Source organism: Perca flavescens, chromosome 20 (genome assembly GCF_004354835.1).
Source record: "Perca flavescens isolate YP-PL-M2 chromosome 20, PFLA_1.0, whole genome shotgun sequence".
In the NCBI taxonomy this organism is placed as follows: domain Eukaryota; kingdom Metazoa; phylum Chordata; class Actinopteri; order Perciformes; family Percidae; genus Perca; species Perca flavescens.
Window position 1 is genome coordinate 11970374 of NC_041350.1, and position 144179 is coordinate 12114552.

The window sequence follows — 144179 nt, forward strand, 5'->3', positions numbered from 1 at the left end:
ATTAATTAAATCAGAAGGCTATTCATTCTAATCACATCATATAAGTGTGGGTATGGCAGCTCCTTCAACCAGCACACATTTCTACTACGATTCATAACAACCGCAGCCCCAATGGGCCCAGACAGGACCACCGTCCTGTGGGCATTATATATACAGATTGAAATCATAACAAACCTTTTCCTTACGTGATCCTACCACATGACTTCATTTTGGGTGTGGGAAGTATGGCATTCAATCAAAATACACTTCTCATGACCTCAGTTTGGATAGATCTTCCTCTTTGATACCACATGTAGGGGGATGACTTCATATGTGGGGAGGAAGGCGTCTGTCAAACAAATGTGCTTTGTTTTTTGAGTTGTTCTTTGCTCTGATTCCCTTTTGAGTGTCCCTTACAGGACAACAAAAAAGGTAAAAAATGTCTTTGATGCTGCTACAGAGCTGGCGAACTCTCAGGTGACCTTGTATCTCCAGGTATCCCAGTGGTGCTTGGGAGAGTAAAGGAATCTAAGGAGTTAACAACCAGTACTTTGGTCCATTTATTTGTCTATGCTGGTGTCTGCTGGAGTGCGTTTTTATTTTATTGAACAAGCCCCACACCCATATAATCCAGCAATGGCTACATGCGAACAAAACGGCTGGGTTAGATCTGCATTGCAACTTAAGAACTAACAAAGAGGGAGTGAATTTGTCTGCGTCCATCTGACACAATTCCTTTGTGAGTTAATCTGTTGGTTAGCTGCCGTGGCTTTTGTTTGCTTTGGTTTCCACCTAGAGATAAAAGTGTCGTTATGTTCCGTTTTCCCTCTGGTGACTAGACAAGACTTTCACTAGAAGGAAAAGAAAAATACAGGCTGTGGGTCACTCCCTTGACCCCTCATTCTTTATACATGACAATGGTCAGGATTAAAGACGGTAACACAAAAACTCTCCAACTACCCAACAATGTAGAGGTAACTGATAAACAGCCAGTGATTATCATGAGCTACAAACAAGATAAACATTAACCAGTAATCAGATAACACAGTACACAAGTACATTTTTTTCTTCCACCCTATCATTGTGGCCAAAAAATAAAATCATCAGGAAACACCAACAACCAATAGCATTGCTGCAAAGAATTGCCCAGTAGAACTCACCTTTGGCAGACGAGCAAACTATAGTATATCATTTATGATATTGTGAATACTAATGCCCAGTGCCCGTTCAAAACAGGCCTGTCCAAACCAGGTTGATTGCTTGGCCTCCAGTATTCCTAAGAAATACACCTGCCATGACATAGTTACGTTCCCTACAAATGCTAGAGTGTACCCGTCATTTGCTAAAAGCTAGCTATTTGGTACCAGGCTATTTCTCGAAATGTTTTAGTTTGCTACAATGTAACATCTCTGGTTTCTCCAGTCTTAATCTGTTCTTGAATGAAATGTATTGAGCAACGGAGAGCGAGCTATACCCAGCATGCTGTTTCGGTGGTGTAACGGTAAAGGGTCCTCTCTCAATACACTACACAGTGTGTACATAATGCACTATTATATACATACAGACAAACAGACAGACAGACAGACAGACAGATAGATAGACAGAGACAGACAGAGACTCCTGCCATTTTAGTTAGATACTCTATATCTCATGGTGACGAAGTTATTTCACTTCACTGCTTGCATTAAAGAGAACTCTATAAATATGCAGGTACTGTGGATATAAAAAAAAAAAGCCCCGACCAGAATTGGTCCTATCAAACTGGAGTTGCTGCAGCTAATGCCCAGAGCTCCCAGTTAGCTAAAATGGCAGTTGTGGGGGCATATTCTAAAGCGTGCCTTTGTGCCTTTTAACAGACACAAAATGCAATTAAAATGTCTGTGCAACATGAACAGGGCCCTTATGTGACAACAAGATGCGTTTTCAACTCAGACATCATGCCGGTAGCTAGCTCGCCCTGCTAGCTGCTAGCTGCCGTCCCGGATGAGTGTGTTCAGCCAGGCTTCGGTGATAATCATCACGCAGCAGTTCCGGGTGTATTTGTAGCTCATCCATTTTGTGTGCGATCGATCTGGCGTTGGTGAGTAGTAGTCTTGGCAGTGGCGATCTGTGTGGTAGTTCCCTTAGCCGGGCTAGCAGGCTCGACCGGCATCCTCACTTCTGCTTTCCCCCCACCTTCGTCACCTGCCGCGGCCAACAACAATCCACCGAGTCCCCGGTGGTCTGGTAGATGTCCTCCAGAGGACAGGTCATGCCCTCTGTGAACATTTTTTGTTTATTACCCCCTAACCCAAAAATAAGTAATTGAGCACTGTAGTGGTTATGACCATATCAGTGAATATGTAACTACATGGAAACAGGCCAAATTATGTCTGTGCCTTGTACAGTAATAGTGTTAGAGAAGGCTAGCTGCTTTTTCTATTGACAGTACTCGCATATTTATAGCGATCAAGATAAACGTAAACATTGGCCGGAGTTCTCCTTTAAGATCATCTCCACTCAGGAAACTGAAACTGTTGACCTCGAAAGGTGGGTCAACGCTATTCCAGAAATAAAAAAGTAGCTGAACCAAATTTAGGTGTGTTTACTTTCTACTGCTTCTGTGCACATGTCTAACCCAATACACTGGCAGCAAAGTTAACTATTCCCACTGATGCAGAGGACAATTACTGTACCTCAGATTTAGCTTGCTGGCCTTGTTTTCTGCAAGCAGGGCCAAAACGACAGTCTAGCTGCCAAAGTCCTGGAGAGTTTGGCATCACTCAGCCCTCCTAAGTCAGCAATTGGTGGTTTCTTGGACCACTGTTAGGGCTTGGGTGGCTGCTGTCACCGGACTTTCCCAGCATGAGAAAATGGCATAGTTCAGCTGTCTCCAAGAGTCAGCGGGAAGAGTTAACTCTCTAACTGGCCAGCCAAAACATCTAGCATTCAGCTAGCCTCAGCTGCTAACAGTGCACGTTAAATATAGAACTATACTTTTAGCCTTGGTGACTCAAAAAGAGTAGAGCAAGACAATGAAGGATGTCGCTGAGTGAAAAGATCTGGCCCTGTGACAAAGGACATCATCACACCTCTGCCTTTCTTTTCACTGGGCACTGACCTCTTCAACCACTCAGAGGGAGTAGAATAGTGCCTGCCTAACTCCCTCACCCCCCCTCCCCTCCCCCCCCTTCTGCCTTTTATTCTCACACAATCTTCCACTGACTCGAAAGGATAGGAGGGAAAGAAATTGAGAGGTGTGTTTTAAACCGCTATGCAACACAGATCTGGATAGGCTGTGGGAGTGAAAGAGGGAGGGAGGGTGAGAGAGCGGGAGAGGGACGTTACAGTGCTCTGTTATTGCTCTCTACCATTCCCTCTCTGATCTAAAGAACTGAAAGGAGAGAGAGAGAGAGAGAGAGAGAGAGAGAGAGAGAGAGAGAGAGAGAGAGAGAGAGAGAGAGAGAGCAGAGCTTGTGATGGCTCTTGGCACAACTCAGTAGCCAGCAAAAGTGGACACTACAAGCGGGCCACACAGGCCAGAGGATAATTAGTGGATACGTCACTGCTTTAGTGCCTTTCCTCTAGGATTACCTTTGGTGTGACTACTGATTGCTCAAACCTGGATACAACACAACAGCAGGTAAGTCAGCTTCTTCTGGGTTTCTCCTAATTAAGGCATTCTTAATCTACCTGCCCTTGTGTGGCAAAGTAGAGCTTATCAGCTGTTCTGCTTTCAGACTGAAATATAGGAAACGTCTACATGTGCTGCTGCTTAGATGTCATCAATTTATGAAGCTAATAAAGAATACTGATTGATAGAAATCCACTTGGCTTGGCAGTGCAGAACAGGTTGTTAAAGCAGAACAGTTTTAACAAACTGTTCTGCACTGTATGAATGAAACAACTCTTCCATGAAGCACCTACTTAATTCAGCTCATGTTTTATACTTTCAAATAATATGGATTTCAACATGTTACATTAATTACTCGCCCATGAAAAGACAAGGCACTACTCTTGTAGCTGTTAATGGCAATAAAGATTTGGCATTGTGACAACGCATACAGAAAAGAGAGAGATTCATGAATCAAACATTTCTCAATGAATTACATCTTATATTGCTGTATGAATAGGACCATTTAGTGTCAAGGCTTTTGTGCTTTGCATGTAGGACGAGAAGCCCACAAGTTCACCAGACAACAGGGGATGATATTGAGATATTAAGAATGTGGGAGAAAGAGAAGCAATTCATCTTTGTCTGTTCATGTTTGTAAATGATACACTGCACTCATATAGAAATACACATGTGCAACCTTTTACCTCAACTTCTCCCACGGTTGCCAACCCCAACACCTCACTATTGCACCTACTGGACATACACCAAAGTACAAACACCCGCACCGCTGCTTAACATTGCAAAGGGAGCCTTCACGAGCTGCAACAGGATGACATCTTTCATCCTGAATATTTATGGATTGTAATGACGCCAAAATGAATTTCATTTCAACTGCATGAAGTCATTGCCCTTTTGGAAGAGACACATGGCTCTTGCTAGTCCATTTGTCTAGGTGCACATCACCTTGCCTCAGTAAACTAAAAAGGAAAATATCAAATGTATCTCACTTTCAGTGAGGGAATCTAATGCAGGTGTGGCTAATGCTGCTGTCAGGGTCCAGGGCCTCTGTGCAACCTCACCCTTCCTCTCTCCCCCTGCTGCCTCCCACCCTTTCCAGCTGATGTGGCCTCTGTGCACTCAGTGCTATCACCACTGACACCAGACAAAGAGAACTAGTGGCCAGATATTACTCATTAACATTTTTGCGCTTGTTCCAGCTTTATCTAAGCTCATCCTCTCTAGCTCAGCACATGCCCTACAAAGTCTGTGGAGCTCAATTAGCCAATGGCCCCTCGGGAGAAAAACAGATTTGTGAATGTTGACTGGGCAGTTATCGTTCCCATCTTGTAAATGAATCAGTCTTACTGTAAATCAATAATATGGTGCTTGTATGAACTAAAACCAAGCCGGCCAAGCTTGGGTGTTTGCCAAAGCAGCATTGATTTGAGATGCACTAAATGTGTCACTGGCTTACCTCATGGCATTGCTATAGCTCTATGTCACTTGAGTGAACTCTAGTGACAGGTTGTTAATACTGTATTTAACTTGTGAGGTGTAGTGTTAGCTTGTGGATGAGATTGTGAGAAGGAAGGCCCTTTTTATCTGCACATAATGTCTATGTGCATAAACATAAACACAATATAATATATAACATTGCTGCCAGTAGTCTGTGTCTTCCCCATTACGTCTGGTGGGCCTCAACAACAGCTGCTGTCACTGACACATGCACTGCTCCAGTCATATAAGGGCGTCTTGAATTCCAAAAATGCAGTTTAGACACATTTGGATATTTCACAGAACAGTGGTACATATAACTCATGTTCCCTTGGTTTAAAAATAAGTCCTTAAATGCCACAGCAACCCAAGATCTTCTGAAGATCATTTGATATGTAAGACGGCATAGTATACTTGCTATTAACAGTAGATTCGTTGTTAATTGGTTATTGACATGTAGCAATATTAGAACTAGTAAGGTCAATCATGAAGTTCACATATATTACGAATGTTTCAGTTTCATATTTTTATTTTACAGAAAGCATACATTGCACTGATGTAAGAGACATTTGAAATTCCACAGAATGGAAAGATATTCCCACCATTCCTACCCATCACATGCTTTTCGTCTTCATTTTTTGAGGGGAAGTGACATCATTATGTCTCTCTGAACTGGTGTGTGAGGATGACAGCCACCCAAAGATTTCATCTGGCCAGTGATGTCACTGATGCAGGAGGGTGTGTGTGGTTGATTGACCCTGAGTGCTGAAGACCAAATACCACACTGTAATTTCACAAATCTGTTTGTGAGACAGAGTTCTTCAACCCAATGCCATTTTAATCTCTACTTTTGTCTCACCTGTAACAATGCATTCCATTGTTTTTATGATAACTGCTTTTTTTCTCTATGAAAAAGGTCAACAACAGACAAAATAGCAGAGTCACAATACCAACACAAACAATACAAATGCTCACTTACAAAACTTAAATGGGTAGTGGTGGTGAAGATTTGGAATGTTGTGGTTAGCACTCCAGAGTGTGATATGTGAATCTCCTGGCCTCTAGGGTGCAGAATAAGTATCCAATAGTTGTTGTGATAGTCCAGATTAAAGTGGTTTATCAATCGACTGACAGACCAACAGTGCCATCAATGAAGCCATTCCACAGGCATGGCTAAAAACAGCTGCCTGATGCTATAAATGGGTTAATATGAGCTGTGAGACTGAACCATGCAGTGAAGTTTTAAGTTGTCAAGTGTAAGGTAGAGCTGCTTTTGCTTGACAAAGCAGGAAAAGCAAAGGGGTTATTATTAAAATAAATTGATAACGACTTCATTTCATTTAGGCACACCAGTTCCAGGGTCCTTGAATTGTTCAATCAACAATATTTCTTTCTTCTATAAAAGGACCCTAAAAACTGGAAGGTAGAAAAACCAATTAGTTCTGGGACCACTAACCAAGACAGAAAAGTCAATCCGTGGAATTCTGATCTAGTAGGCATTTAGACGAGACCTCAGACATATGGCCGACCCCATGACATTGTACCATATCTGAGACTGCTTCATGCATATGTTGTCTTGCTGTTTCTATTCATAGAACAGCCAGAACTTGATCTGATTCTTGATCTCCATGCCGTAAAGCTGATATCCACTCATGCCATTGGTGTAGAAGAATCTGGTGCTTGATAAGTTGGTTTCTGTTTCCAGACACTCTCAATAGACTTAATAAATGCTGTTGCTATGGAAATTAACTCATAGAAATAATGTATGTGTTCATTTTTCCAATCATGTATATTAAACTAATTATGGCAGATGGAGGTGAGTCATGTATTCCAGCAGCTGCACCCATCCATACTGTGTGCTTGGTGACAGTATGTCGCTTCAGAACAGTGGGGTTGGCATGTTGTGTGACTGTATACAATATGCATCAAAGTCTCCCACACACATTGCATAATGCATGGCCCAAATTAGAGCATGTTTTAACTTTAGATTGCTATCATATGAGTTCATAAAAGTAAATCAAAGTGAATATTTAACAAACTGCCACCAGCACAACTATCATACATGTCATATTTTATAAGTGACTGATTCAGGAACTAAACTGTGCTGAGCAAGTAAGCCATTACTGTGAGAAATTATATGAGGAGATGTACCTACATTCTTCTCAGTTCGCTCATTAGTGAAACCTTAACTGCTGAAGCTAGACTCCAGTGAGAGGATCAGGTTAATGTGACATCTAGAGAATACTACAAGACGAAACCCACCACCTATGCTGACATTTTGCTCCAGGATGGCGTACCAACGTTAGAGTTATTGTCGCTATGAGGTATTAATAAATGCCATCATTACACTAAAATGAGCTGTGAATATTTGAGTTTTGTCCATGAGCTCTCTTTGACAGTTCAATTTAGTGTCAATGGAAAAATACTCCTGAAAAGTTTGAAGAATCTTAAGGGAATGTGTACATGTCTGTTGCTATCTGAGCAGATAAAGCTTGTCATCCTTCTCTGCCTAAAGCGTCTTCATTTACCACGAACATGGGTGTTATGTAAAATCTGACCCCAGAGGTCACTGGCTGTCTAGGCTGGAATGCGCTGTCCATCAAAATACTGGACCAGACTGCAGCTTTGTACCCTTGCATGGGAAATAGGTGCTTGCAACACTTTCAATATCAGATGGATTGACTCGAAGATTTGAATCTCATCCACAGCTACAGTTTTGATTGAAATTCCGATATCTTGGCGGGCTGGTGTGTTTTTCTTGTCAGGACAGAAGAGCTTCTCGAGCGTACTGCATTTCATCAGTGTCCTCTGACAGAACAAGTTGCCAATTGCTTGCATGCAAATAACATTTCCCTCTCCTTATTTAGTCACATTGGGTTTGGGGTGTGATAGATCAAACTCTCTGAAGTCATTTTTCGTCATGTTGCATTATTTGCAGCAGCTGCTGTCCTAATCCCTCATCTCTGACAAAGTAATCTGGCTACTTTCAGACTTTTAAAGCAACACCAAAGATTCTTTTGTACCTTAAAATAATGTTTCCAAAATTGTTTCAGTGGTTCATCAACTCGTAACAGGGTGAACGGCACTTCTGCATTCGCTTTGCAGCCCTCTATAACCGCACTATGCAAGTTTGCCAGATCAGGTAGCCGATCTGTAGTTCAAATGAGATATAATGGACACAATTCAGCTTCCAACCTGTAGGGGGACAGAAGAGGAAAAGTGCTTTGGTGTTGCTTTAAGACCTGACTTCTCACCTTCCTCACTTTTACTCTTTATGTGAATATCACAGACGAGCATAATGTTTGCCAGTATTAAAAAATGAAAGTGTGTAAAGACTAGCCTAGAAATCTAGACGCACCCTTGTGGCAGCAAATTTATTTTGCAGCCAGGGTCAATCTAGGCACTCTCCGTTGGCTTGCGAGCTGGAAAAACCAAATTTTGGTCAGGCCAATCACATCTCTCCTTATTTTTCAGTCGACAACTGGCTTATGGCTGCTGCTGCTGGGAACAGCGGTCCACTGGAAGACTTGGATTTAAACTTTTCTTTGAGAAAAATTCAACAATCAAGACTGCAGTGGCTGGTCAAGGTGGATCTAAAAGGAAAGACATATGTAAGACAGAAGACATGTCATGAAAAGGCTTTGATGACAAACAGTAGTCAAACAAAGTCTTGTCATCAACTAGCTTCTCTTCCTTCTTTGTTGCTCTACCTGGTTGTAGCTGCCTAGTTGTCAGAGGAAATTTGAAAGACAACCGCTTATCCCCCCTCGGATTGAGCTCTTGTATCATTGAGTTCTTTTACCCTACATCTTGATGTGGGTCTGGCTTGTCAGGCTATGTAAAGAGAGCAATAACATAACATATGTAGGTGTTAGCTGTTGTAGGGCTTGGAAAAGGGCTACCAAACCCCATCATGTGAACAATTTGCATTTCTGCTAATCTTGCTAATGCTAATGTTCTTGCAAGTATTTTACAGCTTTGTTACTGGAATATGTGCACATGAACAAACGCAATGTTTAAATTCAACCTATATTGCATATATATAATTAGCATCCCCCTATCTTTTGTACCACTTAAGTATCACAAAAGACACTTACAAGTAACAAATATTTATCAGTGTATCTTTTTTGATTAATCAATTAATCTTGAAATGGCAGATATTTTCTATTTTCTGGACATTAACAGGACTCCAAATGAATGCTAATGTCGCTCCATGTCTGCTCAATAATGTAGAAAAAAGATGAAGGCAGATTAAAGTAAGCTCCTACATGTCTTGGAGGTTAATATAGTTGAAGCACCACCATGAAGCCCAACATTAAGAGAAACGTGTTCCCTCTGCAATAAATCAAAAACTATATTTGTGCGGATGATGTGGGTAGTTGGAAGGAGTCAATAAGATTTGTTTGGGAATCCTCTTCACTACTCTTCACTGGCCTTAAATACACTGATATTGTTTAGTTTAATAGATTTAGATGGTGAGTTCCTTTATATTTATTGAATTGCTATTTATTTATTGTTATTTATTTACCTTCTTGCAGTCATTTAGCTCTCTCAGCTATAACTACGCACAGACTCACTCTCCTGCTTGCTCTGTTGAACTGGTGTGACACCACAAAATGAGACGAGCTGTTACAGTACCTTCGCTGAATTGACATGGCATCAGCCCAGAAATTAAGAAGACACCTTTGAGTGCCTAACTTAGTGTCAACCGTTTTGTTGCCAGCACATAGGAACTCTGCCCGACTAATTTACAGTACTGCACATGTTTCTTTGGTCATAACTCTCTGGCACTGCTTGAATGTTGAGATGAACCCTGTGAGCGCTCATGGACGCTGCTGTGCCATGACATTTGACTCAATGATAGTGAGCCCACAGCTGAAGCTTATAGTTATGGAAAGGAACGAAGGCACTGCAATTAATCTCCAGTTAAGAAACAGCTCTGATTGAAGCCAATGTGCACTCACTGAACTCCTAGAACTAAGATAAGGAATGTTCTTAATGTGTTGGTTTGAACTGAGAGATGCATTCACTGTTATCTTGCACGCTTCTCTCTCATGTGCTTGGCTCTTTTTCCTGGAAACAGAAGAGATTGGTTTTAAGCATCATTAGAATTCTCTGCAGTCTTAACTTCGCTGACCACTATTACAGAAGAACATTTTTCCTGATGTGAACCGAAACTGTTGATAGACTCGCTTTCAAAGCTTGCGAAATTGCATATAGAATAGTTTAATTCCTCTTCTACAAGAGCATATTCACTTTTATCACTTTGTTTTAATCTAGTAATACTGATTAAAATGCTCATTGATGTTTTATCTGTGTGTGTGTGTGTGTGTGTGTGTGTGTGTGTGTGTGTGGTTTATTGGAGTTTTAAGCTCCCAACGTCTCCTTCCAGGCAGCGCTGCCTGGAAGGCACTAGGATTAAGCAATGGTTATGGTTATGGTTATGGTTATGGTTATGGTTATGGTTAGGGTTAGGTGCCTTGAAGTCAACTGTGGCAGCACTTCCTTGAAGGAGACGTTGGGGGCTTAAAACACCATTGAGCGTGTGTGTGTGTACATGTATTGTACCATGTATATACAGTGTGCATGCACAGTTGATGTGTTTGGTATGCTATTGCATGCATCCAATCCTGTGCTTAAGAGAAAATGATATTTTGGCGTGCTTGCTTGGAATGTCTCAATGCATGATTCAGAGGTCAGGGTGCTATGACATCACCAGAGTTCTACGGTGGGGATTTTGGGGGCCAGGGGCGTTTTCTGTTTGTAATTAAAAAGCACTGTTGATGTCATATCTGAAATCAATCATACAGAGTGCACTTGCTCAATGTCTCAAGGCTGTTGTGAGAGAGCTTAAACACACAGATGCATGCATACACACAAACACTTAAACACATTCACAAGGCAAACTCACCTCTATCTTAATGACCTACAGTGCATCTTTGACCATTTATTGCAGTGATTCCCAAACACTTGTTCAGCTAATTTGAAAAAAAATCTTTTAAAAATGTATCCACACATTTGTGTAAAGGAGGAAAATAAAAAAACATAAATATGATTACACAATGGGTGTGATCTTCCGTATTAATTGTCACAATAACCAGTAGCTGACAGTTATCATAAGCTAGCTATAAGTTTGCTAAAAGTAATGGATTAACAAAATAGTTGAATTAGCTTAAAGTACTGAACAAGTTGTTAAAATAGCTAGCTAAAAGTAATGGATAAACAGTTGAATGATAGTAGCTAAAGGTAATTTACAAACAGTTGAAACAGTTAGCTAAACATAATGGTAAATTGATAAAATAGTTAACTAAATATAAGACATAAACAGTTGCAATAGTTAGCATCAACTTAAAATTAATTTCAAGGGAACATATTTGGATAACAACTATCGCTCCTGACAAGGCTGTAGGGGTACAACAGACAAGCAAGTTTGCAAAGCCACTGAAAGTGCATTGTACGAGCAAACAACTCTGTACCGTTATTCTCGTAGCTCACTGTATGTTTAAGTAATCAAGCATGCTACAGGCCACCTCAGCGTGACTTGTGTTTTTATAATGATAAATGTTGTAAAATTAAATTTAGAGTCTGTCATCAACAGATTTATTTTCAGGATCTGGATAAAATGTTTGACTCAGACTTGTAATGTCAGCAGAGAAGGTTAAGGCACCCAGGAGTGCCACAAATGTGCTTCCAGACCATCAACACTCAGCATGAGATACACAAGCCTTGTGAGAGAACGGGACGTGTTAGGAATGCACTCACCGACATACAACACACACACACAAACACACACACACACAGGCACACAGTGCGGGTTAATTGTGGATATTTATTCCAGATTAGGAATGTTACATACTGTAGGGCAACATCATCCACTTGTAATCCTATGTATGTTTAACTGTGTTTGTGTTTGTGAAGTGAAACTAAAATGGCTTAAAATGGGATAAAAAGTTTAATGGCAAATTTACATTTAAGCAGGATTCTTAATATTTTTGTCATATTTTTGTTTAAGTTTCTCACAAAATGCTGAAAGGGAGTTTATTTCATTCCTACATGTAGATTCTGATTCTAACTAAGTGACAATCACAAAGTCTGGAACATAATGTGAGCACTGTTTGTCTGAACAGATAGGGGCTACAAAGTCACCCTAAAACTATCTCTCCTGATACATTTAGTTTTTCCCATGCCAGTTGAGATGGGTGGCAGTGAAGGTCAGGGGCCTCGTCGGGCCAGACCCAGGCAGCAGAAGCTGGCTCTGGGGACGTGGAATGTCAAGAAATAACAAGAAATATTGTGCCAAAAAAACAACGACACAGGAATTGTACTATTTGCTCTAAAAAAAATTTAATAATTTCTTCTGTTCTTAGTGCAGGTAGAAGATGAGGACCAAAAGCAGCGGGGTGGAGAGCCCGGCCAATGGGGTGCGTGGTGTTCCACAGGGTGATCATGACATCAGCCAAGAACAGGAAGTGGGTCTGCCCATGAAGAGCCTAAAGTCCAAAGTTCAGCAGAAGGAGGATAAGGATAATTTGGAGGTTGAGGTGATCTCTGAAAAAAAGAAGATATTATTTGACTCCCCTGAGGCTGGAGAACAAAGAGGAAACATCATGGATCTGTCCAAAGAGGATCTGTTGAAACTGCTGGGGATAATGGAAGGAGAGGTTCAGGTGGGTTGGGTGATCTCTTTGACCTGCTGTAATATGTATATGTGCAATAATGAGGTAAAGAAAACATACCTGTGAAGGCTCTGTGGATGAACACAAGGTCAGTTTGAATGAAAAGTGCACATGCCTTCATTGGATTGAGATTGACTGCAATTTTATGCACAATAGCTCTATCTTGTGGATGAAAATGGTAGTTAAACATGCCAGCGAAAAATGGCAAATGTGTCATGTGTTTTAACAAGTGACCATTTTGGAGAAATCTGGAATTCATGAAACAAATGCTACATGGGTTTAAACATCCTAGAATGGGATGTACTGTAGTCAGAGACCTTTGGGCATAATGCCACATTCATAACACGTTTGACACCATTTTTAACGCATCATTTCTCACATTTGCATGGCTGGGACAAAAACATTTGTGTCTCTTTAAACAGGTGTCCGAATGGAGCGAGCACACACTCTTCCTCCACAAGTTAAAATATGTCGTCTCATTTGTATATCTTTATATTTGTATGTGATTTCAGGCCAGAGAAGATGTTATCTGCATGCTAAAGTCCAAACAGACTGTCCCAGAGGACCTTGAATCACGTTATGGATCTACATCCCCTGGTTCGGCTCTCACGGCCCTGCAGAGGGACGGCTTCATCACTGGCAGCAAGCCGGACGACCACAGTGTCTACCAGAAGCCTATGGTTGAGGTCAGTTAGCAGATACATGTCGAAAATCAGCTGTATAAAAATGTCAGTGATCAGCAGTTCAATGTGACATTCCTGAACACCTTGCAGTAGATTATTGGCATGTTACAATACAAATAAAATTAAGTTTGAATGTGTCGTCCTTGGTCCTTGCATGTGTTTGTGTGTTTCCCTGTGTGTATTAGATTGTGTGTTTTGCTCTTTGCTCAGCTGGAGCGTCTGCAGGAGAAGCACAAGGAGACGTATCGGAGGATGCTGGGTCAGTTGCTGCTAGCTGAAAAGTGCCACAGACGCACTGTCCACGAGCTGGACACAGAGAAACGCAAACACGCAGACTACATGAACAAGAGCGATGACTTCACCAACCTTCTGGAGCAGGAGAGAGAAAGGTGAGCAGGAGAGTAATGAGGGGCCATGGAATTGCCACACCATTAACGCATCAGGACAAACTTACTAATCAACTACATTTCTGTGGATGTATAAAGTCATGTCTGATTACTGAAAAGTAAATATGTAAAGTTACAGCTTCCAAACGACTTTTATGCTGCTTTCTATCGGCACATTATTTCAATTATATTATTTTCAAAGTTGGAAGAACACAAACAAATGTCTCTCTCCGTGAGAGAGATGAAAATCTGAAGCAAGAAAAGAGAGCTTTAACCCTTAACCAAAATATAGGCATGTGCACACAATCAAATACATATTTATGTCAGGAGCATTTGTGTAACACAGTTCAATATACATTATCATACATAGAAATAGCAGTTTATTTTTTTAATACTGACATACATTTTCATCATGAACTGTAATTATATGTCATGGGAAGATGATAACATTGATTTTATTAACAGTATAAGTGGTACTATGAGGCAATATTTGATGTCAGTAACAAATAGTATTGCATATGAATGCAATTCCCTGGCTAAATAGACTGGTGAAAGAAGTGGATGGAGTTATGGTGAAAGAGAAACAGGTGTAAGCAGTGGGGGAGGATAAGAGTGGTGAGAGAGAGAAAACATAAGAGCAAACATGGCTTATAAAACCAGTGTGGAACATATAAAGTTTACGTGGTGAGAGAATCTAGGGAGAAAGAGCGGCGAAGGAATGCATCAACATTGGAGAATGTGTGAAAGATGGCCTCATCAGTTAAGTGAATAACGCGAGAGGGATAAGGCGAGGAGAGGGGGGAGCTGGTTGCTAAAGTGATAACCTCACATACCTTGTTTTACAGGGAGTGGGATGGTGTTTGTGGAAGAGAGGGGGGAAGTGAAGTGGGGAAGAGGTCAGACTCGTTGCTGTGGGAAAGAAGGAGGTCAGGGGTAGAGCGGGGAGGAGATGAGGCCACTGGGTTGAGGAACAGGAGGAAGAACAAGTGAAGGAATAAAGGGTTTCAACAGGAGTGAATGTCCCATGACATCATCTGTGAAATGAAGTCATCAGAGGTTGCGACCTGGCTTGTTGGTCAAGAGGAGACAAGGGGTGAGAGGTTGGTGGGAGGAGAGAGAGAGAGAGAGAGAGAGAGAGAGAGAGAGAGACGTACACACTTTCCAACATCAGAGGGGATGGTTACATCACTTGTGTGTGTGGAGGGCCTCACAGAGATCAAACAAGTGTGTTTGTGAGTGTGTAACTGGCACTGAATGTGTACTGTAAGGGAGGAGGCCCTACTAATTAAAGTATTTACAGATGAAAGAGTTTGATTGGCTGTTGCGTTGGGGAATGTATTTTGTTAAAATTCCCATAATACATCCCAGTCCATTCTCACACAATAACCCTGAGAGATGGGGATGCATTCATTACTGTAAGTTAATATGTGGTGTTGCTATGCATGTTATTAGTAGTTTGCCAACAGGCAAGATGTGTGAGGGAGACAGAGTACGAGAGAGAGCATCTGTAATGTAGTGCATGTAACGCAGACTAGAGAGACCACTTCTATGCTGTATTTCATGAACTGTCAAAACTTCAAACGGTGAAAGCACTGACTACCTCTCTTCTTTGAGCTTTTACTGCAGGACACAGGAAATGGACCATGGAGGTTAAATCACAGTCATGACAGCTGAGCTGCCATCACACGCCAAAGAGAGGGCTGGGAAATGAGCAGCAACCTTTGGCTGGTTTCATGAGACAGGGGAAAAGGGTAGTCATGATTTAAAACATTTCAATGAAGAATTTGTTCTGAGTTGTAAATCAACATGTCTAAATTAAGTTATCTAGCATGAAGCTGGGTGTTTTATGATTTAAACCAAATTGGTTAAGGAATTTATATTATTTGTGCAAATTACACAATTTGGGTTTTGTAAGGCTGATTACATACTGTCTGTTGACTGACATTTGACTGAAATTAACTCTAAAACATATTTAACCTGAAGCTAAATATATGCACAAATAAGCACAGACATAGAGTAGAGATAAAACCAGGAGATGAAAGTCAAGTTTTTGGTTTTCATTTTGATGCGCAGGCAAATTGGTGCATTTTACCACTTTAACAAAAGTAGATATGACAGTACAGGTGGGCCTTTAATATAGTGAATAGAATAGTCTACAGCCTTGATAGCTTCTCTGCTAACATGCTTACAATGACAATGCTAATGTGCTGATGCTAAGCAGGTAGAATGGTTCTGGTGACCATGAACGTCTTTAGAAAATGTCATGGCAATCCAGCCGCATTCACTCTGGATCAAAGTGGTGGACCGATCGACCGACTGGCATTGCCGTCCTTAGAGCAAAGCTGCTAGAATGGCTAATAAAGAGAAGCATTTTATGGCTTTAGTTTGAAGCATGTAACACAAATCACAAGTGAACTACCACTTAACTTTCACTTGATCCCTGGTTTGCATGCAGTGACCTCCTTCTTATGCCAGGTAGTTTCCAGCAGGTTCCTTGGCTCTTGCACAGGTCGGCCTCTGTCACCTCACAGAGAAAGTGAAGAGGATGAGCTCTGCTATGTCTTGATCTGTCAGCACCTGCAGAGCCCAAATTCTTCATCTGTTGCCGTAGAAGGACACAGAACTGACTTCGGATTCATGGATGAGCTGATGCCAAAACACAGACAAGCACATACTGTGTAAAAACAGATTCAAAAACACACAAAAGCATTACTTTCTACAAAAATATCTGCCATGTCTGGTATCTGTTTTGACATTCACTCTGTCAGGTGAGATGGAAGCATGTCATCACCTCGTCTTTATCAATATGATCTCCTTCCACCATCTGGGTGAAAGTGAAGAGAGAAAAGTCAAAGGTCTTGTGCCAAACATCGGCAGGAATGCAGAGGATGGGCACAGGAGAAGCAGTTTCTGCTGGTAGCCATCAGCCATTAACACCGTCTTAGACAACAGAGCAATTTATATGTCAAGAAGTGAAAATATTTAAGTGGCATGGCAGTATGTGCAATGATTAATGAAGAAAAATGCTCACATGTAAAGTCACGCACACAAAAAGGTAAATGCAGACCTGAAATTGAAAACTAAAATGATTGTCATTTTAAAGCCTTACCATAAAAGCTTCACATTATTCCACCATCTGTCAGCATATCGTGTACACACAGTATGTGTAGACTTATTGTGGTCGTCTTTAAATAGTTCAATGTCCACTTTGCTTCTGATTTCTCTCTTTTAACACCACATCAGTCTTATGTACTGTATGCTATCACAGACTCTCTTGCTTAATGCTTTTATGTGTCTAGAGAGGTCATTACTGTACAACACAGTGTTTTGACAGGTTTCTGGCAGTTCATGTCTGCTTCAGTCTTGGCCTCCAAACATAGAGGGGCTGCATTGCCTCTGAGCAAATTCCCCAGGAAACATGGGATGAGATGTTGTTCCATGATGAAAAAAAAAAGTCTCTCGTGGATGTTGGCTTATGGATTGCACCTGTGTATTTGCTTAAGAAACGTGTGTTTTACTTACACGCACATTTCAGTTGCCTTAGAAGTTGAAACCATCATTTAAACAACTTTCTTAAACCTGCAATGCATTTGCAGGACTGGATATACTGTACACAGCCAATTTGTCCATAGTTATTTCTTCCTTAGAAACAGAGCCACTGACCACTGGAGTCAAATGCCACTGACATCATGACTTCGACCTTTGCATGAAAGTAATTTTAGAGTGCCAATTTCTAGGGTATCAGTGACATCTGACTGTTAAAGCATGAATTTTAAGAGCTGCACTCTGAGATCTGGATGACTCCTTTGTACAGTAGCCAAACCAACTGATCCCATTTGGCAATGGAGGCTTCTGGTAATCTGAATCAATGTAGATGTTTACTGTCACTTGCAAACTGACAGTTAACATTTAAAGTTTTAAACTTCATTCATTCGCAGAGATGTGGGGTTGTGAAAGCTGGTTTGTTATAACATACCTGTATATACGGCTCCATGGAAAAGTCAGGGCAAACCCACTGTCATGGTTACATATCCTCCCAGATCTTCTTCACCTCAAGGGAGACATCCAACTTAGCCATATCTGCTTTCCTCATCACATGTAGACTTTGCAAGGAACCCAGTTCAAGTCCAGTTTCCCCAAGAGTGGAACTACAGTTCTCTCCTGTCTCCTGTACAAGTGAGACTATAGCTTCCAGTCCGCAGAGGCAATATCCTGTGCAGTTTGGAAATATAATTTATTTTGCACCAAACTTGAACTGATAATAATAATAATAATGATAATAATAATATGTTTTCATTACTTGTAATACCTTTGTAAACTTTCTGAAAGAAAGTGTATACGGTAGTTGATTTTCCTCAAACATGCCATGTTTTCTGAGAGTATGAAAATTAGTGGGGAGTTTTGTAAAACACTCCTCCTGTGGAAAGGGTCCCACCCCCTTTCACAGTGTCTAAAGCAGAGCAGCACAAACACTCTCATATACACATGACTGCCTTATATGGATGAGGTGACATCACTCACTAAAGGTCCCGTGGTGCTCCACAGTGTTTAATCACCTAGTATTGTCCTAATGAGATGCCTGGAATGTGACGGTGGAGGATCGATGGAAAAGGAGGCCCCTGCTACATCTTATGTATTCTCAGTGGATTTTGTATAATGGAAAAATTGATTTATGTGCTGATTGTCGAGCATCCATAGTGGGTAAGTTTTAAATGGGTTTTGTTGTAAAGGTTCTGAGGTGTGACTACATCCACAATAGTGGCTATTGAACATTTAGAGGTTGTTTAAGCTATAGATGCACAATGTTCCTTGTTGTGCTGGTGCCTACATTAATTTGGTTTATTTTGCAATGCAAAAATGTTCAGGCTGAATAATGTATGTCTGTGGGAGTGTAAAAGGAGATGATGCAGCTTTGCATTCAAATCTGCTTTGCATGTATTTTGTTGGAGCCGGAGATGAGAATGGGCATGAGCAGCATAGAAAGAAGCTGAGAGAAAAGAAGACCACTTGGTGAGGGGTTGTTAGTTAAACTTTCACTAGCAGATTATATCATAATGACAGTGATGGAAATAGCAGGAGTATTTGGGAGTTGTAATGTTAATCTTTGCTAGTTTTCCCTCATGATCTTATTGCTTGTTCTGTATAGCATGTATGATCTTTCTTTTATTGCACAATACACTGTATATAATAATCAGTTCTATCAAATTCTGTTTTTTGTCTCTGATAGATAGAAATGACATCACGTGTTGGACAGCCAAATTTAATATATTGTGTGGTAAAATAGTCAGTTACTGGATTTCTATGAGTGATAATTAAATAATTATGTTCAAAGCAAACCATCTATCTTGGGGGTATGTGTTTTGAGATTATAATTTCAAAATAAACACATTGACACTGAAACCAGTATTGTCTAGTAAATGTCTGTAAAGAATCGGGATTATCACTCCCTATCATTAAAACATTAATTGGGATAAAATTTCCATGCCATGATGGCAAACACAGATACAAAGTTACTTGCTTCAATAAAACACCAAACTAATCCCTTGCCTTTGTTTTCCCCTTTACATTTCAGACTGAAGAGGTTGCTTGAGAACGAGAAGGCCTACCAGGTGAGAAAGGAGAGCGAGCACTCTAAACGTCTGGCCAAGGTGCAAGAGGAGCTGGTTAAGCTGAAGTCCTTTGCCCTGATGTTAGTCAATGAGCGACAGCAACACTTGGAGCAAATGGATCAACAGAGCCAGCGGGCCCGGGAACTCAGCCAGCAGCACCAGCAGTGGGAGCAGGCACTGAGTGAAGCCAGGGAACGTGCTCAGGAGGATGGCCACAGGGTGCTGAGCCTGGAGGCTGAATTTAAAGAGAAATCCGCCAAACTAACCCAACAACACGAGGAGATGAGTGCCAAGCTGGCCAGTCAGGAAATCCACAATCGTCAACTAAATGCCAATCTTTTAGGGTTTACGCATAAAGTGGAGGAGCTAGAGGAGAGCAACAGCGCTCTGAGGAAATCTGAGGAGGAGCTACAGGAGCTGAGGGAGAAGATCAGCAAAGGGGAGTCTGGCAACTTCAACTTGATTACTGAGTTGGAAAACTTACGGAAGCGGGTGCTGGAGATGGAGGGAAAGGATGAGGGGATTACCAAGACTGAAAATCAGTGTAAGGAGCTCAGAAAGAGGCTACAAGAGGAGGATAGTAGGAGCAAAGACCTCAGGCTGGAAGTGGAGACGCTCCAGAAAAGAATGATAGAGTTAGAGAAACTTGAGGGTGCCTTCAGCATAAGCAAGGCTGAGTGTGCACAGTTACACACTGCTCTAGAGACAGAGAAGGACCTCACCAAAGAGCTCTCAGATGAAGTAGTAGCTCTCAAGATCCGTATGAAAGAGGTAGAGTCTTCTGAACTCAAGTTAGAAAAATGTGAGCTGAGCCTTAAGGATGACTTGAGTAAGCTGAAATCATTGACTGTTGCTTTGATGGAAGAACGAAAGACCCTAATGGAAAGAATTAAGTCAGACGAGAAGAAAAAGGACGATTTGAGTAAGATGGTCACAGTTGAGCAGGGAAAAGTTATGGAGGTGACTGAGAAATTGATAGAGGAAAGCAAAAAGCTATTGAAGTTGAAATCAGAGATGGAAACCAAAGTAGAGACGCTATCCATAGAAAAAGGGGATCTTAGCACAAAGCTAGCCTACGAAATTGATAAAACTAAGGATCTTAGTTCTAAGGTCAGTCAGATGAAAAAGAGGTTAGATGGGTTCGAACAAGCAGAAAAGCTATCAGTAAATAATTCAGTGAAATGTGAACTAGGCAGAATGTCTGACCCCCTCAAAAGAGAAGACAACAAAGTTAAGGAGCTGACATTTGAAATTGAACGCCTGAAAAATCGTCTCAAACAACTTGAAGTAGTTGAGGGAGATTTGATCAAGACAGAGGATCAGTACGACATGTTGGAGAAAAGGTTCATGACCGAACAAGACAAAGCCAACATTCTTTCCCAACAGGTGGAGGAAATGAGGGGCCAGATTGCACGGAACAAAGCAATCGAGAAAGGAGAGGAGGAATGCCAGGAAGTAGACCTCCGACAGCAATGCAAAAGAGAGGAGGCCAAAACCAGGGAACTGCAAGCGGACATCGTAGCCCTCAAGGAGAAGATCCATGAACTGATGCACAAGGAAGACCAACTTTCTCAGCTCCAAGTGGATTACTCTGTCCTGCAGCAGAGGTTCTTGGAAGAGGAAGAGAGAGCCAAGAACATGGGCACTGAAGTTTTCCATCTCACCAAAGAATTGGAGATAGCAAAACGTCATAGTCGAGCACTGAGGCCCAGTTTGAATGGGAGGAGGATGGTGGACGTTGCTGTGACATCCACTGGAGTACAGACAGAGGCATCATCCACTGGGCCAGCAGAGGAGGATACCCCAGCTGTGTTTATCAGGAAGTCTGTTCAAGAAGAGAATCACATTATGAACAACCTCAGACAGAAGTGCCTGAAAAAGCCAACAGATAAAAGTGGTGTTGAGCGTTGCCCTTCATCTAGCAGCGACCTGGGTGTGAAGAAATCCTGGATTCCCTGGATGAGGAAAAAGGACAACACACTTCAGGAGTCCAACTTGGGGAAGCATATGCACATTAATGGAGATCATTTGCCTTCTGAACTGACCATGTCCCAAAAGCAAGGGCAGCCTTTACACATCCGCGTAACACCAGACCACCAAAACAACACGGCCACTCTTGAGATCAGCAGCCCCACTGCTGAGGATGCTTTCTCTAGCTCAGCTCCCCTCAGCCCCAATCCATCTCAACCTAAATCCAGAATCACAATCATTCCCACCTACTCTGCTCCAACCCACAAAAGAAAGTCAACCACTGGACCTCATGGCCCTGAAAGAGCCAAGTCTCCAGTCACCATCACAACAATATCCAGAGCCAAGTCTCCAGAAAGCAGCCGAGCCCCCTCCTCTGCCTCAGGAAGACCCTTGTCCCCTGTCTCTATTATGACAGTGAGCACTGCTATAGTGCCTGAAGCATCTGCCTCCCCTGAACCCCAGGAGATGACCATGGGCCGAGCTGTGTATAAGGTTACCCCTGAGAAGCAGATGGTCCCAATGCCTATAAGGAAGGGTCACAGCAACACTAGCATCATCACCACCACTGATGATAACAAGATCCATATTCATCTAGGCAACAGCATGACCTCAAAGATGGTAGTCAGGCCGGTGCCTGCTGCAACAGAGAGCAAGGAAATGACCTTATCAACTGGGACAGTTTTACGCTCCCCCCGCCAAATCACCACCACCACTGCCAGGACCACACAGAGCAAAGTGATGAGCACTATCACAATTTCCCCTGTTACATCCACTACTTCCAGACAAAGCATGGTAAGTTTTGCTTAAAGTTTCTGTTCATCCAAATTATGGAATAACATGTTTCTTTGAGATAACTGCCCAACAGTAATTTACTCTTGATATAGCAATTTACATAAGTATTAGTATAAGTATACTACGAACAGTTCATTGGAAGTACTTGCTAACAAAGAAACCAGTAAAAAAGTAGATTTGGTAAAAAGGTCGTACAGATGAAAATTCCATTCAATTGACTCTGCGGCACCTCTGGACATCTTGTGTATATATATATATATATATATTTTTTTTTTTTTTTTTTTTTTGGGGCTTTATTAAGTAGTGACAGTGGATAGACATGAAAGGGGGAGAGAGATGGGGGATGACACGCAGCAAAGATGTTATATCTAGCTTTAGAGGTGATGAAAGGATTTTGTAACTTTTCGACAGAGCCAAGCTAGCTGTTTCAAACTGTTTCCAGTCATTGTGCTAAGCTAAGCGTCTGCTGGTTGTAGGCTTACACAGACGTTAGAGGTATTGGTTTTCTTGTGTAACTCTCAGGCAGAAAGTGATTACGCTTTTTTCCCAAAATGTCAAATTATTTCTTTAAAGGTCCAATGTGTAGGAATTTCTCCCATCTAGTGTTGAGATCATATATCGCAATCAACTCTCTCGCGCCACGCATTTCAAAGTACGTATTACAGTTACAGTAGCCTTCACGCTTAAAAAAGCCGTCTCTTGCTCTTTTCAATATCCTTTTTCTGGGCAAAGAAGAAGACTCCTGTTTCTGAAATTTGGATTTTGAATACGTGTGGTCCTCCATGTTTCCTTCTTCAAACTTGCCGGGGCCGGGAAGCTACGATACCCATTAGCAGCATTAGCAGGCCCTGTGAGTTTATCATGTGACAGTGAAAACACGAAAGACGAAGCAGTATGTCCTGTATGTCCCTTACCGGCTAACGTATTTCAAGATGGCTCATGAATATGGAGCGTCTACCCCAGTTCATGCAAATGCAAATGTAAAATTTCAAGCCAAAAGGAATACCTGGAATTGATGATGGTGGTAAATATTCATGAAACAGGACAAGTTTTTGAATGAGCAACACAGATTTTTATAATGAACAACTAAACACGTTACACACTGGACCTTTAAGGTTCATTGAGTCTTGGTTTCATATTCTATATTACACCTTTGAGGTTTCACAGGGAAAATCTGTTCACTAACAGCTTCATCTCTAAAAATGGAAAATGATGTAACCCTGTTGATGTTTCAGTGGACCTTATAATATGCTCTTTGTGGATTAGATAGCGTGACCGAAATGGTCCTATGGGCATGCCTCAGAACAGCAGAACTAATGATGTGGCATTTTGCCACTTTGCTACAGTCATGCGGTAATTTATAGTTGTTACAGTGTTTACATTCATAAACAGCCATACAGGGCTCAGTGCCCTCTGACTGACACAAAACAGCCTTGCACCAGTTAACAACACACTGAAATATTGCCTAGACAAGTGCTCACCCACTGGGATTGAAGTGAAAGAATTAATAAATATTTACATTTTTCATTCACTCAGTTCATATAGCACATACGATCAGTTACACTGTTTAGAAATTCAGAATTCCTTTTTTTCTGTAATGGGTTTGACCTCTTTTCCATTCTTTACTCTTTATGTTCCCCTCAAGTGCTCCTCTGTTTTTATTTTCCTGCCTGAGAAACTGTACTCTCTCTTCTTATTGTCAATAGACTGGGCACGATGCCCAGCCACCTCGCACAGGACTGACCCGCATCCCAATGTCCAAGAGCCTGAAGACAGGGAAGGCTGTGCTGGGATCCCTGGGGATCTCGGGTGGAGTGAAACTGGAATCACGAGCTGAGAGTCAGATGAGGATAGAAGTTAAAAAATCCACTGTGAATAGCCATACTTTACAAAATGGAGGAAAAGCTTGATTGACATAATAGTACCAACAAAATACTTAAACATATCTATGGTGCTTCAGAGAGATTTAAACAACAGAAAAGGCACAGAGGCATTTGTTTTGTAATTAAACAAGCCATTTCTAATTTTTGTAAAGTCTTTTGTACTTGTATGTTTCATATTCATTTCTGCCATTTATATTGAAACATATTCTCTGTATTTACAGTGTGTATTGTGATAGACATTTGGGTTAAATATTATATCAGGCGGTGTTGCTACTATCTGATTCTTGCTTTGAGTGGATGTCTCACATATAAGGAGTTTGTTGATAATATTTTATAAGGACACATTATAGGTCAAATTACTTGTTTTCATGTAAATTATGTTTATTTTGTTCTGTAAAGGATTTTTACTGAAATGTATTTTAAATAAATGTGATTGCAAAGGGTAGTGTGACATGCTTATTTATGAAGGCAAATAAGAAAATGCAGTAAAGACAGAGAATGAATTGTGATCAACTTTGCAAAACAGGCCAGATATATTGCATGTGACTGTTTCATGTGTGTACTTATACTAAGTCACTCTTTACAACATTAAATAAGCATTACTCTTTGAAGAGCCTACAGGTCCTTTACATTGGACAATGCAGTCATGGACCATGGGAACTGTTAACTGTAAGCCCCAGTTTCTTTCACTTTGTTATTTCAAATGTATTGAAACAAAAGCTCAATTTATGATCTTTAGCAAATTCCACATAATTTGCGATAAAGTGAAACTATTATGTTTAAATGGAAGCAAAAAAAGAGACCACAACATTCTTAAATTATATAAAAAATACAATTAAGTTATTAAAACAAAAGATTGGCAAAGTAACATTAACGAAATTAAATTAAAACAATGTTATCATAATATAAATAATTGTAATGATATTTAAAACTGTGCCATACCATTGGATGTTTGTGCACATTAGCAACAGTGTGAGAAAGGGGCGTCTTCATTTTCTGCGGTGACGTGACAGTTACGTTTCATCATCCTATTGGCTCAGACGCTTCCGGCTTCTTCCTCTTGTATGAGATTAACAAAACGGATAAAGTCAATAGTACAATGAGTAGATATTTGAATTAGAGGGTAAATTCCCCTCATACAGTTTAACTCTTCGCCTTAAAGTGTTGTCTCGTGTTTATTAACTGTGTGGGATTAACTAGAAACTGCCGGCGGGTTTTCAACTAACGCTACAGTAGATTATTTTGCCCCAAACGGATTGCAGCCATGATGGCGTCAAGCTACAACGCTAAGGAAGAGGACGGACCCAACTCGGGCGCTTCGAATAACGGAGGCGCCGGGGTTGTGAAAAGTAAAAAGCCGGACAACACCGCGTTCAAACAGCAGCGACTGCCAGCCTGGCAGCCCATTCTGACTGCAGGCACCGTGCTGCCTGCTTTCTTCGTAATCGGTCTCATCTTCATCCCCATCGGCATCGGCCTGTTTGTCAGTTCAAACAACATCAAAGAGTTCGAGGTACAGTAATGCCTGCCAGTCTTTTAACCAGCTAGCTTACGTTACAGTAACTTTATAGCCACCACTAACTAGCTAGGTGCGTCTAGGGTTTTCTACACAGTCCATTTCAACCACCATTGGGGACAGCAAGCCATGTAATTTACTGTAACGTTAACGTTAAACCTATTGACATGTAATCCTGTTAGGACAAGCAAGAATACAAGTAACAAGTGAGACCTTAATATAGTACCATTTCTTTGTCATAGTGAAATTACCTTATACAAGTTAACGTTACTCAGTTGTAAGTAGCTAGCAAGCAACTGGCTAAAACTAATGCAGTCTAGCTAGCTAGCTAATACAACAGGTTGTGTTTAGTTTCGGTAAAACTGTCTTCGTGAACCTTATGGTTATTCGGAGGCTGCAGTTAGTGCTGGTTGGTGCTGTTGGGTTGTATTGGATTGCTTTATACGAAGTGTTTAGTATTTTGTCCACACATTTATATCAGAATGTTACAGACACCTCTTAGTATAACACCCCATTTATATTAATGAGGTTGTCAACATTTGTCAACAAATATATTAGAAACACTTTTTTTAAACTACAGCCTCTAAAATCAACCATAAGCTGAATCAACACCTCTTAAAGAAAAAAACAGAATATTATAACCTTCATAAAAGTGGAATTTATTGCAGTGCAGTTGTACTTGACTGAATTAACATCTATTTTAGCTATGTGTAGCTACTTAATATGTTCAGTTCTGCTATTTTTCAACTAATAGGCTCCTCCTTTTCAGATTGATTACACTGGTGTAGACCTTAACAATCCATGCTACAACTGTGCCAAGAACTTCAGCTGGAACAGCACAACACCATGTCTCTGCTCGGTACCCTTCACATTGGAGCAGCCATTTGAGGTAAGCACCAGCTTGCAGTATGCAGGCCCAATGAATGAATAATACATGCCTTCTGCTTCAAAACTGATAGCGTTGCTTTAAGTGCAATAAAAAATAGAAACTGTCCTCCTGACACTAATTGTCCATTAAGATCTATTTTAAGTTCAAAGAAAGGCACACTCAGGGTTGGTTTGTAGTGGTCATTACCATTGATTATTCTAGTCTTAAAATATGCAGTCCTGCAACTTTCCGAAGGCTTTTATTGATTAATTATAAAAGCTCTCAACCAATCAATTTTTTATCTCAACATTTTATGGATAAGACAAACCAGTGTCAGCTTAGATTTAGGTTATAATTTAGCATAATTGCAAATTTTAGGTGAAACTAAAATTAAATTCCTATATCTCATTTTAAAACATTAAGAAACCTATGTTTGATACATATGAACATTGCCTTTACGTTAGCACAACAAATTAAGTATGGTAAATGGATCTACACAGATAGACCTAATGATCCAAAGAATCTCTCAAGTCTCACCTTACAGATGTACTTCCTAGCCTTTACTGATACAGTCTGTCTATAACTTGATCTCTCCTCCCATGCAGAGCAATGTCTTTATGTACTACGGCTTATCCAACTTCTATCAGAACCACAGACGCTATGTGAAGTCCAGGGATGACAGCCAACTGAATGGTGACCAGTCTGCTTTAAAGGTATAATCTTATAAATGTTGTACCATTGTAACAAACATGTCTTGTGCATCAGTTTGACACTGGCTTCTTTTTACAGAACCCCAGCAAGGAATGTGAACCGTACCGTACAAGTGAAGGACAGCCCATTGCTCCATGTGGGGCCATAGCTAACAGCCTTTTCAATGGTAAGTGAGACACGGTGAACAACTTCACATTTTTCTCCTCAGCAGTGTAAGGATTATTGCTACTCATGTGTTCAACTAAAGTCTTATCTGACCATTGAAACTCATACTAAAAGCTCTGTATGTAATGGAACTCTGACATCAGTTTGCATAAGTTTAGCTCATAAGCTGCACTTACTTAATAGAGCAATATTGAATGTAATGCTTGTTTGTTTGTTTCAGACACTCTGGAGCTATATTATATTGATTCCAATGGCACCAAAAATACAATTCCTCTGGTAAAGAAGGGAATTGCATGGTGGACAGACAAGCATGTGAAATTCAGGAACCCTGGTGGAAACAACAACCTTACTGTAGCTTTCCAAGGTAATTTTAGCAAACTGTGCACAGGATCTTCTAGGCTCATAAACACTTAAGTTGCACTGACTAGCTTGGGTTTGTCTTGTGCTTTCTCAGGCACATCTAAGCCGGTGAACTGGAGGAAGCCAGTGTATGAGTTGGACCCCTCAGATCCGGAGAACAACGGCTTTATCAATGAGGACTTCATTGTGTGGATGCGCACGGCTGCGTTGCCCACCTTTCGCAAGCTCTATCGCATCATCCAGAAGAAGTCGAGCACAACCCCCACTCTCCCCAGTGGCAAATACATCTTGGACATCACTTACAGTATCCTTCGAATTATAGCCAGAAACTCACTGCACAATCAAAACTAGAGCTAGCTTTAGTCTGTAGGGTTGGTTAGTATGATTTTTATTTCCTTATATAAAGCTTCACAGAGTAAGATTATCTATCTAATAAAGGTGTGTGTGTGTGTTCGTGTGTGTGTGTGTGTGTTCGTGTGTGTGTGTGTTCGTGTGTGTGTGTGTGTTCGTGTGTGTGTGTGTTCGTGTGTGTGTTTTTGAAATATATCTCATGAACCGTTTATCCAATCTAATCAAACTTGGTTTCCTGGGTACCCATTAAACTTGGGGTTTGGATTTTGGAGCAATTTGGGCAGCGTTGGATATTAAAAATAAAACTAAACGGCCGAACAATAAACTGCTGTGACACACTCTGGACATCAGCGGGGGTGGGGGGTTTACAGGCTTGGGCTGCGGTTCACTTTTTGCTGCTTCTAACGTAACGTGATTGCTGGATATAACGAGCAAACTTTTATTTACGTTCCTGGAGCACGAGCGGATAGTTGACAGGAACATCGCAACTATTGTGTTGAATTAGGTTGGGGGGAAAAAAGGCTTTTCCGTGTCTATTATTTTGCTCAGAGGAAACTCAATAAAAAGCCATTTACCAACACTAAATTTCGTATTAAGTTGCTGTGAGCTGTACATTCACCACTTCTAAACCGAGGCAGAACATAACCCAGTCTTGGAGCTTATTTCTCCTCAGTGCTGTGCAATGCAGACTATCTCAGAGCTAACCGGCCAAAGATGGTAGTTTTCATCAGACTCACCCTGGGTCCGCTTAATTAAGTGTACTGCTAACTTATAACACTAATAACATTACCATCACCAAAATACCCCCGCGAATCAAATCCATACTTATATCCATACTACATACATACAATACTTCATACGTCAAGCAACAAGTGTTAAATTTGTTAACGATAATATGAGACGTGACAACACAGCTGTCATTATAAACACGGACTGTGGTGATATCAACATGCAATATCGTTGATGAAAAAGACAACACTAAAATGTTCTCTCTCTCTCTGCACACACACACAGTTTGGTTTTGCTGGTTGATTAATGCAGATATGTGCTGATTGGAAAGTGGAGTTGCATTTTAAGTGGTTTTGGGGTTCTTTTGGTTTTTTGTAGAAACACAATTCACTTAGATAATCTTAAATCACATTGAGTTGCAGTAAATTCACAACTTTTGTTTACAGAGGGTGACAAATCGAAACCCTAGTGAACAACAAAATACCTCAACATCAACAAAATTTGAATCATCTCACCGTCAAATATTTTGTCTATTGTACTGATTCCAGTTTTGTGCGTTTAATGTCTATGCCAGGTCATTTTTTAAGAAATTGGTTTACTGAGCTATCTGGAAAACTATGCTAAGTCCCAAAACGGGTCACTTTCCATTAGCACATGTTCCAGATTACAGGCGGATCAGGTTTTACTCAGCAAAGTGATCCAGGTATCTCAGTAAACCAGCTTCTGGAAAGAGATCCCAGTGTAGAATGTGGACACATCCTGCAAGACCCTAAAACCAACAAGTACACATAATTATACTAAAAATAAAGGCTAAACTGAACATTTAGTCACAGGGCTTTTTGGCCATTTGAAAGCAAAGACAATACCTAACCATTGATTTGGTAATCAATTAATTGCTTATTGACTTTCAATGGATGCATATGGGGATATGATTATTATATTAGGGTTTACAATTTTTTTGTCCAAATTAATGATTCTGTGCAAGCTGTGATTGAACACCTATGAAGCCCGAAGCAATCATTTTTCTTTTAACCATATTGACATCAGATTACCCTGTGCTCAGCTTTGATGGTCGCAAGCGGATGATCCTGAGCACCATCTCCTGGATGGGAGGGAAGAACCCCTTCCTTGGCATTGCCTACATCACTGTGGGCTCCATCTGCTTCTTCCTGGGGGTAGTTCTGCTCATCATCCACCATAAATATGACACCCGAAACAACAGTCCAGATATTCCGAACTAAACTGTTCTTCTTGTATCGCGTTTTTCTGTCTATGCATGCATGGGTGACCCTAAGAGGTCCGTTCTAGACTGCTTGTTGACTTTAGCGTGAATACACTGGTCTCTGTAATTGTGTGTTTGTGTAAAGACAGCATTGTCTTAAGTGTCTCATCAAAAGCTGTTTGTGTAGGTCAACTAAGGCAAAAGAAGGATGCTCGAGTCGGTGTCTCTGCATATAGCTTTGTGTCAGCTGCTGAGAATGTCATTTCCTGTCTTCAAAAAAATGTATTTATCTTCTATTTATCTATACATTATCAAAGTATCTGTATTTTAGCAATGCTTTGCGAATGGCTTAATTATTGAAGGATGTCATCCATCTTCGTCCGCTAGCAGCTCCAGCAGGGGACCCCAAACTTCCCTTTCCCGAGCCACGTTAACCAGCTCCGACTGGGGGATCCCGAGGCGTTCCCAGGCCAGGTTGGAGATATAATCCCTCCACCTAGTCCTGGGTCTTCCCCGAGGCCTCCTCCCAGCTGGACGTGCCTAGAACACCTCCCTAGGGAGGCGGCCAGGGGGCATCCTTACCAGATGCCCGAACCACCTCAACTGGCTCCTTTCGACGCGAAGGAGCAGCGGCTCTACTCAGAGTTCCTCACAGATGACTGAGCTTCTCACCCTATCTCTAAGGGAGACGCCAGCCACCCTCCTGAGGAAAGGAAGGATGTATATATTTTTATTTCAAGTTTGTGTCCATATTATGTACTGTAATGTCCTGCTGATGAATGTACCATTATATGTCATTGACATACCTCTGTGGTTTTTGAGATTACCTTGAATATAGGCTCGGAAAAGCATTGCTTGATTATGGTAAGCACTAATGTTTAACAAGAAATATTTTATCCTCGAAAGTCATTGAATAATCCTAACAAATAGTACCAAAAGTGTGGTTATTTACCCCCTGCTGTGATTGGTTGTATAAAGAGACTGAGCCAGTCATAAGGCATCTTTTTTTAAATTACATTTTGATGCTTATTAATGATGGAAACATTATCCTATACCACTATATTCAGTATTCATAATTCTAAGAATCTTGGCAACGTCTCAGGCTGATTAGAGCACCATTTTTTTTTTTTTTGTTTGTTTTTTTTTAAACTGTTTTGCCTGAGTGTTTGATTATTTTGCGTTCTTCAATGTTGACCACATTATATGCACTTTAAAAGTGTCACATTTGTTAATTTTCCCCTTGTTTCACTTCATCTTATGTTATATATTATATAAATAATATTGCGTTCTCGATTCATTGAGTAAATTGTTTAAATTTATGGGTTTTTACAAGGTTTGTAGGGTCCAATTAAAAAAACTTGGTGAATGTATTGGTGTAATTTGTCGTTTTATTGCAGATCACTATCGCAGCCATACCTTGTGCCATATATCACTACTTTTTTGTGGCACTTTCTTCATTTTTATTTAATTTATTACATGATTATGATTATTATATTAAATGACACTAATTACAACAATCTCACGCGACCGGATGTAACAGGCCCACCAAGGGATTGTGGGAAGTCAGACTGTCCGTCCTTGTGTGCGGTGCCTGTTCCTTACCTTAGCCTAACATAACAGAAGCTTTTGCAAAATGTACAGACATCTAATGGTAAGAGAGACGTTAATCCTAGAACTTTTAAATGTTGGCATTAACGTGTTTATGGTGGGTTAATATGGTGCAACTAATTAATACTTTTAAACGTTTGCTTGGGTAACGTTAGTTCCTAATGACGAGTAACGTCAACGGTCCGTTACTTAAGTTTTCCAAACTTAACTAACTAAACTTAACTACTACTAGCTACCCAGCTAGCTAGCAGCAATTAAGTCATTTATTTAAGGAATAACGTTACATATATTATTGTCAGTATATGATAGTATTGCGTGGCATTAACTTTGACACAGTTGCCCTTTGACGGGACGCCAGCGATTAACGTTAAGCAGCAAGTGGTGGAGCATTAAAGTCAGGTTCAAGTTAGTGACGTTACCTACGATGCGAAGCTAAATAAGCTAAATATTCGACAGGGTATCGACCTTTATATACTGTCTATGCCTTTAACAGGTGAATCCATTTGCTCGCTTCAACTCAACAAAAATCACTTGACCAATACGAACACTGAACACCTTATCAGGGACGTGCTTGTCTATGTCTGCCACAGCATATCGAATGGCTAATTATGTAGCTAGTAGCCTACCAACATTTTTGAACTACCTAATAAACGGTGGTAACAGTGAGTTGACCTCTGTTTTGACCATATATGTCAATGGTTTTGACACTGTCATGCATTTAATCATTTCATACAAATGCAATACAGAGGGTTTGCCAGCAGATGTCACCATTTTGACTATGTAGCTAAGGCTTTAAAACAAGGAACTATTTTTTTAGCACACTTTAAAGTGGTTCAGTGCTGCAGAAATTGCAATTTCCATCATCACTGGTTGAAATCAGATTGCTTAATTAACTGTCAAATAAACTTTGCAAACTTTGTGTCACTTAATGACACTGTTCATTTTGTGTCACTTCACATACTATTTCATTGTTAGTTAGCCGTTTACACCAGTATCCACGGTTTGTCATGCTTAGATTATAACTGTTTTAAACTATAAAATCCTCAGTAAAATGATTGTGCCACCAGGGACTTCGGCAGCTTTCCAGGCGGAGCATTTCCAGCAGTGCCCGCAGACAGATTGATAACTCCGTAAAGGAAAAACAAAAACTGTTTCAGGTAGGGTAAATGTATGATCACATTAATATCCCATCTGATCTTTGTAACCGTGTTTTCAGAAGCTGTCTGACTCCTGTAAGCAACGGGAGTATTCTAATCTTACGAAGAACCTTCTTTCTGACACTTTGAACAACATATTTGAGCAAAGGTTATATCACGGATGCAAAGTGAAATTTGTATACACCTATTTACTTACTCTAAACAGTATGGCCGATTTGATAAGCATTGTCGGTATGACAACGTTTTCAGCAGTGTGTTAATGGCGCGGTGGATATGACACATTCCTTTGGTGTGGGAGACCCGGGTTTGAATCCCACTGCGATACATCAACCAATGTGTCCCTGAGCAAGACACTTAACCCCTAGTTGCTCCAGAGGCGTGCCACCTCTGACATATATAGCAATTGTAAGTCGCTTTGGATTAAAGTGTCAGCTAAATGACATGTAATGTGTGGTGAAATCTTAATTTAACATCAACCTAACCAATTTGGTTAGGCGTGTAGGCATCTTTTGTCATACTTTTGAAGTCATTTGACTTGTGATTTGAAAACTTAATTTTGCAGTGTTTAAAGCGAGACAAAGGGTGAGGTGTTTCTGTACTGATAATGATCATGTTAAAGTGTCTACTCTATTCCCAGGTTCTGGAGACAGAATCTAAGTTTATCCTCTTTGTAGCCTGACAGATAAGTATCAGTGGGTTTTCCCTTGTACAATGTTGAAATGACCTTCGACTGTAGCTGGGGGCTGGAGTTATACTAATTATGCTTGCAAGCTTCTAATTAAAAACCCATTACAAAATCAACATTCTAGTGTGGCAGGCTTTGCTGATCCTTGCATAGCGCTAGAAATTACTGTAGCCTCTAGTTGACAAATGGCCTACCCGTGTTTCTAAATCCCAGCTAGAGCAAGCACTGCTTCACTGCATAGTGTACTTTACGCCACCACGTAATTGCTATGGTTAACCAGAGATGATCTTCACCAAACTTTGAAAACCATAGAAACAGAAACACATGAAGCCAAAAGCCCATTGCATACATTTGAAGTAGGGCTGTATTTTAAAAAAATAACTATATAGCTACCTTCATTCTTCACTCTTTGAACAGGAGGATAACGGTATACCTATCCATCTGAAGGGCGGATCAAAGGACGCTCTGCTCTACAGAGCCACAATGACTCTCACTGTGTTTGGTATGTCAGCATTTGTCTGAGATTTGATGAGTCAGGCTCACTTCACATGTCTCAGTCTGTCTTTTGTATCAAACCGCATCTCATTCCAGTGACCTGAACCCGATGATATTACTGAAACTGACATTGAAAGTCAAATCACTGTAATTTCATGATTCATCATGAAGAGTCGTTTTGAAGTCAGGATAATTAGCGTGTGTTGTATCTCCGTCACATCTGTATAGTAATACATCTGTCTGGTTTCTTCACAGGGAGTGGATATGTCGTGTATGAGCTGTTAAGCGCTGCCATGCCAAAGAAGCCACAATGAAAAGGGATTGGAGACGTATTTATCTGATGAAACAATCATGCACATCGCTCAGATTTGTAATCTGGGAAATAATTTGTCCCATCAATAATATCAGTATGTTTTGTGTTTGAAATATTTAGTGATTGTACAAATTATATTCAAATAATAAAAATGTACATCTTGTGACATTGTGTCACTTTTTTAAAAACTTGATTCCTGCTGTAGATGTTTGGTAACATTTTTGCTACAAGCTTCATATTGAGCTAAAATGTTAATTGTAAATAGCTTAAATGTTAAGGAAATAGGTCAAGACCCCTTTCTTACCCTTCACCCAGAATTTGAGTTTAGCAGGAGACTGCAGTCCGTTTGTAACTGGTGTATTTTTAATCAAACTAGATTGGATTTCCTTCACCAATCCAAACGTGTGTAGGCCTAGTGTAGGTATTTAATTTGAGCTCTAGAGGGCACCATACACCCATCAGTCACAAGCCTCATAGCAGTGAGTAGCAAGGTAAGCTATTTCTGAAACACTTAGCTTTTCTTAACAAGTTAGTTTTCCATCTATTCCCACATTATTAATACACTTCTGAAATATGTTGGTTAGTATTATTACACTTGTTTTGGTTTCTTTAACCATCTTGAACGCATCGTGAGAAATACCCACGCTATGATTACAAGAGCCAGAAGGGTTTCTGTTTACAAAGCGAAAAATTCTACTTTTATTTCAGTGGACATCTGAGTAAATAAAATGGATAAGGTTGCCTGTTGCGAATATAAACTCTAACCCCTCTTGGTGGTGTCTGGCCAACTGTGACCCTGCTGTGGAATCGCATTGGCACTGGAAACTCATTAAATCACCAGACCAAAAGAATGCAGGAAAAAAAAAAGTAGTTTCCAAACAGTAGATCGGTCATAGCGGGGGACATACATCAACTGACAGGCAGAGGTTTCCTAAGATGCCCATATGATGGTAAACTGAGAGTTAGGAACTGCCCCCCCTATTAAGTAGCCGATGATGGAAAGATTCTTCCCACTTGGAAAGAGGCTTTTCCTTCTTGGACATCTGCTGGCGGAGCTTCCAGTAGCCAGAGAGAGGAGAGAGGGGTCCAGCCGCAGCTCCTGAAAACCTGACTTTATTTTCCAGAGGGGTAGGCTTCAAGCACGCTGCTCTGCAATTTAGTCGGTCCATTTTTTTGGGGGGGGGTTGAATAGGTGAGTTGACTAACATATTTATTGTTGTTATTTGGCACTGTTATTTTGGCACTTTTAAGAATATAAATAACTCATTTATATTTTACTCAAATCTGAGAGAATGTCGTCATTTTGTCGCAGTTTTGTAGCCTACTGTTGTGCATTTTGCAAAGTTTTTTTTTTTACAAAGATGAACGCCATTAAGACAAGCTAATAACTTTTAAAGTAACTTTCCAAACGTTATTTTTCTTTTTTTAAGGATTAGTTACTGTTTACAAGATTTTACCCTCATTTACGTTATTGAACTGAAATAAAACTGCAACGACAAACCAGCCGATGTTTAGATATAGCCACGCATGGTTTCAGTATTAAGTAGCTGATGTGCTTTAGGTGTCGTTTTAATCATATGAGCCCCAATTGTCGGAGGGGCCAAGACAGTCATTTCGGCCCCTGTTGCAGTTTTTGTGCTTGTGCACCAGGCGGGGCTCACAGCCTGTGGTAAAGATTACAGCAGTCGAGTGCAGACTACTGTGTGGTTGTGGTCTACTTATCCTGTAGTAAAATGACTATAACCCCATCGCAGGAGAATATTCCATTCCATTATTCTACTTAAGTACATTTACAGTATGAGGCGAGTCCATGTAAAAGCTAGTCCATTATTGATTTCTGTAACCGAATCTAATCAAAAAGAAAGATCTAGTCCAGTCCAAGAAGGAGGTGATTTAGGGGGTTAAGACTTGAGATACATAAACACTTGATTTGTACAAAAGGGACTGCAATCAAGAAGCACCATAATAAAAATACATGAAAAAGTACCTATGTAGCTATGATATGGTGAGGTTCACCAAGACACCATCCCTGTAGGGCTAAAGAGAGTATGTATGTATTTTTAGTTACGGGCAAATTACGTGTTCTTCAGATTCAACATAACTATCTTAATGCAGCAGTAAATGAGACATAAATAGATCCCCTGCATGTGGTGCCAAATGAAAAAGTTAACTGTGTCGTAGACCAGCTGCTTAAACACAATTCCTCTCTTTATCCTCAGATTGATTGATCCTCTGCTGACCCTTAAGGGCCAAACATGAAGATAGGGCTGTCTCTAGCCACGGCTGCATTCCTTGCAGCCCTGCTGTCCTCCATAGATGCTCAAGGTAAATAAAACCGCTTGGCCTCAGTTCACTCACATACACTATCCCACTCTGTCTCTTTATCTCCTGCTTCTCTTCTTTCACCTGTATATCTCCATTGGTTCTCTATGTTCCGGGGATTAGTCTTTTACTTTTAATGTCAGAGAGTCATCACATGGACACTGATCTCTTTGTATTGATAAACTGAATAAAGTTATTCTTATTTCATGTGTATTCTATGTGACCATGTGGCTTTTGGACTACTGACTGATTCCTTGATAATCGTCATGCTTTTATCCCTCATTTGTAGTGTATTTTGTCAGATGTATCTGTCAGGACTCATTACAGGCTTTGACGTAAAATCCAAATCCAATCTAATTTACTTTTATTTAGGCTCTAATTTAGATGGATTAAACCATTACTTCAGGAGCAATTTTCTCTTTCAGATTTGGCAAATATAAAAAAAACTATGCCGCACTTGTAACGATTTAATTTCCAATTTCTAATTGGATGCATTAAACAGCCGGGCACAGAGTACAATGACAGTCATTACATGGCTAAATGTTTCCCCATAAATGTTTTAGCAGGGCTGTTTTAGTTTTAGTTTTATGATAGCAAGCCTCTGCACTTTTTTCCAAAGCAAAAATTTGGAAGATCGCCAAGTCCTTGGTAATTAGGCATTGCTAGATCACATTTTTTTTTTTTATGCTAAGGTTGTAGTAGGATCTTGTAAACCTGTGTAAATCTCTGTGCAGTGGATGTAGAGTGGTTGTTGTACAGTACAGTGTTTGAAGTAATTTAAATAGTGTCTTAGTCATTTGAAGTCATTTACTTGTGAAATAGTGGAAGTAGAGAACAATCATTTACAATAGCTGATATCACAATGTGAACTGCATTCAACATTAAAAACATGTAAAAAAGTAGTGTAATGTAATTCAGTTCCAATTCCAACAAATGGAAATATCCGAGGAAAAAGCAAGTGCTTCAAAACTGTACTTAAGTGCCATACTTGAATAACTGTGTTACTTTCCTTGTCTGATTTTGTGCTATTATATTACTGTTTTAGTGTCTATTAAATGTTTTGCTATACATGTCCTAAGAGCCAACATGTCATAGACTGTTAACAATCTGTCAGTAGTTTTGACAGAAAATGACTCAGTAATTTTATATGCAAACATTTCAGTCCAACATAATGGCAAATATGGAAATATGGTATGGAAACCCTCTGATTTTTCCCCTTTTGAAAGCTCTCTGGCGGCGTGAGAGGAGTCTAACGTCTACTCGCACATAGCCTATCTCCACCAATGGAATGGAAAGATGAAATACGAGAATAGCAAATTAATCCTCAGACAGCACAAAGACAAAGAGCCTTTCTAGGGCTTCTTTGCTGGCATTCGCAAAAACGCTGAGTTGCAATACATATGGAAAGTTAATATGCAGTAATGTTTAATGTCAGCACATGTTGTGGAATTACTTTGGCATCTGTCCTGCCTCTTTGGGAGAGTCGGTGTTCTTTCCTCCTCTTCTTGGTCTCTCCTCCTGGTAATAGCTCAGGCCAGGATAGCTGGCTGGCTGGCTGGCTGGATGGAGACTGAAATTACTATATGAACAGTAGCCAGACTCTGGCTCCTGGGAGCCAGAGGTGTCCTTTATTGGGAACTGATGGGACAGACATCCATATAACAAGAGCAACAACAAGCTCCAAATAACATACCAGAAGTTGTTATTTAAAAAAAAAAAAATTTTTGTTCCTCAAGTATATTTTAAAACCAGGACATATGGTCGAAGAAATTTTAACAAATTTATATGACATGCTCATATAATCTTGCCACAAACAAACGTGGGAGTGACAGGTTGCTTGTGCAAGTGAGCCCCTGCTTTAAACAATTGTATCCAACTTTTTCAATCCACCCTCCATAGCTACTTGCTACCCACCCCACCACACACACACACACACACACACACACACACACAGACACACACACACACACACACTTCCATACCCCTTACCATTTGATGATCGAGATGAGTACATCAGAAATCAGGTGGAACGCGGCCCATCGGGGCTCCTTGAGTTGATATGCCAGGTTGGTGATCCTCCAATCCCCGTTTTTTATTTGGTGGGTTTGTTATCTGTGTGTGCATTCAGTGTGTCCCAAGCTATGGCTTCAAAGTGTATTTTACAATGATACTCTTGCCTCCCATGGCACTCTTATTCTACTTTACAGCTAGCATGAACCCACATAGGAAAGCTCTTTGCTGATGCCTTACAGTCTAATGCATGTTCACTTACCTTACATCACCCCAATCATGGTGTACTGCCACTGGTACCATTATGCATCAATTAGGGCTTGGCCTAGCACTACAAATCAGTGCAGATTACGTCATGCTAACCTCATTAACATCTTTAATTTTCTCACAAAATTCGATCGATTCATTGTGTCTTCTCTACTGTATTTCAGTCATTGTGTCACTATGTAGATTTCTTTTGTAATTGAACACTAATTCACTATATGATAACATCATTTTTTGAGCCGAGATGCATGAAACAAGAATTGAATTCAGTTAATTAGTTCATTATTTAATGAATGAAGAAAGACACACATTCAAAACTAACCGTGTGACACTTTTTAAATGACAGTGAGTAACTTGGTTAATAAAAAGTGAATTTGGCACTTTTAAATTCAACACTTAATTTTATGCATGTCAATGGAACATATTAAATGTTAGCACACTTTCCCTAATTAACATTAACCACATAACTGGGTAGCCTACAAGCTGTAAAAAAGAATATCATTTTAAAATATGTTTGTCATATCTGTCTGTGTGGTCCCAATTGTACATGGAAACTACCGTCCAGTCAGTCAAAGTTGTTGAGCCAAACAACTTTCTCATGTACATGATGCATGACACTGTGATCAAGTCAGCTGTAAAGGCGCGTGGCCTTGTGTATGTTTTCCTATATTTATTTTGATGTGAACACTTTCTCTATTATAGTACATCTGAACAGTCTTTTGGGTATCTAGAGTAATTTTGTTCTCCCATGCCTTCTCATGCATTTTGCTGCTAATGAAAAAGTACACAAGGGTCTCCACTGACGAATTGTGTTATCTTTTCAAAAGGTTTGCAATGGATGTGTGCCACTCACTCGTGTAAAGAGTTTTTAACCAAATAAACAACAAACCACTTTTCGTCTTCGAAATATGTTTATATACAATGTATATATAACATATGGTGTTCAATTTTGTCAAGAGTTACTTCAACAACTATATGGCAACCTTGATTCCATTGTATAATCAGTTGTATTTTTGTAATGCTGAGATCAACTCCATCATAAAATCAGTTTAGTATGTGGTCGGGGCATGCGTTGTAATGACTGCACTCAGCATGTGTTGGATGGTTCACTCAATGTTTGCACTTTGGTAGAGTCGTGCACATGTTGTGTATGCCAGTGCTTGAGTTGCTGGCCATCTTGGTTAAGCAACTCAAACAAATGCCATTTTACTCCAAAATGGCTTCTCACACTTTTTCAATGTTGTCACGTGTTCTTTACTTGTCACTCTCACAAATGGACATCAGTGCGTGTGTCTGTCCCCAACAACGAACAAGTCCACTTCAGTCATGAAGTGTTTGTCGTTGGGATCAATGTGCAATGCTTTATTGAAAATGCCTTTCTTTAATTTGATCATACATATAACCATTATCATACATATGTTTATATTTGTTGTGATTTAACAGTGTTTCACCTCTTATTTGCAGTGGAACCCCCCTCAGACTTAAAATTTAAAATTCTAAATGAGAACACAGTGGAAATGACATGGACAAGACCCTCGTCAAGGATAGAGGGCTTTAGACTACAAGTTGTATCAGATGCAGGTCAGTATGGGAGTCAGCACTTACAGTATGTTGTTGTTCTGAACCCTACAGTGTATACACACAGTTTATACACACAGCAGTTGATTTATGGTTAAATTCCCTTTCCTAGATGAACCATCCAGAGACTTTACCCTTGATGCATATGCCACTAAGACCTCAATCACTGACCTGACCCCTGACTTGGACTACTCTGTGTCCATAAACTCCTTTTATGGGTCAGAGGAGAGCATTCCCATCTTTGGACAACTGACCAGTAAGTAAATTCTTTCACGGTGGGTTTATTTAGATTGTTTGCAAAAAGTTATGTCTTAAAATGTTTAATTGAAAAATGAAAGTGCACAGTTATTTTTGCATTAGACACAAGCACAAGGTCAGATTTCTTTAGAAATTAGTGTAGTTTCAGACGTTTTTGAACTTTTATAGTTTAAATCAGTACTGTAATGTTACACTAGCATAACTGTAACTTTACACAGGAAGTAGGGATAAATTACATGTGTTTACTGCCTCTTGAATTGCTTACTGTTTATAGCTAATGCAGCATAAAGATATGTGTTAGTGGGAATGTGGTTTTGATCCTGCCGACCAGCTTTTATGATGTGTTGACTCTCCTGCCTTTTTCTGCTGTGAAAAAGCAGACACTGAGGCAAGCAATGTGCGGTGCTAACTCACCAAGTGTTTCCTGTGTTTCAGTTCAGTCCAGTAACACCAGCGGACAAGTCAGGAAGCCACAGTCAGATGCAATCAGTGAGTATGTTTACTGGAGTTTCAACCAAAATATTTGAATATATTTTTTCCCCTTCATGACTGTCATCAAAATTCTTTTTTCCCATGAAATAATTTGGTCAGGCGTACATTTTACTTTCTGTTGGGGTTGTTACTGGGTAAGAAGACAGGGACTGGGAGGGCTCATATTGGTTCCCATAATTGAAACCAGTCGTTGCATCAAGAAAAAAAGAATAGAAAGGCTTGAAGCTAGGAGACGTGTTCTGTTATGCGCCACTGAGTGGAGGGGAGCAGAAGGGGGTTGTCAAGTTGTGCCACCTAGAGGCAAGTGTTATTAAAAGATGTGGCAGTTCTTAATATGATATCCCCTTGTCAAACTCATGTCGTGAGACCATCCCCCATCCCACCCGTTGATTCTTCTGGAAACTACACACACTTCCAGATTCATTTAAACACTAATTCATGGTTAAGCACTCAGAACTTCTTTCACAACCACCCAAATTGTTCAACTAAACCCTTACTTTAATGCCTTCATTTTCATCATTAGGTCTGGGAATTTTGAGAAAAAATGCTGCCCTTTTAAGAATGAGGCTTATGACGCGAGGAACCGAATTTAGAGTCAATGAGACCTAGGGGAAATGAGGATTAAAGTCCATCCACATAATCCCTGCCAATTATTTCAATAGAGTCATCTTAAATGTTCCAGGGAATTTCATCTATGATTTAAAGCCCTGTAGGATTTGAAAGTATAAAAGTGAACATTGCTGGCAGAACCTCTGCTAAATGTTTAGTCTATAAAGCTCCATTTTTGCCTCTGTCTGCTAGAATGACTATACCAGCCCACTGCTTGGCACAGGCTGATATTTCCTTTGATGTCAGAATGCATATATCTGAGCCATCCAACTAACTGTCAAGGGTTTTATTTTATTTAGACAGACAGGAGAAGAAATGGGCCAGTGTAAAAATATAGCTCCAAGGCCAAGCTGTTGCTGCCATATCTTTATTGAAACATTTCTGACTTGGAAATTGGTTTGAGACACAAGGATGTGCTTTTTCTCCATTTAAAGTTTTTACACCAATTATTACTCGGTAGTTCAACTTTTCCTAATCTGGCACAATCAAAACCTGCTACATTTACAAAAAGTGTTAATCATTAAACAAAACCTGCTACATTCTTTTTTTAATGGTCCTATTTCTGACGACTCTTATTTCTCCACTCTTTTTCCCCCAGAGTGTTCGGTCAGTGCAATAGCAGATTTGGTTTTTCTGGTGGACGGCTCATGGAGTGTAGGCAGAGAAAACTTTAAGCACATCCGTAGTTTCATTGGAGCCCTGGCAGGGGCCTTCGACATTGGCATGGACAAGACCCGGGTGGCTGTGGTTCAGTATAGTACAGACACCCGAACAGAATTCCCCCTCACCCGTTACAACAGAAGAGGAGACCTGCTCCAAGCCATCAACGCCCTGCCATACAAGGGGGGAAATACTATGACAGGTAAGGTGTTTATTACAGGAGGTACACGGATGGAAAAGTTTGATAATATGTAGATTTGTACTTTGCTGCAATTGAGCCAATATGGGTTTGCATGGGTTTTGTAGATTTTAAGTGTCATTTTTATGTGACACATTAAAATGTCGAAAGCCCTGTGAATCTGAATGTTACCTTGAAGTTAAAAATACACATACATTTCTTTCTTAAGGTGATGCCATAGATTACCTGCTGCAAAACATCTTTACGGAGGCAGCTGGATCCAGGAAAGCTTTTCCTAAGGTAGCCATGATCATCACTGACGGAAAATCCCAGGACCCAGTGGAGGAGTATGCTAAAAGGCTTAGGAACATTGGAGTGGAAATATTTGTCCTAGGTATGGTTTATTATTCAGTGTTTTGTTCAATAGTGTTCTCTCATGTGAATGTCTGCCTGTTCTTGGAAACCATTTGATTTTCCATTGATTGTTCATATTTGTATTTGACTTGGTAAAAGTCAAGTACTGTTGATGTTTCTAACATACGCAATACTCTAAAACCGTCAACAGTCTACCACATCTGTATTGCAGCCACTGAGTAAAGAACATATGACTTGATGTAGTTCACATTTTCCCCCTCAGGTATCAAAGGAGCAGATGAGGATGAGCTAAGGGAAATTGCCTCCACACCTCACAGCAAACATGTGTACAATGTTCCCAACTTTGACTTGATCCAGGAGGTACAAAAAAAGATTATCACAGAGGTGTGCTCCGGTGTTGATGAGCAGCTCAGCGCTCTGGTCAGTGGAGAAGAAAGTAAGTCAAAAGATCTTAATCACTTACATTATATTGGGTTCTATGGCTTTGACATGAAATTGTCCTACTAGGACTGTCCTAATGGAAGATAGTACTGCCATTGTCAACTCACAGCCCGGCAAACATCTTGATGCTGAATACATCTTGAAAGCTCATGTAATTATATATTTCCTGCGAATTTTCCCAGTGGTGGAGCCAGCCTCTAACCTGCAAGTCACAGAAATTGCATCTAAGTCAATGAGGGTGACATGGGATCCCTCCCTGGGGGAAATCACAGGCTACAAGCTCACCCTCAACCCAATGCTACCTGGAATGAAACGCCAAGAGTTGTACATTGGGCCCACCCAGACATCCATTAATGTCCGTGACCTTTCCCCTGAGACTGAGTATGAGATTATCCTGAATGCCCTCAAAGGTCTGACCCCCAGTGAAGCTGTCATGGCAATGGAGAAGACCCAGCCTGTCAAGGTGTCAACAGGTAAAATTATTTGTTGTGCATGACATCTTTCTTTGACTATTCTTAGATATACTCAAAGTTTCTTGTTCTTTATCCTGATTATTATGGAAAGGCCTTTAAATGACCCATTTCTTGACTTTTGGCAGAGTGCTCTCTGGGAGTGGATGTACAGGCTGATGTGGTTCTACTGGTTGATGGCTCGTACAGTATTGGATTACAAAACTTTGCCAAAGTCCGTGCCTTCTTGGAAGTTCTGGTCACTGCCTTTGACATTGGACACAACAAGGTCCAGATTAGCTTGGTCCAATATAGTCGTGATCCGCACACTGAGTTTGCTCTTAACACCCACAATGACATTAATGCTGTTGTCAAAGCTGTGCGCACTTTCCCCTACCGTGGAGGCTCCACTAACACTGGCAAGGCCATGAACTATGTCAGGGAGAAGGTCTTTATACCTGCCCGTGGAGCAAGACAGAATGTTCCCCGTGTGATGGTCCTGATTACAGATGGAAAGTCATCAGACTCGTTTAAGGATGCCGCAACCAGCCTGAGGAATATTGATGTGGAGATCTTTGCTGTTGGTGTGAAGGATGCAGTGAGGTCAGAGCTGGAGGCCATTGCTAATCAACCATCAGACACTCACGTCTATGAGGTGGAGGACTTTGATGCCTTCCAGAGGATCTCCAAGGAGCTGACTCAGTCCATCTGTCTGAGGATTGAACAGGAGCTGCTCAACATCAAAAAGAGAAGTAAGTCGGAGGATAGAATATCTAAACGCAATAACTATGACCATGAGTGTAGCCACATGATATGCCCATAACTTCTTGGCATCAGTTTTGGATGACTAACATTTGCTAAGTATAATTGTAATGTCAATACTGTTCTTATTAGACACTGTACCATCTGACTGTCAATTGGCCAGGTCTTTAGGAGTTGGTATTATGTCAAAGAGCCAACGTAAATGAGAAAAAGCTAACTACAGCAGTATAATACAATATAAACTGCTGTAAGGCAAGGCACAAGCTACATTAAATAATCTCACTTAACCATAGCCTGCCAATAAACATACCAAAATGTTTTAACCTTGTTAGATGAACAAGGTTACAATAACGCTTTGCGTTTTATTGCTGCCAGTAATTGGAGGTAATGCCCATGGACATGCATGGGCAGAGAGGAGAAAGGAATAAAATATGGCTACAGTAGCCCCATAATTCTCAGAGATTTATGATGTAATATGATCATGGTGGTACTAATTTGAAACTTTTACATGACTTGGGCCTGTGCACTGCCTTTTAATGACATACATTCATAACAAGCTACCTTTTATTTTCAGGTCTACTTCCACCCAGTGACTTGGCATTTTCTGAGATTACCTCTAGAAGCTTCCGTACCACCTGGACAGCTCCTACTTCCAATGTCATGTCTTACCTGGTGCGTTTCCGCAAGGCTGAAGACGTCACCGGAGACTACATTTCCATGGCAGTGCCGAGTGATACCACCACAGTCGTTCTGCCCCACCTATTCCCCCTTACTGCCTACGAGGTCAACGTCTTTGCTCAGTATGACAAAGGAGACAGTTTCCCTTTGACTGGTGAAGAGACCACTCTAGAAGGTAAGAGAGATTTACTTGGACCATGCTGTAATAGTAATCAAAATGAGAATATCTGAGAATGTATTTATTTATTTATATAAGTAATAAACTTAATGAAACAAACAAACAACTTAATGCGAACACCAAATTTCAAGTCCTGAATGAAAAGGAGCAGATATATATATATATATATATATATATATATATATATATATATATATATATATATATATATGTATATATATCTGCCCCTCTTTCACAAAATATATTTAGAATCTAAAATATTCTCTCCTTTTCAGAGCAAGGGACAGTACGAAACCTACGAGTTACAGAGGAGACAACCAACAGTTTCCGGGTGTCATGGCAAGCTGCTCCAGGTTCAGTGATCAGATATCGTCTGTCCTATGTCGCACAGAGTGGTACTGGGGAAATACTAGAGGCCCAAACCACTGGACCGGAGACTACCATAGTTCTCCAAGAGCTCTTCCCTATTACCACCTACAGTGTGTCTGTGTCTGCTGAGTATGCTACAGGTGTAGGGAACGAGATGCAAGTAGATGGAACCACCAAGGAAGGTGAGTCAGGAAAACTACATCGTTTTAGCAGCTATGTGGATCTTGTGTTTCTGCACAATAGATATGAATTAGTGTCTGATCCATTTTTGTTTGCTTTCAGTCCGTGGTTCTCCTCGTGACCTTCGCGTATTTGACGAGACCGTATCTACAATGAAACTTGCATGGCAGGCTGCTCCAGGAAATGTCGTCCAGTACCGCATTGCCTTCAAACCTGCCGAGGGCGGTGACAGGAAGGAGATATCCGTCAAGGGAGATACTACCCAGGCTGTGCTGAAGAACCTCCAGCCAGCTACTGAATATGAGCTGTTTGTTAGTGCTCGCTATTCTTCCGGTTTGGGTGATCCTCTTCTGGGCACAGGAACGACTTTAGAAGGTAAGGGAGAATGTTAAATTGCTAATGTCTAATTTGAAACCTTTGAAACAGGGTAGGAGTATTTCTATGGCCAATGTGTGAAAGAAATGTGAGGCATGCTTTGTGGCTTTGGGCTTAGCAAGTGGGTACTGCTGAGTGGACAACTGAATTATTGTGTTCAGCTTTTTTTTTAAATGCAAGGAAAATCTGAGATTTAGGCATGCACGTGCTGTTTTCAATTATTGTTTATATTTTGTTAAGTTAATAAAGAGCCTGCATGATGTAAACCCAGTGAAATAAGGCCAGTTGTCTCCCACCAAGTCCCCCAAGAATGTACCATCTGGTATTTCTCACATCAGAATTAAGGAAGTTGAGCTTTTACTTTGCGAGGTTGGTTGAGTATATGGACTGTGGTTAGAGGAGAAAAGACAGGAATGTGGCACTTGATGTAATTCTTTTGGCATAGGTTTGGGTGGCTTTGCCGCCCATGAAAGCAGTGAGATGGAAATGGGTGGGGGATGCTTGTAAACCTAGAGAACTTATGAAATGGCTTGGAACAGACGTTGACAGCCATATGCCTGCCGGGTAATACCTTTACATCTTGGCCTGTCTGAGACATAGAATATGTTGTTTTACAGTGGTTTATAAGACATATTTTGAATTTGAGTATTACTGTCAAATATTATAAAAACTGTTTCAATGTATAATACGTGATTAGTGACCTTCTCAAGTTCAGTGCATCTGACAATGGTCATCACACTATTACCTATGGGTTAACTAAAGCCAAATATACAAATCTGTGATTGCGCATCTTTTTCCTGTCTATAGATGTTTATAGGCAGGGGGCAGGTCTTCTGTTGACTTCACACAGAGTCGGAGGAGAGATTGTTGTAGTGTCACACCACAGGAAAGGAAGTCAAAAAGATCTCTTATGAGACATGTATTTTATTATAGTGGAGAGTGTAGAGTAGAGTTAACCTTGCTATGCTGTGCTGTGTGGAATGATCTTTAATAGCATGGGCTGTGCATTAGACTGAGGATCAGAGAACAGCAATATTATAAAAAAACTTTACTTTGTTTTAGTCAAACTTTTGTGCACCAAGATGAAAACAGCACAGTGGCTGTCTTTAATTGTGTCCATGCTTAGCTCAACTTGAAAAGAAAAAGCAGTTTGCGCCCACAGACACACCAAAGCTATAGAAAGAGTGGAGTTCTTGTTCCCTTGATGTCGCCTCCTTACACTCCTGGTAGTAGTGAGGTCTTCAGTGACGGGCCTATCTTTATTTAACAGGGACATTTATTGCAGACCACATGGACCTGTGCACTAGGTTGAGTAAGAGAACTTTGGCTCAAACTGTGTCCTGTAGAAGTTTTTCAACCATGAATTGACAACTGGAATAATGCATGTCTGTTTTCATTTTGATGAAGAATGCGAAAAGAAATGTTTGTTTTGCTATGTTTTCCTCTGGTCCAACATTGACCAAAGGGCTTGTGTTTCTTCATGCCAAATCTGTGCTGTCATCAACCATGCACCCCCACAGGAAAACATCTCCATGACAAAGCACTTTGTTTAGCCAGCTTTATATAGCTGTCATGACGTCAAGAAGCCTCAACACTGATCTCATTGTTTTGAGTGCCATTCACTTTGAGTGACTCTCTCTGTGAAGTCCATGTAGGCGAGAACTGGAAGAGTGTCTTGCACAAAGTCATCCCTTGTGGCTAACAGTGCATGGTAGCCAACACAGAAGCCTTGAGTAGGACATAATTATAACATCCTGAAATGACTCAGAAGGAGGACAAAGAAGGTGTCATAGCGAATGCTTAGATGAATGTCCCGAATGTGGATATTATACACAAACAGAGCAAAATGATTTACTTAAGAAGAGGGAGTTTTATCCAGCATGTGGAAGATGTTACCTAAGAGGACCTTAAAAGCTGTGTGAGCTGTCTGGTCACAGGGAGAACTGTCTGTTTTTCTTCTCCCAGGGTGGGGCAACAGACAGGAAGAGGCACAGAGAGAGGGCTAGGAGGGGTAGAAAAAAGGGTTCTTCAAAGGTGTGAACCAGAATGCTTCAGGGTGGATAAAAAAGCTCAGCCCATAACTGAGGGGTCATATGTTCAGCCCCTGAAGCAGCCATTGCACCAATACATCAAACAATTAACTACTTGCATGACACAGCAAATGTTTTCACATGTGTTAGAGGGGATTATTTTACTATCTTTAACTTAGCAGCACGACAGCAGGTGTGAAACTGTAGCATATTGATGTGATTTCCTCTTAAACTCATGCCTTTGGGAAGTTTTAGGTAGTGCCAGGCTCTTTCAGTGGTACCGCCAGACTGTTTTCTAAAGGTCCTTTGAGGTAATAGGCCAGAGGCAGGCAACCTTGGCACAAAGACAGTGAATGGTTCATCTTTGTGGCGCAGATGTGAACCAAAAGCAATAAAGGAGGGGAAGGGGGCCAGTGCTGAGATGGCACTTTGAAGGAACAAATTATTTGCTGCAGTGATTTTGAAGTTTACTTACTATGTCTATGGAGTGGTGAATCCAACAGCCATATAAAATGATTAGGATAATGTTCAGAGCATGAGCTGATAGTGTTTCGTGTGCATTTTGTTAGCCTGCGGGCTTTTTGATGTTTTTTTTTTTTTTTTAGTGTAGTCATTTATTATATTTTCAAGCTTTAGGCGTATCTGGCTGCAGATGTGCAGGTTATGTCAGCACATGCTCGGCAGGAAATCTCTTAGCTGATCGTCAGTTGTGTCATATGTGGTTTTTCTAAAAAAAATTGGGTGAGGCCTTAATGTGAGTTTGTGATCTGGTCTTGTCCAAAGTTGTAATTTGAGAGTACCCTTATTCTTGAAGGGTGAGTTGCAGTTTCGTGGGTTGAGAAGGAAAATAAAATAAGGACAAGTTTTAACCAGCATGAAATGATATTGTAATATTATTGTATTGCTTGTACACATCTTTATAGAGGCCTCTTTAACTCTTCTATTTAACAACCCAAAAAAGAAATACTGGTTGTAACCAAACATCAAATGAAAAAAATGAGAATTTATACACTGATATTGTGTAAATGCATGTATTACCATGCAAACCAAAGCTTTTGCTAGGTCTGTGGACCATGTGTTTTATGTACGTGGGCTTTGCTTCCAGAAGTGGCCCCTAAGCTTGTCTGCAAGTACTGATGAAAAGTGAGCCACTATCTGCAGAAGTCATTATCTTGTGATCCTTCCCTGCTTGGTTCACACACAGCCGGAAAAGTCAGTCAAGTTCATCCTTTGCCTTTGGCAAGGATAACCCTTTTGATAAACTGATCAGGGTATATATATAAGTGGCCCACACTGTTTTAATGGTCCTTCCAAAATCTGGAACTCTACATTAGTTTGTGGTCGTGGCCATTACTCTTCATATCTGGCCTCCACTCTCAAGGTGCAGATCACTCTGCTTGGCAGGCAGGGTTGCTGCTGTTATTGCTGTTTTGATCAGTTTACAATTAATCTGTAATAGGTGGATGCTGAGAAGGTCTCATAGGATGACAGATAGACACTGTGGCTGCCTTTTATGCTGTACAGTCGCAAAATTATCATGCATTACACTTTTGGTACATTTGTGATGCATCTCATTCTTTGCATTTGGCCTTTTTGTTAAACTTTATTTGGTGAGGTTTGATGAATGAGGCCTGAGAGAGACCACCCAGCTGCACTGCTCTGTCTGCCATTAGGTGCTGGCATGTAGGGGTTTAGGGGCTTGTTACAGGATCAGTATCCCGGAGGTTGTGTGGGAGGCTATGTGTGGCAGTGTATCCTCCTGTGGCAGATGCAGCTCCTCTTTATGGCAGCCAGATCTGAGTGTTGAGAGTCCATCTCAAAATGAGCATCTCTCTCAGCCAAGCATGTGCTTAAAGTCCATCACGAAACACCACCGCAAAATTCCCTCCACTATATTTCTGTGCCTTTCCTCCTTTCATGATCATCTCTCAAGAAAAGTGAGTGAAGGGGAGAAAGGGAGAGCGCAACATCTGCAATTGTAGCAAACACACTTTTGCAGATCGGGTTTCCTCTGTTTCGATGGAAAATTAAAGTGCAGGCGCTGAGGATATGTGATTTATGATTAGTTTTGCAGAGATTTTTCCAACAGCCTCTGATCATGAAGGGAGAAAATCAGGTTGTTCAGACAGATCCTGAGGGGTTAAAGCAGAGACAGATGAGTGATTGTCCATGGTTTAGCGATGGGGTTCTTAGTTTTGTCCATTGTGTGTATCGCTCACTTCCTCAAACCTTCATATATCTGCATTGGAAATCAACACCACCTGGACAAAGCCATCACTGGGCTGGAGCTCCCTTAAGCATTTTTGTACCTTAGCACTAACACTACCATCTTAGTTCAATTATTATGCATCAGAGCAGCTCAAAACAAAGTAAACTTGAGGAAATACTTTAGGTAAACAAAAGTAAAGCTGTAGTACTTCTTGTTTTCCGTTTCTGTATCCATTACGCGGAGGCTGACTCTGTTTATAATGCTGTTCCTCTTTTTTATCTACAGAGCTTGGTTCACCCAGAGACTTGGTGACCAAAGACGTCACTGACACCAGTTTTGCTGTGTCTTGGGCCGCGGCTCCCGGTAATGTTCGTCAGTATCGGATCAAGTGGACGTCTCTGTTCACTGAAGAGGCCGGAGAAAAGACAATACAAGGAGACACCACATCCACAGTTCTGGAGGGTCTCACCCCAGAGACACGTTATCGGGTCTCTGTGTTTGCTGGTTATGGCAGTGGAGAGGGTCAGCCATTGGTTGGAGAGGAAACCACGGATGGTAAGTTACTTTCCCTACTTTAACTCTTCCACCATACACTTATTCCCTATCCTTCACTTCTCACTCCTCTTCATTTTCTACATCTGCTCCCTTCTTTCTTTTTCTTGGTGTTTTTCCAATGCTTTCCTCCTCTCTTATTTTCCTGTTGTGAGTTTCTGAATGTCTCGTCTTGGGGTTACCTAGAAAGTGTGAAGCTAAGGTAAGTGTGATTTAACTCTACGCCCATAAAAGCATTAAGGCAATAAAAGCTCTATGACCACAAAGGGACAGTTGCATTTTTATTCCATGTGTAACTGTTAAAAAGATCATTTGCAGGATTGCAGTCCAAGAATGCAGGACTAGAAGTTCTTGTCATAAACACATATATCACACCGTTTCTTATGGCTGTAAAGTTAGAGCTATAGGAGATCATTACTAAGAAAAATGGCACAGTGACACAGGTTTAAATAAAAATGATCCAGGAAATACAGTCTCTCTGAAAGTCCCATTTGTGGGTGTTATGTAGAAACAGAGATCTGTCAGCGACACTTAACTGTGTTGAGCTAAGAGATAACGTCATAGCTGTTGGCATTTAGCTGAGCCATCAAGAATATAGAGTCTTCGCTTTCCTGCACATCTTTAAGACTGTGCGTGTTATATGTATGTGCACAGGTGACGTAATGTCCAGCACACCTGCACCCGGTTTTCATGGGAGATGCAGGACAGATAGACACTGGCCTCTCCCTTGTTAGACTGCACTCATGCTTGGATGAGAAAAGCACATTGAGCGGAAAATCGCACCAGTTGGGAGGGAATTTATCCATCAGTTCGTGAAATGGAATGTTTTCAAGGAAAAATAGTTCCAACCATCATTATTGTTTATTGATTCTGGCAAGCAAGAAATGTGGCATATACACCAAACACAACCATGAGGCAGCTTTGTCAACCAAAATGTACACTTTACTCATTCCTTTCTTCGCTTTACACCCCCTATCTGTTGCTCTCTTTTCTCATGCTCTACACAAATCACAGGTCTCTTTGGGCTGAGCCACACACGGCAAACTTGGATGCGCTTGCTTTTTTTCCATTAATAAAAGTCACCCTCTGAAGTAGAGTTTTCTGAATATTTTCCGCAGCTCATTTTGAGGTCTCTGACAATTCACACTTGCCCTTCCTGCTCTGAAAATAAGAAACACTCTGTTGAGCACAATGGAAAATGAGAACTGTGGCTTAGCTCAAATTCACAAGACATCTGAGTCTGGCTCCCCAACCCGCCAACTAAACATGATCAATCATGTCAATTTGGGCCTGTTTAATGTATACTTCTGAAAATCAGAAATATTTGGGCAAGTTTGTGTCCACACGCATGTGGAAACTGAGCAGATATCCATATGAAAGACTGTGAGGTAGCCATGCATGTTACTGTTTAGTTTACTTACCAGCAGGACAGGAAAGCCATGCTGCTTATATTTCCAAAGGTATACTGGAAAAATACATGGTTAAGCACACATTTAGCCCAGATTCCCACCTGAACAAGGCCCAAAATCTACATTTTTCGTCAGACCATCCATTCATCATTTCTCCTCTTTTAACCTCTGTTCCTTTATTCCCCTCCTTGCAGTCTCAGCCGCCAGCAGAACGATTGTTGTCTCTGAGGAGACAGAGAAGAGCATGAAGGTGACATGGCAACCAGCCCCTGGAAATGTACTCAACTACCGCGTTACCTACAAACCCAAGGAAGGAGGCCGCCAGCTAGCAGCCAAGGTGCCCGGCGGCACCACTTTTACTGTGCTGAGACGCCTTACCCCCCTTACCACCTATGACATCACTGTTCTGCCTGTTTACCGTTCAGGAGAAGGCAAAGCAAGGCAAGGCGAAGGAACAACACGTACGTTGGTTTATCATTCACTAAACCACAAATGTTGCTCTTTCTGTTGCCAAGTTTAGGAAAAGTTTGATTATCCATTACAAACTCAACCACATCCTTATAACATTCATAACCATCTCATCTCATACTAAATGATTAAAGAAATGTCTCAGTACTTATGTGTTCTTTTCCTCATTATAAAGTAATTGGAATAGTTCATCATTCAATTCTGTATCATTTAGTCAAATACGCTTTTCTCTTCTCTCCTTAGTGTCGCCTTACAAAGGTCCTAGAAACCTCCAGACTTCAGAGCCCGCCAAGACCAGTTTCCGTGTAACCTGGGACCATGCTCCTGGCGATGTCAAGGGCTACAAAGTCACTTTCCACCCTGTAGGCGAAGACATTGACCTGGAACAACTTCTGGTTGGTCCTTATGACAACACTGTGGTGTTAGAGGAGCTGAGGTTTGGCTGATTTCTCATTGTCATATGAACTTTTAACAAAATTCTCCAGTATATCGTGTACAAAATAATAACCTAAGATCTTTTTTTGTTTGGTCTACAGAGCTGGTACCAAATACAGTGTGAGTGTGTTTGGTATGTTTGATGGAGGAGAGAGTATGCCATTGGCTGGAGAGGAGAAAACTACTCTCTCTGACGAACCTGAGCCCCCTCCTTATGAGCCATCAGGTAAAATATCTAATATTCTACTATACAAGCCACATATATGTATATATAAATATATTCTAGAAATATGCTATATCATCAAAGGAATAACAGATCAAGCATTGTTATCCTAAAACTAAGTAGAACAGGAAGAACTGAAATGGTTTTAGTCATTCTGTTACTCAACTGTCATCACCTTTAAGGCAGCGTCTCCAGTATGTCTCTGGGCAGCAATGGTCAAACATTGGAGACCGTATCACATAGTAAATTTTTGCTAAGGAAAATACGCTCTAAACCCATGCCCCATAAAAGTTGAAGCGTTTCCCTGAATGCCTTTCCTCAAAGCTAATTGTCTCGCGAAATAACAGATGTAATGGCTATTTCATCTGTCTGTCCTTTTCTCGCTTTCATCATTGTGACACTTTGTACAGGGCATTGTAGATTCGAGCCATTCACGTATAATCTGTTTGCAGTTATAAAATGTTTTTACTACCTCATGAGTCAGAGCGCAGCAGGCAGTAAGTGTGAAAAGAGGAAAAATATTGTGTTTGCTGGAAGGAATTGGAAAGGTCAGCTTGACCGCTTCTAATAAGGAGGCAGGCCTGGTCCTAATAAGAAGGCACACGCAGATTTGGTAACAGCTCCAGAAGATAAATTAGAGGAGGTGAGAGAATATCACTGTCCCATGTATCATCTATTGACAACAGGCCAGTTCTCAACAAGTCTCTGGAGCTTGAGGGCAAAGAAAGTTGAGGGTGTGGCAAAAGTCCTAAGTAACATTCTCTTTTATTCCTTGTCCTAATTCATTAAGAACTATTTTAAATTACAGTAGAAAATTTGTTATTTCCGCAATGTACCTTTTACATAATTCTTCCCTTTTACAATTTTTATCCTAGCCAATGGATAGTCAGCAGTCTCAGATATTATTCTTTCTTTGGACAGCTTCTTGCACCTCTGCAGGCTTTTTCTGTAGTCTCTCTTTCTATCAGGCTAAGCTTGACAGCTGGTTGTATGTCATGGGGCCTGGGTTTGGGTTTTTGTGTGAGCAAACCAATCTGTAAATCAAACATGTAACCTGTTTTCAGTTGCAGCAAGTGGCAGTTAGTGCAACATCTGCCTATCTCCAATGCACATCTGCAGCCCTCTTTTAGGTACAGAGGATCGGATGCCTTCCATATCATCACACAGATGTTTGGAAAAACAGGATCTGATTATTACCTTGCTACTCTGGAGGGCACAGTAATATCTCCCATGGAGGCCTTTGATATGTCACAGGCCATTAAGGGTGTACTCGCCTGATTTGCTCCTGCGACTAACTCTTGGATCTGAAAAGAACAACCGAGGGAAATACTGCCTCGACATGCCACAAGACGAGAAGATAATAATTACAACACCTGGAAAATAAAAGTTATCTGATTAAAAAACCTTCAGAAAAGATGGAATCTTTACTACTTGCTTGTGAATATGTTGTTTGTTAAGCACCTTGGGAAATGTTTTAATGTTATTTAGTTTGGTTCAATGCCTAAAATGAAATTGTATGTCATAGACCTCTTCTCTTCTTTCCTTTACCTCTCACACCTCTTTCATTGCACTTCACCACACGCACCACAGTGTGTACATGAACATGGACTTCTCTTTTGTTTATCTCTTTTCTTTTTACCTTTCAATTTCATCTGATTTAAAACACTGAAATGTTGCCCTCTCAGAGGTGAGGTGTAAGACCAATGCACAAGCTGACATTGTGCTGCTGGTGGATGGCTCCTGGAGTATCGGACGTCTCAACTTCAAGACCATTCGAGCCTTCATCGCCCGTATGGTGGGAGTCTTTGACATTGGCCCTGAAAGGGTCCAAATTGGTGGGTGTACCCAGAATTAGTGCAGTTACAGTCAACTGGTTATTACTAATACAACAAAAAGAGGTCTCTCTGCATTTGTATAACAAATGTTTTTTTGGTGTCTTCAGGTCTTGCTCAGTACAGTGGCGACCCAAAGACTGAATGGCACTTGGATGCTCATCAAACCCGGGCCTCTCTCCTGGATGCTGTAGCTAACCTGCCCTACAAGGGCGGAAACACCCTGACTGGTATCTATTTATTTAAAGTGGCAGCAATGCCACTTTGACTTCTACAAGCACAGTAGTAAATGTTTATAATGTATGACTATCAGGATGAAAAATTAACATTGATGTCTTCATTGCAGGTCTGGCTTTGAACTATCTACTCCAGAACAATTTCAAAGAGAATGTCGGGATGCGACCCAACTCTAGAAAGATCGGTGTGTTGATCACTGATGGCAAATCCCAGGACGATGTCATTCTCAACTCTCAGAACTTGCGTGATCAGGGCATTGAGCTCTATGCCATCGGTAAGTGAAGATCAGTTCTGTGTGTCTGCACAAACTCATTGTATAAAGTCAGAATGTCTTATGTTTTAAAGGGCTGATGACTACTGTCTACCTTATTGCTCTTTAGGTGTGAAGAATGCTGATGAGAATGAGTTGAGGTCCATTGCCACTGATCCAGATAGTATTCACATGTACAACGTTGCTGACTTCTCCTTCCTGCTGGACATCGTTGACAACCTTACTGATAACCTCTGTAACAGTGTCAAGGGTCCAGGTATGTATGAGCTTACATCAAAGTATGCACACATCTGACTGATCAAAGTAAAGGAATTACTGTGGAACAGTACACCGGATTGCAAGGACAGACACCAACTGCTCAATTCCTAGACATTTGATAAGCAGTACAAATATGGTGTATACAGTTACATGTCTGGCCCACCATGGAAAGCAACACCAGAAGCAAAGAACCAGCCAAGCTTTTGGAAATGATTGCACATCTATTACTTTCTTCTTCCCCTAATATTCTTTCTGCCTCCCTGGAATAAGAAATTGTCTGCTCCCTAATCAAATTAAAGAGCTGCTATTGGAATCTGTAGGGGAACTCCTTGGAGAGGATGTGGCTTTATAGTCTCGATGAGTGCTGTGCCGTGTACAAGGTTCTGTTAGGACTTGTTACTAAATAGGCTTTTATCTGTTGCCACATTTATTTATTTTTTCTAGTTTCCTTGTATATAACTGAATATCAAATAACCATGAAACTTCTCAGAAATGTAAAGTTTATGAGAAATGCATGATGGTGGAACAGTCATGCTTTTGCATATAATATGCATATAATGTTCACTGTGATGGCCCATATTACAGTTTCTGTCTTTTGATGCTTACACCTGAATAGGAGGTGCACCCGGTGCTCCAACTGACCTGGTGACATCAGAAGTGACTCACCAGTCCTTCCGAGCCACCTGGACCTCCCCTGAAGACCCGGTGGAGAAGTACCGTGTGGAGTACACGACTTTGTCTGGACGCCCACAACAGGTATACCTGCCACATACAGTACAATGAGGAAAAACGTCTCTACTTTCACTAATATAATCACACACAAAATTGTAGCTCATGCTCCTGTGTGGGTGTTGAGGGGATGTTGGCTTTAATGTGTCCGGACCCACTGATTCTGAGACTAATTGGAAACTCCATTTAAACTTCTATTTCCAGCCTCCTGTTTGTGTTGGCCTCTCACTGTTTGTGTGTCTAATTACGTTACGATCTGACACAGGGCAAGGAAACAAAAACACACAGGATTAGAAAGCAAATAATGACTTTGTGAGTGATAGCTCCATTGGCCAGCAGGGGCTTGGCTCCACGTCAATGTGTGGAATAGATGCATTTGTGGTATCTGAATCTAATTACATGGAGGAGATGTTTGTTTTTGGTCCTGCTCCCATGGTTTTGTTTAATAGTGAACATAGTGGATGAGATTTTATTGTTGTTTATGGATCTGAAAGTGAAGCACATGCTGAGTTTTAGTCCAGTAAAAACTTGTCAGATGGATTTCTGGAGAGCTTTACTACTTTAGTAAAGCTCTTTACTACATTAATACTCAAGTCAATCCAGTAAACACATAGAGCTTTTGATTGTTGTGCTTCTAAATTGATTATCACACCTTACCACTGTACTATATGAGACTGCAAAATATATATTCACGCATGTATACATAAGGTATTGATCCAGAATATTTCAGAAAGTATCTATAGACACTCATCGAATAAAAGCTTTGTATCAAAGACACTGCAAAATCAAATTCAAGACTCTTACAGATGACTCCTTTAGCTGCGATTTTCTAACTATCCCCTCTGTATTAGGTGTTTGTGGATGGCACTGAAACCACAGTGGTTCTTCAGAGCCTCAACCCTCTGACGGAGTACCTGGTCAACGTCTACTCAGTGGTGGGAGAGGAGAGCAGCGAGCCTCTCAAAGGAACTGAGACCACACGTATGTCTTCTCTTTCTGGCTTTTTTGGCTTACATCTAGGCCCGTCACTTTGATTTAAAGAGATCCACCTATAAAAATCCATATAGGCTGAAAGATGTCAGTGGGAATGTAAACTACCTAAACTAAACTAACAAAAATTGTCTGACTGGTCTTTGATCATTAGTCGTAGATGTGACCATTTCCCACTTAAGGAAACCAAGATAAATGTGGGTGTCAAAGAACAGCAGTTTCAATTTCATCAGGTTTAGAGCACTCATGACGTATAATGGCATAATAGAAATTGTATGCACTCAGTAACTGTGATTCCTGCGTTGTCTCCATTACTAAACGTTCAAAGGTAATATATATATATATATATATATATATATTAGTCTTGTTTATGAAACCATATGTGGCTGCAAAAAGATAGCAATAGTAAATCTTAATTGGATGTAAATTCAAAGGCAATTTACACGATTACACTGGGGTTTACTGGACTTATTTCTTTGTTTCTTTTGATATGTTGTTAATTTCTGTTTTATTGGTGTTCTTTCTAGAGTGGCAGAGATTTAATAGTGTTATATAGTATCTATAAAAGCACATGTAAAACAGCACTGATGTTGAGATGCACAGTGTGAATGGCGTACAAATAGGTCTGAGCAACTGTCTGCAATCAAATAAACATTTAAAAGAAGTTCTTTGAAGGATTCCCTGTTAGTGTAGAAGTATATTTGCTAAATTGAATATTTCCCTCAGTTTTACTGTGCCATGTTTTGCCTTTAACATCATTGCCTGGCTATCTAGTGCCCCTGACTGCCGTGAGGAGCATGGACATTTATGATGAGCAGACCACCACCATGCGGGTGAGATGGGAGGAGGCGGTGGGTGCTACTGGCTACATGCTGCTCTACAGCACCATCAATGCCACTCAGCCCACCCTCGAGCAGGAGGTAAGAGACATCACCGGAACACTGAGAACACAGTGTGAGTGAATGAAAGGGCATACGGCCAATCAGCTGTGGATATAACAGATTTTGACAAGGAAAAAATGAACATATGCACATGTTTATGGGTGTACACATGCTTGCATGCACTCATATGCACTGTACACACACAAACACACCTCTAAACACTGTAAGTGACCAAACACTTCAGTCTTCTGTCAGCAGTTCTTGACAAAATACAGACGTCACACACTGAAATCACATAACAAAGCCACCAGTGTTCGCCCCACCATTCAGCACACAAGGCAAAAGGGAAAATACAGAGGAACATTGTTGGTCACAAAGGGCTGGGTGAACCATGAGCTCACTCTGCCAAGGGAACATCATCATTTGTTCATAAGGTGTCAAACCCAGTGGGTCGTAACCGGAATCGGCAGATGTGCTGCAACCAGAATATTTCTCCCACTCTTCTCATCCAAATGTCTCCATCTAAGTCACTGAGGAGTCCCTGTCATCCACTTCCCCTCTGACCCTATGTTGTTGGTATGGTCTGGTCCTGTTGCAGATCAGAGTGGGAGGAGATACAACTGATGTCCAGCTGGTGAAGTTACTCCCAAACACGGCTTACTCACTCTCCCTCTTCGCCCTGCATGGAGAGTCAGCTAGTGAACCACTGACCAAGCAGGGAGTCACCCGTATGTACTTTTTATTATGTAGCACATACAGTATTTCATGAAGCTGATATAGTGTGTTTACTGATTATATCCAACAGTAGGTGTATGGGGGCCATTGTGGACTCAATATAATAAGTATAATCCTGAAACTAACACTGACCATCTGCCCCGTTTTCAGTGCCCCTGCCACCTGCGGGCAAACTGACAGTTCGTGACGTCACCCACAGCACCATGAGGCTTATTTGGGATGCTGCGCCTGGTCTTGTTCGCAATTACCTCGTCACCTACAAGCCTGACGAAGGAGATGCTAAAGAAGTGAGTTTGGTTCCAATCCCGCTTAACTCTTTTTTTTCCTACTTAAAGCTATAGAATACATGTAAACGTAAAGTTGTTAGCAGACTATGTTTTTACTAGTCCTATGTTTTCCTTACGAACTTTTATTGCCTGTTGTCTGTTTGAGCCATTAGCTTTGATGGTGATTAATTTATATAAATATTTTTCACTGATCCCTTTATGTTTTAGCTGAGACCACATAATGGAGATTGCAGCTGGTTGGATGGAGTTTAGGGAATGTTTTGGAGTCCAGTGAAAAGATTATGAAACTATCAGAATATGTTTTTTGCGTGGGTTAAAGGGTGGATTGGACAGCTACTTTATGGTTGCATGTCCCCTTTTAGGAGTTCTTGGGCTACAGCAGCAAACTCTGTGGTCTGCTTTTTGCTACTTCCTTTGCCATAAATCAGGTGGAGGTGATCCTCAAAGCTCCATTGATGGAAACACACATGTGAAAGTGACTCATGAGCGGAGGATGCAAAAAATCACAGCGCAGGGAGGAAAAGCTTACTGCTCAGAAAGTAGCAGAATGTCATGTTTGACCTAATGGATTATGTGATAGAGACCAACAAGTGACAATATGCAACTCACAACACAGACCATATTCCCTCTGCTGTTTCAGAGAAGCAAGTACTGTGTCTTCTGAGACTTATAACTCAAATTATAATGCAAAAGATGAGACAAACATACAGCAACTATTCAAGTTAATGGGTGTTCAGAATGAATCCCTGAAATTTAATTTCTTGAAATTCAGCAAATAAAACATAATAGGATCAAGAGCAGTGAAAGTGGTGTGGTGTTTCCCAGGTGGGTTTTTTTGTGTTGCTTTTTTGTTTTTGTTGCTTGTTTGTGGTGCGTCTTGTTTGTTCCCATTCTCCTCTGGAAACAAGCACAGTTTCGCACCTTCTGGTCAAATTTCCTACGTGTCTTATTAGGAGCACATTCCTTCTGTTGCCAGCGTTTCTGGAAACTCGTGCTGTGAACAGAATTAAAGTGTTGCAAGTCTTGGCAAAACATGGCTGAAGAGAAAAACATCTGAAGTTCTATGTACTTTCACAGATCATTATAAATATTTTCATTAATGATTTTGTGTAATAATATTTAACAAGCGTGTTTGATTGTTCTACAGCTGGAAGTGGAAGGAAGTGTGACCACCAGACAATTGGACAACCTGATTTCACAGACTGAGTATGCCCTGACTGTTACTCCCATCTATGATGAGGGACCTGGTCAGCCGATGTTAGGAAATGCAATCACTGGTAAGACTGAAAATTGTCATTATTGTGGATAATGGGCACTGTCCCAGGGTTGATTCTACCTAACTTCTCTCCAACTATTCTTTAGATGTGGTTCCTGCCCCAAAGAACCTGCGATTCTCAGAAGTTACCCAGACCAGCTTCAGAGCCACCTGGGAGCACGGAGCTCCTGACGTGGCTATGTACCGCGTTGGCTGGACCAAGAAGGGAGAAACTAACTTCCAATATGTAAGAGAAAACCAGCTGTCCCAGATGTTTACTAATAATTCATCCAGGTATTTTTTGGACGAGTCCCACAGAAGTGCTTTGGTGATGCTTTGAAAAAGACCTCCAGTGGAGCCAGGCGGAACATCTAAAAAACTCTTTTTGCACCAATCTAATTATAATCACTCTAATATGGATCTTGTGTTGCTTACCTTTGGTTTTTATTGGCTAGAAGCACTTTCCCTCATGCTGTGATTGTGTTATCCTCATCAGTCCATTCTGAACAGTGATGAGACAACCTACGTTCTGGAGAACTTGGAGCCAGACTCGCCCTATGATGTGTCTGTCACAGCAATCTATCCAGATGAATCAGAGAGCGAGGATCTGCTGGGCACTGAGAGGACATGTAAGATGCACACCCCAGCAGCTCTGTGATGACAACTGAACAATCACTTTAGTTAACACTGTTTTGTTTCAGTTGCTTGACAGAACCTCTGTTGGATCTTTGATTTAAAGCCTGACCAATTATTAACCTTTTGATTTTACCCATTGGAAATATGCTGAGTGAAATGTTGAGCAAAGGGTATGCCCATTGTGCCTTTCTATTTCTGCCTCTAGTGCCTATAGGGTCCACGCATGATGGTAACAGACGTAAGTATATTTGTGGTAAAGCAAGAGGATGCTTTTTCTTTCAAGTGATGAAAGCATGTTATTATTTCAACCAGTCATCAGCACTTTTGTTCATTGTACAACCATCATTCCATCATCAAGCAAGGCCCTTAACCCATCCACCGCTCTAGTGGTGCTGTGATGCACCTGACACAGCTGATTTTATTATGTCTGTCTGTCCTTGTCTGTGTTTGTCCCATACCATTCATCCCATGGCTGTTCCTTAATCTGTCAGTCAAATGACAAATTAAATGGCTGAAGATAGATTTCAACCATGCATGCCTTGCCAAACAGGGACTTGAATCCTTGTTAAGATGCCCATTCCATCATCCATCATCTATCCATCGCATTCATCCATGCATTTATCAGTCCATCCATAATCATCCTTCCATCAATCCATTGCTGTTCACGAGAATCCATCCTTGCTTCAGAAAAGACAAAATCCCAGAGGAAGGATTGTCTTTTCTTCTTTAAAGCTGCAATCCTTGATACAAATCAGTTGGTAAAGCTGCTTTGTTTTACCATAAAGTGCATGTGAATTATAATAGATGTAAATTAACTAATATTTATGAAAAATGAGCATTTCAAGACATTCAAGACAGAGTAGACATTTTAACTGACCGACGTATCAAGGACGTGTGTCTTTAAAAGATATTTTCAAGGAAATCCATTGGAAAAAGTGCTTTTACTACACATAACGGATATACGTACATATTGACATGGTTGTAATTTCTATATGTGCATGTGCGTGCGTTTTCCAGTACCTAATGGGCCTCCCACCAACTTGGTTGTGTTCAACGAAACCACCACCACTCTAAACGCTAGGTGGGATCCAGCTCCAGGCCGCGTCCAGAACTACAAGATCACTTACGTCCCCACAGCTGGAGGCAGGAGCCAGACTGTAAGTCACACAACAGACCATCACACTGCTTTGTGTAGCTATCATGTTTATATAAAATGAACTAAAGACATATAGTATTAATTTATAAGGTTTATGTAGAATTTCTAAACACCAAAGATCAGATTGAGGGTTTAGTAAAAAAAAGCATTTAGGGAGACATGCTCTGGTAGTTTAATGGCAAAGGAGAAACACAAGTTATAATTTAAACTGAATAATCTGTTAAAGAAAATACAGCAGTATCAGCAGCACTAGGCATTTAAATATTAGCTACTTACTCCTTAATCGTCTTATCCTTGCCTTCTTTACTGGTCTTCAGTCTAGCATTACTTAGCCAGGGAAACTGCTGTTCATGGCTTGAGCTTTAACTCAATCACTGGATTTGCTTCTTCCTCCAGAGTGTATTTGGCTACAAGAAATATATGTGCACAGCTTAACTCTGCCACTGCTATTGCATTATTTTAGTTTATCCTAAATCAAATCTCTTAACCTGTTGTTTAGATATGGCAGCATTAATGTGGACAAAACCTTTCCTAGTTTTTCTGCAGACAGTCTCCCACTGGTCATGCATTTTTTGGCTGCCTTACTGAATGTGCAAAAGACTTTTTGGATGACAGTTGAATATTTTGGTTTCAATTTGCTGTCAGACATTTTCTCTTTGCTTACATAAGCAAGTGTGCTAAATGGTGCTTATTGCACAAGCCCATACACCAGACTACAGACTAATAGGCACGCAGATAAGCTGTAAAACAACCCCTTAAATCAATGTTAGATGTTCCAGACAACTTTGGTAAAATATATTTTATCCACACTACTTGGCATTTATGGGTTGTTAGAAGTTGCTTAAGAGAGATCAAATTTAGACGTCGTAAAAAGTTGACACATTTTTAGGGCTGATAATTTAACAGCTCTATTATATGGGGAGACAGTGAACAGATACTTCAGAGATTAAACTTTGCTGGTTCACATGCAGCCTGTGCTATTTGGCCATCTGTAAGTTGTATGTGTGTGTGTGTGTGTGTGTGTGTGTGTGTGTGTGTGTGTGTGTATGTTTGTGTAATGAGAGAGTACTGTGCACATGGGTGTCTTATATTATAAAGTAGTTTGTGTGTTCTAAGTGCTGTACAAAGTTGCTGCGCTCACAAATCTGGCTATTGGTTTGTTGTTCTTTCACCTATTTTAATAAGGTCATATGACATTCAACATGTGTCATACAGAGGTTTTGTGCAGAATTCAGCCACGACTCAGCTGGTGTTACATAGGTCCTTGGTTGACCATTACTTTCCCTTTTAACACAAGGTGGAATGTTTTCCTCTTTAGTACTTTATATTGCCTGAGAGATATCTCACTGAAAGGTTGATGGAAAACTGGAAGCTAACAAGCTAGCATCAGCCAAGTTGTCTTGGTTCCCTGTCAAGATGTCAACAAGTATAGCTAACCAAGAGAGTTTTGCATTATTTCGTCTGGGACAACAAGTCTGTTTTCCGAAATGTCTGACACACATTTTGTACTTGAGTACAAGAAAACAACTGCAGTGCTAAATTATAAAACTTCCTTCCATTTGTTTTCCTTTTTTTTTTTTTTTGCTGATAAAAGAAAAAATGATTGTGCCAGTTGGTTGAGAGACCGAGCTTTAAGTGATTAAAGAAATCCACAGAGGAGTAAAGAGGACAGAAACGCACAGGCGCCTACAATATCATGCCCAAATCCACATGGAAACACACAGCCAGAGAAATGTAGTAAATTCATCACCAGTCACGACTGTTATGACAAGACATCCAACTGTTTCAGCCATCAGCGTACAGATTTACCTTGGCCAGTGTGCTGTGTATTAATCAAGTCCAAACAGACTCAGAACTATTCCTCCTCTGAAATGTTGATGGCCTTGTAGTTTTCAGGTAGAATTCCTTCCATCAAATTACTGACATCAATTTGAGGCACCCATGGAGAGTTGTTAAACTCTCTAACCCATCCAATAAACAGATCAAATACCTTTTCCCTTAGTGTATACTGGAGTTGCTAAAGGCTGTTGAAAGCACTGAATACAGATCATTTTGGTGGCGGTGCTAATGCAAAGGAAAGAGAATGAAGAACTTAGTTGCCCTTTTAAGAACCAACTAAACTTTTGTAAACAGTTGTTTGACCCAAATGACAAGTCTATAACAATGACACCTGGTAGAGATTAATACAGTTTGTCCTCGCCGCAGCAGCCACAGGTTCAATTCCGACTGGCGAGCCTTTGCTGCAATTCTCTCAGGTCTAAGCATCCTAAATAAAGGCCTAAAAATGCCACAAAAACAAAATCATCACATCTACAGACATCTGGGTTTGGACAGTTTAACAAAGTGAATATAAATAAAAGTTAAACAACTAACATGTATTCATACCCAACTTTTATTTTCCAAAGCCCCACTGAATACTCCATCCTTTGGTGGCGGTCTACGTCAGTGGAACTGAACGGAAAGACCAGTGAGTTTTGCTTCTCTTTGGTTGCTCCCAAATGACAAGTGACCCCACTTTGATTAATACAGTTGTAGTAGCACCTTGAATGTCCTTTGTTTGGGTATGACAGTTCAACTCTATCATACTTTTATTTTACCCCAGAGGGCAAACCTGCAGGTCAGTATAGGATCTTCTATGTCCCTGCAGCTGGAGGAGAGGAAGAGATGGTAAGCTAGAAAATAGTTCTAGAGCATTAGACAATGTATAAATGTGCTTCCCTTCTATAATCACAATACGGTCATACCTGTAGGTCAGAGCACAACCTGATGTATACCTTATTATACTTCTGCCCAGGTCCAGGTATCAGGCAGCACCTACAACACTGTGCTGAAGAACCTTGAGTCTGATACTGTCTACACAGTGACTGTGGTTCCGGTCTACTCCGCTGGAGAGGGACAACGCATGTCTGAGAATGGCAAAACCTGTAAGAACTGCATGCGTATAATCATTGGTGTCGGCCACAAGTTGCAATGGTGATCCATGTAGAAATATTTAGGAGCAGTGGTGACATCCTTGGAAGACAGCTTTCAGGGTTTATAATAGCCCATGCAGCCTGAGAAGAGGACCTTTGAGAATGACAAACTGCATGACGGAAGTGGGATTTCAAGAAATCCAATCATGTACATCCAGAATGAACTTACTGGCCTCAGTTGCTGGCTCGCTGTTACTATGTGTCAGGCTCATTCAAAGAGGCAGCCATTTATAACTGATTTGTTTCAGATCATCCAATTCTTTTCACAAGCTGTGAGCCAAGCCAAACTGATCAAATGCCATTTGGTTCTCAAGAGGTGAATTATTTGTTTAATTCACACCTTACATGTAAAATGTAACGTAACACATAACATAACATGACAGTATTAAGCTCAGTCAGCTTAGTTTGAACTTCATTGAATAACACAGATTTTTCCCTTTTTTTCCAACAATTTCAAACCAACAATCTCTGCTGGGAATGAATCAGCATTTTGCGGGGTGATTGCGTAGGAAGGAATTCCTCCGGGTTGGCAGCATTATAATGGTGTATCCTCTCTTTACCGTAATATTGTCCATTTATAGGGTGGAGTCAAGGGTAGTGGTAAGGGATAATGGTTAGGCTGGGTAATGGGGGAGGGGGTATATTGAGTAATTGTCTCTCCTTTGGGAAAAAGCAACAGAAACGGGGGTTAGAAATGAATAGAAAGCATTATATGTTTTATGGCTCGCAACTCACTTGGCTAAGGTCATGCTCCATGCCTGCTACCGTTACCCCCATTTTCCCTTCTGAAGCAATGGTCCTTCATGTTCTGTGGCTTTTTTTCCTAGAAACGTTAACCAAACTATTATACAGTATAGTATATCAGATCATATTGCTACAAAACCTTTTACAGCTAACCTTGTAACTTTGTTGCCTCTGACGAATTTTTTGTCATCTCCATTCAAACTGCAGTGCCTTCATTTATTCTCCCCTTTTCATGTAGTTTAAGAAAATATCTGCTACTCACTATTTGAGCTAACTTTGCAAGCCGCTGACAGTTAATTGTGCCTTAAAACTCAAAGCAGATTTCTGGGCAACAGGCTTTGGTTTGTGTAACTTTAAAGTACGGAAGCTCACTCACTGCGTTTTTCCCCTGCATTTATGGGGTTTAATAGGGAGCGGCACAAAGCTTCTAAACATCTGCTTTGGTGTTTTAGAAGGCAAGCTTCACACAGGGCTGTGATACACCTTGTGTATCCTTTTCATTAACCTTCAGGGCACTGAAAGGAAGTGTCCTGTTGATAGCAGTATTGCTAAATAATGTCTTAAACTTGTCTCCGTTGGTTGCTGGCCAGTATTGTCCCATTTCATTGAAGTGTTCTTATGTAGACGTTGGATTGTTCTGGCTGTTTAAAAACTAATCTAGACCATGTTGGGTTACATGAGACAAAGGGAGAATGTGTGTGTAATTGATGATTTTAGCATCAAATTTACTGAAATCTGTCCATTCCCCAATTATGATTACTTGACCTTAACAATCTGTTTTGTCTCCTCTTCCTTATGTCATCCCCTCTCGCAATCGATCTTCCCAATCTTTACAAACCACTTGATTTGCTGGCCTTCAACCTCACCCTGCATCACTCTTTCCTCTTTGTCTAATGTTCCTCTCATTAATCTTCTTTCCACTTTGTACCCTTTTTTTTTTTTTTTTTTGCTTTACCTTAACCCTAATCCTCACCTAACCTTTCACTTCCTCATGTTTAACCACCGTCTTGCATCCAAACATTCCTGACTTGGCAGTGGAGCGTAGCCCCGTCAGGAACATCCAGGTTTTCAACCCTTCTACCAACACTCTGAATGTTCGCTGGGAGGCTGCCACGGGCCCAGTCCAGCAGTACCGGGTGGTCTATGCTCCTCTGACTGGCGCCAGGCCCTCTGAGTCGGTGAGTTTTCATTCACTGTGTGGGAAGAAGTGTAGTATAGCACATATGAATAAAAAGACATTTACACCCATAACTACAACTACTTTTTTATTGTCTTATCACAGCCCATCAGTTACCATTTTATTGCTTATGGCCTTAAATCATGCATTATACACACACAAACACTGAGGGTTTGATAAAAAAGAGGAGAATTAGAGCACACCAGTGTGGAGGTGTGAGCACATGTTGCCCAAGCAACAACCAATTAAAATATCTATCTATCTACCAGTTTACTGTTTAACCATGTGATTAGGAATCAAAGCAGCCTCATCCATTAGTCTGTTCACCAAATGGTTTACGTATATGTGAGTGTTTGTACTGCACGCATGCATGTGTGCAGTTACTGCCTGCTGAGTTCTTCTCTTTTACGCACCGCTAAAGATTTTAACGAAGTCAGCATTCATTAAATTGCAACTCCCGTTCTTGACACGATATGTGGCATCTGGCAACAGTGTGCCCACATTTTCAGGATTTCTGGGTAGCTAAAAAGAATCCACAAGCAACTTTTGAAGTGTTACTTTGACATGGCGCCATTAGCTCTCTCCAGCATCTGCCAGAAAGATTGGACTATTGAGAACCGTTTCTTTGCTGAGATCCTAATAACATGGTCTTTGAAGAGTGAGGCATATTCAGGTTTATTGATAGAGATGTGCACATTTATGGCAGGCTCAGGCCTTTTTCCATCACCGGAGCCAATGATGTGCAGCAATGTGGCCTTTTTCAGCTGCCACCATCAAATTTAACACTAGCTGGAGATTTGTAGCATGAATTACCAGCTTTACCGATGTCGCCTGTGATGTTATTTTTTATACGGAGAGTCTCAAGCACTTCAGTAAATTTCTGACATGGACATGGATGGGAGCTTTCTGTAGACAACAGGATATTGTTGCATTCAAATGTGCCATGAAACGATTTTAAGCAGATTCACCAACCCATTTACTGGTCTAACACTCACATGGTGCGTTCTCTCTCTCTCACATAACCCCCTTCACCACGCACTTTCTCCATTTCCATCGCACACAAGTGTTCGTCCCTCCCCCCCTTCCTCACTCACTCACAGAGGTTATCACCAGCCCTCAAGGAGTGCTGACCTTACTCTGTCCAACTAAAACCCCTTTCACATCGTGGCCTCAACAAGGGTTGACTTAGTGTTCAAAAGGGTTAATCCACCTTGATCGACGTGGGGTGATTTCAATGGGATTTGCACACGCTATGCATTGCTCCCTGGTTGTGACCCAGGTCGTATCTGAATTGTCATGACCAGGGATCAACCGGTGTTGACTGACTTGGTTTGAATTGTTGAAAGAAGGCTGAACACAGGTCAGATAACCCTGGTCCCTTTGGTCCCGTGGCCATTGGTGTGAAAGGGGTATAACTAACCCACAGAGAGAAAGAGAGAGTGGGGAGGAGGTGGCCCCTACAGTATATAATCAGCTGTTGTCAGTGTCAGACTAAATAGCGTTGCAGCTGTCGCACATCAAAGGATTATTAGGCTCTTCCTTTCACTTAGTGCTGACATCAAGGGGCCGTTGAGTGTCAGAGGGAGTGTACAACACAAGCAGCTGTCAGGAGAGGGGAAAGGTCTTGTGCACCCTTACACAAATTGCTCAGGTTTCTTAGAAAATAAACACATTTGCTATGATCTTTGTTTTATTTTACTGATAGGTTTAAGTCTCAAGTTTACACATACTGCACTGAAAGTGCCTATTGTGTCTATTCCTGACATACTCGGTTTCTCCATGCAGGTTTTGGTACCAGGGACCACCACCACGGCCCTGCTGCAGCAGCTGCTCCCAGATACAGATTACAATGTTGGAGTGGTTGCCCTGTATAGCGATGGCGAAGGACCCACTATCAGTGACAACGGAAAGACATGTAAGAACCCGGGCCAGTGTGTTTAAAGACCATCCTTGGGTAGAAAAAACAATCTATGGACCTTATGTATCATGCTTTTTAGAGTGCAAGTATAGATCTAGTATAAGTATTTCAGTGATCAACAATTACATTTTTTTTCACGTTTCTTCGCTCAGTGCCCCGCAGTGGCCCAAGGAACATGCGTGTATATGACCCCACCACCAGTACCCTCTCTGTGAGCTGGGAACATGCCGAAGGTCCTGTAACGCAATACCGCATCACCTATGCCCAGACCACAGGAGACCCCATCGAGGAATTTGTAAACATGTTTATAATTCCACATAATTCCACTGTTGCTTATGGTTTAATAAATTCTCTTGTTAGAGTGGCAATTATCCAATGTTTGCCTATAGTCCTAAATGATAAACAACTTTTCTGAGTAACTAATACAAATATATCCCTAATATGCTCTTGATTTGTTCTTGTATTAATCCTTTTATTTATGTGATATGTGATATGTCTTACAGACTGTAGTACCAGGAAACCGAAACAATGTGATTCTACAGAACCTGGATCCAGACACTCCTTATAACATCAGAGTGACTGCCTTGTATGCGGATGGAGCAGGAGGACAGCTGGAAGGAGATGGACGCACAGGTATGAACTATTTAATCAGTGCCTTCTGTGTGTTTCAACTAATGCAGAGATCATTTAAGGACATGCAACTAAGCAAACTGACAGACAAGTATTAAGGATATCATGCAGTACTGCACACACACATGCACACACCAGAGTGAGGAATCCACAGCAGGAAATCTGTATGGACTGATCCAATGATTAAGATCCTTAACCATTGCACTAAAGAGGAATACGTGAAATTATTGACTTTTCATGAAGGCCAAACGCACCAAGAGCCTTTGCCAGATAATAATTAACTGGCTGTGCTCCAGTAAGAGAGATCTCATGCTTCCAGTGTCTGCCTAATTTTGCCTTTCAAACAAAAGAAGCTCTATTACATATCGTAATGCCACTCCACTCCTTGAGGCAGCTGCTTTTTTTTTTTTTTTTTTTTTTTTTTTTGTGATCTCTCTGATATGTTTGATTTATTATCCTCTTGATAATGTTAAGATATTTCAACCATAATTGACAAGTCATTATGAGCAATAAGCTATTATACAGTAATTACCCAGCTGACAATGCTTTACACACTGAAATTCCATCCCATTGCAATGAAAAGAAGCCTGTTTTGACTGTGCTGTCCCATCTTGTTTTCTACAGTTGGTATGCTCGGCCCCAGGAACCTTCTTGTTTCTGACGAATGGTACACCCGCTTCAGAGTGTCCTGGGACCCCGCCCCCTCCAGGGTTAACGGATACAAGATTATCTACCAGCCTGAAGGTATATGGACAGGTTGTTATGGGAATAAATATGTTAGTTACTGAGAAAATATGTTTTAATGGTTTATCAAGTAACATTTATAAAATCAGAGGGACTTTCTTTTTAATATAAACACATATGGAAACATGTTATGTTTATGTCTCCTTTCAGGCTCCGATGAGTCCTTGGAGGTCTTTGCTGGAGACGTGACCTCCCACCAACTGCATAACCTGAAACCTGGAACCACCTATGACCTGAAGGTGCTGGCACAGTACGACACAGGCCTCAGCGCGCCTCTAATTGGACAAGGCACCACATGTAAGCTGATGAGGCTATTCATTATTAGTTCACAGGTTTATCTGCACAAAATTAAATGGATTAATCTAGTTTTTACTGCCAATTCATCAATCAATCAATCTTGCAAAAACGTTTTGTGAAAGAATACAGCTACTAAGAATACTTCGAATACTAAGAATACCGCTTCCCTTTAGTGTACCTGAATGTGACAGACCTCACCACCTACAATGTTGGCTATGAGTCCTTTTGCATCCGATGGACCCCTCACAGAGCAGCCACCTCCTACAGACTCAAAGTCAATCCTATTGACTGTAAGTGCTTTACTCAATTACGCACTATAAAGGCCTTGTTGACGTAGACTTTGAATTTGTTAGATTACTGCAACCTGAATCTGTCTAATCTGTGTTCTCTTCTTTCTTTCTTTCCTCTCCGCTAGCCTCCAAGACCGGAGCTACGGAGATCACAGTCAGAGGCTCGGAGAGTAGTCACTGCTTTGATGGCTTGACCCCTGACTCTCTCTACGAAGCCACAGTGTACACCCAAACACCCAACCTGGAGGGACCTGGAGTCAAAGTAAAGGAGAGGACATGTAAGATGACACCCTCTACGCCAGTTTAATGCTAATGTGTGAGAGGACAGTGATGTCACATTATTAAGCCTATTGGTAAAAGTTACTGGAACCTCCAATTTATTTTGCGTTACACAAATATGCCCCCCACCACCCACAGTGTAGTATGACCATTCAAATGTTGTCCGTGTGTTTCTGTTTTGGTCTTGCAGTGCCCAAACCAACAGAGGTGCCAACCGAGCCTCCCCCCCCCTCCTCCAGTGTCATTCCCCCCTGCACTAGATGGTGAGGGGAGCTTTAACTTTTGCATCTGTGTGCTGAAACAATAATTCTTATGGTTTAGCTGACATTAAGGCTTTACATTGACATCATTTTACATGCGCCACAGTGTGCAAAGGTGCCAAGGCAGACTTGGTCTTCCTCATCGATGGTTCCTGGAGTATTGGAGATGATAGCTTCAACAAGGTCATCCAGTTTGTCAAAAGCATGACTGGAGCCTTTGATGTCATCAGCCATGATGGCATGCAGGTCAGCATAAATCGTGGTGCTGCCTTTCATTATTATTTCTCTGTACAGACAAATTTACCTTATGCATGTTTTGCAAAAGGTATTTTGTTTAAATATCAGTCATTATCACTCATTTTTTGTTCTCTTTGAACAGGTTTCATTTGTGCAGTTCAGTGATGACGCCAAGACAGAGTTCAAGCTGAACACCTACCACGACAAGGGCATAGTGATATCAGCTTTGCAGGCTGTGCGCTACAGAGGAGGCAACACCAAGACAGGTACACCACTGAGTGGTGTTTTAGCAAACAAAGTGTTAAAAAGAAGATGAATTCTTCAGATTTGATGTTCTTTGTCCTCTCCCCTTCTTCTCATCCTCCTCCTTTACCCAGGCGTCGCTCTGAAGCATGTTTATGAGAAGGTGTTCACCTCAGACAGTGGCATGAGGAAGAACGTCCCGAAGGTGCTGGTGGTGGTAACAGATGGACGCTCCCAGGATGAAGTCAAGAAGAGTGCAGAAAAACTGCAGCATTCTGGTATGTGTGGCATTATTAATCATTTTCATTTTGGTGTGCATTGTATGTTTTGAAGCTATTCATTTTCATGTTTTCTCCCAAACTTCAATTTCCTTCAACAGAGCCACAGTTTTATGGCTGATTTAATAAACTGTAATTTAATAACCCCTGCACTGATAAAACTGCCCACAGTTATTGGAAGCTTAACAATTGTCTTTGTGTTTTTGCCCCCACAGGCTACAGTGTGTTTGTGGTTGGAGTGGCCGATGTGGACATGACAGAGTTGAGAGTTATCGGCAGCAAGCCCAGTGAGAGACATGTGTTTGTGGTGGACGACTATGACGCTTTTGCCAAGATCCAGGACAACCTGATCACCTTTATCTGTGAAACAGCCACTTCCAGTAAGGCAGACATTAATATATCACAAAGCCACATTATAGTTTAGTAATTCTGAATTCCAAGACTTTTTTTAGTTTTTTTTAACTCTTTTACTTATTTTACTTTTTTGTAACTTCTGTTGTGGTTGATTAGTGCACCTGCAGAGGTAACAGGAAGCTCACCCATTGCCACACATTTCAGCTAATCTTTTGCCAGGAAATGTACAAACAGACATGAATCACTTTCTTTAAGCATTAATCTGTTTTTCCAACCCTTTACAACTTGTTTTCCTGTTTCAGCTTGCCCTCTGATCTACATCAATGGGTTCACAACACCTGGTAAGCATACAGAATCACCTTAGACCTTGCACATGAACCAATCCCTCAGAGCTTGTTGGCATTAGCTATTATGCTACGCTATAAGAAGGTTTTGCTATTTCTATGCTCTCAACACGTCTCTTGTTTCTATCCCTTTCAGGCTTCAGAATGCTGGAAGCTTTCAATATCACAGACCGGACATTCGCTGCCCTAAACGGTGTGTCCATGGAGACGGGCTCTTTCAACAGCTACATTGCCTACAGGCTGCACAAGGATTCCTTCCTAAACCAGCCCACCAAGTAAGAGACTAAAGTGTATTTTTATGTGTCAAACAGAGGGAGTTTGAGTCTCACTATGTGCATTTTCCCAGCCTATTGGCCTTATTGCCTGTGAAATACTAATCATGCCCAGCCCACGGCCATTATTTATAATAATGTTCAATAGCCTCTGTAGTCATAGGGGTTTCCCCAGTGGCCTTTGGCAATGAGCCCACAGCCCTGTTTGTTGCAGCTTGTGGAATATAAGGTGCTAGCAGCAACAACAAAACGTGGTCATAGAATTATAAAGTTCCTGGACCAGGCCCTCCTCCCACCAATGTCATGCTGGGAGCAAACAAATCACCCCTGAGTCAAGAGCTTTATCCCTTTATCGGGCCTCAATTAATTGGTGTTAGGCAATTGCAGAACGGAGGAAGTATCCAAACGTCTTCAGCATACTTTGTTAATATGTTTATAATGATGCATACTTTGTGTGCCTGAGCGCAGCCATTGCCATAATGTGCACAAATGGAAACACTTTGAACTGCATTAAAGGAGAGGGGACAGAAAATACTTTCAATATGTGGGCAATTTCTGCAAGGCCAGCGGAAATACTGGCAATCATTTACAGGTTCTGTAGCTGATGTGACAGAATGGGTGCTGTATCATTGTAGCAAGACTCAATGGTCTTGGTATTCATTTCTAACATTGATATTCTGACTGCTAGTGTGATGAGGACACAGCTCTGACTCATGACTTATCACAATGTATGTTTTCAACGCTAACAGGGAGATCCATCCAGAGGGTCTTCCCCCATCCTACACCATCATCCTGCTCTTCCGCTTGCTGCCCGACACAGCCTCTGAACCCTTTGATATCTGGCAGATTGCAGACAAAAACAACAACCCTGAGGTCGGGGTCACCGTCAACCGTAAGCCTCACATCCTGTTGTGGCCCTCAGCTGGAGGGGGAAGCTGCTGTACCTTACCCAACATATACACAGCTGTAAACTCATTATTAACATCTTAGGCTGCTTTCTTTCTCTCTGTTACTTAATTTACAGGCAGCCAAAACGAATTCATCTTTGTCAGATACGATAGGTAGTAAATAAGGCATTGGAAGCATTGAAGGAAATATAACCACTGCCCTGAATTACATTCTGATTTTGGATTTGGCTCGACCTTTTTATTCTCTAATAGAAAGCCCTAATTTTTAAATAAGTATCTCTTACAAATGTGTGCTTATGCACGTGGTAAATGCTAGCAAACAATTACGGGCATGCACCTAATCCCTTCTAGCCTTCCCTTTATTCCTCTCTGCTCTCTACAACCATGTGTTCTCTATAGTCCTGTCTGTGCTTTGCGTGCCACCGCATCGTAACACACTGTCAGGGATTCATCAAAGGCTCTTCTCTTTTCAGCTTCCAGCAAAACAATCACGTTCTACAACAAGGACACCCGAGGAGAGATCCAGAGAGCCACGTTTAATGAGGAGCAAGTGAAGCGGGTTTTCCATGGGAGCTTCCACAAGGTAAACACAATGCATGATTCTGGACCACATAGTGATATTATTTAAGTCTGGCTTTAATAGGAAACACTGGGAAGCTTTTGTGGTCACCTATGGGCTGATTATCCTTTTTAGATCCTTTTACATACAGAAGATTGTTTTCATTCTTTTCACACTCCTTTCACATATATTGGTTTAAAATAATTTCATATGTCTCGGTGTGACTTTTATGCTTCATTTAAGTTGGCTGAATTACCTTTTAATGTGATATTGACAAACAGCCGATGCTATGCAGCTGTATCGTGTTCACTGTCAAAAGTTCCCTGCTATCCATCTCAGAGTGTCGAAGAGGTTTTTGGGCCCCTTTTTATGATTTGTCATTAAACTTTGTTTTTTTTAAAGTTAATTTGATGAATGGGTGGTGGAGGCTATAAACAAATTTAAAGAGAGGTTGGAGGGACATTATGATACCTCAGTGACCCAGCATAACCCTGACTGGTGCTACGGTTAGGGGCAGACTGGTTTGGAATTCACTTAACAACTACCAGGTTAGTCTCCAGTCTTGATGTGGTCAGGCTTCCATCAAGACTGGAGACTATCCTGGTAGTTGTTAAGTGAATTCCAAACCAGTCTGCCCCTAACTGTATCACCAGTCAGGGGAAGGGATCTATTTTAATTTGGGTTCAGTTTGAGTTTGATTAAAAAATGGCATAAAGCATTTCAAGAATAGAATCTAAAGTCTGTATATTTGTTACTAAATAAGAAGATTATATGGTATTTCTTTAAGTATGTTCTCCAGAGATTTAGTATACAGAAAAGCAATGCAACTGTGGCCAGAATATCCTGTCTTTTAGTCCCTACTATGGCTTAATCTCCGAAAGTACTGGATCCTACATTTCCCATAATATAACTCAATAGCATAGTTTGTTAGTGGTAAACACCCCCGTCTTTCACACTCCATGTCACAGTTTGTAACTGAGGATTTCTGTTAGAGTATACATTTGAAGTTTCAAGCCCAGTCTGACATAACCCTGGTAACATTGTCAGGGTTAGGTTTTTAGACTTGACAAAGAGCCACAGAAGACATTACATAGCTGTTTTCACAGGCTGAGTAGCACTGACCAGGACGAGTACAATGAACTTTACAAGTTGAATTGGTGGAGTGTCCCTTTAAACTTATTGCTGAAGCTCTAATAATAAAGGGGATTAGACTGTAGAGATGGATTAAGGACACTTAGTTGTGGTCACATGAATAGCACACATCGTAAGCAATGGATTAAAAGGTTAAATCCAGATGTTTTGAACTGTCCCGATGATACATTTTCTTGACTCTGAAATTAATCCATTCCATCAGCGGCTCTGTCTTTCATGAAAGAAATTAAGATTAATCTCCCTTTGGGAAGTATTTATTACTACTACTATTATAACTACTCTTCAAAAGATCTGTCAAAACCTTCATCTAAGTTGAAGTAATCACTTACAGTGGTGTTGTTGCAGCCTCTGTTTCTTTTCAGTGGTTTAACCACTACATTATGCCCACATTCCAAGCTTACAACTGTAAACAGCATTTGTATAGTATGCAGTCCCTTGTGGCCACAGGAAGACGTAAAAAGAGACATCAAATGCCTTTAAATCCAACTCAAAGCAGCAGCGAATATAAAACATCCTCTGTTATGTTCCACTACAGTAGGGTGTAGAGACTAGAACAATGAAGTACAGTATATTTTCATACCAAACTTGAATGACTTAAGATACTTGATTCATCTCTGCAAAAACGACTGGTTGCAATGTACTAAAAGTCACGTCCAATTGCATTTTACTTTGTTCCAGAGGACATGGGTCTTATCTGACATCAAAGTTCGCTCACTTCCTGATATTACAAAGTAATAGGAAGTGATGCGAGCGATATATTGGCTCCCAGATCACAGCGTACTGTATATGGCTTTTCAGTTTGACCGTTTAGCATCTACACACTAATTGTAGGGTAACTTCATGAATGAATAATGTTGGGTCAGGAAGTAGATCTAAATGACATCACTGCTGGTCTAGTTGGACAGCAGCGTGTGTGTGTGTGTGTGTGTGTGTGTGTGTGTGTGTGTGTGTGTGTGTTCTCCAGTCTGTGGCCATGGTGGAGACTGTAGTCTGAATGTACACAGGGTGGCTAGTTTGTGGTGCAGTAGTTGTTGTTCCATGAGCTGGCGAGTCTGCAGCGGTCTACCTAGCTGCTTATTTACTGGTCTGCTGAGTAAGTGCCATTGCTGAACAGCTGTGCTGGTGTGTGTTTACATGTTGTCTGTGGTTTCCCAACACTTTGTCTGTGGCTATTACAGAGTGACCTCTGTAATAAAGTGTGTGTTTGTCTGTGCTGAAACCAGAGTGACCAATGATGATGGTTGTCACAAATGGCAGTTGGGCTTAATTGTCCATGTGTGAAGATAAACAAAACAAAACCCAATAAACTCCCATGTTGATCTTTGAGGTTTAGGCTAAAGTAGTAAAGCTTCAACTAATTTCATTATTAATTAATTTACAGATTTTCTTCATTAATTAATTAAATAATTATTTCATCTCTAAAATGTCAGCCAATTGTAAAAATAAATGCCTGTCACATGTTCCCAAAGATCATAGTGACATCTTCAAATGCCTTGTTTTGTACGTCCAACAGTCCAAAATTCAAAGATATTTAATGCATTATGATATAAGACTAAGAAACAGGAAATTATGTACATGTGAGAAGTTGGGACCTGTGAAATTTTGCCATTTTTGCTTAAAAGGTACTTAAATCAATCCGCAATCAAATTGTTGCCAATTCATTTTCTGTCAATCACATAATCCATTTACTGTCAATTGCGTAATCTATTAATCTACTTATCGTTTCAGCTCCAACTACCAACCATTCCAGTATATCTTCATATAGTACTAGCAGTACTACGATTTGTTTGATACTGCATATTCGTTGCCTTTAATCATGGCTTTTCCTGGCAGTTAATTTTTACAAACCTCAAGTCTTAATTTAATTTCATGAAGAATTTGTGCCACTTGAAATGCAGTGTGTATGTATTGTCAAGTGTTAAATGCACGTTATGTCCTTTCATGCCACAGTGCTGGGTTAAAGAGTGCTTGCAGATTTTGGCTTTCCTCCTCAGGCTAGTTAATAAAGAGTAACCCAGGCTGGAGAGGTCGTGGTCTGCCTCTAATAGAACATGTGGGAAAGCTCTCAGAGATGACTATAGCAGATGCTAGCCACTCATTAGCCCACTAGGGAATCCCCTCCCACACTCGAAGGGTGGGAGTCCGGTGAGGGAACTTCCCTGTTAACTGAAGTGAAGAAGACATTTTCCACAAGCCATAGTCATGTCTTCAGAGTTACATTAGTAGATGTGTGAGTATGTATGTTCCTGTAGTCACTGAACAGTGTAGTATGCCTCCATGCTAAAAAAAAATACACCAACCCTATTGTTCTTTAAAAAGTCTTGAACTCAAGCCTTCAAACTTTCCTTTCAGGGACTCTGTTGGGAAGGCTGTGCCAATATACGCATGCCCTCATTAAGACAGAGAGGTAGGCTTTAGCCAAATTGTCCACTGACTGCACTCATTGTACTCTTCATTTGTGACGACTTTCTTTGAGACACAAAGACGTCTTCTTTCTGTGAGCACGACAAGTAGACTTACTGAACCTAAAAAACACACCAGGAATACAGGAAATTATATATTGACGTCTCTTACCAAAGAAATCCACAGTGCCTTGTCTGTTCGCAGGTGCCAGATCAGCTTCACGTCTAGAATGATACAATGAAAATAATCAGCCCAACTGGGGATTTCATGATCAGTCACAGCACTGTTTGCATCTATTATGATCATGTATTTCCCTTCATGCTCAATAAAAGCTAAATTAATCCTGGATGCATTTTTTTTATAGAGAAGACTCGCACCTAATTATTAGTGCATGCATGGAATTAAGGTTCAGGATTATGGAAATGAAGGAACAGTCAGGACAGAGCCAAGAACAATAAGATGTAATCTTATAGCAATCATGGAAATATGTGTATTGAAGCGGGGGACACTGTTAGTCTGAAATCTTACCATATGGACTCTGACTGAGTATTGACACAGTGAAGCACAGTGAAATCTTAATAATTGATGAATGAAAACTGTTCATCTGTCAACACTTCGCTGCAGTAGGACTGGATCACTTAACAGCAAATACCATCAACTGAGGGAAGCAGTGGTCACTAGAAAGCTTTCTGAGGCCTTATTTTCCAGTAACTACTGTGTTTTTATTGTGTTTACTCATTGGTCAGTGAGGTAATATATACATGCTCATTATTTGCCATCCCAGTATATCATCCAAAGCTGTTTTGGTAAGCCCTCAGGAGCATCATGGTATAATATATCCATGCCAGGACCCTGGGATGAATGACACCCCTCTCTCTTTGTGGTCCACCAGATAGTTTGTTCTGTTGCCAAGGAAGTCAACTGTAATTTTGTGATTGGTTGCCAACAACTATGGCCTAGTCTGTGGTTGGTATGGTTTTGTAGAAAGAAATGGTAGCTTGCTTTTCCTGACATAAAGAAAGCTTGTCTGACTGTTGAGCAGGGGAAAATTTGCAACAGTGAGGGGAAAGTATGGAAAGTGTAGGACGTTTGATGGCATACCGCAAATGATATTGCTTCAAGATGTGGAGCAGGGTTCTCAGGAAACTTTGAAATCTGGCACTTTGTCATTCTGTGTTGTTATACAATCACTGACTACAGCTTTAAAGCTGCATAGAAATGCCAAATGTTGTATATTTCCTTTTTTATGGTCCATTCATCTGTTGAGGCATCAAACAGCAGTCCCATGCCAAATCAGTAACCACTCTGGGGTAATATCAGAATCTATAATTAACATGGTTCTGCAAAGACAAAACACTTCATTCCACAATTATGTGGAATACAGTATCAGCATCTTTAAGAGCTTTAGACAAGATGGTTTAAAAAGGTTCAGTGAAGTTCTTCCCGGCTTTATGGTTCTCTTTAAAGGGGTAATCATGCCCTTTTAATACAAATGAATGCCAAACCCAGCTTTTCAAAAGCTCCAGTGTTCTTACTACTCTTTGCCAAGTAATTGTGTTGCAACAAGGCTGGCAGCTTATTGAGAAGACAAGAACGTTTTGTTAATTGTGCCCTCTCTCTATCCTCTCCCTCCTGCAGCTCCATATCAGCATCTCTCCAGAGAATGTCAAGCTCAACCTAGACTGCCAGGAGGTGGCAGAGAAGCCCATCAAGGAGGCCAACAACATCACACTGGACGGCTATGAAGTGCTTGGCAAGTTGGCCAAGTCTGGAGGTGGAAAGAGGCAGTCCGCGACAGTAAGCGAAAAAAAGAAACTTGTGAAAAATGCTAAATGCTTGGAAAAGCATGTTTGGAAGAATATCCAACAACTTTTGAAAGAATGAATATCCAAATCCTCTTGTGCGTAGATGCAGATTAAGTTTTAACCCAGTGACTGCTGGGAAGCGTGAAAGCCTCCATCTTTCTATTTCTCTGAGGGACTGATGTTGTTCTGTTTTCAACAATGTGCATTTTAATCAAGAATTGGAGCCATTTGTAACACCCCTCAATGTTTTTCCATTCTTCTGTTGTGTAGTTCCAGCTCCAGATGTTTGATATTATCTGCAGCTTGAGCTGGATCAGCCGAGACAGATGCTGCGACCTGCCCGCCACAGTAAGAAAAAGTGTCATTTTAGAATAATTTAACGACAGAGTCAAGTCAAAGGGCCATCTGTAGGCGCACTCAAGGGATATTCTAGCAGATTTCTTTCACGTTTTTATGTACATGTAGGTGTAATTGCATTTGTAGCTGAAAAGACCATGAACAATGTTGGTTCTTAGAATTAAAAGTAGAAGAACCATGCATATACTGTATACATGCATACCTTCTCAGATGTTTATGTATGCTGGTATGTAGTCATTAGGCTAAATGCAAGGCTGATAACGAGATTGCAGTTTAAAAAGAGAGTGCCTCAGCTGAACTGAATTGAACCTTGTATCCTGTCTATGTAATTGTGCTAATCGGACTGTTGCCAGTATGATCTCCCAATTACATGAGAACAAGTGCTCCTTTAGACCATGGAGCAGACAGTAAATCACATTTATTTTGATTCCGTACGGTAAATACCGGACACATGCACATTTATCCAATTAAGAGTAATTCATCTATAATCTGCATCAGATATTAATACATCACGTCAATGATTGCAGTGTTATATAACTTGTTATAAGACTCATTTCCAAAAATGTGGACAAAATTCGCAGCTGTCAGTGAGCATCTGGTCTTAAAGCCCCACACTGACTTTGCGTGAACCACTGTTCCATCATGACCTTTACTGGGTTTCTAAAATTCTTCTTAAATTCCAAGTGAAGTCAAAACCGCAGTTTGCCAGGATGCTGTCACAAAATTACAGAAAGGATTTTCTCTTTTATTCCTTTTTGATTCTGATTGCCAAGACATGGTCTCAGTTATTAGTGGGTGGGTGTGAAATGTGTGTGTGCATTTATGTTTATGCTTTTCTAATTTCTTCATCTTCTGTCTTCCTTTTCAGAGAGATGAGGCCAAGTGTCCATCCCTTCCCCACTCTTGCACATGCACACAGGACAGCATTGGCCCTCAGGGGCCTCCTGGACCTTCGGTAAAGACATTCCCGCGATCATCGTTCCTTGTCTGCTGTCCGCCTCTATTTTCACCTCCTCTGTCTCTGTCTGTTTTGATAATGATGATGATAATGCCATACGTTTCTCTGCTAGTGTTACAATGACTGTGCAGCTATAATGAGCTAGGTGACATTTGCCTGCTATACAGTTTGAACTTCAGTAGACTGAGGATGTCCTTCGCATCAGAAGTGGTATTTTGTTTTTCTTCGGAAAGAGCAGATGAGGATGAGACTAGTAGCATGCAACGAAATGTGGGCTCAGGAAGAAGTGTCAAAAGATAAATGCCTGTTGGAAAAACAACAGTGAAAAAAGTATTAAGGAGACGTCTGGAATATGTGTGCTTCACTAAGCCCCTCTGTGGATTTGGTAGGACGACGTGGAGTTTTAGGGATTTTAGAATCTGCTCCTTTTGTTACGCTCACTCTCTGTTTGTGGCTCCTTGCTTTTCCAGGGAAGCCCAGGTTCTAAAGGACCACGAGGAGATAGAGGACAACCCGGCAACTCTGTGAGTACCGCCTTACATCACTAAGTACATCTTCTTTTTTTACAGGCTTTGCTTTATTAAGTTACAATTTGTAACTTCATAAATTGAACCAGTTCATAGCCAATGAAGCTTGCTGACATGATCAATAATGCTAAATCCACACGCTTCTCTCTGCCATTGTTATTCAGAAGCTATTACTGCTACAGCCTTACGTTGGCTTACACCATCAGGCAAAGCAAGTTGCACACATCTGACTTTGGTTATTGACTGTAGCCTATATTTTTCATCAACTTGATTTAAAGGGGGTCTTTGTCAAGTACCCATTTCCACTGTTGATGTTGGTTTTGTGCAATACAAAGTCTGACTAGCATTGTTCTTTTGTAAGAACGTGGCTATGAAACAAATTTGCTTTTTGTCCCGGTAATGCTGTAGGGTCCAATGGGTCCACGCGGTGAGTCAGGACCCCCAGGCTCAATGGGACCACCGGGTCCACAGGGCCCCAACGGACTGTCTTTACCCGGAGAACCTGTAAGTTAATCTACACTACAAAAGTCCAGCCAGGGAAGAGATAGTTACGAATTTGTGGGATAAGGAGTTTAATGTGTATGACAGACACCATCACAAATGATTAGAGCTCATGCTGATAGAAAAGTGCAGTTTGTGTGTCTTTGGTGCAGATCCACCAGTGAGTGGGATTTACAGCTGTCAAAAAAGTCAAAACACATTACACTCCCATCTACCTCTATCCAGATAGCCTGCTACTTTATTTTCTTATCTGCAGATGTTCTTGTCAAAACATGGAATCAATCACAATCACAGACTAAAAATGATAAAACAAAGGCTAAAGCTTTGTGCAAACCTCTCTTTTTTTTTCCTCCTCCACCTTCAGGGTCGCCAAGGACCAAAGGGAGATTCTGGAGACCAGGGCCTGCCTGGCTTGCAAGTAAGTACTCCCCCTCTCATTTTGTGGTTTATGAACAGGAAACAGGAGACTACCCATAGAGAGCAGCGTTGCTACTGGAGCCTGGATTCGGTCCACATGCTGAGATTGAAACCACACTCAGAGTGGGAGGTTTACCATGCCATCCTCAGGGAGACGCACACTCTCACTGAATCAACCTCTTGATTGACAAACAGTAGAAGGCCAGTGATGCAGTTAAATTATTATGGAGCGCAGAGTAGACTCCTGTTACCAAAGGGGAAATAGGGAATGGAACAGGTTCTTCCCCAGCCTTGTAATTGAAGACGATCGTGACATGGTAAAGACTAAGTGTGTCTGAAGTTTGAGCAATTGACTTACAGTAGATGTCATTCTGTGGACGGGTTGGATGAAAATGAAAGTCAAATAAAACCAGACTTACCATTACCATAACATTCAGAGTTCAAAATTCTTTGGGGTTATTGACATCACTGCTCTATTAAGTCAGAAGCAGATTCTAATTTCAGCTTAAACCGATTTTACAATACAGGGGATTTTTGAGTGGGCTGGCATTACATGGCCATTTCTTGGCTGAGCAAGCGTTCATTCATCCATCTGAATTCATTCAGCCAACTCCCACCATTCAACTGGAGAGGAGCAAGTCTTGTTCTTATGATCTTCATAACTCATTGGTCACATTGTCTTTACACAATAAAGCGTATTACTGTATAACAGCACTGTCTATTCAGATTTGTGGGACAAGAGGGAATGTTCCAGTTTTTAGTAACAAGAAGATATATTATCTTTGGCTAAAGAACTGGGAAACTGCAGGATTTCAGTCTGTAAATTCTAGTTCAACAGATGCATTAGGGAGCTATATAAATGTGTTGTTCCTGATCATTAGCATTTGATTAAGTGTATCTGCTTTTTTTCCCAGGGTCCTCCCGGGCAACGTGGTCCTCTAGGCCCCGTTGGACCAAGCGGAGCGCGGGTAAGATCTACCTCCTGGCGTGCTTAGTATACACACAGTGTTTAAAGCCTACAAATGGATCCAAGACTTAGTTAAGCACATGTTTTTAATGTGATCACCCACTTAGCTCAGCGTGTACAGAAGTAACTGGCATGTAGTTTTTGCAGTCGTACTGCATGTTCTCACTTGCATTAGCCAAAATAATTGAGCCACTAATTTATAAATAAAAGACAAACTTGAGGCTGAAACCAATATAAAGTAATGACACTGATGTATTGCATGAATGGGGTCTCCAGTGTGTTGTAACCCATGTGTGATTGTATGTTGTTTCTACATAGGGGCCACCAGGAAAGGAGGGACCATCTGGACCCAGAGGCCCATCAGGGCCCATGGTGAGTGTGTGTGGTGTGTGTGTGTGTGTGTGTGTGTGTGTGTGTGTGTGTGTGTGTGTGTGTGTGTGTGTGTGTGTGTGTGTGTGTGTGTGTGTGTGTGTGTGTGTGTTTCTGTGTCTTTGTGTTTTGCAGAAACTAACAAAATAAATATTCCTTGGAGCGTGCCTTCTTTCCTGATATATCTGCAACAATTACTTCTCTGGCTCCACAGATGCACTCTGCTGGAACAGCACATAAAAAAAAAGCAGAATGTAGTCTGTAAGCGCCTCCACTGTTACGAGGATGGTGCATGCCTCTCATTTTCTTCTTCTGTGGTTTGGGGAGGTCTGAATCTACTTAATCCAGCCATCATGCCAACAGGCAACATGCCAGTATAGAATTTACACGCACTATACCATCCTGAGTGCTCCAAGACCCATTAGCAGTGCCTGGTGGCGGATGTGTAGCGTGTGTGTGTGTGTGTGTGTGTGTGTGTGTGTGCATGCGTGTGTGTGCGTGTGTGTGCGTGCGCGTCATATACCGGTTGGCCGTTAGTCATGTGTGTGCTTCCATCTCCTCTTTAGTGTTCTGGGCAGCTGGTGCCACACGCCCCCTCCCACTGCATTTGTCAAAACATAGATCTCAACGTAAAGCTTGTTACACAACTGTTAACAGGGGGCAGAAGTTAAACGTTGCAATTATGTTTACTGTGCAGTACTTTGAAATAAACAATTTTCTTTCTGTGTACTTTTCAGGGAAGCCCTGGAAATCCAGGTGTACCAGGAATGACTGGAAAACCAGGGAAACAAGGAGACACAGGAAACCCAGTATGTACTGAATACCAAGACACAAATAATGGTCACATAGCAATGTTTAGGAGAGGGCGAGAACAAGGTTGTTGCTTGTTCTAACACTGTTCTTCTCGTTAACAGGGGACTGTTGGTCCTAAAGGAGAGAAAGGAGAGAGAGTATGTATTATGTTTTATGAAATGACCATATACCAATTATAATACATCACCAATGGGAAAAGCAATGCCATCTCTTCATGAAAATGTCTTTGTTTCCCAGGGAGACTTTGCGTCCCAGAACATGATGCGCTCCATTGCCAGACAAGTTTGTGAACAGCTTGTGAACAGTGAGCGAAATATTTCTTTATTTTAAAGGGAATTTTGAAGCTGTTAAAGCAAAAATCAAATCAGATTCCAACTGATTTTGTTCTTCTCTTGCAGGTCAGATGAGCAGAGTTGACATGATGCTCAACCAGATTCCTTCTGGTTATCGTAGCAACACTCCAGGGCCAGCCGGTCCTCCCGGCCCTCCTGGCAACGAGGGATCCCGCGGAGAGCCTGGACAAACTGGTCGAACTGGTTTCCCTGGAAACCCAGGTTTACCTGGAAGTCCAGGAGAAAGAGGTAATTTCTCTCTCATCTTAAAGTGCTCATATTATGCTTTTTGGCTTTTTCCTTTTCCTTTGATTTGTTATATATCTTTTATGTGCACGTTATAGGTTTACAAAGTGAAAAAGCCCAAAGTCCACCCCAAAGGCACTTACCATCTCCAACAGAAAACACTGTTCACAAACTGCTCCAAACTACTCTATTGTAGTTCAGCCTTTACTTCCATGACGAACGTGGATCACTTTGTAACACACGTTATAATGCTCGCCTAGCTGCTAGCATGGCACTCCCTCATACTCTGCTTCTGACTGGCTGGTAGTCCTTACCTAGGTACTGCGTATGTTCGACTCCCAACAAAGATGAACAGAAGTGAGATGCCTCACTCGGTAGCTAAAACAGAGAGCTCAACACACAGGGTGAAAAGAGGAGCTGCAGCAATGTGCAGTACAACAAAAATATGGTGTTTTTTGAAAATTACACCATGTAAACCTATTCTAATATAACCTCTAAATACAATTATGAACCTGAAAATGAGCATAATATGAGCACTTTAATTCTGAATGTTTGTTAGTGTTAGTGTTGTTAGTTACAAAGCAGCAAGCAGGGAAATAATAAGCAAATGGTGAGCAATGATTTAATGAAGGTCATGGTGATATCGAGTGTAGACTGTAAGGTTGGTCCAACATTAGCAGAATAACAATGTAACTGAATTACCTTGTGTAGTCTACAAATTATTGAAGTTAGCGTTACAAAATATTATTCAATCCTGAATCTCCTTTTCTACTCAATTCCAGATATTGGTGATTTTTCAGAAAACATGCTTTATTAGTGTGAAAGTGATTTTTCCTCTTTTCTGTGGTTTATTTAGGTTTGGCAGGAGAGAAGGGAGAGAGAGGATCTCCAGGAACTGGCATCAGAGGACAAAGAGGTCCAAGTGGGCCCCCAGGTAATACAGATGGTTCTCAATTTCTTGGTTATAATAATCCATCTTTTATCAACTCTCCCATGACAATGAGGCAAGGAACACAAGCGACCACATTTTGTGTTGAACATTGTTCTGCAGACAGTCTGCTGGTCTCTCAATGTTCTCTTACAACGTTATGGTTACACTAAAACAGTTTCAGTGAGTTTTTTTTTTTTTTTTTTTACTTTTGTGGACCTTTCTAGGACACAGTACTCCCATTGGTCCAATTAAAATGACGCATTCTAACCAGAGGCCAGAATTTACCTGCAGTATTTGTGTCTCAGGCACCTTCGTTTGGGCAGCTGCAATGCATAAATTCTTTGGAGGGACCCCAAACATATTCACATACTTTCCTTCTATAAGGATTTATGTCTCATGTATATTGAGCTTTGCCAAACACTGTGCACATGTGAAATATCATACAGTAAATGGAAGGTATTTACGTTCATCATTAAGGAGAGAATTTCTGTCTGGAGTTTAGACGATCTTCAGGCCGTCTTCCGACATGGTCATGATGCATTTTTATAAACAATTGCCATAGCCTTTCCTCAGTTGCTCAGTTTCTCTAAAAAGCTCACGATTATAGAACATATCCTTTCCCAAGGGAACAACAGGAACCTTCTATTGATGTTGACCCCACAACACCAAACACAGATATGTTTGTTTCTGTGAATGAAGTGAGAAACAACCAATGGAAGGAAGTCCACACTGATGACTCAGTTGTGTGTGTGTGTGTGTGTGTGTGTGTGTGTGTGTGTGTGTGTGTGTGTGTGTGTGTGTGTGTGTGTGTGTGTGTGTGTGTGTGTGTGTGTGTGTGTGTGTGTGTGTGTGTGTGTGTGCTTGCATGTATGTGAGAATATGATTGTTGTACAATGAGCTTTCTTCAGTGCCTTCATTGACAACACATGGGTTCACTTAAGTAAGTTAGAGAAAAGAGAGAGGGGGAAAATTCCATCCTGAGTTTTTAAAGTCTAGACAGATGGGGCTGAGGGGGGCGGCTAACTCCACACAGACTTTTTTTTTCTTGGTCAAGCTTTTTAATTGAGCCATTGAAAATTTCAAATTACAGAGCTGCAGCCCCGTGTTACCCCTACCATTTCCACTGAAGATTTACGGGTGATGTCAGTGGATTTTTGTGCTGAGCTCCAGAGAATATTCAAACTGGCCTTCCTCACCTCTCTCCACTTTGCAGGGCCACCAGGAGAGTCAAGAACGGGACCCCCAGGAGCTTCTGGCTCCCCTGGGCCTCGTGGCCCCCCAGGGCGCCAGGGTACTCCAGGTGTGAGGGGACCATCAGGACCCCCTGGATATTGCGACTCCTCTCAGTGTGTTGGCATTCCTTACAATGGACAAGGATACACAGGTACACTCAACACTGTTTAGGTCCTGCATGGTACTACATTACATAAAAGACTAAGTGTATGCAGACTAATTTATTTGTTTTTATTTTTATTAACTCAGTGCACTACTTCTTTCTTTGATAATATATGGAGATATGAATGTAAGTGTTCCAGAGTAGTGATTTTTGAACAGAAAGCTGTTATACGGTACCTTATTTCCATAAAAAGTTCAACTGAGCGTTCGCGGAGCACCACCCGCGCAGTGTAACATGATAACGAAGGCAGATTTACCATCACAATTCTTAGTCATTTTTGAAACAATAGGTCTTTTATTTCAGACATTCTCATTTGTAGCCCGAGACCATTGATTTTTGTGACTGACAGGTCAGCCATGTTTAGTTTACGTTGCTACTAGTGTTGCAAACTCTTTTCCGATGAACGTAGCTAGCACTAGCTCTAAAAGTCTAAAAGTCCCAAAAAGTCGCCAGATGACGTTGAACGCTCATTTGCATTTTGGTGATGTCATCAGGTACAATTTGCATAAAGCTTAGTGGCTGTGTCGGCTGACTGCCTGCTGCTCGTGGCGCAAGCACATGCATGGAAATGAATATATACAATATAATATATCCCTGCTTTTTAGAAACAAATTCGCCAAGAGGGTCTGAAAAGTCACTAAATCTAGTGAGAAAGTCGCCAAGCTGGCAACACTATTTGCTACTGTAAACTAGATTAAAACAATTTGTTCGGGGAGGGGTTTGTGAACGTTCAGTAAGGAGCCACTATATTTCAATACCTCCATACATTTGATGTACAATTTTAAAACTGGCATGTAAAGCATTCTAGCTAATGATGACTTACATTAAATCAAAAAAGATGCTTATAACTTTGTTCCACAGAGTAAACTCACACCCTCTTTAACTGTTTGCAGGTTTGGCATAGTAAACCTTCTAAGTCAACTGTGCCGCTTACACTTTGAAGTCCTGTTTCTGAGATGTTTGCCCATTTGCTATGGGGCATGTAAGGATAATCACCATGGACATAATTATTGAACACTAAACACAAAAAACAGAACAGTGCGGACTGGCACTAACATCATCTCACAGCTACAAGCTACAGTGATGGCAACCTGCTGGCCTGTTTGCATCTTAAACCCTAAACCGTTGGGAAAAAAACCAACAAAAAACAGAGACTGAGCATTTCTACAAAGGAAGGAGCATGTACAATACCACCCAAAACAACTACTAACAAAGAGGATTTCATAACTGAAAGTAATGTTAATCTAGAGGTGATATGTGTAAATAAAACTAATTGTTTGTGCCTTGTAAATGATTGTATGAACCAGGACATTTCTCTAAAAATCAAGTTAACATCTGTATTGAGCCTGTGCCTCATAACCCTCTGCTTACTTACCACCAGCATAACCTTTTTTCACGACGCCTAACGTGACTTAGACAGCTCTAGTCCAGACTGAAGCATGTTCCATTTGTACTTTTAATCTTCATGTTCTTTGTGTACTTCGGCCAAATCAGTGCTAAAATGTAGCTCCCCTGCCATTTCCATGTGTTCTTTGTAGTATGAGCTGGTTATTTTACTACGTCTTATTATCCAAAAGCTTGATGGATTTCATTGTAAATGTCATCAACGCATTTGGAACAGGTATTTTTTATTTAGGTTTTATGGTACTTTATAGGATGCTCTAGTTTGACACAAGGTATTTGTTTGAAATTCCAAAGTGCAATATAATTTAAATTGTGCATGTGAAAAGTTGTAGAAGAAACCCTTTTTTTTGATTGGCCGTCCCGAATATTTCTCTAGCCAACAACTACCAGCCTGCACCTGAGGTAGAGTCTATATCTGTGGAGCCAGCTGGAGAGTCTGAGGCAATACAATCACCCGGTTACTCACGAATCCAACGAGGAAAGAGATCGCTACCACAAGACAATACAGAAACAATAGCATCATAGCTACAATAAGGAGTTCTCAGAAAGTGTAATATTGAAATAACTTCCATGATCGCGTATGTGACGATGAAGTGGTTCTTGTACAAAACTATTACTTATATGGGTTTGATACCCGCGGCTATATTGAACATATATTTTTTTGACATGAGAAAGTTTAGCAAGATGAATACAAACTTACATGTTCGTTCACTACAAACCTGTGTGCTTGCTAAGTGTTCCCTTTAAGTGTCTGCTTGTAATATAACTGCAAGTGTTTATCGGACTCCAATGTGTAATGCACTAATCATGTGAAAACCAGCAGAAAGTATGTCAAAGAAAGTACAGTGTGTGCTGTATGTTTTTAAACACTTTCAGACTATCCATGTTGTTTTTGTCAAACTTCAGTATGTAAAGCTGTTTCAGATACTCCCAACGGTTAAAAAATAAGGACAATTAATTTGATCTCCAAAGATTTGTTCGTTGTGATGTTTTGTTAGGCCTTTAAACCAAATGATAATCTGATTCATTGTAACAAACCAAACTTTTTTTTAATTTTAATTTTGTTTTGTTACCAAAGGTGGAATTGCATGTTTGTGTTGTATATTTACCTAGGATTTCTAAGTCAGAATATAGTTGTTGTTTTCTATCAATGCAGTTTGGATTTGGTTGCAAGACTATGGACATAGAATTGCTTTGCTTTTTTTAACTGCACATTTTGTGAATTCCACACAGCCTTATTTTCTTATTTATTTCTGAAACAGAAGAGGCATTTTTCAATAAAACTACTGAAAATGTAGCATTGGTTTCAGCTTTCCAGTCATTTTGTCTCTTGTTGTTAATTCTTCAAACAGAACTCACTTCTCACAGTATCTCTCACAGTAACATTGCCTGACACCACTCGCAACCATCTTCCTTTTTACACTAAACGCCTCCAGACGAAACAGAGTTTATTTGATCTTGAGTGACAAAACAGTTTCTTCCAAACATTAGGCCTAGAGAAATATGCTTTGAAGTTTCAACCTTGATTTATTTTGACAGCTAAAGATATTTTGCGCCATCCACAATGTCAGTTTATGTCAGGGCAACAAGAAGAGTAAGGAGAGAGTGTGAATAGAAACATTTCCAACATGTGAGCTGCTTCACAGTCTTTTACATGTTGGCTTTCATCCTATCAGGCTGTAGTGATTTTGCATAGACTTCCATGAGTAAGCAATGCAAATGAGACTCCAGCTGGAAAAACTCACAGATTTCCACCCATTAAGCATATCTAATGGTGAAATAAGAGATGTATGAGGTAAGGAACCACTCACGCCATTTCTGTTTATTGTGATGATGGGAAACCATGTCTGAGGAGGAGTTTTGCACAAATACTAGAGATAAGGATGGTGGGCGGTGAGGTATTAAGGTCGAGATCACCCCAACAAGAAGACATGATAGAATTACTCCATGGAAATCCTTTATTTCGTTACTCTTATTTGCACAAGCAATTTATGAAGCACCTAAAATAGATTTTTATTGAAGTTTATATTTCATGAGAGTTGAGAATTCTTGCAGGTAAAGTACAGTGTGAGTGTCTGAACAGCTGGTACATGTTAGGCGTAATGGAGAGGGAGGCGAGTCTGCTAAAGCATTTCACATACAGAAAGAAAGGAGATTACAGGAGAACAAATGTAAAAAACTGTCTGCCATTTAAATCTCCCTTTAGCAGTACACAATCATATAGCCTATGGGTATAGAAAGCTGTTCCACAGAGGGTCATGATGTGGCTTTTTAATAAAGCCAATACTTACCTCACAGCACGCTCTCAGACATTCTGGCCTTGTTGAAATATGTTCACACCTGTTATTAATGATACGCTGTTCATATTATTTCTCAACATCAGGCTCTGATTTTGATTTTAACATCATTCTAGGACACTGTCCGAGACGACACTGTATCCTTTAATCCCCTTTTTTCCACCACAACCAACCATACCGTGTTTCCCTCTAAACTCACATAAAATAGACGTCTTCAGTGATGCCTGATACCATCCTCACCATAACCCTGTCTGGTTTCTGTCTGCTGATTTCTTTGAGTTTGTTGACAATCCAGCATGCATATGTGTTCACTTTGTGGCAAGAGTTTCAAGTGGGCTGTTCCAGAGTCTGCGGTTGTAACAGATTTTAACTAACCTGTTTTATCTCTGGTTGTCCGCTCGCAAACAGCAGACAAAGTGTCTCTACCACAGCGGTTGGTGGCATTATGTAGCATTTCATTCCAAAATTAAGGCTTCAACCTGCATTTATTTTATTTTTTTTAACTACTCATGAGCAGCGGAAACAAACTGTAAACACAACACAGACATTGTCCCCTTACAAAGTTGATATGGCGATATAATTATCCAGCAGACACAAAGCAACATTCACATTTACTTGGGAGTCGTGTGTCTGGATCCCTGGCAAACACAAGGTAAAAATGTACACAGTATTTAGCATTGTTTCCATTCCATTGTCTCCATTAACTCCTCAGGGAATAATTTGGCTTTTTAGCTGCTAAATGATCCACTATGTTCACCAGCTAGTTGCTAACTGTGACTGCTGGCTGTTTAGTGCTAGACATGTAGCATACAGTGGGTTTATCAGAGATATTTCTGCTAAAAGCTAGTACAGTTGCAAGCCTGAAAACCAAAACAATAAGCTTAAAGATGCTAAAATGCTCTATACAGAGCTCAGGGGAACTGAGCTGGTTGATAATACTCTTTGGATATATCACTTCAAGCTTTTACATTACACATATTTGATGTATTGTTTATATAAAAATATTGATTAGTGCATCTTTAAAGAGTTATTTAAATTTTCCCTAATCAGATACAGGTTGTGAATGTGCAGACAAATTCTTTTATAACTGAATGCTCAGGCTCTTCACCAGTCAAAAAGTCAAATCTGGGAACTCTTACCATAGTGTCAATGAAATGTAATGTGGGACAGGATGATGAAACTTTAATATTTTTGTATATAAGCTCATGTTTTACGTAATTTCTTAAAAAGGTTTGATGTACTGTTATAAAAGTCTCAAACTGTACTTTCTTTTCACACGGTTTCAGTATATCATATCGCACGGCAAACTCATATCAAGCATGTGATGTGACATCAGCGTTGGCACGTCAAACCACAGCCTGAGGTTCAAAGAAAGCAAAGCTCACCACTGCAATTCATACGTTTTTGATTTACTGTGGAGCTGAGTAATAAGTAAAAGTTTTTTTTTTTTTCGATTCATTTCATCATATTCATCGAGCAGCCTAAGTTTACGGTGAATTTCTGCACAGTGTTTTTTAAACATTCAGCACCATAATAGAATGGAACCATGCATGGCATTGGGCAGCAGATGAGATGATTTAGCCTCGTATTGAAAAGTAAGCAGAAGTGATTGAAAAGTAGAAGTGGGATGAATTATGGAGATCACACACAACACACAGTTTTCACATTTTCATAAAAACATGTTGTAGCTCTACTCATAATGTAACCTGCTGTACAGTAAATATATTACTGGAAAAGGCATTTCCTGCAGAAAATGCTTGTAAATGCTGAACAGCTAAATTGCTAAAGCTAAACTTGATTGCTGGCATAATTGCGTAATAAGAAGGTGATGTAGTAAGAATAGTTAGAAAACGGGGAATGGTTTAACTTAGTATGAATTTCATCAAAAGTGATAAAAACGTCAAGTATAGTATGTCGAAAAAAGTCATAGAATAGTATGTTGAAAAGAGTGATAAAAATGTCACAGTATAGTATGTCGAAAAGAGATAAAAAGTCATGTATGGTATCTCGAAAAAGTGATAGAAAAGTCATAATATAGTATGTTGTAAAAGTCCTAGAATAGTATGTTGAAAAAAGAGATAAAAAAGTCACAGTATAGTATGTTGAAAAAAGTGATAAAAAAGATAAAAAGTCATAGTATAGTATGTTGAAAAAAGTGATAAAAAAGTCATGGTACAGTATTTCGAAAAAGTCATAGTATAGTAAGTTCGAAAAAGTGATAAAAATGTCATGGTATAGCATGTCGAAAAAGTCATTGTAGAGTATGTCAATAAAGTGATAAAAAGGTTGTGTTCTTTTAGTTTGTCGAAAAAAGTGATGAAAACGTCATAGTATGGTATGTTGACAAAATTGATAAAAAGCGACAGTATAGTATGTCGAAAAAATTTATATAAAAGTCACGGTATAGTACATCGAAAAAATTGATAAAAGGTGACAGTATAGTATGTCGAAAAAAGTTATAAAACGTCATAGTATTATATGTCGAAAAAAGTGATAAATAAGTCATAGTACAGTATGTCAAAAAAAAGTGATATAAAAGTCATGGTATAGTATGTCTTAAAAAATTGTCAAAAACAAGTCATAGAATAGCATGTCTTAAAAAGTGATAAAAAAAAAGTCATGTCGAAAAAAAGTGATAAAAAGTCATAGTAAAGCATGTAGAAAAAGTGCTAATAAAGTCATAGTATAGTATTTCGAACAAGGTGATAAAAAAAAGTCATGTCGAAAGAAAGTGATAAAAAGTCATAGTAAAGTATGTTGAAAAAAGTGATAAACAAGACACGGTATAGTATGTGGAAAGAATTGATAAAAAGCGACAGTATAGCATGATGAAAAAAGTGATAAAAAAGTCAAAGTATATCATGTCGAAAATAAGTGATTAAAATGTGATAGTATAGTATGTCGAAGTGCATTTATGTCCTCAAAACATCCGGTTGGGAAAGATTCTGACAAGAATACAACGTCTTTCTTTATCTACTTGAATTCTTCAATCCTGTAAAGTTGGTCTTGAAACTAACTGCACTCTATAAGATTTGAACACTCAACCTACTGTCTTCCAATAATTCTCTTATCACCCAAAGAAGTCATAGTATAGTATGTTGAAAAAATTGATAAAATGCAATAGTAGGCTATAGTATGTTAAAAAGTAATTGTATAGCATGTTGAAAAAAAAAAATCATAGTATAGTATATAAAAAAGTTGGTAATAAAGTCATAGTTGAGTATGTCGAAAAAAGGGAAAAAGTCATAGTATAGCATGTCAAAAAAAGTCATAGTATGTCGAAAAAAGTAATACTATAGCATAACGAAAAAAGTGATAAAAAAAGTCATAGTATAGTATGTCAAAAAATTTGATAAAAAAGTCATAGTATAGTATGTCGGAAAAAGGTGATAAAAAAGTCATAGTATAGCATGTCTTAAAAAGTGATACAAAAGTCATCATTTACAATGTCGCTCCCTAACTGACACATTATATCTTGTTTGTTTAATCTGTGCCTACTTTAGAGGTTCTAACCTATTGTATTTGGACAGAGCCAGGCTAGCTATTTCCCCTTTTTCCAGTCTTTATGCTAAGCTAAGCTAACTGGCTGCTAACTGTAGCTTCATTTTTAGCTTACAGACAAGAGAGAGGTATCTGTCTTCTCATCTCACTCTTGGCAAGAAAGCATTTCCTAAAATGTGACCTATTCCTTTAAGAGTGCAGGAACCCAGTGTTTGGCTCAAAGACCCTTCAGCAGGGTGGACACATGCTGTCACATGAGCTTTACCATGGGCTTCATCACACATGTAACATAAACGGACATACAGTATTACATACAGTGTCTTTACAAAAGAGTTGAGCTGAGGTTTCAAAACTACAATGGGATGAGAGGGGTTGACCAATGTGGGTTTTTGATGACTACTAAAAATAAAGCTTTTATATTGGACCACTTTTGGGACAAGCCAACATTCTGTTCTGATTTTATGTTTTGTTTTATGCCAAAGGAATCACCTCTTTATTTTACTTTTGGCAGAGTGGACAAGCCTCTGAACCTGCATTTTAAAGGTGCAATATGTAATATTGTGTGTAATACTGGCAGCTAGCGGTTAAAATAGTTACTGCACTACCAATTCAAAATACTGGAGAGTCGTTTCCCCTGCCCCCTCCTGCCCAGACTCGAAGTTCACGAGGGTTGCAAGGCTGAGACCGCAGCATCTACAACAATGTTGCTAGACGCTTTTCTCACATAGCCAGACATTACTCCACAGCACAGCGGAGTAGCTAACGTTAGATGCTGGCTATATTGACATTCATAAAAGCCCGTGCTCACGCAGAGCTCTGTAACCAACTGACAGACACACTTTTTCGGCTTAAAATTACAGTATGAACCGCTAAAAACACAACAACCTAACTGTCCTCTCCACACGCCAGTCAGGCACACTTCCTCGGCTTAGAATTACAATACGAAACGCTAAAAATACCACTACCTTGCCGATGGAACACACTTCATTGGCTTAGAATTATGGCAACAATCGCTAAACACACTGCAAACTCACAATCCTCTCTTTCCGATTTACAGCCCCCCTCTCGTGGCTTAAAATAACTCACCGTTGTTGGCTCGAGCCGCTGAACTACACGTTGTAAACAGTCATGGGCTGCTTCCTCCGGTAACGTTAGCAGGGTTAGCATGGCGGCATTAGCCAGGACCAGTCAGGATCACTTTACTGGCGATGTCTCAATTGTTTTTGCGAGTAACCAACTCGGGTACTCTAGCTATATAATTCAATGTGAGTACACAAATGTTGAAATGACAAAAAAATGCCCGTCCCTAGAAGCTGTGATAAATTAGCCTGAAGCTAATGCTTACCTGTTCAGGAGAAAATAAGCCAACTCTGCGTCCTTTTGGGATCTAAGCTGTCTCCATCTTTCAAATACATCTCCAATATTTACCAGGGGGTTGTTACGTCTCTGGTCACGCAACTGTTAGAAACATGCTGTTTTCTTTTTTTTATGACATGTAGAATCTATCTCCGTTGATCCTGTTTGTTTGTGTGCTGCTTTCATGGCTGTAATACCGTTACAGCTGTAGCGCGCTGGGTTTACGTTTTTACAGGTATATCTGTCAACCCGGCCTGCCTGTCAAACTGGGCCGTTGATAACAACACACAGATCAAAACATAAACATAAATTCCGTCACGGAATGTAAATTTCAAAAAGAAAAAATACTGACATTAGCATTGTTGTCAGAAAAGATAGTATTTCAGTTTAACATGTTTCCTTAATATCTGATAAGGCACTGGTGTCATTTTTGGATTTATTACAGTACAAATATTACATATTGGACCTTTAAACTATGTGATGCTCCAAATTTCCAGTAAAATGCTGTAGAATTTGTCACGGCCCGCCGGCCGTGACCCTGGCCTCCTTCATGGTATGTGTGTGAATGTAGTTTTGTGTTCTTTTTCTCCTTTTTTGTGTGCCTGCTGTGTGCTTGGTGTGTTTTTGTTTTTGTTCCGTCTCCGTGTTTTTGCTCTCTCCCACATGCTCTGAAGACAGATGGTGGGCGTGGCCACTCAGCTCAGGCCTACACACCTGTGGCTCATCAGTCCACTCAGCACTCCTGTTCCTCATCTGCCATTTACTCCTTTCGTAAGCCAGGCCAACCCTCCAGTCCCCGCCGGATCGTTTGCCTTACTTGTACGTCAGTCAGTGTGGAAGGTTTGTGCTGCTTCTTAGTGTTTTTTGCCTTTTTGCTAACCTGCCTCCTGTTCATCTGTCTGTAGTTTCTGGACTCTTGGAATATTCGCTGCACCTCCGCCTAGCTGACTACTACACCAGTATACTGGATCTTCACAACCCTCCAGCCGGCTCGCTTTCACCCACTGCTCCACCAACTGCACTCGCCTGTTCATTTTTCCCTCGTACAATATCTAAATAAAACCTCACCTTGTTCAATCTTCTCACCTCGTCTGGGTCTGCAATTGGGTTCAGTTCATGTGAAACCTGACAGAATTATTCATTAGTATGGATCATTTTGTGGAATCCCATCAAAAACTCGAAAAAAAAATTATTAACAGTGAGTTACAACATTCCTGTAAACAGTACTATCATATCATACTTATCATACTGTTTCTAATCTCAGCTTGGCTTTAATGTGGTTTAGAGAGGAACTCGCTTGACAAAGAGAACCAGACACAAATGTGTATGAATTGCTTCGCCTGAAGCAGCCACCCACTAGAACAGAGTGGCTTTGATTCTTGCCAACCAAAATCTGAGGAAGGAATGAAGTAGTACTTTTGAACTTAGAGGGGGGTTGGCTCCTCACAGGGCAAATATTCAGTCAGCATTCAGACTGGTTTCCATTGACTGAGATGCCAAAAGCAACAGCGGAGCAGCACTCCCCTTTGAATATGGGAAGAGGAGTGCCCACAGTTCTCCAGCTGACCTTGTAAAAACTGAGCTTTGATTGTGAATTATTCCTCTTAAAAACCCTTGTCCTCATTTGATTTTAATATGTGTTACCTGGAAACAAAACAAGGAACTATGCAGTGTGTTTTCTTGATAAATATCACAATTGGTCCCTGTTACTGCAGCCTATAGCATCGTATAACTTAAAGGTCCCATGGCATGAAAATGTCACTTTATGAGTTTTTTTTAACATTAATGTGAGTTCCCCCAGCCTGCCTATGGTCCCCCAGTGGCTAGAAATGGCAATAGGTGTAAACCGAGCCCTGGATATCCTGCTCTGCCTTTGAGAAAACGAAAGCTCAGATGGGCCGATCTGGAATCTTGCTCCTTATGAGGTCATAAGGAGCAAGGTTACCTCCCCTTTCTCTGCTTTGCCCGCCCAGAGAATTTGACCCACCCATGAGAGAGAGACATGATGGCTTTCAAACGAGCAAAGTGGCAGTTGGTCAAGACCACACCCCCACCCTCCACCTTGCCCCCCCCCCCCCCCTCTCCTCCTCAACAGCTACAGACACAGAAATGGCACATACTAAGGATGCTCATTGTGGGACTGGCTCTAGTGGCTGTAATTCTGCACCAAGGCTGAATTTCGGGAAAGAGACTTCAGATACAGTATTAGGGGACCAAGGTCTATATAAAAGCATCCAAAGAGCACCATGTCATGGGACCTTTAAAGCACTAATACGAGAGACGTAGAAGTCTGAAAAGGAAACTTTGAAAACACTTAGTTCAAAACTAGAAGCCAAGATTTCATCAGTCCAGTTAATGGTTGTAATGCGTTTTTAGCCTTTTTGACAAACAGGGGCAGTGGTGGCCTAACCAAAAACAGAAAGAAGGTTGTTGGTTCAATCCCCCGGACATAAATCTGGATCGGGAAAGTGAAAAATCAGCCCTTGGCCCTTCCTCAGTACCCCCACTGAGGTGCCCTTAACCCGAACTCCTCCAGTGGAACTGCTCAGTGGCCAGCAGATCATTGTGGTTGTACTGGACAGCTCCAGGTGTGAATGTGTCACTGTGTGAATGGCGTGTGATCAGGACGTTACTGAAAAAGAGAGCATTGTGAAAAAAAGACAAAAACAAACGTGGATTCCTCAAATTGTAAAACTTAAAAATTCATTCCTGGTTGATTTAGCAGCAACTGTGGTTCCCGTGATAACAGCAGTTTAATAATACCGGATACACTTTGTGCAACTCCTTTGTCAGAAATACATCAGAAGAGCAACTGGTTTATTCGTTTACAGTGCAGTCAAATAAACACTTTTGTTTTAATAAAAAGAAGTCAGTCCAAAATAATTCCAACCACTATCAGATTTTAGTTTTCCACAGTAGTAGTTTTCCACAGTAAAGCAGTAATGTAAGGTTACGTTGCTGAGGAAACTGCAACTCTTCATCTAACAGCTCATTGCGGCTGCTCCTTCTCGTGCGGTTGTGTTACCGCCGGGCAAAACTAAGAAATAATCCACTGATGAAATAATTGGCTTGTTTTGGTAAACATTCACATACATTGTGCTTACTGTGGCTGCTTGACAATAATAGGCCCTCTGTGTTTCTTGCTAATGTACAGCAGCAGAAGGAACCATTATGTTTGCATTAACAGTATTTTAATACAGCTCTGATATGGCTGTGAAAGTGGAAAGTAAAGAGTAAACAGTGAGGCTAAATTAGATCAAATTAAAAACTGCAGGAATAGCGGACTCCGCCACTGACAAGGAAGTCCTCCACCCAGTTCAGAGCTCTGCCCTGTACTGCAGGAAGCAGCGCATGGAGAGCACAGCTGTGGAGGTCACAGTGTTTTTATTCCTCTGCCTATCCCACAAAAGGTTGCGCCAATGTTTTGAGTGAGCTTTGATGTTGTATTTATTGAGAGATGATGGTGGTCTCAGATTTCTTGTTTTCGTGACTGCATGGCTAATGATGTGAAACTCATCCAGGGGATCACTGTAAGCACAGGATAGTGGTTGAAAGATGTATGCAGGGACGTTGTAAAATTAAATTCAGCAGCCTTTTATATCCTCAATTCATCCAGGAGCGTAGGTGTCTACAGCCTGATTGATTCAACATTCTCATTCACCCTCTTCCTCCAAATGTTAACCAGTTTACATGTTTATTCATTCCTTTTTGGGGCTTTTTATATGCTCCCAGGCAGCTGTGAAACATTTTATTGGAATAAGTCATCCCAACTTTTGAAAAGGTCCATCTGCTTCTATTAGAGCTAACTTATTTCAGCCTTATTTTCCAGTTCTTTCTGCCCAGTGAGGTTTTACAGTATTACAAGCCAAATGATGCAGAAATCAAGTCTTGTGGCAGCCTGTAGTGCCTCTAGTTAGCATTTCTCACTAAAGATATTAGACATCCCAGTGCAGCTGCTTGTCAGAGAGCATGAGTAAAGAATGAGGTGTGAAAAACATGGAGGAAGGATGTCATCTGTTTCATCTTGTATTGATTAAGTTACAACCATTTGTAAATACAGAATGACTGATTTCATGGAAGGACTGAGAGAAGGTTGAGTTGTTTCTAAGGTTTGTGACACGCTAAATGTTTAAACAGGACATGTATTCATGCAATCAGTTGTTGATTTTAAAATAAGATGAGATTTAATTAAAGGTCCCATGGCATGAAAATGTCACTTTATGAGGTTTTTTAACATTAATATGCATTCCCCTAGCCTGCCTATAGTCCCCCAGTGGCTAGAAATGGTGATAGGTGTAAACCGAGCCCTGGGTATCCTGCTCTGCCTTTGAGAAAATGAAAGCTCAGATGGGCCGATCTGGAATCTTGCTCCTTATAAAGTCATAAGGAGCAAGGTTACCTCCCCTTTCTCTGCTTTGCCCGCCCAGAGAATTTGACCCACCCATGAGAGAGAGACATCATGGCTTTCAAACGAGCAAAGTGGCAGTTGGTCAAGACCACACTCCCACCCTCCACCTTGCCCCCCCCCTCTCTATGCAGAACATTTGCGCTGATTAATTTTCCTCCTCGAGCAGATCCTCAATTTCAATTAATTCCAATGATCAGATAGGTTGATAGGTTGGATATTTCAGCCTACATGTTTCAAATGTATTTTATATCTTGTATGTAGGGTACTACACAATAAGGTTAATCTGGGGACAACCTTCACCCACAGGAACAGCTTAGAATGTGTAGAATCTATTATGAGTTTGGGTACAACTTTCACACAGAGGAATTGGAGCCAGGAATGTGAGAATCTATTAGAAGCATCTGCCATAAAAGGTGCAGTTTAAGAGTAAACTGTTCCAACTGAAATAGATATCTTAAGCTGTGTGAGCACAAAAAGAATTTAAAAGGGATCTATTTCTATGTACATGTTGGTCACCCTTGAGCAGACACGTTTGTATGCTCATGGTTGTCTCATTGTCATGAGAGTTTGTTCACTGTGTAAATAAAGCTGCATTTGATTTGTACTCTTTGGACTGGTCGTTATCTTTGAGGTCTCCCAACATCATTTCTGAGTCATGAACCGATATCACCGCTCACCAATACAAATCCTGGTGTTACCAGACCTTAAAGTTTACTAATAAAGAAACTACATTTTTAATCCGTACAAAAAGATGTTGTGGTTTTAAAACCACAGGGGGCTAAATACCAGAGGCCTGAAGTAATGACTTCCTGGGGTCTTGTGGCAATGAAGCTTGGAGATGTTGGTAGGCAGACTTTTTTACCTTTGGACTGAGCCAGGCTAGCTGTTTCCCCCCACTCTTTGTGATATGCTATGATAACCCTCTCATGGGTATAACTTCATATTTAAAGGACTGATATGAAAGTGGAATCGATCCTCTCCGCGGACTCTTGTTAAGAAAGCAAATAAGCATATTTCCTAAAAACTATGCAGTATTTCACTTTTATTTCAAGGACTTTTACAGGCATGAAGGGTTTAAAGTATCCACTATTTCACAAGAAAGAAAAAATAAACGACTTTCTGTACCAGATTTTTTTCCTTTATCATTTTAATCATCTGGTGACCCCTCAGATTTATCTTGGGATTGCTTGGGAGGTCCCATCCCTGAGGTTGGAAACCACTGATCAAAATCAGTCATGGAATATTATCGATAAATGATAGCTGACCCAGTGGAAACGCTGAAATACTGTGCATACAAAAACCATTGTAACCAGACATTACACTCTGATTTCATTCAGATGTTTCTGGGGGTGATGGCGTGGGGGTCTGGCTGTTTGTTCCTGGACATTCAGTGCCTAAGAGAAGTGAGGAAAAACACTTACGGGGGTTAACGTAATGCTGTGTCACTGTTTCCTCACACTGCAACTTTGAGAACATTCTCTCCAGTTTCCCCTCCAGGCCACAGCAGCTGACAGATCAGCCGTCATGATGACCTGTGAACCCCCAACTGAGGAAGAGTCTCCGTGACTCAGCTCCCAGAGGTGTCTGTGAATGTCAGGGAAGGAAGAAAAAAAAGCCTGCTGTTCCAGGAAAGACCAACAAAAGAAAAGAAAGAAATTATGTGTCAGCACCGTTTATGTTTTCCTTTCTTTCTTTTTTTTTGCTGAGAGGAAATTACATTATTGTCAAGATTGAAAGATAATGAAAGCTGCTTGAAAAAGAAGAAAACTGTTCACCATCAAGTGGTTTGGAGTTATAGAGTAATTATAAAAACACCATTCAACTATAGCATGATTTTCCACGTTTTAACATGACAGCAAATATTCTGGTTTTACTTTCATGAACTCTTTTACTGACCTAAAAAGGGATGGAAAGCACAACAATTTTTATTTCATGATCTCCTGAAAATGTCATTAGTGTTACTATTACTTTCTATGATATAATTGAATATGATTTTGCTTTTATACCTATTTTGTTATAATTTGGGTTAGTTGTTGATATTGTGGTTTATCTATTTGCTGATGGAGTTCAGCTGAAGTAGACTTTCCTTAAAATGTAGTAAAAGCTCCAAAAAAAGCTGATCATTTTTTATAATTTCATAATCGAGGTCAAGAATGAACTTTCCAACTCTATTTTGTTTACAGTAAAGTTTTCATCACTAAGGTATGTGTAAAAATAGTAGAAAGTTTCAGCGTTGTACAGATAACACACTGTCAGATCTGGTAACTGTTTTACTAGTTGACCTGAGAATTTTTCTGTTTTTAAACCTCATCAGTAATGAGCCAAACATTTTAAAGTTTGGCAGAGGAAAGACCCCCGGATCATGAAAAACACTCAAGAGTTTATCTCCTACGAGAGTGAACTGGAAAATGCTTTTGGGATACGGCAGGGAGAGCAGGAGGATGTGGCTAGGGAGAAGGATGTACGGGCTACCATGCTTAGCCTGCTGCCTACGTGACCCAGACCTTGGATAAGTGTCATAAAATGGATGGATGGTTGGTGCTAGAGGTAAAGTCAGGAAGTAACCAGAACAAGGATTTCTCCTTTGGGAGACCTACAAAACCTACAGTAAATTTCAGGCTATTAAGTTTTGTCATGAGCCAAATCAGTTGAGGGAAAACCAGACTGTGGTCCATACTGGGGACCATGAATTATTCATATCTAATTTCATGGTAATCTGATTAAGGGTACTTTATTGTGACATACACATACATGTAGCGAAATTCATTCTCTGCATTTAACCCATCCCTCAAGGGAGCAGTGGGCAGCCATTTACAGCACCCAGGGACCAACTCCAGATCTGAGACAGTGCCTTGATCAAGGACACTGACCGGAGAACCTAGTACATGTTTTTGATGGGGCGGGGAAACTGGAGCACCCAAAGGAAACTCACACAAACACGGGTAGAACATACAAACTCCACACATAAAGGCCTGGAACAACCTGGATTCAAACCCAGAACCTTCTTGCTGTGAGGTCACAGTGCTAACCATTTGGCCACCATGCTGATTGTGGACTAAGTGTTAAATTGACCAATTTACCAGCCAACATTGTCATCCTTAGGCCTAGCTAGTTGGGCCAAACTTAAGGGTAGAGGTTGTTTTGGTTTAAATTATTATGCAAAGGTGTTCCTTTTAGTTTGTGTTAGAAATTGTACCTTCACTTGACGCTTAAGTCCATAGACTCTATCTTAAACGGAAGCTGAGTTAAATTGATTTGTCAATTATTTCAACTGGCTCAGGAAAGGAAGTCTTGACACCATGACAGATTGGAGAACTGGTCTGTTTTGACTGTAAATGGGAAGGCTGCAGTTCTTAATCCACAAAAATGACACCAGAATACTTGAATTAAAGCTTCATGTTGTTTCTATAATACTGACTGAGAAAACAGGCCTAATTCCATCCATAGTGCTACAGTTAAAAAGTAGTGAATAGCCGGCGGAATGAAACAACAGGCACAGCAGCCATTTCATGTGTCCCTCACTGGTCATTTGGCGTGATTTTACAGCTTCACACTGAAGTCATTGTCGGACGTCTCAGTGGAACATGGTAGTTTAAGGTTACAGAACATATAGTACATTATGACTCGGTGCGCTGACATGGTGTTTCCATCACGGCCTTTAAAGTTGTCACCATGATGAAATCTTTCTACAAATTGTACAACTTTAATAATACAAATGTATTTGGAGCAATTTTATAATGTGTGTCATTATTGTAGATAAAACAGTTTAAATTCTAACATTATGTATCTTGTTCGTTCTCTTTTATTTAAACTTTCCCACAGGGTGACATGAGTTATTTCTTCCTCAGACTATGAATAAAGGGGGGAGGGTGGGTGCAGGCAACATGATGGAGGTGCTGTGAAGCCTGATGGTCTTCATCCGTGTGGGAGGGACATTCCAAGTGGATGATAGTGGAAGTTTTATAATCCTGTTCCTATCAGTGATGGATTTCACAGACGATCACTGTCTGCTCTTCACTGCTGTGCTGTTAGAGAGGAACCGGATAACAACTGTAGCAGTTGTGGTGTTCCCTTTTCCACCTCCTCTGTTTCCCAATGAAGCATATCCGACTACTCTTGATTTTAAACTACTTTTAAGGGCGCTGGAAAAAACATCTTTGGCATCTTGTTCTTGTTTTTAGTACTTTAGTGTTTTAAGTCTACTTGGCACTTTTATTTAAATATTGTACAATCTTGTGTATACTATTGTAAATCTTGTGTATACTATTGTAATCTGTTTGTCTGTCTGTAACTTATGTTGTGTATTGTCCCAAACAGGTCTCTCTTGACAATTACCTGTATAAATAAAGGTTAAATAAAATAAAAAAATATGTCTTCACCAAATAGTGTGTAATGGCAGCAGTTGATCATGGTTTGAATGTAATAAATAGATTGACAGTGTTTTAGCACATTCAGTTTAATAAAAAAAATAAAGATGCTGTGCATATTCTTCAGAGATGAAACAACCAGTATATTTACACTTTCATTTGTTGCATATACTGTACGGTAAACAGGGCTGCCAACATTTTAATTTAGTTTGGATTGAGATTAGGTAAAGGTGAAGTAGTGCATTTTATGAGTAGCCTAGGCCTTCTGTGACATTACCCACCACAGGGCTTATGGTCATCACTCCTTAACTCCCAGGAATTTTTGTTTGAGAAATTCAGTTTATGAATAAGTATGGTTGTAGCATACTTGCCATCCTCCAGATATTATAGCCTAAATTATGCTGATTAATCACCCTAAATTCACTTAAAAAGTTGAAACTGCTAACTCACTAAATTCTGTTTGGTGGTTTATAATGCTTTTCAGCCATTTCTATTTAGCAATTTATGTAATTTAGTTCATTGTTGCCACAACAACAATGTCACAAAGAGCTGAGTAGCAGGTGGACCCGAACACAGGAGGCCACAGTCAATGGCAACTTCAAGAAATAACTTTTTATTCAAGGTCCGTGCAAGCATGGCAAAACTGGTCACCATAACAGAACAAAACCAAGGGAAATGCTGCACACAGGAGACTGAACACCTGATGTGCAAGTTCAGACCGGAGCAAAAACCAACCAATATCAGCAACCTAAATGATCATCATGCCAGACAGTCTACCAAAAACACAACTCAGTCCACAGCTTGGTCCAGTCTCTACCAAAAGTCTGAGGGCATTTGGATACAGAACCAGACTGTGACAAAAAAAATGTCATGACAGTTTGTAATAGCTGGCTCATAGGAGAGCAGCAATTCAGCAATGTAACTGGGAGTTGAACCATGAAGTGCTTTAAAGTGATAAAAATCTAAAAATCAATCATATAATTGACTGGCAACCAATAAAGAGGATGTATAGGATATATATACAGAATAACAATGGGCCAAGGATGGAGCAACTGATGAGGAGGCATTGCCCATAGCTATTGAGAAAGACGTGTCTAATAAGTAAGATTAAAACAATTTTAGGATAATGTCCCTTTTGTCGACCCACTTCTCAAGGTGATCCACTAGGATCGAGTGATCCACAGTGTTAAATGCAGAGTTCAAATCCAGAAGAATCAGCTGTAAGTAAAATGTTATTTGTCAATTTGATTAGAGCAGATTCAGTAACATGACGTAAACCTGATTGAAATTTTTCAAAAATATTACAAGTAGCCTATTCATAAATACTTAAAGTTTTGATAAAAAAGGTTAGTTTAGGCACAGTGAAAAGTGCTTGTTAGGACAATTAAACATGCTGTTTAATGCATTTCTTACACTTTTGCTCTTGTTTCTTGGTTTTGGAAAGGCTTAGAAAAGACACACTCCAAACTCAGTATGACCTTAGTTACGGTTGTTAAGTTATGATTGGACAATTAATGTTCAGGGGAGGAGTTTTGAGAACAGTCAATTAGTAAATCCAAACGATACACACTCAATAGTTCATCTATTATTGTTGTGTTTGGCCCCACTCAAAACAAGTCTGATTCATGATGTCCTTTGCTTCTCTTGTTTGAAGAGGTGAACAGCAATACCAGAACAAAGCATAATATCCCTGTAATTTAGTCCAACCACAGCAATTAGGGCCGGGTCCCAATTCAAAAACAAAATGAATCATTATTGTTTAATAGTCTAATAGATCTTCATCTGAACAACAAGGTCTTTTCTTCTCATGGTTTTAATGTTCGGAAATGTTCTGGGAAAGCACACACCAGATGCAGAACCATAAGTCTATAAGGCAGTTATGGAATTAACAAACAAAAGATTAATCATACCAGTTTGATAAATAGGATCCTGCTGTAGTTTATTATAAAAAAAATGACAAACATTTAATTTTACAACTTATAAGAACAAACCAGTTGCTTGAAGTGTAGCCTGATGTTTCTCTTTACTTTGTCTCACAAAGCACGGTGCCCTATTTTTTCACAAATAACATGCTGACATTTTTGCATGATTCTGGGAAAAGTGCCACCTAGTAATCTATTGGAAACTCAATCACTGGTTTAAACTGATTAAGGCTGAGAGCCCTATGTCATTTTTTACTGGCAGTATGACCATTTTGCCAGAGTTAATCATAAGTTTAAACTTATAGCACTGCTGCTGTGCTAAATAAAATAGTCGAATCATTGTGTGATCTCATGATGCTTTTAGAATGAATCATGAATAGAAGGTTTTGATGTCTGATGAAGTTAGCAATTTGGGCCTCATTTTTAGCCCTAAATGTCAGCTGACTGGTGATTAAAAGGCTGTTTCAGTGGTTTTGCGGTTCAGTTTTTGCCCTCAAATGTATTAAAATGGTACCACTCAACAAACTATTACACTGTAAAATGACTTGGAGTTTCTTCCAGATTAGAACATCTCCACAGAGAGTAGATGAACTTTAACATTAGTACTGATGTTCTTTCAGTCAATGTTATTCTGCTTTAACTTGTTTAACCAGTGTCAGATGAAAGAAAATGGTAGTTGAACTTTTTAATTGACCTCATTTATTGACAATAAGAGAATTTAATACAGTGGCAGTTGTATGCTTTCAAAAAGGGTGCATCTATCTTCTCTGTCTCTGTGTATATTCTCTGATATGAAATATTTGTTCTACATTATGTTATCTGCATGTCTGCACCCTCAAGAATCCCTCTCTGCAGTGCCTCAATGTTAAATCAGAATCAGAATCAGAATCAGAAAGGGCTTGATTGCCAAGTATGTTTTTTACACATACAAGGAATTTGTCTTGGTGTTGTTGGTGCATGTCACATTCTCTAGATGCAAGAAGGATAAGAAGAATATAAACAATATAACTAGAAAATAAAATGCAAAATGAAATAAGTAAAAAAGGTACAGTACAGTAGAGTAGGTACAGTGGCATAAGGGGCCAGAAATGGAGTGTGAGGAGAGTCAGGGTGGGTTCCGGGCCTTGTTGATAAGGTTAGTGGTGGAGGGGAAAAACTGTTCATGTGGCGTGAGGTTTTGGTCCTGATGGACCTCAGCCTCCTGCCAGAGGGGAGTGACTCAAAGAGTTTGTGACCGGGATGGGAGGGGTCAGCCACAATCTTTCCAGCACGCTTCAGAGTCCTGGTGGCGTATAGGTCCTGGAGCGGCGGTAGATTGCAGCCAATCGCCTTCTCTGCAGACCAAATGACACGCTGCAGTCCGCCTTTGTCCTTGTCCTTGGCAGTGGCAGCAGCGTACCAGATGGTGATGGAGGATGTGAGGATGGACTCAATGATGGCTGTGTTTTGATCAATGATTTGCTTTGTCTTTGGCAGGTTGAATTTCTTCAGCTGCAGCAGGAAGTACATCCTCTGTTGTGCTTTCTAGATGAGGGAGCTGATGTTCTGCTTCCATTTGAGATCATGGGAGATGATAGTTCCGAGGAAGCGGAAAGACTCCACAGTGTCAATTGTGGAGCTACAGAGGGTGATGGGGGCAGGTGAGGCTGAGTTCTTCCTGAAGTCCACAACCATCGCCACTGTCTTTAGAGCATTGAGCTCTAGTTTGTTATGATTGCACCAGGTCACCAGAGGCCTGTACTACGAAGCAAGATCAACATGCCCTGGATCTCTTTCAGTTATCCGGCATCACCTAACCTAACAACCGCGGTCCTGCATAAGCTGTATCACGACGCTGGTTATCAACTAGTTAAATCAACTCAAGGTTTCCCAATCCAGTGGCTCGCACGTTCACATAAAAGAGGCGGTGTTTGCACAGCACAACCAATCGCAAACATCTACCAGAGTTGCATATTTTAAACAAGAAGAGCAAACTATAATTCTACATAAATATGAAGAACACAAACACGTTTTACAGGCAAAATGCAGGAAGGAAAGCTGGCAAAAAAAGCCGCCGCTGTTTACGTAAATCACAACGCTTAATCCTATCAATATCACTTCCAGTGGTGTAGTCTACATGATAGTAAGTTCCAGGATTTCTATATAGGCTAACCACTTAAAAATGCCCAATGACACGTAACAACAAAGGCTACTTTACATTATATTTTTGATACAATTTGAATTGTCATCCGTGTTTTTTTCTTAACATCTATAGACTGAATAAAGGTATTTTTTACCGTAAATTGGTGCATTAAAGTGTATCGGAATGCAGGCAGTGAAGTTGTTGAACTTCCCTGGGGGAGGACACCCAGGCTCCCCCACTATGATGTGCCCCCCTTCTCCCCCAAAGGCAGATTCTGGCCAATATACAGTACAGTACACCCACTATAATATCCTACATTAGACTACACTGGTCACTTCCCCATCAGTCAGGCACAAGATCTGACCATAATTACACTTTTGCTTTCCATGAACTGTTGTTGCTTTAGCTATTTATTTCAGTTGAAACCCTGGCAGTGGTAAGCGATTGTGAGAGAAAATAAAAAAAATATCAAAACATAATTCTAACCGATGTGCGTATTGGCAACACACGGCTGAAGAAGCCGACAAATAGCCTATATGTAAGTCACTCCTCTTAAAATCTATATATTTCATAAAGATACCCATCAGTGAATGTTAACGGGGTTGTCGGTCTCTAAATGTTTTAACTTTTATGAGCGCACCTCTCTCTCTCTCTCTCTCTTTCTCTCTCTCTCTCCACCGAGCTCCGCCTGATCTTCTAAGAATGGTGACGCCATTATCAATCAAGTATTGATTGGTCAGTAGGTGGTGCTTTAACACCGGTTGATCTCTAATCTCCAACTAAACCTGCTCCCGACCAGGTTAGGCGTTCAGCATGAGTTACCACGGCGATTGAACCCAATAACAAGTGATTCACCTTCGTGATACAGAAAATCCTGGGTTGAACCTGAAGTTAGCTCGCTAACGCCAAATCCTACTTTGTAGTACAGGCCTCAGGTGGTCAGCCTCCCACCTGTAGGTGGACTTGTCACCATTGGAGATGAGTCCGATGAGGGAGGTGTCGTCTGCGAACTCATGTGGCTTTTTATTTAGCAGGACAGTTCCACGTTTGCTGTACATTCCCAGTGTGTAGGTGGCTATGATATAGAGTAAAGACCAAATAGACAATTCATCCAAGTCTCACTGAAGCATATGATCTTGTTTAAATTGAAAAGCTTCAGTCTCTCCAGTAGATCTTCACTCACTGGCACCAAGTGACCGGTAAGATGATAACCTAATAGCCTTCTATCTCTAAACCCCACAAGCTCTCCCATTGTTAAGTCAAAATTAATCTATTTTCACTTGTATATCTATCATGACTTGAGCTTTTGGGCCAAACTGTACTGTAGTTGGGTTTGTTTGGGTTTATGGGGCTTATCCATTGATTTCTGTATAGATTTTTTTTTCTTTGTCTTCATACTTTTATAACCTAAACCTAAACTTTCCTCCACTCAGAATTGAGTTACATGCAGGAGACACCAGAGACTCCCAACAGTGGAGGTGATTTTCTTGTCTGCAAACCTCCCATTTTCTTTTGTTTAGCTTATGGGTTTAAAGCTTCCCTCTGGGCTGTTTTCACTGCGATTCCATCTGAGGGGTTTGTTACACAACTTGCCCAATGAAACTGATCCTGACTCATTTAACTTGTCCTGGTGATTTTGTGGTTCAAGGTGTGACAATTAGACTACAGTAGTATAGCACATGTCCTTCCAATCTTTCTTCTCTTTCACTCTCTACTTTGACCTGTGTAATAATCGGAAAATTGTGAAGAAAAATGTAACCACTGATTATTTTTGTAGAGATGTCTTTATGTCCAGGAGGCTGAACTCTGTGGTTAGGTAACTTGGACTAAGTAGTTTCATGGGTCTGACCTTCTTCCTCCAGAGTTTATTTTGTGGTTTTGTAGGCCTGTTGTAGGTTTTGTTTGTACCTGCTTATTATATGCAGTATGATACAATCTGCATTTACCACCTTTTGCTGTATTAATCACAAGCCAAAGAAGACAAAGACGTTAAAAAACAATCATGAAACTTCAAAGCTGTATGCTTACATTGCTGTCCAATTTTTCTACCAGTCTTACTGTAAGTCAAATTAATGTTTTATGTATTCTAAATATTACTTCAAGGAACAGTTTTACATTTACATGCTTATTTGCTCTCTTTCCAGGGCAACAGCTAGTCTGCCTTTCCTTATAAGGTAACAAAATCCACCTCTAAAGCTCACTAATTAACAAGGTATATCTAATTTGACAGAACAACTCATAAAACACTGTAAGATAAAGTGTTAATAACTAAGTTGTATAGCAAGCTAAGCCAGCTGTCTTCTGGGTGTAGCTTCAACTTAGCGGACAGATATTCCTAAAATGTCAAACTATTTCTTTAAACCATGGAGTGTATAAAGATGGTGGCTGGCTGCAGAAGGATATAGGTCTCAAATCCCTTCCCCTCCATACTAGCGGATGGGACATGGACCAAACAAAAAAATGTTAAATTAATTTTTTCCCAGAGATGGTTTCTGTCATTTAAGGTAGTTATTATCACACTATTTTATCACTTATTTGATGCTATAAAAATGACTCCACCGCCTGATCACTTCTGCACAGACTCTAGAATATTAAAGATTAAGGCTTCAGCTGGAGCTCTGGTCCTGGTCACATTATACACAGGCAGCACAGTGCTAAATACAATACATGGTATCTTCCATTCATCATTCATGTACTGGATCCACTGTCATACATGCTTCACCTATCTATGAAAACACACCGCTGCCCATGTGTTCTCCATTACCCAATGCTAGCTGTAGTATTTCAATGATGTGACTGAAGTTCCTGTCAGGTTTCAGCAGATGTCTTTGGTTTTCTTTCTTAGTTTCCTCCAACCCTTGAGGGTTTACTGTGTACAGCTTAGAATAGATTGGAAAGACTGCAGTGGAAGTGTACACTATATTCCTCCCCCGCTGGCTTTACTAAGGTCTCTGTACAGTTAGATGAGAATCACTTTTCTCTTAGACTGACGAGGGAGGTCGTCAATAGGCCCTTGCGTGATTCAAAACAAGTTCCAGGCTAATCCTGGGGACTCCTCTGAGGTAACCTGCCTCCTGTATTATTTTACAAGAACAAAGACCTAGCTTCAGGACAAGGTGATTTCATTTTACTGTCCAGAGATTAAAAACGTATCATGATAAAACTGCTCCTACTTTCCCATAGCACATTCTTCATCTTCCGAAAAAGACGTGAAAATCTGTCATGATGACAGATTTTCAGTTTGAGAGGATTCTGGGCCTCTTTGAATGATGGTAGTCTTACCTAGGCAGACCATAAGCATCATCTGCCCAAAGTCTATTTTTTAACAAGGATGTGATGATAAATGATGTGATATACTGTGCTTAAAGACATTTCATAACTGTAGTAATCTGTTGGCTAACAGTGATTCCTAGAAGAGTGTGTCTTCCACCAATCTGAACCTAACTCCAGCTGTCTCACTGGGACTGCAATAGACTTTTCATGATGTAGGGTTTGATGCAGGGAACCCCCTGCATATCAACACACACTTCACAAACCTAATTCTGAAGTTCATAAAAACATTTCTCACAGTATCCCAAATATATTGTGATAATGACATGGATGCTCATATTAATCTATGATAGAAAGGTAATTGATGACAAATGTTTTATTATTACTGTAAGATTTATATGGCAGTAATTTGACAGCACATTATGGACAATCTTCTCTGAAAATGATTTAAGTAGTACAGATTGATGTTAATTGGCAAAAGAACAATAAGTCCATTGAATATGACTCACTCTGATATTTTAGCATTGTGAGCATTTACGCAGTGAGTACTGCAAGTTGGAAATGCCCCAAAGTCGGGTCCTTGGATGCACTACGCCATCCAGACATCCTTAACCTCTGTAAGGAGTAGTTTATTATTATTAATTTGTGCAGCTGCTTTCATTGGATGCTAACTTGGATGTAGAGAGACCCCTCGGTTGTTTTGTCTGAGAGTCAAGGCTGAGAGTTCGCTGAGTGTCCTTCTGCAGTGAGTCAGCGGACTTCCACCAGAGCGTGAGATCCTCTGGCTGCGAGCCACGCTGTTTGGGCCACTGAGGCACTGCTTGTTAGAGGAACAGTGCTGCCTCCAAGCGACTGGGAAAGTCCAGTCAGCCAGTGTGTGTCTGTGTGCATGTGCATGTGCGTGAGAGAGAAAAATTAGTCACACATATGGTCTTGTCTCTCATCCACATTGTCAGCTCACAGGATCAGTACAGATGTCACTTATATCAAACAGTCTATGCAGAGCAATGCAAATAAAAGAGAAAAAAACAGCATAGTTTTACCATAAGTTTTAACTACCAAGTAATACAAACTATAATGGTCTAAATGGTATTAGTAAATTCTAGGCTGCAATGGCTGAATTTGTATCAGTCCAAAGTTGTTGGTAGAGAAATTTATCCCTGATTGATTCAATGTCACATAGACCTGTACCTTTTCATCCACTTGTTTTTTATGCATATTCAATTTGTGCATAAAACAACTTGTATGGAAATGCCAGAAATAAAAAAGAAAAGAATGCAGGTGTCAGAGGGTTAAAGTCACTGCAATGCCCCCAGTTTGGGGCCCCTTGTTATATGTCACCTCCCACAAATTCATTTTAATTTGCCAATTGCCATCTCTTGTGGGAAGAAAAAAAATCAGCGTTGCAAGTGTTTTATGGGGAAAAACGTATTATGTGTGTTAGGTCTCAAGGACACACACAGGAAACTTACATAATATAAACATAACTCACAACAACATTTACAAGAAAACTCCAAGGGGCAACTTTAAATGGTGGTCTCCTTTAGTAGGTTGGGCTTTGGAGGCAGGTCTGGTGTAAGCAGAGAGAAATGTTACAGTAGGCCTTTGTCACAGAAGGCATTTTGACAGGTCACAGAAGAAAAAGCCCAGGCGTAAATAATGGAATTAATAATGGCTGAATTCCATTTAGCTGCTTTAGTTTTAGGATCCTGGTATTGTTCAAGGTGGCTCATTTTCACACTGTCATAGCTTACTGGGACAGTTGGGTCGAACAGAGACATTGTAAATATCATTAGTAACACCTGTGCTTTTTCTACTATGACAAGTTAAAATGTGTGCCGTGAGAACAGCCTGTATTTGTTTAAAATGTCTTACCTACAGCAGCTTTAGCCACTGCCTGTCTGTAATGCTGTGTGGGTCTAAAGTGCTACATCTGTAATCGTTCATCACAAAAAAAAAAAGAGTGCTTTATGAGCGTGTGACATATACAAGTGTTGGGCTGCTTTGTTGATCATATGTTTTTGTTGGAAAAGTAGCCTAAGTGATTTTGGGAAGTATGAAGACCGAAATCTCTCCAGTGCAAGAAAAAGCAGGTCTTGTGAAGTAGGTTTTTAACATCACTGTGTGAATAATTAAATCAGGAGATTTGAACATCTAAATTAAATCAAATTTCAGATTGAAAAAGCTGAATTGTGCATTTTTTCCCCAATGTTAATCCAATTGACACTAAAGCATAATATGGTGAAAATATAGTAAATATAGTCCTTATATTCACTTGCACTGGAACACTTTTTAGAAGACAGTACAATGTTAGACAGTACACTTAGTTATGACTGATGGAAATAATTATTATCCAAGAACCGTTTACCTGAGAGTAAGGAAAGCCCAAGCTAGGAAAAACAAACCTGACTAATTTGTAATGAAGAGAAGACTTGTGAAGAGACACAAGGGTCATCTTTGAATGTACTCACACTACCCACAATCCAACCCAGCAGGCCACAGAAACAGCAGAGGTGTTTTTCTTGTAGGACTTTATTTAATGGGATTCTTTGTCAAATGTAATGTCTACATTCTATAAATGAGGTGGCCATGAATGTTTGCCTTGGCGTTTTGTGGAGGTTTTACACCTTTAAGTTGTTTCTGATGTATTTATTTATGGCCTGAAAGTCTCCCTTGCCTGCTGTGATGTGTGTACAGAAAATGGGATCCTTGTCTGTGCAGTCGGGCACTGTCTGCTTCAATTAGAAATGTTCAAACCGTAGCCGGAAATTTTTCCACTGTTTGCTCTTCATCCACTCACATTTTCCATCTGCTATGGAAGTTTAACTTCCAGCATTTGGGAGCAGGGAGTTCTTTCTTTTTGCTCTTTATTTATGTAGAGGGAGAAAGGGCCAGGCAAAAGTCAGTTGGTATAATGATGCAGTATTCACTTTGGCATCTTAAATATCAGCTTAATTGCAATAACATTTTGATATCAAAATGTCTCAAAGGACTGGTGCTTGGTAGGCATTTGAAACACGTCTAGGTGAAACGTTTCTGTTGGATTTTTATCACAAAGTTACGGACCTGCAGTGTATTTCTGTTGCTTAAATAAAATAGTGATTTTTCTTGGCCGACATTTGCATGTATTCCTATAAAGCAGAGCTGTGAATCTCACATTTTTATAGCATTTGTTCTCGATTTCCATCCTCTGAAAACATCTCCTAACTGGTCATTTATAGATGCTTTGTAATTACAATCTATCGCATCAAGCTTCAGAAAGAAATCATGAATCACTGGAAATAGTTCCTCTTATGTCATTTTCCACAATCATGCCAGTAAAACCTCTTTTTTTTGCGGGGGGCACTCTTTTGGTGTCTTTAACCATCATTCTCATATGGAAATCACATACATTTTCTAGGCTTTCTGTTTTTGGCAAATTTAAGTTCAGTTTGAATTACATGATATCTGTCAGAGACACGTATGTCCAAGGATAGAGGACTGTTGCATAAATGGTTATATATACTATTTTTTGTCACAACACAGCCAGTTAAAGAAGTATGTAGCAGGTAGATGCAAAGCAAAAACAGAAGTCAAATTATATGTTTTGTCATTCAAGTTTGACAGAAAGTGAAGTTCAGTTTTGTCTAGCTTTCATGCTGTCATAAATTGTATTGGTAAGTGCTTCATGTCCTGTTTGACCTGAACAGTAAATGATTAATGCTATTCTCAAATGTCTGGGAACATGATAATGATGCATAAGAGGAGAGACTGTGAACTTTCCTGTGGGTAATTACATGCAAACCAATTCCTGTTTCATGCAATGGCCCTGGACATTTGGGGTTTTTCTTTGATGGAAAATTAAAAGGCTTACCCCAGCATTACACCATAAACTATGGGGGTACAATACCCACACTCCCAGAATCACTGCCAGGAATCAGGATTATGCTTTTTTGTTTCAAACCATAATGCTCTTGCAATTCTCCTTCCCAAATTAGCTGACGCAAAATTGCACAGAGGGTGAAAGATCACATTCTTCCAAGCCAATACCATTTAATGGCACAGAAGCAAGAGACAACCAGAATTCTTTCCTAATTACTTTAAACCTCTTTTTGAGAGATGACACCAGCGGGGGATTGAGGTTGCTCTCTGAGACGATCTGGCGGTCTGATGCTCTTAGGAGAGGGAGGAGGAGGAAGGAAGGACCTCTTCCAGACAAGATAAAGTAAAACATTTTCTTCGATCCAAGTTTTAGCTCTGTGCTTGCATGCTTTGGTTCCCTCAATAAAACAGACAGCACCTGTATAATCCTATACATCCTCTCTTATAATTATAGTTTTGTAAAACTATTATTCACTTGGCATGAAGACTCAGGTTATCTGAGTTTATTACGAGCAGAGTTTATCAGAGTAGAATTGGTTTAACTTTCTTCATGCTGGATACTTTGGATTTCTTATGTACTGTAACCCACAACCTGATAACACTAAATTGTAAATGTCTTTAAAGCTGCTCTGATCAATATGTTCATACACACAATGGATCAAATGACAAGTAAATGTGGAAGGGGTTGCTCATACTGATAACCCACAGAGAATTATAACTTGACTCTTTAGTTCCCCCAGCTCTACGGAGCATCTTTCAGCTCATTTTTTTATATAGTATATTATATTATTCATGTTTGGTACAGTGATATCTGCCAACTATCAAATATTGAGAACAAATCCCGCTTTATCCTGCTTTTGAATCAGAAATCCTCTACATGCAATTCTTTTTTTCACTCAGCAATATTGGGATTCAGGAGCAACCTATTTATAATTTGCAATTACAGGCCATTACAGCAATAGTTAACAATGAAAGCCATTGCACCCAGGGCAGAGGAATAACTGGTGTCTTGGCTCCAACACAGAGAATGAAAAGCATGACCAATCCTCTTTTTTTCTCTCTGAGCACCGTCTGACCATTAACCACAACCACAAAAGTGCCACTCAGCAACATGTGAACCTCAGGGCAGTTGTAGCTCATATTCAGGGTTCAATGGTTACAGTGGCCACAAAGGTTACTCAACTGAACAAAGAACACTACTTTCTGTGTTGGTGGTCTGAGCCTAATTTGTCTTTGACCTTTTGACTCTCTCAACTTGTTGTATAGAGTGAGGTCATCATTATTAAAACTGGTCTGTTTCCCTGTAAAGAATTCAAAGTCTTGGAAATCTGAGATATTGTGATAACAGCATCCTTGGATGAAACACAACAGACCAACTTGATCAGTTGACATCTTATCTTTCTGTTTTAGTGACCAGCATGACAGCCATGTAGTTATGGCTAGGTTTTGCAGAAATGTCAGCACCTCATTGCACTTGCATTCTGTGACAAGAATAAGGAGTTTGCCTTTCTCTGCCATGAGTGCTAGCCCAGTCGAAGAGATCTCCTTAGTATTGTACATGGCCTAAATGTCACAGGCTGTAAAACCTAATACCTCCTGTTATCGCTATTATGGAGGATTACTGCGTATTGGAATTGTGGTTTACATGCCTAAATGGCCTAAGTGACCAAATGTTCCATCTGCTCTGAGGCTACAGGAGCAGTTTTGAAGCATGAGAGGCTTATGATTGTATCCATCCGTACATGACATCATGTGTACAATCAGAGTGCGGTGAGTTTTCTGCTGGCTTTCAGTCAGCTACAGTGTCAGGGAATGCTTCTCATTATCCCGTGTAAATAGCACATCGTGAAATCCTCTTTAATTTAGCATTAGGAAGGAGCTCGCAATGCTGAAAATAGCACAGAGTGGTCGAAGTTGTGCTTAAGTCAAGGGCAACACTACCAGCTTCCTTGCCCTAAGTTGTGGTTTGAGGAATGTCAAGTCTTGATTTCTTAATGGAGTTTTACAGAGCCTGGTCTTTGAAGGTTTTCTTAGCATCTGTTGTGCTAAAAACAGCACTAAATGTTTTGTTGTGCACTCAATGGGAAATATATGTTAAAGGAAACATACACCCTTTAATTGATAACAGTTACTGTGTTTTATCAGTTTGCAGTGTTCAGTGCATCTGCTCTACTTTTACAGTACTCAAACGCTGTGTTTCCCTACATTTTCTACTTACTTCTGACAACTCAAAAACAGTGAGCCAAAACTGAATATGATTGCTGCCCTGTCTTAGATCAGTTTTTTGGATAAAGACATTGGAGGAGATGTCTTCAGCTGGTCCCAGACTGCCACCAGGATGACCCCTTAGGAATTTATTCTTAACTAGTACAGTGCCCGTTGAAAATGTGCCTGTTTGTAATGGGCCGATTGTTTGGCCTGTGGTATTGCTGCTTGTAGAATTCTTCAAAACCAAATTGTAACCCAAAATTACTTCCAGAAGGACCCCAAACCACATAATATGCAACTCCACTGTATAGCCTACTACTGACTTACAGTGTACTTCTACATTAGAGGAAGTCATACTACTATACTACCCTAACCCCGATTCAGGTCTGAGATTTTCTCACATTGCACAGCGCTGTGAAGGAATAATCTCCGAGATTACTTTATGTTCTGCCTCTGTTTAGAAGTGAATGTAGGCTACATCTCACAGCAACTTAATACTATATAATGTCTGGCTTATATCCTGCAATCATGTAGCTAACGTTGGAATCAGGAAAAGAGTCAAAGGCTGTAACATGTTGATGCTAAGCAGGTGTAATGTTTACTTTGATCACCATCTTAGCTCAGCGTGCTAGCATGCTAACATTTGCTATTTAGAACTATAGGCCTATATATGAGGCAAAGTATCAACACAGTTGTTGTGACATTTTAGCCCAAACCACAAATGTCAACTTAATGGTTGTGTTAGAGGAAAAGTCAGGAGATCACCAAAGTCAGGACACATCATCTGGGAACAATGAATGTATGGACAAAATGTGCCAATCCATCAAGTAGATGTTAAAATCTAAGATCTAGAGCTATTTAACAAAATAAGTGAAAACTTTAAACTGCTGGTGGCACTGGAGGAAAAGGCAGAAGAAGGGGCCGACTAATACTCATCTTCTGGGGATCATGACTGTTTGACCAAAGTGGTGGACAGACCGGCATTGTCATCCTTAGAGCATGACCACAATGGGAAATGCACAAATAAACCCATAATATGTGTTAAAGGCTTATACAGAAAGTTAATCATTCATTAATTCATTACTGTTTAGTGTGTTCTTGTACATTAAGCGTTGCCATCCACAAAGTACACAGCAGAAACAGTTGTAGAAACATAGTGGGGGCCTGGCAGTTTCTGGTACAGCCCAGGGTCCACTGACAGGGTTTAGTGATTATTATTAATGTTAAATGCAGTGCAGACACTAATAATGATCCAATTATTTCTTAATGTCCAACAGTAAACCAGCAGTAAGGAAATACTGTGGAAATACAGAAACTTACTGAAAAGTCCCAAGAGCTCTGGAAAAATGGACAGGATATGGCTTCTAAACTTGATATTTAAAATGAAATGACAAAATAAATACAGTAGTTACATGAAGTAGATGATTTATGAGAGCTGCCATAGTTGGTCTTATTGTTAAAGGATGATTTCAATTAGTGTAGGCGACAGCTTTCTACAGTGACCTAACATCAGGCTTTAAGGACTCATGGGAATATGAAGTTTCATAACAGGAATGTCTTCATTAGAAAGAAATGATTAATATAAACTGCTACTGTACTTCAACAACAAAACTCCTATGATATATTGTATGGCATGTAAATACTATGAGACATGGATGTTAAAAGGAATTATTGGTCATACTTGTGCACATTTACTTCACTTTGGTCAGCATTCCACAAGAGGCCGTGCCACCTTGTAAAGTCTCATATTCCTCTGATTCATTGACTCCAAACAATGCTTTTGTTTCCTGGAACTTGATTTTATAGTTCACAATTGTTTCATAAAAAAGTTGTCTGGTGCTAACTTCATGATAGCAACATTCACGACCACTTTCACTTCATAAAACATTCTCCTTGATATATTTAAATGAGAACGCCACCGAGCTTTAAACTTGATTAGAAGTGCATATCACATTTGTAATTCTATAGGCATAGCTTGGCACCTGTTTTAAAATGAAAGATCTGTTGTAGGTGTGGGTGACGTTACTGTATGTAATGAATTGTTATATTCTGCTACTTTATATCATTGTATGCCGTATATACATTGATTGACTCATTATTAATACAAAAAAATAATTATAAAACATTATATGCATGCATCAAGAACTAGGGATAAAATGTTTCAGACTGTGGTACGGTGAAACCATCCACAAGTCGGAGGGGTTTCCAGGATAAAGATATTCAGACTTCTCCTAAGTGCTCTGTAACCAAATCTGCAGTAAAACTAAAGGTGCCTTTGTTGGCCTTGCCCTGTTGTCCTTTCAAATGAACCACAAAACCACACTTTCCATAGTGCAGCTCTCCCAGACAGCCAGTTCTGCCATCGCTGGGCCCCACTACCTGTAGAGGCAGGATCTGAGAGCCATCTGGGCTTTGTGACTCATAATGTCCACAGCTGAGATGCCTTCCACACGCATTCATAGCTGGAGCAGTAAATCATTATGCACATGCTTTACAGAACCTGCAATACTGCATGCCTTTTAAGCTGTGGTTTGTGTATGTGTACAGTTATAAAAACATAATTAATATATACACACAGCAAACTGTCTGAAGCTGCCATATACTCAATAACAATAGGACTATATTTTAAAAATAGTCAATAAAAGATTATTTACACCAATCTAATATTGTTCTCTTTTTAGAAGAACCACAAACCACACTTTCTATGTTCCAATATCTTCACTCTTTTAAATCATGATATTTGCAGGAAAGTTAATAATGTGTATCATTATCATTTATGTGTAATAAGTAATAAATATGCTTTTGACTGATGATGTGCTTCCTCACTGTTGTTTAAGAGATCAATATTTCATACTGATTCTTAATTATACCATCACAATGCAAAATATTCCTATCTGGTTGGCAGGTTTTCAAATTCATATATTAGGACAAGTCAAATGTTGCTTACAAATAGTGAACAGTTCTACATCTCCACTGTTCTAACTCAATGTGTAAGGCAGTGGCTCCCAGCCTAGGGGTTGTGGCCCCTTCAAAGGCTTCACAAGATAAATATCATGGGTCACAAGTTTACTAGTCTCGCTTTGCCGACGCCAAACTCTGCACGGAGCTGCCGCAAAATAGCCTCGGGAAGGAACTTGTTTTGGTGTACGTTCAAAAGTTCTTAAGTTGTGCAAGAAAAAACTTAGATTGTACAAATAGTCTAGCTAGCTGTCTCAATTTACCCTGCAGAGATTTGAGGAGCAGTTAACCATTCTCATAAATCCCCCGGAGTTTAAAATTCCAACACAAAGAAAGTGGAAGGAAACGGACATTGGCGAAAAGACGTGCATCCGGCAGAATTTGCTGCGGCACCGGAGCAATCCTGGAAGTGGAACGTCGAGGATATAGACTACAAGTTTACTAATGGTAGAGGAAAATATCTGCGTTACAACAAAACTGATGCTCAACTATTTCTGACTTTTCTAACTATTTTACATGAAGTGGTCTGAGAAGAGAAGAACATTCTTTGGGCTTGAACTAGTCATAAGTCACAAAACATACGGTGTATACTGTAAGCTGTGATGAGAGGTCATTAATAGACAGCTTTATTTTAAGGGGTCACAAACTAAAAGTAAAATGCTATTATGCTGCATTCTTTATCATGTCAAACAAAACTAACCATGGGTTCACCTGACTACAAACAGACTTTAAAACCTAGTGTAATAAGATAATGGACCTGGTGAAGGAAATGGCATAATGACAGTATAAATGGTCCATTTGATACTACAGGATAAAGAAGATACATACCCACTAAACAAATGCTTTAAGTATCAAACATGAAGATATTGATACATCGAGTTAAATGTCTTAATAATTAATATCGTTATCCATCACAGAAATGTGAGGGGATCCTGCTGGGACACTATGGTCTTCGATTCTAAAGCCATGCTGCAATTACAGCATCTTCATAAACAACGACAGGTTTACATTTCCAAAATGTTCGGTAAACCCTCGGGCCTTGAACTCCATGTGAAAATAAAAAATAAAAGAAATGCATGACAGATTCACGAACCAGTGGAAAAAGATCTCTAAAGTGTTGCCACATGTTCATGTAGACATTGCAACCATCATGTAACTGGAGAAATGCAGACAAGCACAGCGAGTTTTTGCATTGTGGTTTGCCATAAGGTTCAGAAATGAAATTACCATACAGCTCCCAGTGATTGGATATTCTGTGTCACAGCCATCGAGGGAAGCAGGGAAGGAGATGTCTGGGATGGTCACAACCTTCAGAGTTCACATTCATACATGAGCGTGCAATGTACCTTCTGCTGTCTGTCACTCGACATGTCGGAGGTGTATTTTCATGCTCTCATTTACCTGGACAGAGTGAAAAGGTCATTGACCAAATATATAAAAAAACATTTTTAAATAAAAATAATTGTGATTATATACCATCTGAACTTTTACCTTTATCAATTTAGGTTAGTTTCACTGAGAGGAAGTTCTTTTTTAGCAATGGCCTACTCACACATTTACACACATGTATGCCCTGAAGCATGAAGTGGTCAACGGGTCAGACTGTAGTTGTACTGAACAGCGGAGCAGTGTGGAGTTAAGGGCTTTGCTCAATTGCACCAGAGAAGTGTTTATGAGGGAGCATCAAGCTTGCAGTCACAAGCCAGACAAGTTTTTGTTTAGAATTATGCAATTAATATATAATACATTGGTTGAAGTTATAAATAATCTCATTGTGAACAGGACCATTGTCTTATTGAGATAATGGCTTTCCTTTTTTCAAATGTATCTATGATATCTCACACCGCTTCACACAAAATATGAGGAAACTAAGTACTTAACCACGGTGACCATAAGTCACCCGTTATCATACAGCATCTCCAGTAAATTAGATGAATTCTGGCAAGCTGCACTTTAAATGCACTGAATCAGCAGGAGCAGGTGTCCGGAGGGGCTATAATTTTCTGGAGGCTGCAAAGAGCATTTGAAACAACTGTCCTTGAACATAAGTCATCACTCACCTACTCATTTGTGCATCTCACAACATGGTCATAAAGCTGTCACCGAATTTTCAAAGACACCCCATCACGCACCTCGGTGGCTAACAGATTATTGGAATAATTGGAAACACATGCTACAAGGGGCTGTTATGAATGAGGTTCTTTGACATACAGATCAGGCAAAGTTACAATAAAACTAACAAGGAAATTAAAATAGCTGTCACTAGTGTTGATTTCTGGCAACAGGTGACTAATGGACATCAGAGTTAGATTGTGTCACATTAGGCAGTCCGCATAAAGTGAAATATTTGTGTATCTGTAAAGAGTTAATATTGAGGGCTCTCTTCCCCTCAAGCACTAATGTACAGTAAGAGTGTTACTAATCATGTCCTGATGTGACGGTGGTATCACTGCTACTGACCTGTTTTCCTCTATGATTACCTCTGGTCAAGTTTGTACTTTTAAGAGTATTTACAGCATAACTGGACACAAGACTTTCCACAAGATCTGTCAGCGGGGGATGAGTAAAAGTCTGCCTGGGCCCCGTCCATCGGAGGAAGACTCCAGATTACGGCTGTTGCCAGCAGGCTAATTCACAACACATGTGCTTGAGAGTTGAGAGGAGGAAGCCTGTGAGCTGGAGAGACAGAGACTAATGCGGCTACTGCATTTAATCACACTTTATTAAGTGAAGATTAAACGTTTTCTTTTAAATGTTACCCACAATGAGGCAACCTGGTGGAATGGAGCGTGTGTTATTGTGTATAAAGCTGGTGACCGTCACCCCACCTTCATCATCTCCTTTGTCTTAATTTGTCTTGTCATTTTTTCTTTCCAGCATATTCTAATGAAGCAGAATTATATGAAAATAAATATTTAAAAATGTACTACAGCAAACAATATACCTCATACTAACTTCATCCCTTCTTAAAACCAGTTTAAATCTACAACTCTCCTCATTATTAAAACCACAACTCCTCTGTGGCAGACATATGAAGTTAGCTTCATTTCAACAATGACATCATCCTGTAGACACCATACACCATGTTAACAACAGCTGTAGTTATTAGCGCTAGTCATCTCGGCTGTAACAATTACAGATGAATTATGGAGCTGCTGAGGCAGTTGTGATTTCTTTTTCTTTCCTCTGTTCATCTACAAGTCACTGATAATCCTCCAGCATTAGCAGAAAGATGTGCCCTGGCCACAGTTGACAGTCTGAATTACTACCAGACTGCTCCTGGCTATAAGCATGATAATCTGTCTGACAGTGTGGTACCGCCACCAGGCTACATGCAGCTCGTCCTCCCCATATTTACTGAAGCCACACAGCCAACCCAAAGTGGAGTGAATAGAATAATGAGGAATATTGTTCTTTATTTTATGGTAGAGAGAGAGAGAGTGGAAATTTTGTTCGTCTTACTGCTTGATGATGCACATGATGGACAAATCACAAAAACCTCTTATAATACAAAACCCTGCTCAGGCTAACTGTGTTTGAGACTTTCAAAAGGTGTTGAATCAAACAACTCACTTGTGAACTTCAATAGAGGTCTGACGGTTAAGTTACGTTTTTGAGTTTCAAGGGAACAAATAATGCAAGTTTGCTGTAAAAAGATGTCAGAGAGTTGCTGCCTGAATTGTTGTGGCACAAACACTGCAAAGAAAAGCGATTCTTACAGTAAAAACATGCCAAAAACATGTCCAGAAGTAGACCTCTAGCAATGACACTGAACAGAATATCTGCATATTACCACTACACTGACTACAGCCTCAAAAAGAAAGAAGACACTCTCAATAAACAAAAAAACAGCATCACAGCGCTGCCAAACAGACATGAAGATATATAATGAAGGTTTTTCTTGCTATAACTGAAAATAAACAGGGGGAAATGGCAGCTGCAGGATATTCATTTATTTGTATTATATAAATGCTCTCCATCTGTAACCAGTTTATAGTTTAGTTGCACTAGAATGCAAAAATACTTAAACCCACTCTGTATACAGTTTTGATATAATTATAGCATCTTTCAAAACATTCTGATGGCATACGTTTTTGTTAAAGCAATCCTGGCTCCCTCTATACCTTTTAAGATTCACCTCTTGGAGCCATCAATTAGTTGGTTTATTTCTAATTTAATCAGTAAGATATGTAATGAAATAAGTTGTCCTTGATCAGGTTTATGTGCTCGTCTGTTTAACCTTGGTGCTGTTTTCTAATTGGGATTTTCCCTTTTTGTTACTAGTGTCATAGTGGTCATTGCAATCTGGGCTGAAGGGGTAGGCCTAGTGTCTTCCTCTTTCAGTTTAACCACCAGATACTGTTTGCTAGTAAAGGGTGGGGGAGCATAAAATTCGTTCTAGGGGAAAGAGTTTATTAGTAGTTGCTTACCTTGAAATATGGCTGGCATTCAAATGTTTGCTTTGTAAAAATAAAAGGCAGAGCACTTGTGCACAGAACTAGGGTGTTCAACTGTTCAACGCACCCCGATTCAGTTTAAAAAAATGTGATGCTACGTTTTGTTGGGGCAGAGCGTGGCCTAGGTTTAAGTGGAGGTTCCCTCTCTGGTTTATCAAATCCCTATGTAATGGTTTAGTCCAATTAGGGCAGTGCCAGGAGAGGTATATAAAGCCACTTAGGCATTAACTATGGGATAGTTGTTGGTAGCAGCAGCTTGCTGTGAGGCATTGCTATTTCATCTTATTTGTTCTTTGAAAATTTCAATTTTTGAATTTGGTATCTTTTTTTTTAAGTCACCTCCAGTGCCAGTCAGCCACACTCAAATCCTTCATTTATCTAGAATTACTACCTGGTGAAAATCGGTTCATTATATATGCCGCTTTTTGCCATTTCATCCTCAGTGTCGTAAAGTGAAAGGGGAGCATCGCTGTCCTCAGTGTCTTTTTTGATAGTTAGTGCCAAAGTTGGAAATGTCAAAGTCTACACATACAGTAGTCCCTTTAATTAAGTAAACAATATAGGACATTAAGATACGTCAGTGATGTCAATGAATCGTGAATACCCATAGAAAAGTTGTGGTAAACAACAACAATCTAACAGCAGAGCTACAGATGTCCATTGTTACCATTTTCAATGACTGCAACTAATATGTGAGTCAAATAGTTGTCAGACAGACACTTAACAAGACAATCCGATCTGAACATCTCAGATGACACTATGTATGGGGTAACAGGACCATAAACAAACTGACTGCACTTATCGTTGATAACCAACAATGACCACTTATGGTTTTTAGTGCTGTAATTCTGTGACTGGTTTTGAAACTTTTGTGCAGTTTAAACGTTACGGGACAGAGCACTCACATTCTTACAAAAAAGGGCTCAAGAGATATTCCTTTTTTCTTTTTGGCATTCACCTGCCTCTTGTCCAGAGTGAGTTGAAATGAGCAATGTTTGGGCTTTTTATGTTTTTATTCACTACAGAGGATTGCATTTTTTTATTATTTAGGAGAAGACACCTGTGGCCATATCCGTGGGACAAAAACATTGCCTACCACAGTGTGGTAGATTTAATAATATTCTGTCCTTCCTGTACAACCGTTTTCCATTTCCTTGTCTGACTTTCCCTGGCCTGTTGCTGTAAGCAAAGAAAAGAGACAAACAAATCTGTGATGTTGGGCCTGACATGCACACTGACCATGAAATTCTGACATAAACTGAGCTAACCACTAAACCCCTTTGGACAATCATTTCCTTCGCCTTTAATCAACTTTGAGAAAAGTGAATGTAGAACATTAGATATCTTTAATGACATTTCTGCATAACGCTCTACACTGATACTATTTGAAGGGTGTCGGTTCACGGAGCATATGCTAAAATCAAAGTTTATTTGCTGCTTAGCTCTGCCAGTTATGAAGTCATGTGCAATGAATAATGCGTATGATAAAAAGAGAGGAAACAAAACATCAACCACATTAGCTGCAAATGAACTGCAGATTTTTGGAGAGAGCTTATGCAGGTATTTGATAAGATTGATCTGCTCTTTCACTACAAAGCAGTTAATGTGTGGGAATAGAAACTGAATGACGGCTCTGTTCTTGTTAACAGGATGGAAGAATACTAGAGGTGGGGTGCAGGAGTGCCGAACAGTTAAGTAATCACAGTGCCTGGACTGTTGTTTCGGATCATTTGTAAACAATGCCTTTTGCTCATTTACATTATAATTATATTCAGATATTTACATTAAAGAGTAACTGCACCCAGGATAATAAGTGATGGCTCTTTCCACACACTGAGCAGTACAGCACTTCAACTGGACTACAGTGAAATGCTAAAGCAGGTGCAACAGACCACACTTGACCACACCCAGCGGTGTGCTAATTCTACTCCTAATGTCAAAATATCTCCTTGAGCTTCTTTTTATTTTCTTCATACTGTGCCTTATACTATCCTGTAGCATTTTTTTCTCGGGATTGTACATCATTTTATTCATTAAAGACTTTTACAAGAAGGAAAAAAGCTTGCAGAACTAACAAGCGTGCTAACAGCAGCTAACTGACAGCTAACTGACAGCTAGCAAGCTCTTCGGCTTGGCCAATAACCGGACTGATATGTTACGCATCTGCAAAGATGGTTGAGATAGGCATCGACCTCGAATGGTTAGGGGCGATAGGTTAAAAAAAAACAGGTTTCCTGTATGGATTGGGTACGGACAGGGACAATTCACAAAATTCATTCAATAGATGTGTTTATGCCATTGATTCCTGTCATAATTTTCTGCAAACATACTCAGATATGGTCGCTTTCCTTTTTTTTTTTTTTAGACAATTACCATCCTCTGAGCAGTCATTTGTTCTTTGTTATTTTTTTTTTTTTTTCTTTCCCTGTTTCTTGTTGATTAAGTTTGCATTTCTGCATGTGCTCGTTCAACCATTATTATTAGTGCTAACTATGTAGTTCAACTGGTTATTCCAAAAACATGAAATATACAGTATAACTTATTGCCAGAGGATTTTTCCCTCTCTGAGAGTCCAACAATAGAAACAAAACCAATGTAACAGCTTTGAACAACTGGATAAAAGTGCTATTTTGACAGAATAACTTGGTGATAGAGAAAAGTAAAGACTTTGCAGATTACTAGAGATATTGTGGCCTCAATCAGCTGAAATAGTATTTAGCTCATAGACACAGGTGAATGTGTTTCAAATCAAATACTTGTCTACTAAACTATTTTTTTACAAGGCTCATTATCTTACAGCTCTGCCCAATTGGCAATCAGTCAAAATGTGTACTATTTCCTTATTTCGACATTGTGCCCATCTACTAACCGCCACTCTAAACAGAGCTGTTCATCAAACTATTTAAGTAAAGGTTGCAAAAGAGAAAACAAGTCTGTGGGTTAGATGTGGTTGAATGTGTGACGCCAGCTGAGTGGAGATCACAGCTACTCTCATCTGTGCATTTTGCTAAATAAGTAGAAGCAGAAATATGTCTATTCCAACAGATCTGGCCATATCATTACACTCCACACAATGTAAAATGTTGAAAGAAAAATCAGTTTGGGGTTTCTATTAAATTTAAATAGGCAATATCAACATTCTGGCATTAAAAGGGGAAGAATAAGTTGTGCAAGTGCTGAAATAAATCAAAAATCATGACCCTTATATGGCGCTTTGAATGAAAACCCATGTCCGTCATATTTAGTGTTTTTAGCAAGCTAGCAAGCTCTGTGGATAATGGCTAACAAGCCAAAGTGCTAATGTAGCTCCTGCCACTTCCAGCCTGTTGCTGATTGTCAATTATACAACCATCTCCCCAGTGTAGCCTCACTAGAATTTACCAGAAAAAAAGCACAAATGAAACAAAAATGAGCAGCAATAAATAAAAAATGAGTGACAATAACAACCCGGTCTCACTCAGAACTTGTAAAAAATACGGACGTTTGGACAGTGGCTGTCAGCGTCTGAAGCAATGAAAAAAGCGCCCTTCAGTGTGTTTGTATAACGTACCGGGGAGAGCAGTTTTAGAGTTTAAATAAACTTGTTTACTTATGATAACAATGAATGGCAATATTCTACCATTATAGTCGTCCAATGCAACACGCTACATTTTTGGAGGAAAGGGTTTTGTATATTGTCCTGTAGCTTGTATATAGCCTCATTCACATTTGAACTGGTCAATCTGTGTTACTGTTACATCACAGACTTTTTACATGAACCACAAGCATGGGACAGAAATACGTGTACAAGGACAATCGCTCAGTAGCCTTTTACATAATATACATTTTTATTGTTCAGTGGTTTCTGGCAGTGTCACCTAAACAGAGTATATATTACTGTCTGAGCCTCTTCCCACCTCAAGCCAGCCATGTGCAGAAACATTTTCCTCCGTTTTCTATGCTGCGGTTTATAGGAAAGCTTGTATTTCCAGGAGATTTGTTTGAGGCTTTGAACAAACACTGGAAACACCTCAACTGGATTTGAAAATTAAGCTGGAGCCTAATCAGGGACCGGTGGGCGAATGCATACAATCAGCAGAAAGTTCCACCAGCTGGAGGCAAAAAAGGCTGGGGTGGAAGGAGGAGATGTTTAGGCGCCACAAAGAATGCCAGATACTATCACAATTTTACAAACTGATCCATTTTATGGTTTTCAGATTTTATCTATAATAATAGAAGCAAAAGATCACAAATTCTTGGCCTTTTTAGTACTTTTTTTGTTTATAAACCATCACACAAAACCAGAAAGTACTGAAACTGAACGAATTGTATTTTATCCATGTTGTCATCACAGTTCAGACTTTCTTCTGCCACCAGTGTGTTATTCACTCTGATAATACCAACAGAAAATGTCCTGTGCAATTACAGCCTCTGGCGCTTTTTCTTGTTTATATTCCTCCCAAATGTATTGACCATCTTTTAATTTCAACCCTGATGCCACTATAAACAAATTGGATGAAGTATGGCAATATTATTTAAAGGATTTGCTGCTATGGCAGTCCCTGTTTATTTCTCCTGCCAGAATGGTAGGGAAAGAGTTCCTTTGAGTGTTCCAAGGTAAACAAGACGATTTGATGATCTTCCCAGGTAACTTTTGGAGTTTATTGTGAAAGCAGCCCAGCTTAAAAGCAAATAAATGTCAATGCCTCGCTGGCTTTAAGCCTCATCTAAGGACTCGCGTTTCAGTCCAACTCATACATAGATCTTAGCATTATTCAGGTTTGAGCCAGTTATCAATTTTAGAAATGATGAACAGCTTTTGTTTGTCATTTTTTTACAGCAAATGTAGAAAGGAGGAATACAATACCATAATTCACCTTTACAGACAACTAACTGGTTAAGTTAGTAGATTTCATTAATGACTGAGAAGGACACTTTTTACTGTATTAGGAGTTTTAACAAAACATTTCTTATTGCATTCTAAGTTTTGGAACCATGTTGAAACTGAAATGAAAACTGAATATTAGACTGGAGTTCGACCGATAAGTATAAAGAATAAGACATATAAACAATGTTATTTAAAGCAACATCACTGTCCCATCTTAACTTGCCATCATGGATATACATCAGACCACCATCAAACAACAGCATGTTTTCAGCCTCCAGAGCCCATCACGTGTCTGATCTTTTTGTTTCATTTCATGCGTGCAGCGCCTGTTTTTCGGTTTGGCTTCCCTTCATTTTTTCCAGTTATTTTCGCCAGCACAGGAGCATAAACTTAATACTCGCTAATAGCTGCATCTTCCTTTTTGACAGGGTGTTGAGGAAAATATTAGGATTGAAAGCTCAAACTTTCCACCACACAGACACAGACAGCACCTTTGGTCTAGTAACTTTAGTTTATCTCAGGATGGGCTGTAGAACCGAATGAAATTTAATATGCCTGCATGTATTTCGTATCATAATTTTTAAGTAATCCTCATCAGTCGCACGTTTCAGAATGCATGTTGAGGCGATTATGTTGGACATAATATTCACAGTGTGGGGAGCACAACACAACTAGATGGCTTAGTTTGGCCTCAGTGCTTGGGGACTCTTGGGATTTCCAAAATGCATGGTGCGTGAGTCTCTTTAAGAGTTTCTACAGATGTGTGAGATATATAATCCGCTGTTGGCTTTGGGCATCATGTCGCTTACCTCCTATCAAAACACCCTGCACACCTCAACACTGTTCAGCCAACAGTCAAACCTGATCCTGACCAGAACAGAGCGCACCAAACTCCCTTGACCGTTTTCACACATTTTCATCCAGGCTGAGATCACTCCATCTGTACAGCTTTCCAGACGCTGAAGAGGCCGTGGGCAAGAATACTCCCTGTCAATTTGTCTCACTGCTGCCAGGCTTCTGCTGAATGGAGGCAGCCATCTTCCTTCTTAAATGAAATGAAAATCTTTGCACTTCTGCCATGCATGAGATCAAAAGAATGCATGTAAATTCACTCAGTATAATTAAAAACGTTGTCAACAACTCATCTCTGTAAATTCCCCATGTTTCAAAGAAGTGAATAGTCATCGGTTACGAGAACAAATAAGAGAAAAATGTTTTAAACAGATTGTCATGTGGACAGTTAAGAGTTGCAGATGTTCTCAGTCCCCTTGTTTTTCTTATTTGGCTGTCCATCCAATTTTTTTTTTTTGTTATTGCGGCTGTGAACAGGGAACAGAGGGAGGATAATGGGAAATGAAGCAGCGATTTGTCATCTTTCCCGTTCATCCTTATTCATAGTTTGAACAGGTAATGCTTGACAGAAATTTCTAAATTTGTTGAACACGTTCCTGATGATTCTGATGGTAAAAAGCTACGTTGTTCACCTTATACCATCAGGCAGAAATAAAATAACCTGTGAGTTTTGCGGCTGTTGCTCATTACCACTGAGGCCTTGGGAGCGCCTGGTATCTGCTGCTCAGTGGGTCTGTATTTTGTAAGTCCACATTCTGCAAGGATGGAAATCATTTCCATTTCATACTGAAGACAGCTTGAAGTATTTTCAGAATTCATAAAAACCAGACTCACTTTTTATTTGAACTGAATCCTCACCAAACAACTTCAGTGTTTTTTCTTTGGAATTCATTTCTATACAACGTAACTATAAATCTTTGGAAATTTTCCTGTATTAATATAAGGACATGTCATTATGTTATTGTCAGATGACACAGTAACTGCAGGGTTGAATTACCTGTCAGGGGGCTCCTAACAATAACGTGGATTGATTGCCATGAAATTCATTTTAACTTCAGGATGAAGTCTAATCACTCTGATGATCCTTTGACTTTCCAGCTAGCGCCATCGGCAGGTCAAATATTAAGTTTTCCACAACTTTGGTTTAACCAAATACCTGTTAAACGAATGCCATTCCCATCAGCATCAGCTTTACTTTGTGTTTTGTGCAAATCAGTGACTGTTGACTCTTATTCTCGTTACAACTGGGCAAAGACAAAGAAAACCTCTAAAAGATTATTTAACTCAGTTCCTGAAAAGTCATGAAATTACATTAAAATGGTTAAATCTGCAGCAATGGCGTGTCGTGACAAACTGTAACAGCTACCATACAAAGGAATCTGAAATTAAAGCCACATAGGTACATTAGGCAATAACTGACATGCAACACTTGTTAATATACCTGTAAAAACACATTGACAAGGAAGAGTGGAATCATTTTCATCTCTGCTCTCCACAGCTGTAGCCAGCATAAGACCCAGCTAGTTATTTTCCTTTCAAGTTCAAACATGCTCCTTAGACTATGCTGTGTTCATCTACAGCCTCTACAGGAAATAAAGAGTAGTGCATCCATACTGGATGAGAGACCCAGATCAGAACAGGAAAGGTGTTTCCAGAGAAGGGATTCCCTCCATAATGCTGGCATGTGTTACTGTATCACAACCTCTGGGAGTCCTGGCACAGATGCCACGCACAGGTCATGGACATCAAGTCCAAGATAGAGGAATGTGACAGCAGGCAGTTTAAATGTTCATTTCTTTTGATGTAGACTCTGTGCATGATGGGATTTTACAGCCTCTTCTAAAAGGAATGAATGTTAAAAAAAACATGACATTTTGCATTAACTGGAGAAAGGTGCAGATGGGGACACGTGGAGTGTCGCCATGTTTGAGTGTAACATCTGCTTTCTTGCAGGTGCACTTTGTGGATGCTTGTGAAACTAAACAGGACTTCAAATTAAAGCCTAAATGTAATTATCGGTTTCTTTGCTTTAAATGTTCAAATGCCTATCGTGTGGTTAGCTTCCCTGCAAACATTTTTCAATGTTTTTCCTTCAGCGGTGCTTGACGCATTTATTTTTGGCATCAGAAATGGGCCCCCTGGCTTTCTCTGATTGCTCAATGTCAATCATCTTGTGAGCTTAACAGCTTGTCTGCATGGGGCTGTGGAGCCCCCACAACAAAAGGTTGCCTCTGCAGCTGAGACGCATGAGTAAACAAGCAGGGAGTCAACCTGAAAAATGATTACCATGATGTTTGATTACAGGGCTCTCAACATGGCCCAAACATTTGTACATGTTTGATTACACTCTCGTTTAGGTTTTCCTGTTTTAAAACTTTAAATGGTGGGTTTAAGTTTAAAAACAATGATGCTAGTGCATTGTAAGAAACAAATATCACTACAAAATGACAACATTGGAATATAATTAAGAAAAAGGCTCTAAATGTCTGGCTAACTGCAGCACGCTTGGTACTGTCTCTCCTCTCCGGGCCACACTGATTACTGTTTAAGATCATATTTGTTCTTCTTTAGAGGCCAGCTAAGAGATTTTCTTATTTAATACACATCACACATTGAACAATGGCAGATTTTCTAAGTAGTCTTGGAGAATTACAAAATATATCTTTATTTGAGCTTTGTAAATGGTAAATTAGCAAAGTTACACTAAATGGATATTAGATATTTACTCTTCAAAGGTTGGTGTTACTTTAAAGACCAGAAAAAACAATGCGTTTGTTCATCTATTTTCATACTTTACCTGTCTGTGGCTCCAAGCACGTTTGTTCCTGAAAACAAAATGCTTTAAAAATGGGCCACAAATACATAGTTTCAGTTTTAAAACTGTTAATAACAGTAACAAATCATTTCTAAAAACAGCTGGACACTGTATTTTTTAGCAAAAGTTACTCAAACAGGAGTAAATAAGGCCTTTGCTGGGGACTATTTCCAGCTGTGGATAAATACACATTTGATGTTCAAGTGAATAATAACAGCAGCAGGATGGTTAATGTGTGAGTGACTCAAAATGAACAAAAAATGTGCTCAACTTTTTTTAATAAATGATGGCACAGAGGAATACAAAATCTACTGACACTTGGATGAAAACATAGAAAATCGCCAGTCTTTTCCTTTAAAAGACACCAACTGCTGTGGATAATAATAATATTAATAAGTACTACTATTACTACTATTAAGAGTACTTAGCTCTCTGGTCAAGAGCGTGTATTCAAATTCCAACGCAAAGAGCTCAGCAGCACACTTTGTGCACTTCCACTTAGATACATTTTCCAGGCATTAATTACTCCATAAATCTCCATTGTGCAGTCAGTGTGGCTGCTTTGCTATGAAGATTCATGGCTGGACTTATAGTTTGTTTTTCTTCGACATAGTTATGGATTGATTAATGGCTTACCCACAGGCTTTAAAGGGAAATACAGCTCAACTTTAAAATTATAACAGAAAGTAGCAGGAAAGAGTCATTTTTAACCATTGCGATATCAAACAAGCACATAGGGTGGTAACCATACATTTAATTTTCTAGTTTAGGACTTAAAGTACTTTTTATTCAGTCTCCATTTAAATGTCAACCATTTGTAATTCTGATTCTTTAATTTCCAATCTCTTTCTATAAATATTTCTATCTTTTTTTAGAATTAATAATCAAAGAATATTACAATATAAATTAATTTTGTTATAGTAATAGCACCTCATGCCTTACATCAGTCTGTAAAAAAGGTTAAATGATGCAAACGGATATGAGAGTATTTGCTTATTACCTAAATTATCTTTTTGAACAGTGTCTTTCAAACAGATGCGAGAGTATTTGATTATTACCTCATTTATGTTTTTAAACAGTGTCTTTTTTCTGTTCATTTGGACAATGGAGAACTAATTGCCTCGTTATCTTTGCGTGGTTTCACAGCTTTGCTATTTAAAAGACAGAAAACAACTGAGTACACAGGTAATTACATTTGGATCAATGTGGGGAATACTGAAGAATGATTAACTAGTTATTTAGCAATTTGCATGTGGAGAATATTTAGTGTTTTCGAAGGTTATCCAAATATTTACTCTCCAAGAGACGGAATTAAAATTCTGACTGAAGTTGTTTGCACTGAGCATTAAGTGGAGGCCCAAATTTACAGCCAGACATAGTTTACTTTATAATTGTGTTTGTTGTTTCCAGGTCTGAGTCCCTGATGTGAAAGCCTCCTGAGTGACCTTGTCCTCTATGCAACCAGCAACAAATAGTCACAGCTGAGTACCGTACTGTATCATGTGTCTTCATAGACACATTCAGGGATTATTAAATGGCTCCAAATCAAAGCACATGTAGTGCAATACCAACTCCAAAGGGTGAACTTGAACTTCCTAAATGTCCCAGTGCTTTGGTCAAGTTACCTAGCTAACCTCATATTTCAAAAGAGCAATAATTGAATGAAATGCTTCATGCCGTGTTGTGTTGAATGGATTGTTCTGCATCTGTTCCCGTGTTCCATGGACCTCCAAGGGTATTATATCAGCACGACAATGGACGGATTATTTGAAAGACTGTGTACCTGCCCTTCCTGAATGTTATTTACTGAATGGACAAGGTGCTGTGGACCTCAGTCCAGATGTTTTTTAAACAGTCACATCTGGACAGTTAAAAAAACAATACCATACACTACATACTTACAGCTGTAGCAAACAGAGGAAGGGAGACATGCCACATCAATTATTGTCATTATTGTCTCTTATTGGTGTAATTAGGTGCAGATGAATCTCTCTGCTGCTCTACATCTATGCCTGAGTGTTTATCAGCTCAAGGGATTTATGATTGTCAGTCTTATGACAACTGACAATCACGATCTCATCTAGCTGAAGCGAAACATTGAAGGATTGCAGAGTTTGTGTTTCCTCCATCAAGATCAACAACAACTTGCTTTGAATTTATAGCTGAGATTAGCCTCACAGGCTGAGTTTAGACACACTAGCTGAGGTGTAATGTGGAAAAGCTCAGTCCACTGCAGCAATTTCAATTTCTGCATCTGGTGCTGTGAAACCTGCGAGTGGTTGATTTATCATAAACATGTTATGCATTAATGCAATATGCCCTTTTTTCTCTCTCTGTCTCACTGACAAACATGCAAACAGCCATGGATCACATCAGAAAGCAACCAAATAGCGCAGACGTGAGGAGAGACAAGCAGCTGAAACAACAAGATTCAGGTGTTTTTAACAAGTAATATGACTGGATGTGCACTGTTGACATCTCCTTATCCGATTCTTGTAGATGAGAACTGTTCTGATCAAAACAGATTAAAGAATGATGGATGCCAACATGCAATTATAGAGACACTGATAGAAATCTCACCGCGGGTTAGAGGTCTGGCAAATTTGTGGAGATGCACGTTGCCACACTGACGTTTTATTTCTCAGGATGTGGCATCCACTCGCTGTGTAAATTGTTCCTGTGGGGAATGTGGTATTAAGAGCATTTAAAGTAGGTAATATACATTTTGTGAATAATTCACTCCTGCTATAACCTTTTCTTCCATTACTATCTATCTTAGCCATCCAGTAAAAACATAACATAGACTGAAGCTTAAAGAAGCTGGTGGGATAATGCCACCACTTGGACTAGGTTTTCCTGAGTTGAAACGTTTACGGCATTCTTCTCCCCTTCCGCTGTCTGCGCTATCTATTTTGCTAGGACACTGTCGCTGCATCCTGGGCTTAGGGCCGCCCAAGACGATTGTGATTGATTTAAAGAACAGAGTGCTGTGGAAATACTGTAGGTCTGGCAATGTGAGACTACTTCCTTGCTTGTTTATATATGACCTGTTTCGATGGAAGACGTTGCTATGTACCAGGGGTTTATGAATATAGCCTACTGTATAAGTTAAGCCAAAAGATCTCGATCGCCCCCTGGTGGGTATCCAGGATATTTTGGCTTCACTTTTGTACAGTGGAACGAAGTGAAGATGTGTCGTCTATCTTTTTTTTTATTTTTATGTACTGTAAGGTCAATTACGTTATGCCAATACGATTTTGGTGACAGACCAAATAACATTAGCTAGGTTGGCGTAGTTGGAGATTTCCCACTCATTTTAAACTGCATGAATACCAACTGACTAACACATATTTCTCCAAGTATGCACTTATAAACAAAACAGAGTAATACCTACATTTAAAAAGGATTGGCAGTTGTTGAAAACTGTAATTTTTGGAAGTTGTATTACAGCTTGTGATGCTACAGTCATTTCCTGCTTTTAGTTGATTCTTTTGATAGCAATCAGTGTGCATTATTAAGACGTTTCATAAGTTCTAATGGTAGGACCCAATTTATTAATTAGTTCGACACTAGTTATTACAAAGAACTTAGCTGTTATTCGAACAACCTCAGAGAAGAAATATTCCCTCAGGTTCTGAGTTTTAAAACAAGAAACAAACACAGCTTGTTCATTTGACCGAGCACTCACTCTCTGCTCTTCTGTCAACAGTTGTGAATATCTAAAGGTAAGTTTGGGGTGAAATAGCGGCAGAGATATTTGATCTGACAATCACAGTATCGTCTTCCTACAGAGACTCTCCTCGTGGGACTCTTTTCACTGCAACCCAAATGGCCTGGTCACACAATAAAAGCTTTGCTTCACATCTGGTCTGCAAAATGGCCACTAGGAGTTGTGCAGTGTGACTGCAAGGTATGAGGAGGGAATTCATTTATGCTCTTCTGACTTTCATTTAAAAGGTAATTAGATTCATAAATTGCTTACTTGGGGTTAAATGCTGTGTTCAAAATTAAACTCAAGCACCTTGAGCTTTAGAATACAGATTTAACTCCAATAATGACTTTTTAACGATATGATTGGAACTCTTACAAATGCTCATCAAATTATTTATTTGGTCTGCTGTCAAACTCTCTTATTCCGTTTGCATGTTGCCATATTTCAATGGATGAAAGATGGAGAGCTACTTCATGCTCCCGCTGTGATCAAACACTGTGGCTTTGAGTGGCAGTTTGAGTTTGACTACACCAGCTCCAAACATTTGGTGCATTTCAGCTTCGGAGCTTAGAAATCAATCTTAACAATATCTCGGATTACAAAATGACAGTTATATCGTCCGCTGAGTGATTGTACTCATTTCGCTGTCACTCCCACAGCGTACCTTCACCCAACCTTGTGCCCAGATGTTACAAATTCCAATTAATACTGTTTATTGTTCTTAAGAATGAGCAGGCAAATGTGTTTGTCCACATAGGAAACCAGCTTTCATTATTGTTTATTTGCAATAAACAAGGTCTTCCCATGTCACTGTCCTCAGCTTCTAGTAAGAAATAAAAGCTCCCACGGGTTCAATGTGTGATAATATCCATTTAAACCACAACAATATGAGCAATAAAAATATACTTTATTTTTGAAAGGCCTGCTCTCTGTCGAGACAGCTACAGTATATATCTCACCATTGTGAAACACTAATTGATTGTAATTGGATAGCGCAAGACTTTAGACGCACATGCCCTTATTGTTTACACAAAGAACCACCACCACAACATTGTTTCTTTTCCTATAGCAAGCTATAAATCCTCTCTTTGTCATACAAAGATATTTCTGTAGAACTTGAGAAACACTTGCCAGTAATGTGAGAACAATCTACATAGCAGTTACTGTAATGTCTGTGGGCATCCACCCCCACCCCCACAATCACTATATTCTGTTAGTATATATAGTAACAAAATGTCTCATCCATATGGTCTCATCATTTTAAGAAGGCAAGAAAAATGGAGCTGCTGATGAATCTTAAATATTTACATCCCAGTCCCTGAGTGAACACAAGGAGATGTTTGGATGATTGTGGCTTGATTAGCCCCACTTGAAGAGCTAATGGTGTTGCTAGATTGTGTATAAGAGAGATCATAAGCATTGTACGGCTTCCTGAGATCAAAGGATCAAAGGATTGTCAGTGTTCCCATGCATCCTGTCCCTTTAACTTCAGGGGAACTGGATCATAGCATGGGATAAATTTGTTTACTATTTAAATTATGTGTTCTACCTGATTTCAGGAAAATCTTAGAGCAGAATAAAAAAAAGTGATCACATTGTTAAACCTGCATTAACTGAGTTTTTGGCCACTTGAGGTCAGAGGAAACAAGCTGCAAACACAACTCTGACATATTATTACATTAGCCTTGTTTGGCTAAAGTGGATAAAGATGAGACTTTATTGATCCAGTAGTGAAATTCACAAGCCTAGTTAAACGTCTGCTGTTATTTTGGTGAAAGTGACTCAAAAGTAATGCAAAAGTAGTGTAAAGCATTACAATTCAGAGACAGTAATTGTAAATATATAAATATAACAAATTACTCTCAAATGACAGTAACTAGTAATCTATAATGTATTACATTTTGGAAGTAACTTGCCCAACACTGCAAATAAGTGAATATAATATATATTTAGAGCTACATGCTAAATATAGACCTTCCTTGGCATTCTAAAATGACCCCAAATAAAAGATTTGATTGTGACTGGTAAACTCCAGGGGTTGCACGATTCTGTGAAAATGAGCTTGGCTTTTATGTAGGTATGTGCTGCCTATATGAAGCAGGCAAAAGAGCAGCTGGGCCTGCCGTGTCCACAGGAACGGAAAATCTCTCTTGACAAGCCAAACCTAATGTATGTCCCGGATACCCTGACTCCAGTGTGAAGCTGTCTTTCTTAGATACCCAGGATCAGCTTATCCAAACTGCAGTCCTGATGACTGAACTGAACACACAAAAACGTCCAAGACCAGTCTGAAATTGCAACATATTTCATATGACATTAAGAATTTTACTTTGCATCTGAGTGACTGCAGGCCACATGGAATCTGGTTCGTTGCACTTCGAGCATCTGCAACAGTAAACAAAATTGCTGGGCAGACAGAAACAGTGAGGCAAACATGGTTCAAATTTTAGGGTTTGTCTTCGCTCCGTTGATGAGGAATCCACTAAAACTCCTTCCAGTGCCACAACTGAGAGCTGGATGGCCACAGATGGCCACAGATGGTCACAGATCTCTTTGGGTTTGGTTGCTTGTATGGATTGATTTCCCCTATATAGAAGCCAGTAAAGAAGGAATACAGAAAGCAGGGGTTTCCCTCTTGCCGTTATTATAGAGTTTGGTAAATAGTGGGCGTTTAACAGAATGCCATAGCAAGGGTCTTTGGTTACTGGCAACATAAGTCAACACTTAGAGGGAATTGTGGCTATAGAATTGTTTCACATGACTAAATAGTTAAGCACTGCCATGGTAAATAGTAGACAGATGACACTGACATTGACATTACTCTATGAATTATCTTTTATATGATTTTTTTTTTTTTTTCATACTTTGGGAGGATTGTCCAATGCCATTTTTTTTTACTTTTCTTTCACTCACGAGGGGAAAAAAGGCATGAACAAAAAATGTAACTTCTCTCTAGAAGTATACTTCTGGAAAATGTTACAATATCAAATGAATTACGTTCTAACAGCCTTGTTGCCCCTTTTATTTGAATCGGGATTTGCTTACCAGGAATTAATTAGACCGTTTTCCTCTTGTTTACCACCCAAGAGCAGTGAATAGATTTGGAACACACATGTAATGGCAGTATTAGATCTAAACCCAATGAATTGACCATTGTGTTTAATCATTACCTAACTCACATATTTCCATTTATGTTCAGGCATGCTATCTGGCAACTTGATGACATGGTATGCCTCCTACTCAAAGAGCTGGTCAATTAAGGGCCATTAGAGGTCTTTAAACTTATTTAAAGGGGGCATTTTGTTTGTTTTTTAGTTCTAGCTTTAGTCACAGTGAGCTCGTAGGTATGTTGGGGATCTGGGGTCAATGATTCAACTCTCATCAGGCAGATTTAAAGAGGATTGTTTACCAAGCTTTATGTGGTGAGTTTGAAAGGTATATAAATTAGAAATAAGTACATGGGATTCCAGCTTACGTTACAGATTTGCTTTCCAAAAAGATGACCCAGAAATTGAGGGCATTTTACTGACACATCAGAGATATTAATACAAATCATACACATTTACAGAAGTACACATGCAATAAATAAGGGAAGGCATGCCTGTGGTTGTCTGAGTGTACAAGCATCTGTAAGTGTGAGTATGAAGCACTGTTGATGCATGTATTGTACATGTGTGTTTGTGTGAGTGTATCTTGCAGCATCCAGATGCCCATGGTTTTCAGGGACTACAGAGCTTCATGTGGCCTTTGATTTTGGGTCTGTAAGGATGAAGATGAGAGACACTCATCTGTCCACCCGTCTTTACACAACACAAAGAACAGTGCCCTACAGAGTCACCAGTCTAAAGGATTAGGAAAATGGTTGATAAAAGGCCCCCAAATTACATAGAACAAATGATAAAAGGCTAATTATCCCAGAAGAGATTTAAGATGTTCTGATAGAAAACAATGAATGACTGTATGGGAGCAACATGAGATCAAAAGACTGTGTGTGACTAGAAGTTTTTGCATATAAACACAGTCCAAAATGCTCCCTGCCGGGGGGGGGGTGGGTAATGGTGAAAATGATTCATCCAAATGCCAGGTGATCACATCTGGAAGCAAGTCTGCTCCAGAAGTCTTTCCAAATTAACCCACAATCATCATTTAGGATCTAATGGTTTCATAATGCATAAATAACCCATGAGTGAACTTTGTGTCATCAGTTACCTATTAAAGAGGCGTCCCCTAGTGTTTCAGTGATCTATCTTTTTGATAACCATCCGGACCCAGATTGAAGGCAGGGTCAATGCACAGTCAAAAAGAGTTTAATGAATGACATCATTCTCATGAGCAGAAAACTGTCTTTCACTGTCTTGATATCGGTTTATATGCTTCTAACACACTCAAAGGTTTAACATGTTCTGTAATTAAATTAACACTTAAGCTTTTCTATTGTTTTCTCAAATGTGGCATTAATATGTGTCACCTGACAAGAATTTGAAATGAAACCAAATGACATAACTGCCTCAAAAATGTTGGGAAGACTGAATCAGTTACTGCTGAAGAGTTTACGAGTATTTCCGGTAACTCTCATGTATTCACAGGAATAAATGTGTAAAGATTAGAATCATTTAAAATAGATTTTCTCAATTATCACCATCTGTATGCTTCCTTTGAATTTTTCTAGTTCAGTAAGTCATAACTTGTTTCAGCTATAAAAAGGAACACAACTATGTTTGCTCTTGCGTGATTGGAAAACATTATGAACCGCGTGAGTAGAGGGGGACAAGACCCAAGTGTTGTTGCTCAGCCAGAATGGGTACAAAGTCATTTTTATCTCCAGGGACATGGTTAGTTAGATTTATGTGCATCTGCTTTTGAGAGGAAATCATTCCATTCCATGGCATCAAATTCTAAATAATGTAGGGTTCTTGCAACAAAGACAATTATAAAAATGCATTATCCTGCTTAAAAGGCACTCCAACAACTTACTGCTGCACTTCCATGAAGTTGAGGGACTCACAAGAGACAGAATAAATCAAAGCTGGATCTTACATTTCCCATAATTCAACTCTTTGGTATCTTTCATTAGAGGGCCCCCACCCACTTCTTTCCAACCCT

The 144179-nt window shown here is 40.1% G+C and overlaps 4 protein-coding genes and 1 long non-coding RNA gene across 6 annotated transcripts; all 5 read left to right on the top strand.

The window, feature by feature from the left end:
* Window positions 1–3287: 3287 nt before the first annotated feature.
* LOC114546567 (filamin-A-interacting protein 1) lies at window positions 3288–24511 on the top strand. 2 transcript variants are annotated; one of them, XM_028565414.1, is made up of 6 exons: window positions 3288–3601; window positions 12436–12735; window positions 13257–13430; window positions 13638–13816; window positions 19386–22185; window positions 23892–24511. In XM_028565414.1, exons 2-6 carry the CDS (start codon window positions 12448–12450, stop codon window positions 24093–24095), a joined length of 3645 nt encoding a protein of 1214 aa, XP_028421215.1. In that variant the 5' UTR covers window positions 3288–3601; window positions 12436–12447; the 3' UTR covers window positions 24096–24511. The 2 variants fall into 2 exon arrangements, with proteins under 2 accessions (XP_028421215.1, XP_028421216.1); XM_028565415.1 differs by having other exon boundaries at window positions 12441–12735.
* Window positions 24512–25084: 573 nt separating this feature from the next.
* Window positions 25085–30429, top strand: tmem30aa (transmembrane protein 30Aa). The gene is made up of 7 exons (XM_028566050.1): window positions 25085–25581; window positions 26354–26473; window positions 27058–27165; window positions 27242–27329; window positions 27549–27692; window positions 27783–27992; window positions 29816–30429. The coding sequence occupies exons 1-7, from the start codon at window positions 25333–25335 to the stop codon at window positions 30007–30009; spliced, it is 1113 nt and encodes a 370-aa protein (XP_028421851.1). The 5' UTR covers window positions 25085–25332; the 3' UTR covers window positions 30010–30429.
* A 1081-nt stretch (window positions 30430–31510) lies between these two features.
* Window positions 31511–34414, top strand: LOC114546963 (cytochrome c oxidase subunit 7A2, mitochondrial). Its single transcript, XM_028566160.1, has 4 exons — window positions 31511–31641; window positions 32666–32755; window positions 33858–33942; window positions 34191–34414. The coding sequence occupies exons 1-4, from the start codon at window positions 31624–31626 to the stop codon at window positions 34247–34249; spliced, it is 252 nt and encodes an 83-aa protein (XP_028421961.1). The 5' UTR covers window positions 31511–31623; the 3' UTR covers window positions 34250–34414.
* A 723-nt stretch (window positions 34415–35137) lies between these two features.
* col12a1a (collagen, type XII, alpha 1a) lies at window positions 35138–91366 on the top strand. The gene is given in 66 exon segments (XM_028566331.1): window positions 35138–35440; window positions 36468–36573; window positions 40309–40425; window positions 40535–40678; window positions 41116–41169; window positions 42380–42643; window positions 42849–43013; window positions 43257–43430; window positions 43618–43908; window positions 44034–44636; window positions 45221–45499; window positions 45778–46053; window positions 46154–46426; window positions 50951–51220; window positions 52821–53087; window positions 53338–53530; window positions 53631–53755; window positions 55438–55587; window positions 55695–55814; window positions 55931–56095; window positions 56202–56348; window positions 56967–57106; window positions 57931–58060; window positions 58844–58989; window positions 59549–59678; window positions 59836–59972; window positions 61120–61249; window positions 61335–61474; window positions 61724–61856; window positions 62069–62101; window positions 62881–63020; window positions 65624–65686; window positions 65814–65943; window positions 67771–67913; window positions 69698–69827; window positions 69983–70125; window positions 70334–70463; window positions 71085–71204; window positions 71355–71501; window positions 71675–71791; window positions 71917–72069; window positions 72261–72294; window positions 72296–72333; window positions 72437–72576; window positions 72710–72833; window positions 72945–73088; window positions 73304–73468; window positions 73745–73783; window positions 73923–74061; window positions 74808–74950; window positions 75440–75549; window positions 80719–80877; window positions 81156–81233; window positions 82111–82197; window positions 82671–82724; window positions 83136–83231; window positions 83593–83646; window positions 84560–84613; window positions 84931–84984; window positions 85719–85790; window positions 85896–85931; window positions 86032–86098; window positions 86193–86375; window positions 87229–87306; window positions 88517–88687; window positions 90480–91366. Coding segments are annotated over 65 exon segments (9150 nt in total). The 5' UTR covers window positions 35138–35440; window positions 36468–36503; the 3' UTR covers window positions 90629–91366.
* A 6624-nt stretch (window positions 91367–97990) lies between these two features.
* Window positions 97991–98339, top strand: LOC114546450 (uncharacterized). Its single transcript, XR_003691054.1, has 2 exons — window positions 97991–98076; window positions 98163–98339. It is a non-coding gene; the product is annotated as an uncharacterized LOC114546450 (long non-coding RNA).
* Window positions 98340–144179: the final 45840 nt, after the last annotated feature.

Bases quoted from the DNA above. Each gene is read 5' to 3' on its own strand.
- tmem30aa (XM_028566050.1), top strand. From the start codon at position 25,333: ATGATGGCGTCAAGCTACAACGCTAAGGAAGAGGACGGACCCAACTCG. The intron at 25,582-26,353 runs GTACAGTAATGC...CCTCCTTTTCAG, and splicing joins ACAACATCAAAGAGTTCGAG to ATTGATTACACTGGTGTAGA. The intron at 26,474-27,057 runs GTAAGCACCAGC...CCTCCCATGCAG, and splicing joins CATTGGAGCAGCCATTTGAG to AGCAATGTCTTTATGTACTA.
- LOC114546963 (XM_028566160.1), top strand. The intron at 32,756-33,857 runs GTAGGGTAAATG...CTCTTTGAACAG, and splicing joins AAAAACAAAAACTGTTTCAG to GAGGATAACGGTATACCTAT. The intron at 33,943-34,190 runs GTATGTCAGCAT...GTTTCTTCACAG, and splicing joins AATGACTCTCACTGTGTTTG to GGAGTGGATATGTCGTGTAT.
- LOC114546567 (XM_028565414.1), top strand. From the start codon at position 12,448: ATGAGGACCAAAAGCAGCGGGGTGGAGAGCCCGGCCAATGGGGTGCGT. The intron at 13,431-13,637 runs GTCAGTTAGCAG...CTCTTTGCTCAG, and splicing joins ACCAGAAGCCTATGGTTGAG to CTGGAGCGTCTGCAGGAGAA. The intron at 13,817-19,385 runs GTGAGCAGGAGA...TTTACATTTCAG, and splicing joins CTGGAGCAGGAGAGAGAAAG to ACTGAAGAGGTTGCTTGAGA.